Source organism: Amphiprion ocellaris, chromosome 3 (genome assembly GCF_022539595.1).
Source record: "Amphiprion ocellaris isolate individual 3 ecotype Okinawa chromosome 3, ASM2253959v1, whole genome shotgun sequence".
NCBI classification, from domain to species: Eukaryota; Metazoa; Chordata; class Actinopteri; family Pomacentridae; genus Amphiprion; species Amphiprion ocellaris.
Genome location: NC_072768.1, coordinates 33,364,056 through 33,467,992, shown reverse-complemented (window position 1 = coordinate 33,467,992; position 103,937 = coordinate 33,364,056). Strand labels below are relative to the sequence as shown.

Below are 103,937 nucleotides of genomic sequence, written 5' to 3'. Positions count from 1 at the left end.
ATGTTTTTTGAGCAACACACCATACTATGAAGTTTTTACAAAGATGGTTCTACTATGAAACCAGTTTGACATGTTCAGGTGTTCTTTGTGTGAAAACTCAGAGATTTCAGGTATCAGAAGGTGGTTTTCAACTTTCTTTGTTAACTTTCTGCCTCAACTTTAAACTAAATTTCCTTCACTAAGCCAGCCCTCTGGACTTCCAGTAAGCTGTGTTCCTATTGGCTGTCCAGGTGGCTGCTTGGTGTTATCAGGAACACCTGAGCAGCTTGGTGTTATCAGGAACACCTGAGCAGCTCGGTGTCTTCCTGCTTTATTTAGCAGCAGTCAAACATTGCCTCTGCTTCTCTTCATCTCTTCATGAACTGGGTTTGGTTCCATTGCTTTAGTTTGTTCTTTAGGCGTTGGCTTGCAGTTTCCAGCAGTAAAATCGTTTTTAATGTGTTTCTTGGTGTGTTTTAGGGCTTTGCACTGGATAGTTGTCTTGGTAAATGTGGTTCTTTAGCCACAGTTAGCACATGGTGCTAATGGGTGCAGTGATTAGTGGATTTGATGCAGCTGAGTTGTGTCTTTATCTTGGCTGTAGTGAGTCTTTAGAGGTTTTTGGTCAGACACATTTTGTATTCTTGTTTGTGAACCAGCGTTGGTTGTCCAGAAGGTAAGAGTTCCTGTCCTGATTCTCTGTTCTCAGAGGTTCTCTGGTAGGCTGCAGGAGACTTTAGCGTTTGGGTTGTACTAGTTTTTGTATGGTTTCATTTGGACGACTATCTTGAGGCCCCTCCATGTGGTTTAGTGAGGTTTTCTGGAACAGTTCTACAAAGCAACCTGCAGCAGAAGAGACTTTGAGAGTTTTTAGGAAGTTCTGGAGACCAGACTTTAGAGCAGCAGAAACATTTGTCAACAGTTTGAGCAGGAGAGCTTCAGAGTAGAAATGAGACAGAAACCTTCTTGACCCATGTGGTGAGATCCTGTACCAAGAGTTTGAGCAGGTTGTGAAGAGTCTGTAGTTCTTTGGTCTGAAAGCACAAGAAGAGTCGACTCATTAAAGGAGAAAATAGGAGATATTGTTGGTTCTTCTGTTGCTCTGCAGTTTAAAGTTTCCTTAGACTGAATATCAAGTTTCTATTTTAAATGATTTCCCATGTGAGCCCAAGAAGACTTCAATAAACTCCCTCCATCCCCTGGACACAACATATTTTATTACCATGTTAAATTTTTTTTTTTTGTTTAATGTTTTTGAGTTTTAATCATAGTTTTAGCGTATTTTTTTTCTCTTTGCTTGTTTAGACTTCTCATCTGTGTGAAAGGTGCTGAACAAATAAAATTGAATTGATAAACTGAATAATTGACTAACTCATGATTGTGATAACAGAAGTATTTTCATTGCGATTTAAGGGTTTGTTTCTTTTTTTAAGATTGGGGTTTAAATCTTGACAGAAAAAAAAGATTAAAGAAATACCCTACATTTAAAAAAAGCAATTAAATCAAAGAAAACATTTAATGCAATAAAACCTTTAAAAAGAAAATTAAATATTAAATACAATTAAATTATATTAAACACAAAATATTTAATTAGATAATTAAACCGAAGATAGAAAACATGTAATTATGAAATTAAACAAAATTTTTTAAACAATATCAAACTTTAAAGATGAAATATTTCAGATCATTAAACATTTTAAAAAAAACAATTAAACAAGAAGAATATTAAACATTTTAAAAAATACAAAACATTTAATTAGATTATTAAACCTTTAAAAAGACAAAACATCTCATTAAAAAATTTAATGTTTAATTAGAAAATTAAATCTTAAAGACAATAAAACTTTAAATAGGAATTAAACAGAAAATACAATGAAGCATTTAAAAAGAAAATTAAACATTAAAAGGTGGTAAAACATTTAAAAAGAAAAACCTTAAAGATTTAATTGAGAAATTAAACATTGGGAAAGAAAAGGAAATTTTTCAAACAAGCCGACAAACATTAAAAAGACAAAACATTTGGAAATCAAATCAGACATTAGAAAATAATAAACGGTCAGAAAAGAGCAAAAGTAAACATTTAAGAAGAATCAAACTAAAGACAAAACATTTAAAAAGACACCAGTTAAACTTTACAAGATCAAATTAAGCAGAAGAGACAATAAAACAATCAAAAAGAGCAAAAACAGATCAAGGTCTTAAAGCATTTTCTAGTCTGAAATGAAAACATCAAGTTGTTTCTTCAAACATTTCCTCTTTCTATGTTCTTGGTTTGAGTGTGGACAGATTTACTAAGAACTCATTTCAGAAAACTGCTTTCCAGATAAAGTCTACTAGTAGTTGAAGGCATCGATCAAAGTAATGTTACCTTCTGATCTCCACAAACTTTACTGTTCAGTGAAGAGAATCAAAGTTTGTTGAGGATTTCTAAAAAACCCACAGGTGAAGGTCTGAGAAGAACTCAGATGGATGGTCTAAATGTGAAATCAAGACTCATGGTCACAAGTTTTAAGGCTTCTGTTAACCAGAAAGTTCAAACTAACAGAGAAGTACTGAGAAACTTGTAAAACTTCAGTCCTCAGACTGTCTAAAGGTTCAAACTAACAGAGAAGTACTGAGAAACTTTTAAAACTTCAGTCCTCAGACTGTCTCAAAGTTCAAACTAACAGACATCTACACAGGGACTTCTTAAATTTAAGCCCTCGGACTGTCTAAAGGTTCAAACTAACAGAGAACTACTGTGGGACTTGAAAATTTCAGTCCTCAGACTGTCTAAAGGTTCAAACTAACAGAGAACTACTGTGGGACTTAGAAAATTTCAGCCCTCAGACTGTCTGAAAGCTCAGGTCCTGAGGACTCGGGAGGTGTGGAGGCTTTGGAAAGTCTTGGAACTGAGGGTTCAACCCTCCAGCACAAAGGCTGAAGTCCAACCCCCTGAGAAAAACGGTCGAGTCGAGACTCGAGTTAAAAAAAAAAACTCGAAAATGGCAAAAAATAGATGATAAATGTGCAAAAAAAAGAAGAATTAGTATCTGAGCGAGTAGCTCAGGGGGATAAGAAGGTAGACTACCAAGCGGAAGGTCGCAGGTTCAAGACCCACCACTGGCCTTTTTCTTTCTTTGTCTTTGTCAGAATTTTGAGAAAATTTAAGAAGGGTCTGGTCTTGAACCAGCGACCTGCAGCTCCACAGGCAAATCCTTAACTCACTGAGCTACAGATCAGATGAAATGAAGTAATTTCGTCGTCCCTTTGGCATCGTAGTTTCTGAAGTGACCACATGGGTGGAGCCAAGGCGGAGTCTGGGTGGAGTCAGGGCGGAGAGTAGGTGGAGAGGTGGGTGGCGGCCTCCCCCTTCTACTACCCCACCTCCCCCCACCGCCCACCACACCTTCCCCCGCCCGACGAGTTCTTCGAGTCTCCACGAGTTCTTCGAGTTTCCATGGGTTTTCCCGAGTTTCTGGAGTTTCCACCAGGTCGGAGGCAGAACAAGTTGTCATGAAGAGATGTTGAAGTCGGCGAGGATGGAGTGACTTTTTACAGCGACTAGAAGGAAGACCACTGGAAGAGCAGGTCTTTAACCACCATCCATAAAATGTCGCTCCAGAGAAATGAAAGAAGGTCAACTTTTATTAACCTCCATCCAGATATTCAACTTGATATCTTTACTTTGACATTTTTAGCACCACAAACCTTTAGTATCACATTTTATTATCATTTATTAGGACTTTAATGGAATCCACCAGCAGATTTAGTTTTTGTTGACAAACTTTATTCTTGTCGTCGTGGGACTGCAGTATTTAAAACTGTTCCTTCTATTTGACCTCATGTTTATTAGTTTTAGTGGAGAAAGTTATTTTAATTATCGATTAGTCTCTTAAAAACCAAATAATAAATTGGATTAGTCAAGAGGTTTAAATTTCTTACTTTGTCATATTTTAAATATGACAAAAAAAAATAAAAATAAAGCGTCTTGAGACAATTTGACCTGTAATTGGCGTTATATAAATAAAACTGAATTAAAATTGTATGTATCTTGTAGTGTTGGAGTAATTCAGCCATATATGTTAGAAAACACATTTTCTTTGTCCATTAATCTGTTGATTGTTTTCTCCACTAATTCATTTCTTGTTTTGGTTTAGAAAATGTCAAACCCAAATATATATAGTTAACTGTCATAAAAACCAAAAAGATTTACATTCATGATGCAAGAATCAGTTTTTCACTTTTTATGTTAATTTAGTCAGAAAGATAGTTGATAATGTGTGAATTGTTGCAGCTTGTGAGCCATAAAAGGTTTTAATCTTTGGAGCCGAGTGTCAAAAAACATTTAGAAACCAACATCCACGAAACACTCAACAAACATTTGAACATCATTAAAGGGAAATCCAACTTTTGCATGACAATGTCTAATGAAAGGACATTTATTTCCAACGTAAATGTGTGATATTCATCCTCTGGAGCTTTCTCTTCACATCGTCTTCCACCTGGATGGGTTTGGTCGGGACCATGTGCAACAAACATTTGAAAAACTGCACTTTAACATCAATAAATGACACTGAAGTTTAATCTCTACAGAAATGAGACTGAGTCTGGATGTGCTGCTCTGTCATTAACTCCTAAGTTTAGGGAAAGTTCAAACAAAAGAGGACAGTTCAGATAAGACTTGAGAATGAGCTTATTTTGAACAAACATTTCAGACTTTCTGAGCTTCAGCACCTCTAGCAAGATATTTTAACAAGCAACTCAAGAGATCCAGAAGTTGGAGAGAGTTAGCTTTAGCTGAGCCAAAGAACATGTGGGATGCTAACCTAGCAAACATTTCAGACTTTTCTCTGTGAATTCTGAGAAATAATTTACTATTTAATGACAGAGCTACACATCTTAACTCAGTCTCATTAAAACAGACTCTAATTCAGTGTCATCCATCCATATTAAAGTGCAGTTACCCAAAATGTTTGTTGCATGAGCTCCAACAAAACCTGTCCAGGTAGAAGGCCACTTTGACAAACAGGAAGTGGAAGAGTCCAAGCAGATTTATAGAAGGGGGAACCAGACTGTACTAAGTGTGGTCGAGTATAGAGGGGTGTTTTGTGGGTTTTTAAGGCTGATAATGATTATTAGTGAGACATTTGGAGTAGATATTCATTTGCAGTAAATGAAAGTATTTAAAATCTTGGAGTTAAACTTAGAAGAATACAAACTCTAACAGAAAACTTTGTTGATACGTTTTGTTTACAGATGTTAAGTTAAAGAAGTTTTATTCATGACGTATAACCAATCAAATCACTCCAGAAGACAGAGCGACCACAGGTAGATAAAGGTTCAGAGCCAAAGTAGCACCATTTTTAAATGTATTTATTACCATAAATCAGTAAAAAAAAAAAAAAAATACTGATAATCAGTAAATCAGTCAGCCCACAATTACTACAATTCTACAATGTATGTCTCTTTCCTTTGACTTGTTATTTGTACAATATACGATGTATATTATGGTGTTTTTTCATACCAAAGGCTATACTATGATGTTTTCTAAGAGACATACGATGCTACTCTGTTTGTTCTGGCCCTGCACTCCTCCTCTGTTGTTTTCTGGATTGTACTCAGCTGCATGCCTTCGTCCACCCGGCCTCCGTTGACTCGTCCCGCCTGCTGTCTCTGGAGCTGAAGCTGGATTGGAACAGACCAAAGTACAGTCCAATCACGATGCCAGCTGCCTCTCAAAAGGCTCCTTCATCTGGCAGGTAGCGGCACTTCTTCTGAGGGGAAGCTGAGCTGGACCAGCAGAACTTTGGAGATGTGTTCCAGTGGTTGGTGGATGTGTGGGGAGATAGAGAGGGACCTTTGAATTGTTCAGAAAGGAAAACAGGGAACCCATTGGTAGTTTTAGTTTAGGGTGCTACTGCAGTGTGTTTTTGGGTTTTAAGAGGTGAACAGGAAGAGTTTTTTTCTCGTATTGATTATCTTTTACTTTGTTCCTGGTTGGAATTTCCATCAATGTCAAAATGAAGTTCACTTTTAGTTCTGTTTATTTATTTTTATTTTACTAACACCCATTTGCTTTTAACCCCCTCACATGTTGTGTTGTTGTAAACTTCCTCTTTCAAATAAATACTCGTCTAACCCTCTGGAAACGAGCGTTTGGACTGTTTTGGTGTTGGTCCTCACCTACTTCAGACAGCCGGGACATAAAAACCTTTTGTGGACTAAAGGCTATACTATGAAGTTTTTAGAGCGACATACTATACTATGACGTTTTTAGAGCGACATGCTATACTATGACGTTTCTAGAGCGACATGCTATACTATGACGTTTTTAGAGCAACATGCTATACTATGACGTTTTTAGAGCGACATGCTATACTATGAAATTTTTAGAGCGACATGCTAAACTATGACGTTTTTTGGACCAAAGGCTATACTAAGGTGTTTTTAGAGCGACATGCTATACTATGACGTTTTTAGAGTGACATGCTATACTATGACGTTTTTAGAGCGACATGCTATACTATGACGTTTTTAGAGCGACATGCTATACTATGACTTTTTTAGAGCGACATGCCATACTATGACGTTTTTTGGACGACATGCTATACTATATTATAGCATGTCGCTCTAAAAATATCTACATAAGCTATACTATAAGCTTTTTAAATTGACATATTACTATGACTTTTTTTGTGTTAGTTTTTTTTGTTTTTTAGCAACATATTATAAGAATTTGAACCGTTTTAAAAATTACTATACTTTTACTTGTGCAATGAAATACTATTCTATGGCATTTTTTAGATGACATATACTCTGATGTTTTCTTGAAGAACATACTATTTTGACAATATACTGCACTATGACATTTTTTGAACCACATATCATACATGACAATTTTAGGCAACATCCTATCATTTTGTACTTTTTGAACCACATAATAATCAGTTGGTTTTTTTTGTTGACATGCTATACTATGAACTACAGGCCATACTGTTATTCTTGAAAAGTATACTATACTTTGACATTTTCTGAACTACATCCTATACTATGGCGTTATACACAGAGTGCTTTGGTTACATGTTGATTTATAATCTAGATTTTTTTCTGTTTTGTTTTTTGACGGGATTACCACAGACCTGACCGTGAACACCGTTGACACCCACCTGAGGGAGACGCTGCCTAAGATCTCAAGGCTGCTTGGTCGTGGTCTTTCTGGTCCTGCTCCAGAATGCCTTCATCAACTACGTCTTCTTTTGAAGAGGCCCTCAGATGCTGCAATCTCTGACCTTAAGGAGGAACTGCTACTTTCACTTTGTAATGAGACGGCGGTTATTTTAAAGACCCAGCTCCTGGCGGCTTTGAGTGAAAGTTTAACACCCATCAAAACGGAACTACAGACAGTTAAATCTGAGCTGTCGGTCAGTATTTCAAACATCAAGTCCGACCCGGCTGCACTAAAGCATGCTGTGGGTGGAACGGAAACTTCACTCTCCACATCACCAACGACATCGTCACACTCCTAAGCAGAGCACCTGTCTGCTGAACTTTTAAAAGTGGACTATAAATGTGAAGAATGTGAGCAGCAGCAGACTGTGAGCAGCGGAACAGATGTGATCAGAAAGAAGTCATTTTCTTTTTTCTTTTCTTTCTGGTTGACTTGATGCTGTCAGATGCAGATGTTGGAGCTGATTCTGATCTTTCAGGATAAAAAGCTGCTTTTCCTTCACAGACTTTTCAGGAAATTATTCTCTCAGGTTTTCTCTGCTATTTATATTTTTATTATCTGCAATTATTTCATTATTTCTTTATTGCAAAAATAAAGTTTGAGGCATAAAGACTCAGTTATTTTAATCCTGAAATCTTTGATGTAGCAGAACTAAACTTCCATTTTCCTTCTTGTACTTCTGATACTAGAACTAAACGTATCTTCAACATGGATCATCTGTTTTTCATGAATCAGCAGCAACATCACAACAAATGAGACAATTTTCAACAAATTAATGAAACTGATGTCATTTAAAACTATCAGAGTCTGTTTCAGTGTCAAATTAAAGCTAATTACTGACAACTAGAACATTAACATTACTGTTTTAATCACATTTAAGTTTCCTGAACGTTACATTAATGTCAACCAGCCACAGTTTTGTGAACTTAATGAACCACATTACAGGAACACAACACACTTCAGCTGTTTACATGAAGCTCAACACATTAGCTTGATGCTACGTTAGCGTTAATCAGGCTACGACTGAGCAGCTAGCTCGGTTAGCATCGCTAACATTAAAGCTAATATTTACTATGCTAACTTTCTTCTCTGGTCAACACACACTGAAACAAACTCCACCAACATCTGGAGTGCATGGCTCACATTATATCTGACACTAAAGCTGCATATAAAGTGCATTAAAAGCGGCACCGATACGAAAATAAACATTTACTTACCGAACTATCAGTGTCTGCTGGTAGAATCAGCCGAAGGTAGAAAACTGGTTAAAACAAGCCAACGGGAAACAGGAACAGGAAAACTGTCTGTGGAAAATGTTCTGCTGCTGCACCGATAAATAAACCAACAGTTATTATATCAGAATTAATCCAAACGAGGAGAGCAGAGTCTCTGCTGCCTCCTCCATAGGACCTGTCAATCATTCCAGACCGGGCTGTCAATCAAGTAGTCCCGCCCCCTGGCTTCGCAAAAATTTAACGCTCTAGAAAAAAAATCAATATTGATTTATTTTAAGATCGGCCACCTGATCTCTCATTTTGACCATGAAAACTCACGAAAAAAAATGTATGTATCTATCTATCTATGCACCGTAGTCTGTTTGGCTCCACTCTTGCTGATGACCACTTCCGGTCTCAGAAAATGAAAAAACTGACTTTTTTTCGTTTCTGTCTCTTACTGATTTTACTTTCTTCTTGTTCTAAATATAAAACGAAAATCAAAGCATTTAAAAAAAAAAAATTCATATATCTCTTTTTGATCATGAAAAGGAAAAACACCTTGTATTTCAATTTTAATTTTTGTATTTTAAAACGAAAATCAAATAACCACTTGTTTTTTGTTTTTCAATACCCGTTTCAGAACGGAAAATCCAATTACCAGATCCGTGCACGGACCCCCTGAAGAATGAGATTCTTATTTTGCAAGTTCCCTTTACACAACTGAAATAACACTTAAGAAATTTTTTAAAAAATAAAATAAGATTAAAAAATTGCTTTTAAAAAAAATTCTAAAAAAAAAAAAAATAATCATATTTATTTCAATATTTATTTTTTGTAAAATGGCTAAATCAATAGAAAAATTAAAAAATAATTCAGTCAGTGGTGAAAAAAGTCACACAAAATAAATAAATAAATAAATAAAATTTAAAACATTTTTTGATATTTACAAAGGCATATGCCTTTGTAAATATCCACTCTAATTCTCTGCTCATAAACTTTAACACAAGTCTTTCTATTATCAGTAGTGAAATATGTACATTTCTTGTAGACTGAAAGCAAACATTTTAGTAATTCATGAGTTAATATGAAGGCCACACTTTTTAAAATTTATTTTAAACTTATTGGTATTGAAAATTGTATTTGTATAATATTAGGTTTATATATATTGAGTAATTTTTTAAAAAATGCTCATTTATTCACTTTCAGCAAAATTTTTGCTCACATTAAAATTTGAGTCTGTTTGAACAAAACTATCTCAGCAAGTCAAAGATAAAAGCCTGACATTTTCTCTCTGATTTCTCATCATGCCATTGATTTAGGGTAATGTAAGATTGGACAAATAGGTCTGATTTTATATATATATTTAAAAAAAAAGATTTACTTTAATATATGTCATGTCTGCTACAGATACAGTTACATCCTCCCACCAGCAAGGGGCGATAATTACCTCCAGGAGGAAGCAGGTCTGAGGTTCTGCAGGTGGATCTTCTGGTATTTTCTCTGCACATGTAAGTAAATGAAATCCCTAAAAGAACTTGTTTTCATACAGTTGAATTAAGATATTTTTAATGTTTATACAAGATGATCAGGCGACTATGTGATATTTGTTTTGTGTAAAAGTACATAAACATGACTTTGTTACAGTAATGAGAGTAAAACTTCCATCCCGAGTAAATTAATAACTGATTATATTCAGAAACTGTACGTTTCTGGAGTTTCTGATAGGAAATACTTTGACCTACAGCCTTCAGCAAAATACAGTTTTTGTTATTTTTTTATTGTCTTGGGGGGGGGGGGTGTTTGTTTGTTTGCTGTTTTTTTTTTGTTTTTGTTTTTTTACAGATATTCCCTGCATCATTTTTTTCAGTCACCTAAAACTGCATTTATGTGGAAAAAATCCTCATATGCATGGGGGAAAAAAAGCTGATTTAAATCAGTTAAATAATGTAATTTATGGTCAAAAGCCGTAAAAACTAACAAACAAAAAAAAAATAATTATTATTTGTAGAAACTCAGATATTCAAGGGTTTTTTTAAAATCAAGATTTTTTTTTCAGATTTTACTTGATTTCATTAGAAACTTACCAGTTTTCAAACCTTAATATATATTTTTAAATACAGTAAGAATAATGAAATTTTCATGGATTTCTCAGAGCTGATACTGATACAGAAGAAAACCAGTAAATATAATTGGATCTGACATATATTTGTAGTAAAATCAAAAGTCTTTGGTGCCAAAATTTTGAATTATACAAACCACAAACAAAACTTTTTAAAAACTTTCTTCGATTAATTATGTTTTCTATATGTTAGAAATATTTAAAATATAAAGAAAACAATGAAAGTCTGTTTTGAGAAAGAAAAACAAAATTTTTAAAAATGATTTAATATTTTTCAGTCCTTTTGTGTATATAAAAAAATGATTTTTTTCAGATTCAGTAGGCTGTTTCTCAGAATGACTGTGGTCATTTATATATTTATTTTATTATGAATCAAAAATAAAGAAACCAACAGATGATCATCTAAATATTACATCGGATAATCAACAGGCCTGATAATTGGTTGATCTTAATGATAAAATCTCCTCAAAATCCCTGTACAAAGAAAAAAAAAGACAAGTAAACCTTTGACAGACATCCAGCTGGTCGTCTTCCTGCTCACTAGTTTTTTATGTTACCCTGATTTAAAGTTTTATTTTCTAGCAGTTCCTTCTCCTGCAGCTGCTCAGATTTCATGCTTCCTGTCAGATTTACCTTTTCTGACCTCACAGCTGCTCCACATCCAAGATCTACTTACCAGCATAAAGTCAGGACACAGAAACATCGAGGACAAAACACCGGGATGCATTTTACAGCTCAAAACTCCCACAAATTGCTCTCAGTAACTGTCTTGTGATAGTAAAACACTTTTATATAAATGTGGCTGTAAAAGGCCAGTTAGTGCAGCAGAATGAGTCAAGCATCTTTTCAGATGTTATAAGTTCTTGTATTAAGGAGTTTTGGAAGGAAGCTTCTTGACAAATGGTCTGAAAATGTGAATCAGTAGCTTCAACATATTCAGCTGCAGATTTCTCTGAAGCTGTAAGGAAAATGCAGCAGTTCATACCTGCACAGCGACTCGGTGGGAAAGTCACCTGGAATCAAAGCTGCTGGAAGCCTAAAATTTATCTTCTAACACACACTTTCATGTTACTTTAGTACTTTTATTAGTATTTTTATCCAATTACAATGGCTAGCTCAGCATCAGGGCTGCAAAGTTAAATAATCACTAATCCCAATCATGATTTATGCTTCAAACCACTATAGAAAAAGAAAAGACTGGTCTTTACATTTAAAAATGCTCACTGGATTACGTTGGTCCAAAAAACGTCATAGTATAGCCTTTGCTCTAAAAAGTCATAGTATAGCCTTTAGTCTGAAAAACGTCATAATGTAACCTTTGGTCCAAAAAACGTCATAGTATACTATGTCGTCCAAAAAAATCCTAGGAATTTAATGGCAATTTTGTGGGAGTTTTATTAGAATTTTATGTGAATTTCCTGGGAACTTTGTGTGAATTCTCCAGGAATTTTCAGGTCTGACACACAAAAGACACATAAAAGTGTTAAGATGCAGGATGGGAGATCTCAACTGAGTCAGTTAAGAAGAAAAAGTAGCCCCCACATTCAGTCATGATGATTCAAATTTAAACAGTGATCACAGTTTTGACTAAATCAACATGAGCAACTGCGGTGTTGACAGGAAACTCTAATAGAAAACAGCACAGTTGATTTAAAAAAAAAAATATCACTGTTTCACTTTAAAATCCGTGTCGAATGCTCTTTTTTTCCAGTGTGTTCCAACAAATTTCTGGTTGCACAACTCTGAGCTGCTACATTGAAGCCGCCTGGCAGCATCGATGGTAGTCAGCATGTGAGGCATTTAAGGAACATCTGTAAAATGCAGTATTCACCGATGAGATGTTCAGTGTTTAGCCTGTGTCCGGTTTATGACTGACTTCACAGGAGGACTGGTGATGAAATAACTAAATTTTCAGATTAAAACCTTTTACAAATATGAAGTCTTGTATCAGAGAAAGTCAATGCAATGTAACTAGATTATTATGCATGGTGGATTAATAGCTGTGGCAATGGTGAACCTAAATAAGAGGGTAGGAGTGGGGGGACTCCAGTTAGTCTGGAGCCCTGCTGCAATAAAAGAAATAAAGAAAAGAAGGCACCAGGTATGAAAAAGATAGATTTATTTAATGACAAATTAAAACAGAAAATAGTCAAGGACTCAAGGGAGAGCAGCAACATTACTGAGACTCCACATGAAGAGAAAGTGAGAGATGATTGGCTAAACCTCCCTCCTCCTCCTCAGACAAAAAAAAAAAAAATAGGGGGGAAAAAGAAAAGACTTACCACACAAACAAGAGGACAGAGAGACAAATAGATGAAAACAACCCAACTCTGGAGAGAAATAAAAGAACAAACCTTCAGAAGAACGACACAACTTGCTTTTTAACTACAAACACTGAAGTTTAGCCACAAGTTTTACAACTGCCTTTTTAATTTTTGTTTTTAAAATTCAATACAAAAAATGATAATTATGATAATCTCCATTTAATAATAACAATAGCAACATTGTAACGGTACAAACTGTCCCTCATTCCTGGTTGGGTGATCAGTCAATCAGTGGTTGAGGCCGGCAGAAGACAGAGCAGAAACGAAAAGAAGAAGAGGAAAGAGAGAAAACGAGCAGGCTTTTTTTTACGCCAGAATCTTTCTCTCTCTCTCTCTCTCTCACACACACACACACACACACACACACACACACACACACACACACACACACACACAAATATCAGGAGTTCTTCTCTCTTGTCATACAAAAAAAACTAATTAAAAAGAAAAGACAGACATAAGAAATAAACCCCAAAAGAAAAACTGAAATGCAGTGTTTCTTTTTCTTTCCTTGTTCTGAAAAAAACATAAACCTCTGTTCCTCGGTCGATTCATCCACTATTAGACCTGTGATGCAAGGAACAGACGTGTGTTTGTGTGAAAATAATAATAAAAAACAAACTAAGTCCAGGGCTGATGTAGCTGAGGGCCTTCTTCAATCCATACAGTATGACAGCAGAGTCTAATAACTATCAACGACGACAGTCAACTAGTTAAAGATGCACAATCTTTAGCCTCGGGGTGGATCAGAAAGAAACTAAATGAGCTTTTGCCGGTTTGTTTTTCCATCCAGGACACGCATGGATGGTTTGGGGTGCTACAGCCATCCATGTCTACAGATGACTGTTCCAGTCAGCCATCGATAGCCACGTCGCTCACAGGTGAAAGGGTTTTTTTATGGATTCTGGGTTCCAGTCGGTCATTAGCAGCCACAGCTACTGTTGAAGCCCTGCGAGTGGAAACCGTTCAATCCAGGGAGGTAACCGAGGTGGGTGACGAACAGAAAGGGAGAGCTAGATAGCTGGCTAGCTTCCTTGCACTGACCAGGAGTCCGTGGTGAAATAGTAGCTTGTCGGGGGTGAAGCAGCTTCCAGGCTTTAGAGCTGTAGTGTCTGAAATGTCTGACTGAGGCCGAGAGGAAAGAGACACTAAAATGAGACTGATGGGGGCGGGGGATCACTCGAAGACAGACACGTGGCCAGGAGACGAGTTTGACAAGCAAGTTTGAACAACTTCTCAGTTGGTGTTTATGACCAATAGAGGGCGAGACTGCATGTACGTGCACGAGTCTCACATGTGTGTTTAGAAGTCTACAGCCATCACTACACAGTTATGTCCTTGTGTTTATTCATCCATCCATCCACCTCACCACCAAGGGCCTCCACGGCTGCCCGATCAGACAGTCCAGTTCCACATGTCAAGGGGTGAGGCTGAGAAGGGGGGAGGTGCCGTGAGGTCAGAACTGATTTGACCCCTCCTAAAAAAATGCCCCCCGAACAATCTGTAACTTTTTGACCCTCTTCTCTGTAAAGTTCTTAGCACATGGAGATGGTGACGTTGATGCCCAGGTTGCCGTTCTCGGCGAACAGCTGTGCGATGGACGTGTCGAACACCAGGCAGTCGCTGTTCATGATGGCGGTGGCGATGCCCTCGTGGATGGAGCGCGGCGTCGCCTCCCAGGTCAGCCGGCGCCGGTGCCCGTTTAGCTCCAGCCGGTAGGCGAAGTTCTCGGCCTGCTTGCGGGTGCCGATGAGCTGCACGATGGCGAAGAACTGCTGGTGTCCGTCGTACTTCTCCTGCTTCTCCAGCACCAGCATGAAGTGGAAGCCGAAGCAGGACTGCATCATTACCCAGTCGACGGCGCCCGGCAGGTTGATGTCTGTGGCCAGAAACACGATGTCCTCCCCCTGAACACAGAGAAACACAAGTCTACTTAAAAAAAAGGCTGAGTAAAGATATCCCAAAAGTCATAGAATAGATGGAAATAATTCAGAAAACATACATTATGGAATGACTGACTTTTTCTCAACCCAAAAATGTGAAAGGTATTGGGGAAAAATGGAAATCATTTTCGAACTGTATGAGAATGCAAGGCTGTATGTCTTGACGGAGCAGACGTCAAATGAAGTTTAACCCATAAATACACAGAAAACTTGAAAGACCAGGAGGATCAACGTTTTATACTGACAAGCTTGGACACTTAGAACCCTGGCTCTCATTCTATTAGAGTATGAAGGCTATTATTTTGTCTATATGTTGTTCTGTTTGTTTGTTACAGAAAAAAACTGAAGTAAAAAAAAAAAAAACACAAGTTAAACAGGTACAGTCACTTATGGGCATGATGCAGAATTTTCCAAGAAAGGCTTCTTAACCCTTCAAATCCCACGGGAGTGAAGCCGCTCCCATTTTACGAGCGCTTTTTAAATTACCGTAACTCCTCAACCATTTGCGCTAGAGAGAAAATTCAAACAGTTCCTGAAAGAAGAGAAGATGCACTTTACGGGGTAGTACGGTATGTCAAAGGGACCACGTGCAACGACGTCCATCACAAAATCCCACGGGAGCGGCGCCACTCCCATTTTACAAATATAAGATTACATTTTTTGCAAATATTTATTATAGTTCATATTTTACATTTTCGTTGTCTAATAGTTTGTTCATGTTCAACTCCAGTTCCTACTTTAGTAAAATCCTGAAAAATCCAAGTCAGTTTTTTGCTTTTTTTCCCACTGTAAACTACTGTTACATTGTCTAAGCACATAGAGGTTGCTCTCTTCAGGTTGTTCTGAAAAAAAAAAAAGGGTAAAAGCAATCACTGTGATTATGATTTCTGACTCTTTTACAGCCCAAATAAAAAAAATGCAGGTGGCCTGTATGACCCTTGGGTGTTCAAGGGTTAAAGCCATAGTAGGCATCCACTTCAAAAGGAACACTTATTTTCATTAAAAATTCAAAATAAATGCATGTTAGAAATGGATGCTTAATCAAAAGTGATGGAATGAGATCTGAAAACAATTAATATAGTCATCCATGTGTTGTTTTGTTTGCATCCCTCTGCTTCTTTCTCACTGATCAGACTTTTGCTTTCACCTATAATATATTGTTACAGTTATGCTGCAGCCTCTGTATGTCTGTTTTGTTTTTTGCTTGCGTTTCTGAGTGTGTGTTTCTTATCTATTAGCAAGGCTCAAACCATTGAGAAGTGGTGAGAGATGAGCATATCTCTTACACAGAGGGGGAAACATTTGCCTGCTTGAGGAGGCGTTACCTTAAACAAAGCATGGAACTGTCAGAACAATCAGGGTTATTGTTATTAATCACTGACAGCATAGTGATGCCACAAAGCAGGAAAAAAAAAAGCAGCACATGATACCTGCTGGTTGCTCTGCTCTATAGTAACTACATTTATGGCATTCAACAACCAATAATTTTAAACTGTATGTTGCTTGGCATTGAAATTAACCATGTTGCGTTTGTATGCACTTGAATTTATTACAGTGATGGAAAGGTTTTTTTATATGGTGTGCAGACTGTGCCTACTTTGTTTTTCTTTAAGCCAATCACAATCATCCTGAGCAGTGCCAAGTCAAAAATGCAGCAGTGCCTCTACAAAATAGTGTCAGGGGGAACATGTTTTGGTGGAACATTTGCATGCAGGCAAGCAGGGGTATTAAAAAGGATAATTCACAGAAAGAACAGAGCAGGCCTTATTTAGCCACAGCTTGATGAAAACTTATTTGACTGTGTAGGCTGCTAGTTTAAGAGGTTATTTCCTGGAGCAAGCGGGATTTCAACGTGAACATGCAGAAGGCGAGGAAAACGCTGCACGAAATACATGATGGAACTGGCCCCATTTTACCCACAGTCTACATCCTGTGAGTCAGACGAACTCGTATATTTATGATTTGTTTGTAAGAAAACAAAGTTAGAAAATCAGGATTTTAAGGGCTGTTTAACATGTAGTCCTAATGGGTCATGTTTCAGTCACTATTTCATACTCAACACAATACATAAATGAGCGTTACTGGGAATTCAGCTGTATTAAAATGCACTATATGTGAGCAGAGAGAGTAGGAGAGAAACAAACCAATGTAAAGAGCTGACACCTGCAGAACAACTCAAAACATGCTAATGAGGACGCAACGCTGGATAAGACGTGTGTCCAAACTGGTAGGGAGTAAAGCAACACAACCCAAAAGCAAACACTGTGGGCTAAAGTCTGATCAGTAAGAAAGAGGCAACAGGAATATGGGGAAAAGGACATTAACAGTTAACCAAAGGACCAAATAATTTGTATGCAAGTTAAGTGAGCTTTCTTTCTCGTAAAATTCCAGTTTTGTTTGATTATACTGCCATGAATCTAATTTGGTAGTGGGGTTGAACCAGTTTGCTCAGGTCAAAAGACAAGTCTGAAAAATCACTTGTAGGATGCCGTAGGTGCCTCATATAGAACAGCTTATGCAGGAGTCTGACTGTAATTTCAAGATTTACTTGAGTGATTATTAGCAGAGACACAAAAATGGTTAAAATCTAAGCAGCGGAGGATGAGAAACACTGATGTTGAGCCTCTAATGTGGGTTATCCTCCAAAAAATAAACAAAACACACTGCATCCAAATTGAACCTTAACTCGACTAGATCATATCTTTTCTTTGACCTCAAACATCTGCTAAATCCTACATCTTAAACCCTACACACTTGTAATTTGTAGTAATAAATTCAAATTCTCCCTGCCATAGCTGAGATAATCTTCATTATACAAAGCTTCTTCAGACTCTAATAAGAGATTTTACAACTATTTTAACAAGCTAAGTTAGCAACTTAACTGACTGAAAATCGACGGAAAATGAAAATTAAGGAAAGCAAACTATAATGACCTATTTGAACTAAATAAAATAGTACAATCTGAAGCAGTTTGTCTTGAAATCCAGCAGAGGGCGCTCTTTAAATTCACTATCGGCTTGGTGGGGTATATCAATTGCTTTCTAATTGGTCTGGACAAATGACATGCCAACTCAAATTTATTCCAAGTTGTTTTTGTTAAAGCAGCGCCAAACCTGATAGCAACATGCAGTAAATGGAGTTTACAGTTCCTTTTTATAACTACTGACCATATAACTGCATAAAAACAAACACGTGCAGTGTCTTACGAGTCAAATTTCTAAAAATGGCACACATGTGGGTATTAAGACTACTTTGTGAGTGGGTGTCTGACCTGCAGCGTGGTGATGGACTTGTGCTGGTGCATCAGGTGAGGCATGACAGCGTCCAGGGAGCCCTGCCACTTGCAGGAAGCGCCGGGGCAGGGGCAAGAGTACGGCCGAAACTCGCAAAGCTCTTCGTGCTCGGTCTTGTCGGTGTGAGGCAGGGTGACTTCGCAGCCCGACGAGGCGTACTTGCAGGGGAAGAGGACAGAGTTGGCCACCTTCTCCATGGCCAGGTTCCTGATGGAGCCCAGGGGACCTCGGCAGGTGGGGCAACAGGTGAGCTTGGGCCGGCAGTTGGAGCATACCTGGCACGAATAATACAAGTGAGTGTTCATGAACTGAAATATTATCTAAACCCTGAATCTCTTCTTCATTTTCTGTAATCTCATTGGTTAGAATTTGTGGGAGCTGGCAGTGCTCAGTGCAGGAAATACACATTCCTCAGTATAATAAGGAGCACATTTCCAAAGTACAGCTGACAGTTTGGCCTTTACTTTGAACATTTTCCTCTGAGTTACACTCTGGATCAGACATCAGGCCGCTTTCAGACCATTAACTTGGCACCTGTAGTGAGCTGTGTCATAAACACGATTATGCATCTGTAGCACCATTAAGATCTGCAGTTATATGTGAAGACAAGTTCAAACAGTTCATCCTTGGACTAGAGCACAATGCAAACTGCTAATACTGTGTGCTGTTATTTATTATTATCTTTTCTATCATCTATTTTTATCATCCAATAGGTTTTGTAACTTTATTTTATTGGTCATTTTATTCTGTTTTACCCCTTACTTATTTACTATTATTACTGTTACCATTTTTGGCCTTGTGTTTATGGTTTTCCCCTCCATTTTCTTTTATCCCACTTGTTCTCTCCCTTACTTGGATGTGGCATTTTATTATTTTATTTGGTGGTGTTGTACCAATTTATTTTGAAAATCTTCTACCATGTGTGGACTGACTGTCCTTCTGTTGGTCAGTGCTCTTCCTGAATATCCTCCTTTTTTTTTCCTTTTCTGCCCTGACCATAAAGCACTTTGTTAACCCAGTTTTTCAAAAGGTGCTGTATAAATAAAGTTATTATTACTGTTCTACTAAGCAATTAGCTTCAATTTACACCACAAACATCTCTGAAGATACAACTGAGACAATATTGACCATGATTACATTACTAATAATATCTCTGATAAAGTGTTGAATTTTTAGTCTGGACAATAAAATCCTGTGAATTTAGGAGTGTGCTCTAGTCTCCTGTTTGTACTCTGAAAACTTTCTGAGAAGTACTTGTTTCCGCTGCATTTTGCAGATTAATAACATTGCAATTTATAATGAATATCATGTTATTTGCAAACTCCACTAAGAAAACAGTATTCATGCTAAAAGCCAGTGCTAACCACACAGCTACACTGAACATGATGTACGTGGACTGTGGGCTGAGTAGCTGCTACTACGCTTAAACTAAAATTAATGAAACTGGCTACCTGAGGCGTGAGGGTAGCACGTAGGTATGAAAAGACAAGCCTTCTATTTATATTTTTTACGTGATGTGTGCATGGCCCTTTTATACAGAAAACTGGTCGGTATCTTTAAATTTAACTACCACTATTACAGGAAATGACTACCTTGTATCAAACAGGGTTTCTACTCTGAGGTCTTGATCACCCTGTCCACATTTGTTTTGCCAGTTACTTAGTAATTTTGTTCTGTGACTAGTCTGCTGTAGTCTGTAGGTGTTAGCTTACTTAAATTACACAAATTTAGAGAAATACTTGGAAATTTCACAACGTTGTGTCAAGTGCAGGAACTCAAGACACAACAATCCCAAGACGAAAGCTCACCTTGCTTTGCCTGTGACTCATAGCAATACTTAAGCTGCAGATGTAGCCAGTATAGACAAGTCTACATACAATACGTGCTCATTGTAGCCAAAGCAGAAGAGCCATTGTCGTGTTGTTGGATGATTCAAATCCAGATGTGATAACGGGCACGCAGGTTGTTGCTGTTCTTTAACGTAGCCCAATGAAAAATGACTCTGGCTTTCAAAAACAAACTGCCACTGGTTGTTGTATCGCGCACGCACACACACAGACACACACACAGACACACACGCACGCACGCACACACACACACACACACGCGCTTTCATTCCAGGCTGCACAGTACATACCAGGTGTCCGGACTGGCACTGCAGGATGGGGGGCAGGACATAGTCGAAGCAGACAGGACACTCGAACAGGCTGGCCAGGTCACTGTTGGAGGCTGTGGTGCCTGACAGGGTGGGCACGCGCTGAGATGGGGGGCACTTGGAGGTTCCTGTGGGCAGCGCGGTGGCAGTCTGGCGACTCATTTCTGGTAATGAGAGAGAGGAGGACGGTGGTTGTGATAAAATGCTGCAGCAGCATCATATTGTACTGTAACACAATAAAAGGTTTTTAGATCAAAGAGAAGCGTGGCTGGCTGTCTGGACCTCTCTTTATAGCACCTCTTTCTTAGTCACTGCACATCTATGAGTCACTGCGATTCACTAAAAAGAGACTGAAAATGTGGTGAACGCTGCCGAGTGCATCTAGTTAACCTATGCGACATCAAATCTTGTATTTTCCCATCACTGAAGTCGAAAACAATGTTTCTGGTGTCAAATAATACTTAGATCTACTGACCAAAGCAGTTTAAATTCAATGAGACTATCAGGAAAACTAATGAACAAATCCTCTGCTGCAGAAAACTCAGTTTCTCTTCTTCCCATATGTCGGTTGCACTGTTCAGCTTATGTGATATGTGGCTACATGCTGAGCTAATCTACTATCCTGTCTGCAACACTCACTATTGTTTAAAACTTTCACAGCTGTAGAACGTCAAGCAGAGCAACAATCCGCTGTACAGTACACCTGCAATACACTCCATGTTTAATCACCAGCAAATAAACATTTCACAGTCAAATATCCATATACCAAACAGCTTTACTTCTTTAGTGATACACTCACGATGGTTAACCACTTGTATAAATCTCGAGACTCGTCACATCTCCCAATCTGTGAGACTGATAGAGGCTTAGTAATAGCTTCAATTACTATGCATATTTGGATGTACAGACTCATTAAAGGGGAATATGCAATCTTTCAGTCTCTGGTTAGCAATAAGCAAACAGAAAACTTTACAGTACATTTGCTGTTAAAAACGAGGAGTGAGCAGATTACACGTCAGTATTCTCTCCATTACAACCTACTGTGTATTTACTATTGTCTCCGCAACAAGTCAGAGCCACACAGATTTTCTTCATCACATATAAAAAGAACAACCAGACAGTAAAGTGAACTCAGATGTGGTGTGTGGAGCTGCTGCTGTTTCCTATCGTGCTGTGTAGTTGCCTTGGTAACAGGTTTGTGGTTAAGTATGGGATGGCCTGTGGAGCAGAGAAAAGGAGAGGGTGTAGAGAAGAGGCAAGTAAATATGATGTGTAAAAGAATATTTAGTGTTGGGGTGGGCCGGAGGAGAAAAGAGTCATTGGAGATGAAAGGAGAGAAAAAAAGAAAGGTGGAGGAAAGTAGGAATGACGCAGCAAAGTTTGGAATCGAGCAAGACAAGTACATAGTGGTGGTGGTGGACAGAATCTGTGTGACCTAAAAAGCTTTAAATTGAACAGGACAAGGGAAGGAGCAACAAAAATAGATGCAGCAGAGGGGAAATAAAGAAGCAGGGAAGGACAGGAGGAAGAAAGAAAGATGTTTCTTAGGCCTTTTCAGGGCAGCATGGTAGTTTGGGTGGGATGCGTTCCCACCTACTGCGCTACCTGGTTGGCATAGTTCATCCTTTTTATAGCCCTGCCCACAGACAGAGGCAGCACAGGGAGACTCAGAACAGAGAGGAGGAGAGAGGCTAGTTATGTGTGGGAGGTAAAGACAAGAGAAGAGAGTCAGGTGGACAAACAGCACAGCAATATGTAGACAGACAATACAACAGCTGGGAAATTAACACCCACCAGCTGACAAAGCTTTAGTCATGGCTGCTCAATTTGGTTAACCTAGCAGCAAATTGAAATATTTTAAAAGGTGATTCCATCATAAGGGGTCTTCTGAAATCTTCCTCTGCAATTTTCCTTCATTTTTCAAGTGAATTATGTTATTTATTATTAGGCATTGTTTGGATGTTTCTCATGTTTAAACAGGGAAATAGAACTTTTTGATGCTGGTGCAAAGGTAACTAAGAAAAAACTGAATTTTAATTTTAAAAAAACGGTCGTTTTGAACAACGATTAGTACAAAAGGAACTCTTTTGAGCTTTTTCAGATTTGTGATTCCCTGTTGACAGTTCAGACCACTCCCAGATGACTTAGCGCAACTCGATGCCCATGAATACCAAATGTGATGCTTTTATCTACATCATCATTACTTGCGTAAGCATCCCTCTTACTTCTAGCTTAGTAGCTGGCAGCGCTGCCATCAGTCAGGCCTGCTAGGGTAAAGCTTCTCTGCATGCACACATGCACACTGATGCCAACTGCAGAGGTAAAAACTGGATCTAGTCAGAGGCAGTATTAGCTAGCAGTCCCTACGCCTGTCTGCTTGTAAACACATCTGCTCTGATGGAGATACTGCCTTAGCAGCTATTAATAGAACTTCTTAGCTGGCTAGCATGCTAGCCGCAGCGCTAAGAGCAGTGGGACGAAATTAGCTCAGGACATTCAGCTAGGCCAAGGCCAGAGTCACAGTCAGCTAGCATGCAAGACTGAAGTAGTCAGCACAGGGTCGCTTCATAACTTAGCTAATGCAGCCTGAAGACAAAACTATGAACACAATTGGAGAGTGAGTCATCTGCTGGAGACGGGTAGAATGCGACATTAGGGAGCTTGTGTGTTTCTAAATTCACACATAAAATAGATTTAAGTAGATTATCTTTTCAGTGTTGTAGAGATGTCTAGGTTGTAAACTTGCACAGTGCTTTTGATGAGCAAGTTTAATAACTAACTTTTAAAAGGCACAAACAGGTCTCCCTGTATTAACATTGATTAAATATTGTAAATATCTAATGACAAATACAAAATAACTAATAAAAAGTGCAGTGTTTTTAACATTATCTTGTAAGTTTAGCTTCTGTTGAGGTCACACTGACAATAGCAGCACAAATCAAACGAATACCACTGATTTTAAGTGCTTCAGTGAAAGGAAAACATGAGAAAAGAAGTTCAGTTGCCATCTACTGAAGCACTTCGGATTACCATGACCTGGATAACTGGAGAATTTACACAGACATAATACAACTGACCCATAATATGCACTTAAATGTGCCCATGTGCTGTGATGTGTTTAGAGAAAATAGAAAATATAGGCTCATCAACTTCTTATTTTGGAGTAGAGGCCAACTACCAGCTGTGTGTGTCTGTGAGAAGATGTTTGTATACTTTGGGTGTGGCTGATTGGTACCTCTGTCACACACTGTAGAGTATACTGCAGTAACACCTTACTGATGAATACTGCCTGCGTGACTGAATAGGACTAACGTATGGCTAAACATACTTTACTGAAATAGATCGACAGTGGACCTCGGCTGAGAGGCCAGAAAAAGGGGGGCAGGATTCACAGTCTCACAGCTGACAACAGAGTTTTCACTATAAGCACATAAAATGTATTGTTTTAGCTCAACTACGAGGGTTTCACTGATTTAGAGGTAATATTATACAGTCAACTTGGAATTCTGCCAGGGGATCATCAGTCACTGCTGCACAGAAATGTTTAGAAAAGAAAAGCAGCTCAGTTGTGAGTGATGTGATTAACACATTGCTTCTGACTGGCTGAGCCATGTGGGATTTTGGCACAAAAATGCCACCGTAATGGCAGGAAGGCCATGGGAGAATGGCTATAAGCACACAGAAAGTAAAGTTTATGCACTTCAAGAAATGCGTGTTAAATCATTTTCTTTGGCAGCTCAGAGTCTTGTGATTCTCCTGATAAAAATCGGATCTTGCCTCACGAACTGCTACAAAAAGCTAGTTGGCAGCACGTAAGGCTGTAACAAGCTGCAACATGCCCAGCTAAAAGAGTCTGTGAGGGGGGATAAACATAGCATCACTTGTTCAGTTGGCACATGGGAGGCCAAGAAGGTGACACTGCCAAGATAAAGGCAAAATATAGACGAGCAGGGCCCAGAAGCCTTTTGTTGTTAGCAGGTGGCTTAGAAATGGCTTTTACAGTCTGAATTTACAGTTTACAAAGCTTTCGGGCTTTACTTTTTACAATGTGGATACTTACAGAGTGCTAGCAGCTTATTAGGGATGATTTATCCCAGAAAGGCTTTAGAACAAAATTATACCTTAGACAAAATAGGTACACTTAAGGTGTGAGAAAGAAAACATGGGCACAGAGGGGCTGAGGTAACACAGAGTGAGTCAGCTAACCAGATTGAGGGCAATGAGCACATACTGCTCCATGTCAAGGGGGGTGGAGGGAAGGATGACAAAGGGAGGCGTAGACAGAAAATAATAACTGAGCACACCGTCCTTGGTGTTAAAGAGGAGCAGCGTAAGGGGAAAGAATACTGACTTTCTGTTTAGAAAACCACTTATCACACAGCACTGAATGCATGTTTTAACAAAAGACAAAATGAAAGGGTTTCACCAGACAGAGGCATCATCTTGCACAAGATAAAATTGTGTTAGGAGCTGTCTAAGTGAAGCAAATTAAGAGCTGCGAATTTTCAAACAGGAAACAACTCATCCTACAGCTCAGAGGACAAAAAGGAGATAAAGAGAGACATGGTGGAATAGCCTGCAGATAACACTGCTATAAATGAATTGGGAGACAAACGAAGAGGGCAGAGAAGGACACTAACAGAAACAAATACCCACCTTCGTCCATAAGATTTCCAAATAAGGCTGTCGTCTTCTCTTGAAATGTGGGGACCTCTGAAAATAGAAAAAAATAGGGAGGTAAATAAACAAGACTATGTGGTGCACATACATCTTCCTTCAGTGAATAAAATACAGCCCGTCTCTTTCATTTCTGACAGCGTTTATTCACACAGCTCAATTAGGCCTGCATATAAATTTGATCTGATTTTCATGAATGCCGTCTAGGTTTTAAGGCTCCATCTGCATTGTGCCAGCAGACAATATGAGATCAGGAAAGGCACTGCCCATCTTGTGCACTTCCACAAACCTAGCAATGCTCATTCAAGGCATTTAAGCCACTTACTGTACCACTAATGCAACGTACATTAGCATGAAACTTGCACACTCATTGATTCATACTGTACTGTGTGTTGGCACCACACTGTTTTTCCCAGCACTGGTAATTCATATTTAATAAACGCAAAAGAGCGAGTCCCCTAAGGATAAGACTCAGCAGTCTACCCGCATCTCGAAAATAAGAGGCACCTCTATGAGGACGGTAAGTTCACAGTCTAAACAGAGAGGGACAGATGGTAGATGAGAGGAATGAAGGACGCCATCTAAGCTAAACTGGAACTACTACTTTTTCCTTTTTTGTTATTCATTGAAAATTATTCTCAATTTTGCCTATTGACCCATATAATTTGTTATTCTTTGGGTTTACTTTTCTATTCTGCTGATGTAACACAAGCATTTTTCAATTTGGGATCAGTTTCTAAATGGGGGAGGTAGCCTTCGGCATTAAGTATCGGCCACAAACGATGCCGTCCTGACATCTCTCCCCAGGCCACCATTCACACCTCAATTCATGAGTCCGCAGGTCATCAATTAGCCTTGGTGACAAAAGTTTCAGGTGAGTAACAACCTACACATGGCCTCAAATACCTGAAACCACCCAGCAGTCAGTTAAAACTGAGAGAGCCCCTTGGTTAAGAGATGAAACATCTTCAAAAACCAAAAAGAAGTCCAGATACCATCAACTTAAGCTGCATGCTCATGTCTATGATATTCAATTGTACTACTGTGGATTACAGTTTTACAAAATGATACAAAACCTGTGCCTCATTGGAGATGCCTGCAAGTCTGATAAACTGGACAGGAATTCTTATATGTGCACATATATATATTTTCGCACACAGCTACCACTATCCCAAGAAAATTTCTGTCTGTTCTTAAGACACAATTCTCACTTACGATACAACTTCAAATAGCAGTGTTAATTTGCTGTATTTCAGCACACTTTCAAGTTGCCAGAAATCCCTCCTTTAGCTACTGCATTCTGTACCTGTATCAGAGAAGCTGTTAAATGATCCCTATTGAAACAAACATAAACAGAAGCACTGAAAACCACAACAAACACCCCTGCTTCAACACCTGCAGCGCAAACTTGGAATATCACTACAGATCACTGCTGAAGTAAGAAAGACCCTAAACAACCGTCGGTCTGCAGTGCAATGCAATGCAATGTTACAAGTTTTGGACATGAGTAGTAATTAACCAAATAGAGAATGTCCATATATGTGAACTATCAACAGAATAAGACCACTAGTTTGCTGTCTCCAGTTGCAAAACACAACACAGAAACCAAATCTAGTGGGATAAAGTATATTTTCTAAACAGTGCGTACCTGTATGAGTGGGAAGTCTGTTTATGAAGCACTACAACTTTCCATCAGTTGTAAAGATTCAAGTATGAGATAAACAGCTGCAAAGCACAGAAACAGGGTATTTACATGACTGAAATGTAGCTTTCACTTTTCTAATGTGTCTGTTATCAAAGTTTGCATACTGTATGTTTTTTACATATGTATCAGACATTAGCATTTTGAGTTTTCCTCACTGGCCATAACTGAAAATATGAGGCTGTGACTGTAAACCAAACTGCCAGGTTATTAAAACTTTATGTCATTGTCTAGAGCTGGTGTTTGTCTTGCCTTGACAAACATCAATATCGAAACTGGAGAACTACCTTGCTCTGATTGTTGTCCCCGATTACTGAGAGCAAATAAATGCAGCCACTGTTGGGCTAATGGTATAGCACACATTAAAGCGTGCAGGGAAAGTGAGATCGATTTTGATGCACCTACATTTCTGCTTATTGAACACTAACAGGGATCCCATTTTCATCAAATTTAAAACATTTCAAAATAAGGATTCTGATTCTTTTCCCTGTGCAAAGTAGTTTTTTGTCTTTTGCAGCAGAGAGTGGTCTCCAGTGAGCAAAGTTTATGACATATCTGACTTCTGTGTTTTGGGCAAAAGTTACGGAGGCATTTTATCATGAAAGACAGCATTTACTGCAAGTCACCAAAGTCAGCCTGCAGCGTGTGCCAACTTGCCTTAGACAAAACATAAACACATGCATTCACACGCTACAAAAGCACTGCACATACATGACTTCAGCTGGACAAATAGGGGGAAAACAAGTACCATGAAAGCAAATAGTAAGAGATGCAGAAAGATGGCTAACTGTACACTAAATACAGGAAAAGCTAAGCATCCAAAAAGGGAAAGAAATAAGTCTGGAGGCAAACAGCTGGGGGGGAAAGATAAAGACACAGAGAAGAGGATATGGAAGAAGGCACGAGACAGACAGGCGATAGATGACAAGAGCACGAGTAGAGGGGGAGGCAGAAAACAAGCCGGGCTTCAACACAAATGTGCCATTCTCTGTTCTCAACTCAGAGCCCACTCTTTTTTTCTGTCACACACATTGCACAGTTTTCATACACACCATACAGTGTAATTCACAATGCACGCAAGGCAACACATGCTCAAAGCGTCTTCTGTACTCACCCACACACAAGCTATTGAACACATATTCTGTCACAACATACAGAACGCTCACTTTCTGCAAGCCAAACTCTGTACACACAAACTATTAATTTATCAAGCTGACACAAACAAAGCTGCAGTTGGACTGAGTGCACAAATTAATATTTTACAACACCTTGGCTGCAGCTACAAGGACAGTAGCAGAAAACACACTGACATGATGAGCTTGGTGAGCAAATGTTTCCAGAAATCAGGGTGCGTTCATGTGTATTACCAGTTTAAAGCTCATTCACCTTTAGTCTTGTGCACGTTCCTTGTGGCTACACATGAGAAGAGTCTGAACAAGGAGTTCCAGGGTGGAGCTTGCAGTGCTACGCTAGCCGGCTTCGATTTCACTTGGACCACAGACATAGAGGTTGAGCATTTATGCAGCCCCTCTGTGCCATATTTCTCTAGCCTTTTCCATGGAAACCACACACGGTTGCTGCTGCCCTAAACACACCACAAAACAGAGGATCATATTTCTTCCTCCTGCTCCCCCATTTAGGAAGCATAAGCTCATGAGGGTCCAGGGCGAGCTGTAATGAAAGAATAAGGACTGTGTCCAGGCAAGGGCAAACAAATCCTTAATAGCTGGAAAAATAACTGCCCACAAGGGAATGGGACAGGAGGAGAGTGCTCACGTCTGGAATCCAAAAAAAACCCCTACAAAATCTCACATGAGAAAAATTTCAAAGTCCCTCAATCGCTGGAAACGACAGGCAAAAACAGTCGCTGACGTCCTTTAAGTTTAGCCAGTATCCATCAAACCTGCCAAACTCAATCCAAACTAAAAAAGGAACACCGACCTGGTGACTGGACAATTATGCTCCATCACAAAGAAACAGAAACGCTCACAGATTTGTTTTCTGTTGTGCTCACAGCTTTGAAAATTTCGTCGGTCTGTAAGCAGTCTGTCGGTGTGTGGTCAGCCTGCCACTCCCTCGATTTGCCTAATCAGCCACTAGCAACAGAAGGCAACTCGAGGCAGTTTAGCCAACTCACTGTAGATTCAGTCCAACCCTGCGTAATTATCCTGTTGCAAGTTCCACCTCTGTTTCTCCTGGTGCCAGATTTTCAGGAACTGTTCGGCACTGCACCATTGCAGCTTTTAACAGGTATACACTCTTTGAAAACCATTCACCAAAATTGCAGGCTTGAAGTTAAAAAACAATTTCTACATCAAGAAAAAAGGCTGGTTTAAATCAAAATACAAATCCTGTATGGTGTACAGCAGTTCCTAGAAGAATAATCCTTTGCTGATTGGAAAACAAAGCCCCGCTCTCTGGATTTCCTGAGAGGAGAAGGCTCGTGAGAGAAGGAAAGTCCCAGATAAAGTTTTCCTTTTCTGTGCTTTTATTCCGGCGATGTTCTCTCTGTCCCCTGGAGTGTGGTAGGTGTCACTACTGCTGGGTGTGTTTGTGCAAAACACAGAGGGCTAAGCTAAGCCGGCATCCAATGTCAGCCCAAACAGAGCATGCTCACGCACACCCTTCCCTATTCTCTCTTGACGTCTCCCTACCCAAACACATAACCCTTTCTCCTCTGCTGCACAGATATTTTCTCTCCCTCAAAGGGATTTCAACTTGATTCTTAGAAATTTTATTTACCCTCCTACACTTTTTGTTTCATGTCTCCATTTTCCTCTCTGCGCCTGTACACTTTCCTGCATGGTTTCTCTGCCTCAAGCCTGCATATTTTGCCCTTTTTTTCTCCTAGATGGACATTCTCTCTCTCCCTCTTTTTCACTCTCTTTCTCCCGCTGGTGTCTCTCTCTCTCTCTCTGCCCCCTCCCTCTGCTGGGCTCTGTGGTTGTGCAAGTCTCAGATTTCAGCCTTGTCTGGCTGCAGGCTGTACCACCAGCTGCCCTCATTGACACCATACCTCACTTTCCCACTGCCTTTTCTTTTCATTCTGTCCTCCTATTGACTTCCCCTTGCATAGTTTGCCACAGAGTAATAAGCCCTATGTGCAAAATTCAATAGCTTTGCATCAAACAATAAGAAAAAAACTGTTAAAAACTTGAAGAGCTCGGTGTGTGGTCTGTGTTTTTTCCAAGTCTTGCTCTTCAGATTCGCCAGAATCAAAACGATGTTATGCAATTCTTAGATCAATGATTCAAATGTTAGCTTTTTACTGTCTAGAACCATTCCCTTTTACACAAACTCATTCTGCTGCACAAATACAGAAACTCTGGTAGACTATCTCTGTCTAACACACACACAAAACACACACACACAAGACTGAGGCAAGCAGGAAAAAGAGACCAAGTAAAAAACCAAAATATCACTGTGAGCCAGGATCTGTCTGTCAGCAATGGAGAAAGTGATAGCTAGATTAGTGCACAAAGAAAGGGAGACGCTGGCTCTGTTCACATGAGGCACTGAAAGGCATCTTGGGTGATTCAATCCCATAAGGACAGGCCTAAACACAGATGCAGCTGCTATACATGTGTATAAAGTATGTGCGGTGACTAAAAGCACTGCTTCTGATGTATGTCTAATAGAGCCCAACAGATACATCAGCTGACCGATATTGGTCTTTAACAGATAAATCTCTACCAACATTTCTGTTGTTTGATGTGCCAATTTGAAAACTTTCTTGTACAGAACATATCGCAGAAAAACATGCTTCAGAAAATGTGCCATTGCTTCCAATAGTCTCAGGTCTGTCTGCAGCACATGTAGCAGAGTACACATCACAGCCGAGCAAAATGGTGGTGCAGTCGAGTGGTGTCTTCACTAGCTGCTGGATAGATAACTGGAAATTTAATAAACAAAGACTACATCATTTTACCTTTTCAACATAGCTTTGACATAGATATATAAAGAGCACCAGCCTATATATCTATATCAGAATTTTTAACCCTCTAAAACCAGTATTGGTCCCAGAAAGTCAGTATCAGTCAGGCTCTAAAGTCTAGCTTGGAGTATAACATGACAAACTTCTCTAACACAAAGTAATAACAGCAAATAAAATTAGATTTACTTGGAGATCACTGGGGCTGAATTCTTATTTTTCTTACTATGAATTGTGTAGTTTCTAAAATGTCAAACAATGGTTAAAAATGTGTATTTGAGCTTCTCAGACTTTCACTTTTTCTAGTCCTTGATTTACAATTATATAATAAAAACAGGGAAAAGCAGCACATCCTCATACTGAAGAAACTGAAACCTGTAGTATTGCTTGACAAATGATAATTACCACGACAGAAATCTATTTTCTGTTTGTTTATCAACTGATTAACTGCCTAATTACTTTCTCACCCAGTATTTTTTAATACCACTGAAAATATAGCTCATTCGAAACAGGCAATTAAAATACAATTTCTTGGTAAATAAACTGCTCCTTGGATTCTAGCTTGACCGTGATTAAGACAGACACACTGCTGTACTCCCTCTGCTGTATTCTTTTCACAGTGGTTACACCGCATCTGCTCACATTATCACCAGACAATATAAATATAAAGCAGTCAGAAACTCAGGAGCAGAAAAAAATATGGGCACAAAGAGAGCCCGCTGGGACACACATGCACCCTGCAAGCTATAAAACAACGCTGGTGACACTCGCCAATGCCCACTGTGTTATTAAAGGGGCAGGGCAGCAGATACAACAATGAGCCATCTGGAATAGGCAGCAGTTCATCACCAGCGACCCAAACACTTCATCACCTAGAGCCAGGGGTTTCTACAAAGGAGAAGATGGAAAGAGGGAGGGAGGGAGAAGGACTATTTAAATCGTAAACATGCTTAGCAATGCAGATGCCTGGATTTTGTCATGCCAATAAAGCACCACTGAAGTGAAATTAAGTCAGAGAAACAACAAGACCAGTGAGCTGGAGATGTAAAAAGGCGAGGAGGTTGTAAGACAAGGTTGGGTAGAGTGAAACACAAGCTTGCATTTCCATATGAAATGCTGCTGTCCTGCTGTCTTCTCCTTTGAAAGTGTGACCTGTTGTACTACCATGGAAGCAGCTGAAACAAGGCTGAGAGAGAAATGCTTTGATTGCTTCATTTGAAATAAAAAAAAAACATATATCACATGACCTGTCAACTACGTGACATTTATCAGTGCTTTGATAGATCTAATTATCACATTACATGAGGTTTCTCTGGTCTCAGCTGGCTTACTATGGCCGAGTACACACTGAAGTTAATTGTGAGGTAAAATTAACAATAAATTAGTTTGCAGTTTCAAGCCTCCTTGCCCATTGTTGATAAAGAATTAACTCATCATTCTAAGAGATGGGTGTTAAGTCCATTTAAAGTCAGTAACTTGCAGATTACTGTCCTGACAAACTGCTGTGTAAACTGTGTCTACAGGATAAAGCACGAAGAACACAAGAGCAACACAGCAGGGTGAAATGCATCATTCTGTGTTTTTTGGCAAATTTAGACAATCATAAGCAGACCGAGACAGCACAAAACCAGAGGCTACGGCCCGATTCTGTGATCTAGGTGCCATGTTGGCTCTTTTTGTTAGCCAGCCCAGTCTTTATTTAGTTCAGGTTCATCTGCAAGCTCCTCATGAACATCTCTGTCCCAAGAGTAAGTAAAACAATGTTCAAAAAGAGAAACATCAGACTGCTGTGTAGCGTCATGCCTGAGTGAATGATCCAGTGGACGTTTTGAATGCACAATTCAGGAGCCAATTCAATTTTAATGAGAGGTTCTCCCATCTGGCTCGGAGCTAGGTAAGGTAACAGGGGAAACCACTCTAAAAACTTTAGCATAACGGACATTTCCCGAATTTAGGAGTGTTTTGGTCCATTTAAGCTCAAGTGCAGGTGCCATGTAGTCCATTTTGCTTCAAGAGAGATAAGAAAATCAGGTCGTGTAAGCCTGGCATTAAATTTAAGGGTCAGTAAGAGCTCGGGTCAGAGAGAAAGATAAACTATAGAATTGTCCTCGACTCTTGATAGATATCTTTAGCAGAATAGCCTCATTTACTGACATAGGGAAACATGGATAAATTAAATGAAGAAAACTGACCTTCTAACCCATACTAAAAACTCATTGAACTGCACAGCTACATTTTTAGGATGAAGTAGAATGAATTTGATCACTACAGAGACATTGTGTTAGCCATGAGTGTTAATGTCAATGGAAGTTTGTCTGTCAGTCAGCACAAGCCCCAAACTAAATCCCTGAATGAAACAAAGCCAACAACACAAGAACATTGCATTTAGAAGCTAATGTCATTTCTTTTACTCTTGCAGTAACCTCTTTTCCACAGCAGGAAAAACAACTGGAGGAACAATGCAGCTTAGCAGCTTGTTACCATGGAGAAGCCACACAGAACAGGGATATCAGGGCAGAGGCAAAACCAACTCCGATCATACACACACAAAGCTGCACACCTTGTCTATTTAACACAGAGGAACAGACACGCATCATGCATACACATCCACACTTGCAGACGCGCACACACACACACACACACACACAAAGGGAGTGATAAAGCAAGCAGGGACTCCCTCTGGCATTAGTAACAGATCTAGAATTACCTCACTGTTAAAGAGCCAATGAGTCACTTCTGTCTCTCGGTTTCTATCGCACACATGCGCACAGAGATGCTAATTCACACACATACCTCATGCATCAAGCTGGACGGGAACAGCTGTCATTCTTGTGAGGACGAGCTGTGCTCTGTTCACTGGACATGTGCTGCTGATGTTGTGGCAAGACAGTAAAAAATGCACGAGGTGACAAGCCAAGTCACAGATGTAGGTATACAGAGGCATGCAAAGCACCTCATCCACCTCTTGATGCAAGAAATATCGTAAACAGTCACACACAAATCACAAAAATCATCATCTATTGAGGTATTAGGTCAAATACTTTGATATTTGCCTTTACCACCATTGGTTTAGTCAACATACATTGTCGACTCAACAAGCCAGGGTTATATCTCAAGATAACCCATCCTATAAATGGTCTTAAATTTAAATGTCACTTAAATATGTCCAGTGAAGACAATGTCCTGTCTTGTGCCATGTGACACCATGCATGCGCAAGCACTCGGGTGGTCAGGTGACAGCAGTACCATAAGTAGAGAAACAGGCTCAGGTGAACCACGTGAAATTCAAATACAAGAGTCAAGGTTTTTGGACACTATGGAGAATGTGATGAAGCAAATTTGGAAAAAGGTCCAGCAGTTTTAAAAAAAAAAAAAAAAAAAAAAAAAAAGGGCATTATCAATCATGTACCGCCTTACAGGCTTCATAATGCATCTTTTAAAAAACGGGTTAAGTGCATACATTTTCAATTTCTGTGTGTACAATTTAAAATTACACAAAAACAGGGCTGCCATAACTGTACATTTGTGCTAAAGGCTGGCAACTTCTAGCAAGAATGCTGCTTTGAAAAAGAAAGTCTGTGCATTTCTAAATAATATTTAAACAGAAACATGAGCACATAGTATGAAGCAATTTACCTTCAGGGTTCAGAATGCCCTACACCAGGTTAACCAGCCTCATTTTCTTCTGTATGATAGAGAGATAACAGGGCCACAAAGGTGAAAATTCTCAGGGGTCATGCGGCAGATGTCTTAAACAATCAGTACAAGCACGAGCCACTACAATCTTTACTGTCAGCGCGCATATGTGGTTACATCATCCTCACTGCAGACCTGCACAGTATAAATAAATCAGCCATTAAACACTGTACCTACAGACAGCTGGTAGAAATAACCACTGAGGAGAAAATGAAAACACAGAGTGGACGGTAGGTTCTAACCTTTAGCAGTTCACAGAAAGGCCGCATACCAACAAAAAGCAGCTGGAGCAGCAATTTACTTCTCTTGTGCAAGAGAAATTCAAATCACTGAGGAATGTGAGAATGGCTCTAAATACAGCACGCTGTTAATGCATGTATAAATACTATGCTACTGGGACCAAATACTGTATTAGACATGATAAAAACTACATTGAAAGGGCAAAGGTAATATCAAACCTCACTGACTGAAAATAAAACACAAGCATAACAGGTGTAATAAACACGTGTTTTGACATGTATTGTTGCATGTGCAGTCATGTAGTTCAACAGACAGACGTCTATATTATTTGTTTTGTTATGTAATTTCTACTATTTGCAAATTTACATATCGTCTACAAAATGCTATATTTGTTGTCCCTGCTACTGCAAATGCTTACTGGTGTATGTGGTAAACTATAGTAGACACAAACAGCTGCAACCCTTCTGCATACAGCTACTGAGTTTGTGAAACTACAAAAAGCTTAATGTCTTTTCTCCCCAACTAAACAAAACAGAGCAGTAATTATCAGTCAATGTACAAATAATTAATAAGAAACTGTTTGGGCATGATTTGGTGTTGGTCTGACACAAAAAAACAACCAAAGATGTCAGTCTGGTCTGTCGGGATTAATTCCCACTGGCCATAAAGCAACAATCTGTTGGGAATGAATGGGATATTGCAGGCAAAAAAAAAAAAAAAACTAAATAAAAAATCAACTGAAAATGAAAATAATTGTCAGTTGCAGCTGAAAAACCCAAAGCTTAATTTTCTTGCATTTTAACGTGGATTTCAAGAGGATGAGTCTTTCCTATCAATGACATAAATCCCTGTCATCTTGGCATCTGTCAACATCCATCCACATATGAAAACCACCCCGGTGGCTACATTACTAAGCGACTAAGCCTCTCTAAAAGCTACAGAAAGCCCTCAGGTCAAAGCAAGTTCATCTCTGCTGCTGCATTACAGACATCTAACACTGTACTGAGCATAGTCAGCAAACAAAAAGATGCCAATTTCTTTTGCTTGTTTTTGCTCACATGACTGTAATGTTGAGTGTAGACCAATTGATTAGCATGTCCATAACTTGCTTGTTTGTTTTCTTTCACCTTTCAGGGCTGGACAACATTTGTCAGGCAGATTCTACCAGTTAGAAGAACTGGCATACATACTTACATATGGATGTGTAGGGTCTTGGGGGGGAAAGAGTTCCTCTCGGATTTTGTACTCAAGTTTGAGACAGAATTCCATTTGCACCTGGCAACCAGGCCTTAGCCTGGATTTATTCCCACTCGCACATCTTGTACTTGGTTGTAAATGTGTGATGTCTAGATCCTGACAGCTCTTTAGTGCAGCCTCACTGCTGCAAAATACACAAAATTAGTGTGTGTGTAAACAAGATCCTTAAGGTACAATACAGAACTTAGGGCCCGTGTTTTTAAGTGCATTCCTCTGGACCCCAAATGTCACCGGTTTATATTTTATTCAACTAATAAGGGCTTGATTTACACCCAAGCTCAAAGCAATGACCTGAAATAAACCACCTGCCAGCACCAGATCAGCTGAAATAGACATTACAGTTCTTATACACTGTGTTGCATTTCAAATCTCTATTAACAACAAATGGGATCACCCGTCATCGATCACCCACTCTCATGCTCTCCCTGTGCTTAAATGCATGAAAAGTAAAGAGACCCTTCTGCTGAGCTGACTGATATCTGCCACGTAATCTCACTGTAGACAGTCAAACAGTCAGCTTTAGGCATTGTTACTCAAGAATTAGACCATCACGTCATAGGCTGGTGGTCAGAATGTTCTTTGTTCCAATTCCCCTTAGTAGTACTGCAAAACAAATAGAAATATATATGCGAACAGACAGGAGTTTGAAATTAACTTCAGGATTAGGAGTCAAGATGAAAAAACTGCTTGCAATATTAAATTGTATTATTTTTGCAGATTTTAACTTGTATGTAAGTTACAGAGTGTATTTTGTTTTGATTGACAAGAATATTTGTCTTCAAGATTGGCTGTGAACAAGGAGAGACTTTGATGAATGTTGTTTTAGTAATGAGACAGTAACATCATGTACAAAACAATTACTTGTGCGCTCAGTAAAGGACTTGAAAGGTAGAATGTAGGGCCACTAGTAGCTGTACTAGCATCATAGAGATAAAAGCAAGATTCTTCAGCTACAGTTTGACAATGCAGTCAGTTTCTGAATGAATACTGAACAAGTCACATTAACACTGGAACTACTCTAGAAAACTGACAAGCAGAGCCAACAACCTCTATTATAATACACAGTGGGACACACTTGGCATCTCCTGATAAATCGTTTTTTACTAGCATGTGTAATTCGCTGTAAGCTAGGTTTACCTATATTCGCGTATTTTCCATTGATGAAATGCAGTCACGGCGGAAATCCCATTGAAATGCCTGTCACACATTATCTACATACTACTGCTACAAACATGATGTCGGGCTCTACACTAGCTGTGCTTGCCAAGTGCTTCAGCATAAATCATCTCGCATGTGTTGCTCTGCAAACATTAGCATTATTCTACATGTACAATCAGCTCTGGTAATTTAAAACATTCACACATTAAGAATTTACAGTAGCATGTGAGCATCGTTCGGCCAGATTATGTGTAACTAATCTATGTTTCCCCTTTGCACAAAGACGAAAACAACCTTTGGCCAAGGGACAAAAAATGAATTCATTCAATTCAAGACTGTGAATAAATCATCTTCCATCAATGGTTGTGCAGATCAAAGGTGAGAGCTTTCAAACTCTTACACCCGTTGTGTACTATGCACATACTAGGGCAGTACACTATATAATTACTGCATCGACATTTTGATGTATGCATGCGCAATTTTAAGTATGGTATATCAACTCAAACACATACTACAACTGTTTTGCTGCTTGATGCAAAAACTAAACTCTCATGGTTCTCATTTTCGATGACTAAACTACAGAAGAAGTCTGTCTGATGGAACAGCAGTTACTTTAACGTAAAGAGTCTTTGAATACAGTTTTTTCTAACTTCATATGAAAGAGAATTTGCTGACATTCAGGCTCCACATGTGCACAGCAAAATAATGCAGGAGCAGGAGAGAAAGTAGAAGATGTGGTTGCAGAAAGAAATTCAACATCAACTATTTGCCCATTTGAATCAGGACTACATAGCTCCGCACGAGGAGCGCAAAACCATGCAAGACAAAAAACTGCTATGAATGTCTTTGTCAGTGTTAGACCATATAAAAAAGGTTACGAACAGCTTTCTTCAGCTTTTTAAAAGAACTTTTTGGAGAATATCACAGGAACTGCTGCCTTTGGAAAAGAAATAAAGCTTTGCAATACCCTTGTTGGATCAGAAACTGTAAAAAAAAAAAAAAATCACCATAACAATGAAACAAAATCTGGAAGCATGTAAGTGATCACTGTACAGAGAAAGACTTAATGTTTGAGGAGACAATATCTGGAGTTGCTCCCCCTTAAAAAAATAAAAATCACACCAATCACTCCCGAATGATTAATTCTTTCCAAATACAGTCATTTACGTCACTTGGTGAACACTCCTGTATTTTTTCCCCAACACAGTATCGCAGAAAACTAAATGTGTCAATATCTGCAGCCCCAGTATATACCTAGTGTCTCTCTTTTGTGTTACAGCATCGCACTTGTGTTGATACTAGCATTACTTTCACGTATCTGAAAGTTACTTAACTGCTGTTGCACCTTTTAGCTCCAAGCAACTTACTGCTCACCTTTGCAAAGGTACGACTTCAATACTTCGGTGAAGTCTCCTAATTCCCAGCTTAGATGCTTCCAACCTCAACTCGATCAGGCCTTGTAAGCTAGAATAAGAGCAAATGTGATCTTCAATCAGCGTCCATCACCTGCCTAAAGTAACTTTATCAAAAGGGTGATGTCATTTATATAGTTTTGTTAACAGCCGGGCTCATAACTCATCTACAGGTGTCCATAGTAACCATTATGTTCAGCTGCTGCATCCAGAACATATACTGGAGTGCAATAAGGAGATCAGAGTCCTCTAATAAACAATAACTAACGAGAGCTGACATTCACTCGTTCCATTTCGGACAGGTCACACAGTCACAGTCACGGTGGATCCGTTACTCCGCGTAAACATTAGTCATCACTTCCTCCACAGCCGCCACAAAACCGGGTTATCCCGGTAACGCTGCTACACAAAACAATGCCACGACGGGTATCTGTTGACCTGAACTAACCCACTTTGAAAGCAAAATGGCCTTGTCTGGCAACGCAGACTACGGCGTATCCTAGCAAGCAGTCACCGTTACAGACATACGAGGCCTTGTCTTGCCGTAAAGCAGTCTCCCATAGCGGACTAGCTAGCCGCATCGGTGACTTGTTAGCTTAGCAAGTGTGAACAAGCCAAGAAACCGATACTCTACTGTTTTCCGTGCACCGTTGAGTCAACGCTAACGACAATATCTGCTCTCAATGCACGCCAATCGATCTGCACACCCCAGATAAGAGGCGTTTTAAAACGACAAACGGGCTGGAGACACGGCTGCTTAGCCTCTCGCTAGCTAGCAGGCAGCATTAGCACAGCGCTAATGAAGGAAGCTAACGTCTGCTGTTGTTTTCGCCAACACAGACCACACTCGAAAATCTGATGTTTCACTCGCCACGGCACACCCGCTTACCTCGGGAGAAATATCCTGCGGCTCACGACGGATAGATGGGCGAAGGTACGGCGCGGCGATACACACAGGACCCGTCTTTACCGTGTTTCATTCGGTTGCTCAGTGTACACATTGGCACTGCTCCTGGAACAGAGACGAGACGCCAGGCGTTAAGTACCAGCCGCTCCGGAGCGCGCACAGTTGTTGAAGTTTGTCGCGGGGGCGCGCTCTGCACGAATCGCAGTAGTACAAACTGGTCCAAAAGGCAAAATAGAAATTTACTGAAAAAATAAACGCATGCACGAACCCCTGCTTTACAGAGTATTATTTAAATGATTTCCCACCTGATTTTAGCAGGTCAAACAGTCAGTAGTCAAAATTTACAATATCACCAATTTTGCAAATTTTTTCTAAATAACTTGAACATAACACGTGTCAAGAAAGAGCATAAAATGTAAAAATGTTCATTGCTCTAGGAAATAAAAATATAAGTATACAGTGTAATGAACAATAATAGAGTTGTAATTATGTTATTGCACAGAGAAGTCGAAATGACGGACATATATTAGAGATATCACTAAAAATTACAAATTTTTAGAAATTTTATACACATGGCACACAGCACATATTTACAGTTTCTCCTCTTTTGTCATTCTTTGTTATTTCCCATTTCATTCATTTTCTTTATTCCATTTATCATATTGTATTTATTTCTTTTTACACGAACTGAGGAACACATAATAGAACATCACTAAAAATTGCTTATTTTTTGACATTTTTTTTACATATGGCACACATATGCAACACATATTTACTTTTTTGTCTTTTTTTGTTATTTTACAATATTACTGATTTTTTAAAATTCTTTAATACTTTCTGTTTCTTTATTTTTACACAAACTGAGGGGCACATCACTAAAAAATGTATTTTTTTTGACGTTTTATACATATGTTACACACATGCAGCACATATTTACAGTTTTCGCTTCTTTTTTGTATTTTTGTCATTTTATTATCATTAATTTCTTTTATTCCATTTAATACACTGTATTTTTTCATTTTCACACAAACTAAGATGCACTTAGTAGAAACATCACTAAAACACATTTAAATTTTTTTTTCTTTTTTAACATTTTATACATATGGTACACAAACACACAGGACACAAGTTTTTTCTTATTTTTTGTCATTCTTTATTATTTCACGATCTTATTAATTTCTTTATTCCATTTATTACATTGTATTTTTAAAATTTTATTTCTTTCACCTGTTGTTTGTTTTTTAAATTACACCACCCTAGGTGCTTTGGCAGTATTGTAACCTTGACATTCGTACCAATAAATCACACTGAATTGAATTAGGGCAGCGAGTAACAGAGAGGAGAACGAGGCCGAGTCTTGATGCGGCACATGAAACTGGCTGGGATTAAGATTAAGAGGTCATGTTGCTTCTTCCATAGCAATCTGGACATAAGGGGGCCCCCACCGCCAGGGAGGAGTGGGAGGCGGGTGAGGCTGGGATTACAGAGGAGGATTGGTTATGTAAGTGCATTGTCCCAGGGGGATATCTGAGTGCACGAGAGGCTGAGAGTCGCTCAGACAGCAAGAAAAGTGAGAGAAAGAACAGACTTGTGTGAATATAATCCTATTGTCCTGAGCAGCGGCTGTAAGGTGCTTTACTGTAATCAGACAGCATGTAACAGCTTTTCTCTCTAAACGCAGGAGGCCAACACTTCTTTGGCTCAACACACTGGGCGCACTAGACCAAATTTATCACGTTGTGAATTCTTTTTATGGGTGTGAATGCCGTATTATTTAATTACAGGTCTCGTTATGCTGCCTCACACATGAAGATACAATATCATCTCTAAAAACAAAACAGTATGTCGATTTTTTTGTGTCAGTCCACCACCAAAAAATAAAAAAAAAGTGTATTAGTAAGTAATCAATAACATCTTCTGGAACTGACAAAGCAATGCAAAGATTACACTGTAAAATACTGCAGTATTTTAATGTATTTCCTTTACAGTGTCACAGTTGTAATTTACTTAAATAGTTGCTAACTATGTAATTTATTACCATATTCTACAGTAAAATATGAGGTTTCCTGTAATATACTGTATTTTATTTTTTCCTTTTTCTGTTGCATCTCGATTGGGTCATTTTGTAAAATTTCTTGTTGTTTTGTGTTGCCTTTGTCATTTTATGTCTCATTTTTTATGCATCTTATCTGTGATGTTTTGTTTGTGTCTCTTTGTAATAGATTTGTCTTTCATTTGTGTTATTTTATCTCATTTTTGTCACGTTCTCTCTTGCTTGGGTTGTTTTATGTCTAATTTTTTATTGGATCTTGGTGTCTCATTTGTGTCATTTTGTGTTGTTTTTTGCTGTTTTAAGTCTCCTTTGCATCATTTATTATTCATTTTCCGTTGTGTCTTTTTGTAACTCACTAGTGTATTTTGTCTCTTTTCTTGTTTTGTGTCTTGTTTTTGTCACTTTGTCTAATTTTTTATGTGTCTTACCTGTGATGTTTTATTTGTCTTTCATTTTTATCTTTTTGTCAAATTTTTTGTCACGTCATCTCTTGTGTCATTCTGTGTCCCTTATTTTTGTGTCTTGCTTGGGTTGTTTTGTGTCTCATTTTTTATTGTATTTTGGTGTCTCGTTTGTGTCGTTTTGTCTCATTTCTTATTGTCTAGTATCTTGTTTTTGTCATTTTATGTCTAATTTTTTATTTGTATAACCTGTGATGTTTTGTGTATCTTTGCGAAAGATTTGTTTCTCATTTGTGTCATTTCATGTCTCTTTTTTATCTTTTTGTCTCATTTTTGTCATGTCATCTCTTGTTTGCATCATTTTGTGTCTTGTTTATGTCGTTTTGTGTCCATTATTTTTGTATCTTGCTTGGATTGTTTTGTGTTTCATTATCTTGGTGTCTCATTAGTGTCGTTTTTTTGTTGTGTTTTTATTGTTTTATGTCTCTTTTGTGTCATTGTATGTCTCACTTTCCTGTTGTGTCTTTTGCTAACTCCTTTGTGTCATTTTGTGTCTTGTTTTTGCCACTTTGTTTCATTTTTGCGTATTATCTGTGATGTTTTGTTTGTCTCTCGTTTGTGCCATTTCATGTCTCATTTTTATGTTTTTTGTCATGTCATCTCTTGTTTGCATCATTTTGTGTCTTGTGTCGTTTTGTGTCCCTTTTTTGTGTGCTTTTTGATGTTTTGTTTCCTGTTTGCATAAAATTTTTTGTTAATTTCATATTGTCAGTTTTTACAATAGACTGCTGTTTTTTTCATAGTTTCTGGCTCCACAAAGGGACCAGAGTTTATATTTTTAAATGTAGTTTGATGAAACACTACTGCTAGAATTTGCCTGTATTTTACAGTAATTATTACAGCATAGTGTGATAACTTTATATATTCTATTTTTTCTTAGCTAGAAGCTGCACTTTGCACATGTTGAAGGCAAGAAAAACATATGGAGAATTGCTGCAGAAATACAGTGAGGGTGTATCTTGTTTTTTTTTACCGCAGAAATCTTTTTGACAATTTAAAAGCTAAAAAAAACTTGAAGTTTCTGCAGAGATGACGACTTGACAACAATTTCTAAGTCTAATATTATCAGTGGAGATGGAGGTGAGTGTCTGGATTCTGGCAATATGGACCAATTATAAGGATGCAAGTCTATTATCATTCAGCAAAGAAAACTTTCTGACTCTCCAGTCGTGGATGTGCAGGAGACAGATACTCTAAGCCTCACCTCTTCTTATTATGATGGGAAGAAAAGGACAGGCAAAGAAGGACTGAAACTACAGAGAGCAGCAGGGAGAATGTGGGAGAGGGGTTGGGGGAGGAAGGGAGAGGAAGTAGGGAGATCCAGACCCAAGAGAATGTTAAGCTGCGCTGGTATGCTGGAGGAAGGTTGGACATAACAGCATTACAGCGTTTTGTTTTTTTTTCTCAACAAAGTGAAAAGAAAAAATAGAAGGAAGAGGCCAGGATGGATGGTTTGAAGAAGAGAAACAAAAAAGAGAGTTTGAGAGAAAGGGAGGAAGGAAGTGAGGAGACAGGAGTAATGGATGTAATTAAAGAAGAGTAGAGTCGGAGGGTGGAGGGGAAAGGAAAAGAGGAAGTAGGTGAGTGAGAGGCAGCAGAACCATCAGCAGATTCCAGGCTGTTTGGCAGCAGATTATTATCCTGAAATCACAGCGAGTTCTGAGCTCACTCAGGACATGTTTGCTGCTGAGATTCTTGTGGAGAACCAGACTGGTTTAAAGCATAAGCTCCAGCTCGTGTTGACTGCAATGAGCAGCCACTGGATGGGGAATATGCCTGGTATTTAAAGCACGGCCTCTTTCATGCTGCTGCTGCTGCTGCACTCACACCAAGAGTTATTTTCTCATGAAACGTTTGTTCAAGAATTAAATAACTGAGTACGATTAAATTTCAGAATCAGTTTTATTGCCAAATAGGTTTGTACAAAAAATGGACTTGGTGCTTGCAAGTAGAGCATTTTGAAAGACGGATAAAAACATTTAAAAAGAAAGCAATTGCTGCAAATCGATAAATCAATAGACGGTTCCAGTGCTACAAGTCAAATAAAGCAAATCAAATTCATCAAATTGGGAGTGGAAAAAAAGGATTATTTTTTTATCATGTGAAGGAAATGTGAGAATTATTTGCCCGAGAATTTGTACATTTACATAGAATTTGTTTTAAACTACTTGAAATGTGCATAAAGCTGTGTGTTAATATTTCTTTGTCACTGCATTATACCCGCTGTGGCTGCTTGTTACGCTGCTTATTTGCAGGTTTCATGTGACTCAGATGGTTAAACCGATACCGCTCCTATGTCTGAATGGTAAATGCAAAGCTGTTGCTGACATCTGATTAGCTTAGCTTAGCACAAAGGCTGCTAAAGTTTGACTGGTTTAGTAAAAAGGTAAGAAAATATGCTTGCAATCATGTTTCTGCAGAGATGCACATAAACCTATCTGTTAACTTGGTTAATACAAGGAAGTTTCTTCTATTTTCAAAAGTACGGCCTCCTTCATGCTGCTGCGGCTACACTCACACTTTAAGAGTTACTTCCTCATGAAATGTTTATCCAAAAATTAAATAATTTAGTACTATTAAATTTCTGAATTTCAAAATTTATTGCTGTGTAGGTTTGTGCAAAAATTGAACTTGGTGATTACAAGTAGAGCATTTTTAAAGAAGGATAAAAAGATTTGAAAAGAAAGCAAATCAATAGGCAGTTCTAAGACAAATAAGGGGCTACAAGTCAAATAAAGCAAAGCAAACTCATCGAATTGGGAGTGGAACAAAATCATTTTTTTATCATGTGAAAGAAATGTGAGAATTATTCGCCCGAGAATTTGTACATTTACATTGAATTTGGTTTAAACAACTTGAAATGTGCAAAAAGTTATGTGTTAATAGTTTGCTGTCACTGCAATATACCAGCTGTGGCTGCTTGTGCAGTTAAACTGTTCTTATACTACTTATTTGCAGGTTTTATGTGACTGAAATGATAACACTGATACCACTAGCATATCTATATGGTAAATACAAACCTACTGCTAGCATCTGGTTAGCTTAGCTTAGCACAAAGGCTGCAAAAGTTGGACAGTTTTTAGTAAAAAGGTAACAAAATGTGCCTGCAATCCTGCTTCTGCAAAGATGCACATGAACCTATTTGCAAAGTTGATTAATACAAGGAAGTTTTCTCTATTTTTTAAGCATCTTACTAGTAATGTTATAGTAGAGTGCAGAAAAATGCATTTTTTCTACACAGCTTTTAAGATTGTTGACCAACTTGTCCTTGTTCCATCCTTTTGTATTGATAACGTAAATCCAGTTTCATGGTTCTATGCATTAGCTATAGCAGTGTTTTCCTGTTTGGAGCATATCCCAGCTCACATTTAAACAAGTTGCAAGAAACACTAGAAAAGTTGCCAGTCAGACAACTATGCTTGCTCCCACCTACACGTACAAACAATTTAGTCGCCAATTAACCCACCATGCATGTGTTTAGACTGTGGGAGGAAGCTGCAGAAACTGAGGGAACGCAAGCTCCACACAGAAAACCCCGTCCGACCTGCACAACTTTCATGCTGTGAGGTAACAGTGTTAATCACCGCTAAATGTGACAATCTTTTCAAGAGAAAACACAAGTTCGACACCCAATCTGTGCAAGTATAAAAGAAACACATACACAAAGGTCTCAGAATGCACCAACATACAGCCACTCATGTGCAGCCCAGAATTTAACCTTAAGGTTCACAAGATAACATGTTAGATCTCATCTGACTTCATCTCATTCAAAATAATAAAATCCACAAGAAAAACTATTGTGGTTTTACACGAGGTGGTTGCTTGGTAACCTCACGATGACAACAAGACTCCAGGAAGTCTCTCCACAAAACATTCAGGGCAAATAAACCCAGAAAACCACAACTTGCTGTTTTTGCACTTTGGCTTATCTGTGAATCAAACAAATAAGATGCTACGTGTTGATAGGTGAGTTTCAAATTTATTCAAAGACAGATTTTGTTACCTTTGGAACGAGACAATGTTGGTGTTTTATATTTCACGTCCAGGCACAAAAATCTGCTCTTGTAGGAAGGAAATCATTAAAATTACAGAATATGCCAAAGTCCAAGATTCCTGTGTGGTGACAAGAGAATTATGACACTGGAGAAGAGTAGATTTACACTACCAGTGAAAAACTTGGACACACCTTCTTCGACACAGACACACTTTTCTTGGCCCAAACAAATCTCTTCTGTTTGTTGCTTTTCCTTAGTAGTGGTTTCTTAGCAGCTGTTTGACCATAAAGGCCTGATTGGTCAGTCTCCTCTGAACAGCTGATGTAGAGATGTGTCTGCTACTAGAACTCTGTGTGGCATTTATCTGATTTATCTGGGCTCTAATCTGAGTTGCTGTTAACTTGCAATTTCTGAGGCTGGTGACTTGGATGAACTTATCCTCAGCAGCAGAGGAGACTCTTGGTCTTTCTTTCCTGCGGTCCTCATGTGAGGGAGTTTCGTCACAGTGCTTGGTTTTTGCAACTGCATTTGGGGATACATTCAAAATTTTTTGCAACTTTCCAGACTGACTGACCTTCAGTTCTTAAAGTAATGATGGACTGTTGTTTCTCTTTACTTAGCTGATTGGTTCTTGCCATAACATGGATTCTAACAGTTGTTAAATAGGCTTCTACACAACACAAATGATGGTCCCAACCCCATTAAGAAGGCAAGAAATTCAACAAATTAACCTTGATAAGGCACACCTGTTAGGTGAAAACCATTTCAGGTTCTACCTCATGAAGCTCATCCAGAGAATGCCAAGAGTGTGCAAAGCTGTGATCAAAGCAAATGGTGGCTATTTTGAGGAATCTAAAATATAAAACATGCTTTGACTTATTTCACACTTTTTTGTTTACTACATAATTCCATATGTGTTCATTCATAGTTCTGATGCCTTCACTGAGAATTTACAATGTAAATAGTCATGAAACCATTAAATGAGAAGGTGTGTCCAAATTTTTGACTGGTAGTGTATGTCTTTAGCTTCAGAAACATTACATAACATCATGTATTTACTCACCTGCCCTGTGGCAACCAAATAAATTGGTTATAGTCAAACCAAGCTCAACACTGGGCAGCAGCACAATCTGTATTGTCTGTCTTTTTAGAACCGTAACTACAGGCCTGAGCATGACACACACAGGAGCTACAAGAAAAGCAATTAAGGACGGAGCCTGACTCAGAAAGAAACAGCGGCACAGACAGGATTTTGTGCTTGAGTCGCCTCATTAAGATTGGAAAAACCACAAGTCTATAATGGGAACCAGGATTTCCCCGTTTTTTTCTGTTCTAGAGTGACAGCAGAAGGTTCAATCACGTCCTGTTTGCCCAAAAGCCTGAAAAAGATGGTTAGTTTGGAAAGAACAATCCCAGGAGACAGTAGAAATCACAAATGCTAAACATCTAAGAATCTGCCAAGTCGGCAGACTAAATTCACCAAAACCCTAAATGTTCTCAGAGTGTTTTTATTGTGACTGACTCTTAAAAGTAATTTAAGGATCTGTTCCCACCACTTAATTAAATGCATGGTTGCAAGATTTTAAAATAAGTCTCAGTAACTGATTTAGAAAAGCCTTTTTAAGTTGCGAACATTACTTTTTAATGGGTTGTGTTGACATAATAATGTTGGTAATGTCATCAACTTAATATTATGTGTAATTTAAATTTAAATTTCTGTTTGTGGATTTGAAATTAAAATCAGGTTGACATAACTTAATGAAATTGGCTTGACAACTTAATTTTTCTTCACCTTGACTTCAGGATTTCAGGTAAACTCCTTGATCTTAACATGCCTGGACAAGTAAAACTGGTAATTAAAGACATGTTTGATTGTAGAGGAAAAGTGAATTCATCTTGTAGAAAAAGCAAAAGGTTTTTTTCAGGAAAAGAGGACTGGCTAAAACTAATGTTCTTTAAATCACATTTCAAAATTGGATGCTGTGTTGGAAATCTCTGATTTTACAAACACGACATGAGTATTATGACTCAAAATGGTTAAAATGGCAGGTAGTTGGCCACATAAAAACACACAACTTTCAATTATTATGGAAAAGTTAATTCTCCTAGCTCAATGTTTGTTGGTTGAACATAACTTCAATAGAAGTTGTCACAGCTCAAAGAAGTAATGATAGCTTTTGAGGTCATTTTTATTTGTTGACCCCAAAGCACATTTTTTTAGAGTGTATAACAAAGAAGTTTAGAAAAACTAGACGTATCCTGTGAAATCTAAAATGATTTTTGAGTTGTAAAAAAAGAATTTACCATAGAATATGAGGGTTTTATCCACCAATTTAAAGAATTTTAGCCACAAAAGGGCTCAATAATAGATTTCTGCTAAAAATCGTATCATTTTAACTTGTTCTTTGACTTATGAGTGACTGTATGGGGGGGTTAACACTACAACAGTTGGGTTTTAGCCAGTTTTGTCCAACCCAGGATGGTAGAACTTCTTTGTAGTCCACCAAGGCAGCGAAGCCTTGGCGGAGTTACGAGATGATCAGTGTTGGTTTGTCTGTCTGTCTGTTAGCAACATTACTCAAAAACGGACCAAAGGATTCGGATGAAATTTACAGGGAAGGTCAGAAATGACACAAGGACCAAGTGATTAGATTTTGCCAGTGATGCAGCTTATAGTCTGGATCCACAGATTTGTTAAAGATTTCTGTGCCATTGTGAGATAGTGGCACGTCGTCACTGTAACTATGACAACAAATGAACACTACGTCAGCTGCCTGCTGACGATCACATGATCCTACTACAAAACGACTGTTGAGGACTTATCAGGACTTATCTGTCGGAAATGATACAAGGAACAATTGATTAAATTGTGGGGGCGTTTCCGAGTCCCAACAATTCCCGTCGCCTGCTACATATTTAGGTCACATGATTTGGTATCCGTACATAACGTGAATAACACATGCCTGTGCTCAGCGCAAGGTCAATTTGTTTGTGGGTACGTCTATATTAAATGGCGACATTCTATAGTGCCGTGATTTCTGCCACGACTTTTTTCAAGATTTCAGTCATCAGAAATGATACAACTGAGCAGCCTTGGCAGAGTTCTGCACTCTGAGTGCTTTTCTTGTTACTTATAATAATTGTCTTGTTCATGAATAGTCCACGTTTCTTCAATACGGATGTTTCAACATAAGGCAAGTACAAGAATCAAACTGTGCTGGAATGTGTCGGACGTCAGTTAATGCTAAATTGCATGTGGCAAACACTTAAAACAATTCATGATACAACAGATTCATTATTATGGCTTTTAAATGTTGTGTAAACAAAGAACAGTAACTTTTCAGAGGTGCATTTTTACACAGTTATGGCTGTAGGTGTCTCAGCATCTCCGTGTTTCTGTACTAAATCCAGGTGACACCTAATGCCGTTTTCTCAGAGGTTTCACAGTAAAAAAAAACTAAGAAAACAGACAAAAACATCTCTATTACTGCTACCAGTGACCTCCCCTTCCTCCTGCCATAAACCCACCACCTGTTTTCAGAGTGTCTGTAGTGTTTCCAATCCTAAAATTTGACCGGGGTTCAAAAACATTTTGTTCTTTTCCTGTAATCCGGAGTTTCTCAACTTGTCTGCCAGACTGGCTGTGCAGCATTTGTATGTTCTGCATGCAGAGACTTCCAACTGCAACAAGAGTCGCCCCTGTCTGTCCTGAATTAGACCAGCCGGCCTGCGGGGAATTTCTCCTCCTTTCAGGCTGAAGCAGAGCTGCATAACTTCAGCGCTGCAGTCGAGGAATAATCTCACACACGGCGTCGGTGTTGGCGAGTCACCTGAAACACAAACCACATGCATTTGCATAATGACAGCCAGGCTACGAGAAATACGCAGTTTATGTAAGGCAGCATCTGACATGTGTCCCTCGAGAGTCTCTGAGCCAGAAAAATGAATAAACACATTAAAGAAAGGATCATGTGAAGCGGTGCTGAGTTTCAGTCAGCTTCCATCTTTATCCCACCACTTTGTAACTTTAACATCTGGAGCTAAAGTTAACTAAATGTATGAGTTACAGAAGGTGTGTGCTAATAAAAACAGGGATTATTATGGATAAAAAATGACTGTAAATGTCAAAGAATGTCACTTATTTCCTCGTGATCATTATGAAAGAAACTGACACCAAACACAAAAATTAAACAAACGTTTTTTTTTTTAAATAAAAATAGAGATTTTTGAAATTATGTAAAACTTTGGCCTGTTTTTTTCTTAGATTCAACATTTAAAATAGTACTTTTTTTTCTGTAATTTTACTAGTTATGAGCTGTAACTTAAAACAGGAAAAATCTGTAAATTAACAGTATAGAAATCTACTATTTTTTAACTGTTAATATAGATGTACTTTTTAAAATAATGACAAATATCTGTAAAATAATGTTTTTATTGCTTTTAATACAGTAAATTCAAGACAAAAGGAAAATAATATTTTCATGGGAAAATGTTATAAAACCACAAATTATCACTTTTAAAATGACATATTTTTGATGTGGATATTTTTTACAGTTTTAAATTTTAATGAATATTTTTTTCTGTGATTTTCTAGATAATATCTGCAATCGAACAAAACAGGAGAATTCTGTAAAATATCTCACATTTAACTAACTTGACATGTTTGAATTGTTAATATATATATTTTTGTCTTGACAATAACAGCAAATGTTTATATGTGTTATTGAACGTGTGTGCATAAAAACAGAGATTATTGTGGGTAAAAAAAATTACTTTTAATGGCAGAGAATGTCACTTATTTTGTCATGTGATCATTCTGAATGAAAATGACATCAAACACAAAAGAAATTAAAAAAAAAAAAAACAGACATTTTTGATGTAGAAATTATGTACAGTTTTGGTCTCTTTTTTCTTCTTAGATTCAACATTTAAATTAGCTTTTTTTCTGTGATTTTACTAGATATTACCTGTAATTTAACAAAACAGAAAAAATCTATATAACAGTATTGAAATTTTTTTAAAAATTCAATTATCAATATAAATATATTTTCAAATAATGACAAATAACTGTAAAATTAAAGCTGCAAGTAGCGTTGGACGGGTCCTCGCATCTGTGCGGCCCGGCTGTTCCACACATATCCACCAGGTGGCGCTGCAACTGAGAGAGTAAAGTTTCAGACAGATTGGACCATGTACAGGCTACTTACACAGCACATCCTGTTTCATGGCAAGAAATTAATAAATATAACATAATAAATAATTAAAATGATTTGCTCTCAATATGGTGAAAGCTTTTCCAGCTCCTAAAGGAAGCTGTTTGTACTCCATGCTTGATCGTGCTTAATTTAGTTATTCACCTTCTCTCATTACTTGTCTTTATTGTCAGCCCAGCTGTAGGGAAGCCAAACTGTTCATCTCTTTGAAATAAACATTTAAATGCAAAGAGATGAAATTACTTCATGCGCATAAGTTAAATAACTTAGCAAATGAAGCACTTAAACGGGAACATATTTGCTTAAGTCACAAATATTCCCGTTTGACATTTTCCACAGAAAACTCACTAGATGAGCCAAAAATGCTCTAACATCTCAGCTCCAACATTATGACATCATGTTTAGAGAAAACTAAGGGGGACTGTACTTTTAAAAGTTGCCAACATATATGAAGTGCAGAAAACTAAAAACTGAACCCTTCTTATTGTGTTGATGCAGACACACGTCATTTTTTCCTTCTCACCAATCATCATTAAACCACTCAATCACTCAATTAAGTTGTGGAAAATGTAACATCTGTACATGATATGAGGAGGAAGTAGTTTAAAGCCTGAGTCATGTGGTCTCACATGCAGCCTGTCATAATGTGGTGAGAAATGCTTGGTAATAATAATAATAATAATAATAATAATAATAATAATAATAATAATAATAATAATAATAATAATAATAATAATAATAATAATAATAATAATAATAATGATAATAATGATAATAATAATAATAATGCCTTTAATTTATAATGTGCTTTACATACAGAATCTCAACGTGCTACAATGGAGAAAGTACAAAAATACATTTACAAAACATTTCAAAAACAATAACAACAGCAACATGTTGTTGGTGTTGTTAGCTAAGGCAGCTAAGTGTTACATTGACCCCAGTCAGTCCCAGAAAGGTACTTAAGTATTTCAAAGGCTTTATGACAGGGTTTACTAGGGCCATTGTTTGGCCAATCAGAAGAAGGGGTAGGTTTTTGTTTGAGACAGATGACAGCATCTATCTGTCACCAATGATACAAGTGTCTGTCATTTTACTTTTGCAATAAATGTGCTGGAGCACAGAGGCTAAAGAACACTACATGAGTAACTATTAATTTAGTTAATTGTATGTTCATGTATCCATTGATGAAATGCAATCAATTCAGTTACATTTTTTTAAACATTTTATTTTGTTTGCTATAAAGTTTCTTTCTATAAAGTCAATCACTTTTATGTTTTGAATATTCTGAATGAGTATCACTTCCAGAAATGACTGAGTGGCAAACAACTTTATTTTTTTAAGTTCTTTTCTTTTGCTAGTCAAACACAGTAGTGACTGAAATATATACAACAGTGCCACCACAACTGCGGTGTTGACACTAAAACAGTTCAAAGAAATTAAAGAGTGATGTTGGACATTGCCAACATCAGTGCGCTCATCGCATCAGGGAGCTTAGGACTTGATTGCTGGACATTTGTCGTCAGCTGGTGGCCAGTCTGGGGGCCACTACTGATTCTGGCTCTGTTGTCTCTTTGCTGGGGCAAATTTCCACTGGAACTTAGATTGTTCGGTGACCGTCTCCGGTGTTCATTGTTGAACTTGCCCCTGTGGTTCCGCCGTGGTGTGAACCTTTGCTGGTAGTTGTAATAGTTGGCCCTTTTTACTTGGTCTTTGCAGTGACAGCAGAAGTTGCCAGTGTGCTGTCTCTGTGTAAAGCCTGCACAAGAAGGCTTTCTGTAAAAGGTTGCATCCAAGGGTCTGCCATGATAATAATCAGCTTGGTACGCTGGTCTGTTGTACCAAGTGGGCCTTGGATTGGTGAACCTTTGGTATCTTGGATACCTCTGCCAAGCCCGTGCACGGAAGAAATTGTTGTCTTGTGTAGGACCCTGGTTTCTTTGACGACCAGCAATCCATTGCCTGCGTGCGACTTGTTTAGCAGCGTTGCGGCTGGTGTGGGGTTCTTGTCTTGTAGTTCTCCCACGTTGTTGCAGAGCAGCAGAAAGTTGCTGCATATTGTCTCGTTGAATTTCAGGTGAATCCAGCGTTCTTCGATACTGGGCACGCTGTTCATGTCTGCGATTTGCCCACATATCAGAGGAATTTCTTTTGGGCGCTGAGTCAGAGTTTGTACGACGGCTGAGATGTGACAGTTCGTCAGTCGTTCTTCTCTTAAACAGAACGATGCGGTTCTGTTCCTTATTTTCAGTTGCGCCATTGTCTTTTTTTGGCTTGGATCCATCCTCTTTTTCTTCATTTGTCATTTCAGTGTCTTCCACTGAATCAGAGATTCTGCGGTAGCGGGCAAGTAGTTCAGACCTGCGATATTTACGCAGTGCCTTCAAATCCATGGAGGTAATAGCTCTCCTGTGTGAGCCATTTGTCTCAGCAGCTTCAGAGGTGCAGCTGCCTGGGTTGCTGCTCTGAGTTGTTCCAATGGTAGGTTTTGCCTTGGAAACATCGTCTTCCTCATCCAGTGAATCAGGGATTTTTCGGAAGTTGGCTAGCAGTTCATCTCTGCAATATTTACGTAGTGCCCATAAATCCATGGAGGTAATAGCTCTCCTGTGTGAGCCATTTGTCTCAGCAGCTTCAGAGGTGCAGCTGTTTGAGTCTCTGGTCTGAGCTGCTTCAGAGTCGCTTTGTGCCGCAGGTTTAACTTCTTCATCATCTTCCACTGACTCTGAGATTCTGCGGTAGCAGGCCAACAGCTGGTATCTCTGTTGTTTGCGCAGGATCCACAAATCAGAGGAATTCCTCTTTCGTATGGAAACTTGGCTACTGCAACGGTGGGCAGTGATGGTGGTACTGCCTGTCACATTTTTGGCTGGTGCCTCAGTTGTGGTGGCATCTCCTAGTGCCTTGGAGATCTTTCTATATTTTTCCAGCATCTTGTAGCGATGCAGTTTGCGTAGTGCACACAAACTGGACGTATCTTTCCGTGAGCTCATTCTGTTGCGTTGTGCGTAGACAGGCTGGTTGTCTGTGTCTTTCGAACTGACTTTGCTCATGTGAGACCTGTGAAGATGTTCTGCTTTTTATAACTCTGTCATCATTGTGATGTCATATGGTATTGGATGACACCATTATGATGTCACCAACAGATTCTGAACATTCTACTGATAGAATGCTACAGATTCAGCACTGTAGAACTGCAGGATTTATTTATTTATTTAACAATATTTGAACAACAACACTACGGAGATTTGAATTTGACCTTTTTACAAACCCATTTGCAATTAATGTGGACAGTGCTGCACTAACAGAACTGAAAGAATTAGAGTGCTATGGTGCACTGAAGGCCAAGTTTGACTCTTTTGGGCCAGGCAAGTTTGCACCATTTATCTCAAGCACAACGCTAAAGCTCCAATTTCAGGCTTCCATGTCCTGAACATGAACCCCCATTACCCCTGTGAGCAAATGTTCTCTGAGATGAAGATCAACAAATCCTCTCACATCTCTCTATTTATGTATGTCATTCCTTAGATGTTTGCACTATCTTTGCTGCTTTAACACTAAATTTCCCCACTGTGTGATTAATAAAGGCCTATCTGATCTGATCTGATGTGATCTTATGACGTGGTCTGTTCACAAGGGTGGGGCCTTGTTTGTCAGAGGGGCGGAGTCTGTTGTCAGGAAATACCCTCATTGTCCTTTAAATGCCAGATAATTTCACTTATTTCCTCTTGTGATCAGGCTGAATATAATGTGAACCAAACACAAATTTCTATGAAACCAATGTGACAGAAAAAAGTTGCTCTGACTGAATTTTCCTCAAACATGACTGTGCTCTTCTACATCTACAGGCCCTTATTCTGAAAATCCCTATTTAATTTTGGACACAACCTTTAATTTTCAAATTTTTGACAATCCCCATTCTGATTTTGCATCATTGTAAACTACTTTTTTCCAGTCAATAGTGAAGTTTACGAATGCAGATGTCTTAAAAAGAGCACATACAATAAATTAATGTGTGTTTTTAACGTGGTGCAATGAGGAGGAATGTCAGACCATCCAGATGTTTTCAGTTATTCTGCTGAGGTGGAACTTTTGTGGAAATGGGAGTTACCAAACCCATTCCATGTAAATTAAAAAAAAAGAGGTTATTCCTGCCTAAACAGGTGGAAACAAACCCAACAAGAGAGTCAAGGATCGTTTTGGCTTTAAAGCATTTTCAAAAGGGACACTCCTGTCTTTTAGATACAGAAAGGAAAACAATGAAAATGATGAATAGAAGTCGCAGCTTTGTCAGCCTCCTCCCTTCCTTCTTGTGATGCAAATTAAAGACAGAATCTATGAGTATCATAGACACTGTGATGCTTTTAGGATACACTTAAAAGCAAATACGCTTTTGGGTTTTGTTGCTATGTAAACTGAACACGTTGGAAGCTTATTACTGGCACACTAGAAAAAGAGAAATGAATTAGTCCAACATCATAACATGTTTTACTGCTACAATAAGATGTTTTTTAAAAAAATTTATTTCTACATAAAAACTATTACATAGTAACACAAAACTATTCATGTTATAACATGATACTATTTATTATGTTATCATATGAAATGTTTCAGGTTACAATGTGATAGATTTGATTGTAATGATGCAGAAAAAAAATTGATAAATTGAGGAAAATTTGGTGAAGCTTTACTTCTTTTTGTGAGAAACAATAAGAAAAAAAGACTAAAATGTAGCAACAAACGGGCAAGAAAAACATTTAATGCAAAATAAGTAAATAATTTAATTATTTGGATTTATTTACCTTATTATTCACATTTATTTAATGTATCTAACCCTAAACCTAACCCATTAGAACGTGTTTTACTGTCATAAGATTTTTATTTTATTTCCACATACAAGCTATTGCATAAAAACACGAAACTATTCATGCTATAACATGATACTATTTATTATGATATAATGTGAAATGTTTCAGGCTACAGTGTAATACATTTGACTGTAATAATGCCAAAAAAACCCTGACAAATTGACAAAAATTAGGTGAAGCTTTACTTCTTTGTTGTTAAAACAATAAGAAAAAAAGGACAAAAATGTAGCAACAAAGGGGAAAGAAACATGTTCAATTTAAAATAAATAAATAATTTAATTAATCAATTTTATTATTTAAATTTATTAAATTTATCTAACCCTAACCCATTATAACATGTTTTACTGTTAAAATAAGATATTTTTCATGTTGTAACAAGATTTTCTCATTGTTTCTACATAGAAACTTGTGACACGATAACAACAAACTATTCTTCTTACAATACTCTGTATATTATGTTCTATTGTGCAACTTTTCAGGTTATATTGTGATAAATTTGATTGTAATAGTGTAATTTTTAAATTTTGTGATCATGATTTAAAATGTTGTTTTTAAAAATTGATTATTGTCTTTTTTCATCTAATTTTCTGTCATTTTTTATTGGCTGTATTACTACATTTGCCTCATTTTTATTTCTTGAGTGCATCAAACTGAAACTGTTTACATTAATTCTGTCTAATTAGCAGCACTGGAGCTGCACTAACCTGGATAAAAGGTGCTGTATTGTTCAAATACAGTTTGAAAATGATTAATTCGGATTATCATTATTAATAAAAGTTCCATTAAGTGATTTACTGAGGGTGATAAAGCATATTTTTAAGAGCTGACATGGTTTTAAAGCCGTCAAACAGAACATTTCTACCATACAGGGTGTCCGTAAAGTCTGGACACATAGGAAGTCTTATAAACTGTCATTTTTCGGCCTCCACAGATTAAATATGGCTTTGTCAGAAGAAGAAAGAGTTGAACTTGTACTTCCCTGTGGATGTGAAGGATGGACATATTGAAAGATAGCAGACGAATTTCATTTCATTTCTTTCCAGCATGTATTTTTCCTTGTATGTCCAGATTATAGGGACACCCTGTATTATCTTCCAACCAATGTGACAGACTGATCAAGACACTCAATAAAAACCAGAAATATAAATTCTAACATCATATACTGTATATTATTATGTAGCCTGGGCTTCGGGGCAAATATTAAATGACAGAAATCATTCATAAGGACACATTTAAAACAGTGTAAACCACAGTTTCAGACTAAACTGCTCGTTGCCAGACTAAAAGGATTACGTCTCTTCCCAGCATAATTACAGCTCTGCTGGCCACAGAGCAGAACACCGAAGTTTAAAAAGCCCACAGTCACTTATTCATCGGGCTCTGGGTTTGTACAGAAACACCAAACTCTATTCTTATCTCACTGCAACTGCAACAAATCAGCAGCAGTTTGCTTAGACAGACCGAGACTCTGAGCCCGGCACACAAAGACGTATCGGTGTAAGAAATGGAATTAAAAACATGAAGCCTAGAGGAGCTGTGGCCTGCAAATGTGGAGATAAAATGGGAAAAAAAAAATCACAGTGAACTTACTTTCTAATGTTAAATTTTATTACAGTGAATCAGATTATAGGTTTGAATTCACAGCTTTAAAGTTATAGAATTCAGATTGAGTGTTCAAAGCAATGTAATGGTTTATTCTTTTATTTCCTAATCTTCTTTTATTAGTTGTTTAAGAAAAAAAAAATCGAATTACAAGTCTACGGACACCACGACCTATGTTCTTTACTTTAATATCTATACGTCTTCAACAAAAGCAAAAGGAGATGTTCAGTGAGTTTCTTTCAACACTTCATTCTAATAATTTAAATGAAGATTTTTTTAAATGTTATATTAAATTACATTCAATTAGTTCATTTATTTGTAAAAAATCATTTAATTTAAATGTACATTTTTTGGTCAGTTTCAGGATTCAGTATCTAATGACATTTACTGTTTTGATATCTTGAGTTTAAAAAAAATCCCTCTGTTGATTTTTCTTTTTTTAATTTAGAGAATCTAGCAGCAAACGTGCCATAAAGTTGTTAAGTTCAAGAACTGTGAAAAGAAATGTGACAAAAATTATGGCAAATACTAGAAAATAATGATTTTTCACAGACTTAAATTTAGTAAAATTTTATGGTCACACATTGTTAAAGAAGTGATTTATAAAAACACTCATTTATGATGTGGACATTATGTACAGTTTTTATTTTACAGTCAATATGTAAGTTAACATGTTTTTATTATTTATTATTGCTGAATTTAAGACAGTAAAAAAAAGAAAAATAATATTTTTGTAGGCAGATGTAGTCAAAGAACAAATTAACATTTTGAAAATTATAGATTTCTGATGTAGATATTATTTATGTGTTTCTTTAGCCGCAAATACATGTAAAATAAAGATAGTTTTGGCTAAATTAAATATGATTTTTTTTTTTTACATTAACCATTTAAATTGGTACCTGTAACTTAACGGAACAGGAAAAAAAAATCTGTAAAATAACAGCTTAGAAATTAATTTAATTAATTTATATATCTTTTTGAATAATGGTAGATATCTGTAAAATAATTATATTTTTGCTAATTTTAATACAGTAACAAAAAAAATTTCATGATAAAATGTAAAACAACAAATTACCATTTCTGAAATTACAGATTTTTGATGTGGATATTTCTTACAGTTTTGGCCTGTTTTTTTTTTTTTGTTTGTTTTTTTTTGTTTTTGTTGAGGAATTAACATTTTTTAACCCTTAATATACATTTTTGTTCTTTCAAACAACAGCAAATATATGTAAAATAGTAGTTTTAGCTGAATTAAATATAATGTCATTTAATAATCTGACACTGTAAAAAAATGTATTATTCATAAAAGCACAAATTTTTGATGCCGACATTATGTACAGTTGTTGGCTGTTTTGTTGTTATTTTTTTCCCCAGTCCATATTTAAATTATTTTTTCTGTGATTTTACTAAATATTATCTGCAATTTAACAAAACATTTGTTTTTAAAATGATATACTATTTTTGTTTTACTTTGATACACTTTCCTTCCTCAAATAATGTCAAATACTTGAACAAATAATAAAACTTGGTCTTATTATTCTTTAAAACCCAGCTGAGGAGAGGAAACAGTCCTACAGTGGCTGAAGCTTAATGCACACTGACCTCTAGTGAAGAACCTGCAGAAGTAAAGATTCAACAGAAATACAGTCAGAGGGTGGAGATGATGTTAAACTGCCAACAGGCTTGTTGTTCCACACAGTAGAGCTTCATGTTTTAACAGCTGGGTTTGTGCACCGTGATAGAGATGTAGTTTAGTGTTTAGTGTGGCAGATGTCTGGATTTTTGCATGATAGGGGCTCAATGGAAGAATGGATTTGAATAAGAATTAGAATTTGTGAACAGTCTCCAAAAATATCCCTTAAAATAAAGTGAAAATCTGTGGAAAAAATGCATTAAAAAAGGTTTTCAATGCTGTAAAGTTTAATTTAAAAAAAAAAGTTCAATAATGGTAAAAAAAAAAAGGCAAAAATCTGTAAAATAATGATTTTTAATAGATTTACATACAGTAAACAGTGTAATTTTATAGTCAGATATTGTGGAAGAACTAATTACTAATTTTAAAAATAATAATTTTGGTATATGTACAGTTTTGCCAGGATTTTGCATTACATTCAACATGTAAAATTAATACTTTTTTTCTGTGATTTCAAGTTATTTTACAGAATTTTCCTTTTAAATGCTTATTATACTAATTTATTCTTTTCAATAAGAGCAAATATCTATAAAATAAAGCTTTTTTTTGCTGATTTACATAAAGTAAAACTTTATTGTAGAATGGATTACTAATTATAAAAACACACATTTTGTACACAGTCAAAAATAATCTGTAAAAAACGATAATGTTCAAAAATAGGGAAACTGAAAGCAAGCATCTGTAAAATAAAGATGATATTGTAATATAAATATAATAATTAAATACACTAAACCTGTGTTCTTTAACTGTCACATACTATGAAAGAATTATTTGTAAAAATACAGATTGCTGATGTGGACATTATGGGCAGCTTTTTTCTATATATTGTCTGCAATTTATCAAAATAAACATGGAAAAATCTCTAAAATTACAGTTTTTAAATGGTTTTGCCATTTTTTAAAATCATTATTACATTTTAAAAAATCTAATATTTACAAATATCTGTAAATTAATAATAACTTAATTGAAAAAAAAATAATTTTACTAAAAAAACAAACTACCATTTGTAAAAACACTAATGTTCAGTGTGGACATTGTTTTCACTTTTACCATGAATGTGAATATGTATACTTTTTCTGTTTTTTTACTACTCATTATCGATAAGTGTATCAAACAGAAAGTTAAAAAGTAAAAAAAAAGCTGTTGAAAAGCCTTTTAAAAATACACCTGTATTACTTTCTACTGAACAAACGTTTCAGTAAACTGCTGATTTTGTAGCATTAGATGCCTGTGTTTTCAGTATCATTTTATGAGATATCATCTGTAATTTACTAGAAAAGACATCATGTGTAAGAAAAACTATGAATTATTCAGAAAAATTACAGTAAGAAAAGATTCAGTTCTACAGTGTAAGATATTTTTGGATGTATTAAATCATCTACAGTATTACAGTTTCATATACACTACCATTCAAAAGTTTGGGGTCACTTAGAAATCTCCTTATTTTCAAAGAAAATAATCATTTTTTCCAATGAAAATAACATTAAACGAATCAGAAATACAGTCTAGTTAATTTTCATACGGGGCCACATGAGAAACTCTGACGGTTGTTAAGGGCCGGACCAGTACACTTAAAAGCTCTGCTCAATATATATCTGAACAAAAACAGTAAATGAAACAATACAATGATATAATGAAAATGTGGAACACAGAAAACTATTTAATGAAAGATTTTTTTTTCATTCAAACTATGATTGCTGCCTATTGAGTTGCAGATATTTACTATCATAAAGACATACTTAAAACGTGAAACTGATTTTCCAAGTGCTTTAATTACTTTTCAATAGTCACTGTTTTTACAAACGAAGTAAGTAAGCCATCACTCAGAATTTATTCTAAAACAATATGACCATCAGCTGGCAGTAGGGCTGGGCGATAAATCGATTTTATCGATTAATTCGAGTTTGTACTTAATGTCGATTTGTTTTAATGAAAATCGATTTTCACATCAACATCCGCCACCAACGCCTGCCTGCTGGGCTCCCTTAGTTCAGAGTGCGCCCCCCCCTGCAGAGATTATGTAGGGGGTAAAAAAAAAATCGGATAAATCGTGAATCGGGATTTTTTGTGAAAAAAATCGGAGATTTTTTTTAGGCCATATCGCCCAGCCCTAGCTGGCAGAGATTTGAAATTTGCCTTATCATGTCAGTTTTTGTTCATCATGAACGCTATGAGGTGTTGTCAGTTTTTCTAAATCTACATTAAGATGACTGTGAAGCATAAAGAAAGACAACAGCTCCCCACTACACTTAGAGCAATGTTCAATATATCTCAATAAAAACAGTAAATTACACAATACAATGACGTACAATGCCCAACTCTTGAAACTCTGCTCTCAGATCCCAAACTCGTTTAAGCACCTTGCCCAGGCTGATCCATCTGACAGCTGTCTGGTAACCAAGGTTACCATGTTCACTATCATCTCCTCCAAAAAGACAACAAACTGTCTGTAATTCAATGCTCTTGCCCTGATGAAGTTAACTACTTTAGCTACAACATCAGTCACGTGGTTGATTTTTAGCACTGACTTACACAGAACTTCCTGATGTATAATACAATGCAAAAATATCAGTTTCTGTTCTGGGTTTATTTCAGTCACTTTGTCTTGCATCCGTTTCAAAAGTCCAACATTTTTCCCTGTCAAATTTGGACAGCAATCAGTTGTAACACCAACCAAATTCTCCCATTTTAGTCCCAGCTAGTTCATGCGTGTATTTACCTCAGTGAACAAATTACTCACCGTCGTGGTTCCTTCATTGGCTGCACAGCTGCCAGCTCCTCCGTCATCTCAAAAGTTTTTGTTAGTCCACGTACAAAGATGAGTAACTGGGCTGTGTCACGGACATCACAGCTCTCGTCCAGAGCCAAGGAGAAAACGTCAAAATCGTCCACTTTGTTGTGCAGCTGAAGCTCCAGATTTTCGGCGATGCTCTCCGCCCGCCTCGTTACGGTTCGCCTCCAAAGGGCCACATTAACGAACGCTCCTTTCTTCTCCGGGCATATAAACGCTGCAGAGTCCACCAGACATTCTTTTATAAATTCTCCATCAGAGAATGGCTTACTGTTTTTGGCAACTTTGTAGGATATTAGAAAACTCGTCTTGACTGCTGCATCCCTTGATGTGAGCTTTGGTAAAACAAAGTTATTGCTGCTTTAGCAGTTTAGCTAGCAAACCTTCAGATAGCCTCCCCGCTCTGCATCAGTCAAATGTTTGTACTTCTCCGCCATGTTTAGTCTCGTAATGTTGATTCAGATTATAATCCTTGAGCACCGCGATCTGTTCGCCACAAACTAGGCCACAGGTTTACCTCTGACTTCAGTGAAGAAATACTTGGAAGTCCGTGCTTTGTTAAAAACTCTGCATTCGGAATCAATCTTTCTTTTTTGTTGTTAGCTGACATCTTCCCGGGCTGAAGCTAACAAACCAATCACCGCATAAACCTTATGCTAAGTACGGAAAGCACGCGCGAAAAAACGTTAACTTAGCAGACCTTTCAAAATAAAAGCAGTGCAGGCGTATTGCTTGCATGTATTGTGATGATATATATTTGCATTGACTTTTAATATTTTCCAATGACCTCATAAGGGCCAGTCAGGGTCGTCCGGCGGGCCGGATGTGGCCCGCGGGCCGTAGGATGCCCAGGTCTGGTCTAGACCACTGGTTCCCAATCTGGGGTCCGCGCCCCTCCAGGGGGGGCGCCAGAGATCTGACGGGGGGCGTGAAGCTTTGTCTGCTCTGATGCTGTGATGTTATAAAAAATAGATTTTTACATTCTGGATAAAATCAGAGTAACAGACTCACTGTGTCATCACAAGTCTACCTATAAAACATTTTAAAAACACATTTATTTGGTCTTTCTTCAGGTTGGCTCCTAGTTCATCCCGATTCATTAGTTTGTGTTACAGTTAGAAAATTACTGACGGAATTGGTGTCTGAAAAACGCAAAACGGGGGAAGATTCATCAGTACCTAAAAACTCCGGCTATACCTCGAGAGTTACCTTAAATTTGGTTTTATTAAAGGACAAGACAGAATTATGTTATTTGTGGTGAAATGCTGGCAAATGACAGCATGAAGCCAGCAAATTACGGCGACGTCAGGAAGTAAAACACAGTTTGGTAAAGTCGGAAAGATACTCACAAATTCGGACTTCCGGCATCAATAACTCATTAAATATACGTTGTCTAAACATAAACGATGCCTCTTTTCCATCGTTGTAAGGTAGACAATATGCTACAAGCCCAGTTTTATCAAAAGTAGCTGTCTTTCAAGCTGCAAGAATAACATTGGTGTCTATGAGCAGCAGGCTGTGTGACGAGTGAACAGAGACCGTCTGCAAAATGTAAAACCACTGCAAACAGCGAAGAGACACAAATATTCAACAAATTTACTGCTCCTGCTGGTCATTCTACAACTCTTGGTTTGATATTAAATATTTTTTTCAGAATTTTAAGGATTTTTTCGTTAAAAAAAAAATAAAAAAATCAATAACTTAACTCTTATGCACTGTAGTACCACCAAATTTACTGCAGCCATAAACTCTCTCCTCCTCGTCATAATACAACTCTTGGTTTGATACAAAATATTTTTTAAAATAATTTTAGGGAATTTTCTATTAGTAATACAATTAAATAACTTCCCTCTTATGTTTTGTAGTGTACTTATGGGGTGGTTTGGGGGGCGGGGGGCGGGGGGGGGGGGGTGCAGCTTATTGGGGGGGCTCCAAGCCAAACAGGTTGGGAACAACTGGATTAGAAAACCCTTGTGCAGTTATGTTAGCACATGAATAATGAGTTTTCATGAAAAACATGAAATTGCCTGGGTGACCCTAAACTTTTGAAGGGTTGCGTAGAACCTGAGAGATTTTTGCGTCATTTCCACTTTATAAAGTCTAGAAAAAACTGTTGTAGAGCAGCGTGTAGAACCAAAAAGTTGGTTTACCATCTTTTTCTGACTCTTTGAACACTAATGGGAGGTAATGAAAGAAAGCTAAAGCTGATGAATTTAACCTGTAACACATTCATGCGGTCCATCTAAACTAAAGCACATCATATTCTACCAGGTGTCCTTAAAGTCTGGACACACAGGAAATCTCATTAACTGTAATTGTTTTGCCTCTACAGATTAAATATGGCTTTATCAAAAGACGAAAGAGTTGAACTGGTACTTCTCAGTGAACTTGAAGGATGAACAAAGACAGGCTTAGGGTTAAGGAAGTGATTTTTTGGGGCTAGCATGAATTTTAGCCATGACCCTTGGTTTTCGGCTGATACATTTGGTCATCCAGAATGTGGTTTGTCCATGATACTGCCCGTTTCTACAAACCTTTTAACCACCTTCTCCACCGTGGAAAAACCAAGTGGATGACGTGCATTAAATTAATCTGCTATCTTTCGCTATGTCCATCCTTTACGTCCACTGAGAAGCACCAGTTCAACTCTTTCTTCTTTCGACAAAGCTATATTTAATCTGTGGAGGCAAAAAGAAATGATAGTTAATAAGATGTCCTGTGTGTCCAGACATCTACTGAAGGATGTACACCTTTGAACAGCTCAGTGGGGAGTCGCTGTTTATCATTTATGTCTTTTTTTCTTGTACTTCGGCTGCACTTATGAGCATCACACAACTGAAACAATTCAGTCGCACATTTCTCACAGCTGTGCTGAAGCAGCATCTCACTAAAAATAGACACTTCTGGATAAACGACAGCGCAGGAACCAATCAGTGCTAATGCTAATTGCCAGTATTTCGTCTTGTTGGAGATACAGCCTGATATCTTAATGGCTTTTGGATGCTTCATTTAACACACGGCAACAAGTACGGCCTCCTTTAGCAAAACTGAGCAAAGGAAATTGAGGAATTGAGAGGAAATTATCCTTTAAACAATACATATGTGGTGTGCGTGACAACGATGCAAACATTGTATTTTTTGCAAGCATGAGGCATGTCACAGAACCAGATCAAACCGCCAAAAATCCGCCATCACTTGAACAGCTACGGCGCTATTAGCAGAACACGGCAGCTACTAAGACGTATATGCAATGTAGTTCATGCGTTCATGTGTGCAGATCTACATGTAGAAGCTGCTAGTGAGGATCCAGAATCTCAAAAACACATTAGAAAATCTGGCAGCTGCACTTTGACTTTTTTAGCTATGTGGCTTCAGGGGTGGAAATGTCACTCGATCGACCCCGTCAGAATAAAACATCTTGACAACTACTGGATGGATTACTGTGAAAAAATTGCACAGACGTTTAATTGCAGCTGTGGAATAAATAACATGAAGACTTTTCAATGTAGAGCAACAATTGTGTGTTCTAGTCCAACGGTTAATGACCGAACGCCAGCAAAACTGACAACATGCTTTGTGCTTATTAGCAAAAGTTCTGTAGTAGAAAGTAGAAATACAGTGTCTCTTTATTCATGACAAAGTAAAAACTGCCAATAAATGTCCAGCAACTGACATATTTTTAGGGAAAAGAACCAATAAAATCATCAATACATGAAAAATAAAACTATGAAAGCTGTTTTTTTTGGTGTTACTTTACAGATTTTCCCTGTTTTGTTAAATTACAGATAATATCTAGTAAAATCAAATAAAAAGGTGTTCATTAAAATGGTAATCCTAAAAAAACTTCTCGAAGTTTTCAAAACGATCTGTATGTTTTTTACAAATACTAATTTGTTGTTTTGCATTTACCCATATTAACCCTATTTTTATTGTATCAAAAACAGCACAAATATTATTTTACAGGTATCAGTTTCTTGCCGATTTGTTGTCGTTTGAAAAGAAACATATATTCTGGATTGAAAAATGGTAAATAATGTTTTAAAATGTAATGTTTTTTCCAAATTTTTGCTGTTTTGTTAAATTACAGATCATAACTAGTAAACTCACTAAAAAAAAATCTGCAAGTTCTGAACACAGAACTATAATCACAATAAGAGTCATAGGTTTAAAGATTTTATATTGATTTAAGGATTTTTTACTCTTTTCTACAAAATTTAGTAACACATATGGGTCTTTCCATTTCAAATCATCACATTTTAGACATTTTTACTTGAAATTTTTTTGTGTAAAATGTTTATAAATTTTTGCTTGATAGATCAAATACTTTGCAAGATAACATTCTTTTAAAATTTTCCTGTTCACCCTCTTTCAGTGCATTTTGTTTTCGCACATTGAAACTTGAGTCTATGTTTGAACAACATCTCAGGAACTATTACTGTAGGAGCTTCAGTAAAAATCAACCAGACATCTCTTGTAGGTTCTTGAAAATGCTTCATCTCTCATCCAGGAGGCTTCTTCAGTTCAAAACTGACTGATAGGGAGTTATAGAATTTTTTTAGTCACTCCAAGTCACACGACTAATGGCCTATTAACGATCCAGGGCTCACCTGCCTCCAGGTGTGAACTGTTGTGAAACCAAATGGTTCAACAGCATCAACAGCAACCATGGGTGGTGGAGCTGCCAGTTTACACAACAAAGGATGTGAATCCGCCATGTCAGAGTGGCTCAAGATGTTAACGATGGTGAAGCTTTCTGGGGAGAGACCTAATCACTGCCTGATAGGTGTTTGCTAAGTGGAGTCGCAAACCCCCTCCTCTGTTTAGAGATGGCTGTTCCAGTTTGATTTAGATGGATGGTTTCCTTCACTCCTCTCTCAAACCAACTGTCCTGATCTAGAACCTACAAGAGACGTCCAGTAGATTTTGACTGAAGCTCCTACGATTACCATGACCTGGATGACCTAGAATCTACACAGTATAAAAATGTGTAAAATAATCAAATAAAAAACGCCGAATGAGAAGGTGTGTCCAAACTTTTGACTGGTAGTGTGTGTTGGAACCAGTTCTAAAAAAGAATACTGATACAGAAAGCTTCATCCTGCAAGCTAGTGGAATTGGTTTCTTAGTTTATTACGTATGAAATTGCGGAAGTCTGAAACCATGTTTTTGACACCATCATCTGTTTTAAGGTGAAAAGCTTCCAGCATACATATAAAAAACACTACATGGACATGTTATGAAGATTAAAAAGCAGCATTTTTACCAGAATGGGGCTTTAACGTTTGGTGAAAAACATTAAAGTTTTTCTTAACTGCTCATTTTTATGCCTGATTGAAAAGTTTTAAACATAACAATAATGCTTCCCTGAAAAAATGAAGAAGAAAAGAGCACTGTACAAAGCAATGCAAAAATAATAACACAAACAATAATAATAATAAAAAATATGGGGAATGCTGCATTTATTGTTCTTTCACATACATAAAACCATATGTGCACTGTAGCCCAAAAATGCATATATTTACAAAAAAGAAATCAATATACACAAAAGAATTATAATACAAGGAAAGAGGGGGAAAAAATCCTTCAGTAATCCTCACAACGACAACATAGCAAGTACGAGTATTTTTTGACACCTTGTAAAGTTTTTGTGCAGAGGTTCTTTTCTTACAAGGAAATGAAGTGTGATTGTATTTTACAAAAACTCCGATGCACAGTAAATATGCAAGCTGAAGCCCACGTTCTCCGGGTGTGTGAGTTAAAAAAACAAAAACAAACAAAAAACACTACAGGTATTCGAAGGTTCATCAGATCAGTCAATCGTTGTTTCCCTCACTACACCGTCTCTTATGTCCAGTGCATTAAATTGAGCTATCAAACATTAATTACAAATGGAACACATTTTTTTCTTCAGGTGAGCAAACTTCTGGTGTTAATCTACGATGGATAAATCCAAACTCTTGTAGTGTTTGCTTCCATCTCGGACCAGATGGACTGACAAAACTCACATCCCAGAACAAAAATGTAGAACTAGTGACTGAATCTTCCTGGAACAAATCATTCTGGGGTCAAACGTAACCGAATATCAAATCCCTGTCGATGTGATGTTCACTTTGAGATGATCAGAGCAGCAAATTCAGGCTTTTCCGCAGCTGTTTTTTTTTTTTTCCCCAAAAATTGTGTATAAAAAGCAGGTTTGAGCAGCAAAACAGACCTAAAAGAGAACATCAGCAATAAAACACAATGGGGTTTAGTGGTTTGTTGTTATGCTCAAATTCACTAGAATTTCCTCTGTTAAGACAGTTTCTGAAAATACACATTTCTTGCAGAGGAAAATACATTCTTAAGCACAGAACCAATTTCTATCATGTGCTACCTTAGTAGGGCAAATTCGCCGCATATTAAAGCATCATGTGAACCAACAGGAAATAGAGGTGGCATTTTTGAGGGGATAGAGATGAACAGTGTTGCTTTAATAAGGAAAATTAATTTATAAATGATATCAATTCAGCCTGGATATATACACACACGAAGCTGAATCTTAAATAATATTAACAAATAACATATAGGTTGAAATTACTGCCCATTTATACAGCCTCAAATGTGCTTCAAATGTGTTTCTGTGGCAAAAATTAAAACTTCTATGTAATTTTTCTTTTAAAAAGAAAGTTTCTTTCTTTTTTAGGGATTTATGTTCAATGACAGCTAAAGATCTCATCCTGCTTCCTGAAATGCTCTTCAAAAAAAAAAGACACTGCTGTGATCTTGATTAAAACTGATCTCCAACAAGTACACTGTAATGAAATGAAGTTTAAATATCGTATGTTTCAACTCAGCTTTCCCCCTGTGAAAGTTGAATGACTGCAAACTGCTCAAAACTCCTGATTTGAGTTCAGAAACCTCCCTGACGCAGACTTCATCCTGTTCCAGAACATAACAAGTGTGTAAGTAGTATGTTGAAAATTGAAAAAACATGCAAAACCTGCCAGTGTCGGTAACCTATCAACAAAAAAGCTCAAATTTTATTGAGAGAAAAGCTCAGAGTCTGTGAGAGGTGTTGAAAAGTCTGACGGTGAACAAAGTTTAGGAGAAGAAACCCATCGTGTGCTAAAGATGGAGCCGCTGTCCCATAAAATCAGCTTACTGTTCTTGGTCCGAAACTTTTTTCATCCCAGCGCTGGTCCCACATTCATGGAAACTCTGGACTCTTGTCAAGGAACTGTAATGATTTATTACCATGTGAACAATACAGACTTTGCTGCTGGACAAATATGGCAATTTGCTAACACACTGGCTCTGTGGACACCAGTGTTGTTCATTTTTAAAGCAAACCAAGAGGGAAAAACTTAAACATCCCAAAAAATACTTCTTGCCAATAGCAGCTAGTTTGACGATTAGTCTTTATGGAAAACAATAACAATGAAAAAAAATAACATCCACGTCCTCCGAGTTGGAAAAGAGGGCAAAATAACTTACCTATATGCAGACACACATATGTATATTCTTGCGTGTGTGATTCTCATAACTGAGCCAGTTTTTCATTTATCCCAGCAGCAGCCCAGACAAGGCGTTCAAGTCTCTCATATATGGGTTGTCGCTGAGGATGCGGTCGATCCGCTGCTTCTGGTCGGGGAAGATGTCGTACAGCTTCCTCTTCAGCTCCGACGTCTCCCCCGGCGACCGCTGGGGCGGTGGCGAGGGCGACGGCGAGGGGGAGCGGCGAGGCGGGTGCCACTCGGGGGGACCGGAGTGGGGCCAGTGGGTGGTGGGGTGGGGCATCAGGGACGTGGGGGTCCGAGGAGCCGACTGAAGGGCCTGGACGTAAACCGGGTTCTGCTGCTGGGAGGACGGCCGGAAGTCTGGAGGTCTCAGAGGGGGAGGAGTGGCTGGAGCCCTCCTGGTGGGAGGCAAAACAGAAGGAGAAGGTGAAAAGATGGAATAAAGCAACAAGCTGCTGCGTCACTGCAACAAAAGTCTTAACGACAGCGATCGACAACTTATCAGGGCTGATATTCTGCATTTGACAATTCCACAAATTAATTTAGCAGAAGGCTTTTATCCAAAAAGATGTACATCTGAGAGTAGATACAACACAAGCAAGGATCTAGTCAGGAGAAAATAACCTGGATAAGAGCCATAACACAAGTTCAGGTGTGATAATAGGACCGTGGTGCCTACAGGCAGCGCAGACATTATAGGATGATTTTATGGAGTCTGTCACGTGTAAAGGTGTTCAGTGAAGAGCTGAGTTTTTAGTCTTTTCTTAAAGCTTGAGGGAGACACTGCAGCGTTTGGTAACTCATTCCACCACTGGAGAACCACAGAGGAGAAGAGTCTAGCTATGGGCCGGCCCTGTTGTGGTGGTTGGATCATTTATTGGTTGAGTGTAGTGAGCGGGAGGGAGTGTAGACCTGAATGAGAGAGTTCAGGTAGGAGTTAGGTAGTTTTGAATGCAGGTGTCAGAGTTTTGAATTTTATGCAGGCAGCAACTGGAAGCCAGTGAAGTGATCTGAGCAGTGGGTTGACGTGCTGTTCTTGGACGGTTGAAAACCAGATGTGCTGCTGCATCCTGGATCATTTGTAGAGGTTTGACCATGACCATGTGGCGAGGCTTGCCAGTAAAGAGTTGCAACAGTCGATGATTTTTACAATTATCACTATTGATACTTTCATTAAGTGATTACCGATTAAAGAACTTAAATGCACTACTATGGCTCTGACACTGCCACCTCTCTCTGTGGTCTCAAGCAATGTCCTGCCCACAGCTCTATCCGATTGACTGCATGTCACAAGTAACAGCAAAACGACGCTGAAAGTCCTTTAACATCATTTGTGTGCGACACAAACACAACAATGGAGGACATCTAGGTGACGGTATACCTGCTGCTCGATCTATGGCTTTGTGTCAGATTCAAAATAAAAGAAGAGCAATGCCTACTGCCGCTGTTGCCAGTTTTTATTTTTTTTTAAAAAAATGGTGGGTTGTTTTCGTGAAGGAGTCGCTCTCGTATGTTGTCAGTTCCTGTCCAATCAGTGGCCCACTCTGTAGACATCATATTATTGGCTCAACTCAGCTTGCTTGGAACCCCGGTCGAGTAGGTACTAAAATAGTACCTGGTACCAGGTACTACATCCTAATGGAAAACCTCATAAACCGAGTAGACTCGAGCTGAGTCGAGCCGAGTAGGTGCTAGTGGAAAAGCGCCATACGGTTGTGCCTGGAATCATCCACTCACTCCCTATCTGTAGACCACTATGTAGTGAACTACGTAGGGAGCATCTCAGCAAAGTCACATTTCGGACACCACTCGAGCTACTAATTGCATCATTCGCTAATCGTGATTTGTGCTGTAGCAGCGAAGTGTAAACACATCAAATTCACAGTTTATTACGTGGCTAAGAAACATGCAAAATCAAATTCAACAATACAACCTAAAAGAGAAATTACTTACATTTGTATTACAGGTTTTCATGCTCACGTCTGTCTCATTTGTATTCTCTAATGCATGGTGGTACATATTGCTTGGTTAGTGACTACCGGCTTTTCTCTCTCTCTTTTTTTGATTCACTTTAGCAATCTGTTCCAACTGACATGTCTTTCTCGCAGAGACACAACCTTAGAAAACTAACAAGAAACACAGCCAAATCAGGACATTAGCTGCTTTCACAGTGACTAAGGCCATGCTAACGGCTAGCATCTAAGTTAGGAGTCAGTCACAGATTAAATTGAAACAATGTCTGGAAAACAATAACTAAGAATGTTTTAAGATCTGGGCCTAAGTGGGCAATTAAAGTGATAAAACAGCGAAAGATTAACAAACAGTATAACAGCAGACGGAATTGCAGGAGACAGATATTGATCTGACAGTAAACAGAAGAGAGCGTCTTAGCGTCACATGATGCTCAGATGTCTTTACTCATAGTTCTAATTTACATATCCAGGTGTAGTATTCATTATTAAATAAGTATCCTAGTGATGAATCACATGCCATCACATGCTCTTATTATATAACATTTAATGTATATTAGCTCCACTTATTTACCCTGGGGAAAAAACACATTGATTAATTCCTACTCAACAACGCTTCAACATTCATTGGCATCGTAGGTTTAGAAATAAGCGTTGTCATGTCAGTCATAATAAGGATAAGAGATCATGAGTTTCCAACAAACTCTAAGTTCATATACACACCTGTTGTCTTTTCGCAGGAAGATGTCAAGGTGAGGTCCAGCTTTCCCCAGAGGGTCATCGGGGATCATGAAGTGGTCCTCCACAAAAGTAAACTGAAGCAATCTGCCAGTCACAAGCAAAGGAATGCGACAAATTCACAAACTGGAGGTAGCTTTGAAAAACATTACAACTAATTCTAATTCTTCAACTCCACTCTATGAACGGGTTAGCACAAACTTCCCACAGCACCGTTGAAGAATTAACACAAATTTGACCAACTTCTTCAGTATTTCTTGCAAGCTTTCTGCTTCCCACAATACTTAGACATAAACTTATCTAATAATAGAAAAGATTGCAAATTTCAGTGCTTAAAAGAACATTTGTTAGGAGCTGGTAGCATGCTAACAGCAACAATATTTATTTTACCAGAAAATGAGAGTTTACTCGTACTCTGCATATATTACAAAATAAACCCCATTAATTTCATCCATCCATTATCTATACACCGCTTAATCCTCACTAGGGTCGTGGGGGTGCTGGAGCCTATCCCAGCTGACTCGGGTGAAGGCAGGGGACACCCTAGACAGGTCACCAGTCTGTCGCAGGGCTACATACAAAGACAAACAATCACTCTCACATTCACACCTACGGGCAATTTAGAATAATCAATTAACCTCAGCATATTTTTGGACTGTGGGAGGAAGCCGGAGTACCCGGAGAAAACCCACGCATGCACAGGGAGAACATGCAAACTCCATGCAGAAAGATCCCGGGAAAGCCGGGACGCGAACCAGGGACCTTCTTGCTGCAAGGCGAAAGTGCTAACCACTACGCCACTGTGCAGCCCCCATTAATTTCAGTCTCAGAAAACCATTTCTCAGTTTATTATCTTTAACATCAATAATATGAATGCCAAAGTTGAGAGAATTCTCTTCAGACATTTAAGAGAACAGACTCATGGAGGGACAACCCAGAAACATAAAACTGGCACAGAGGCAAAATAAAAAACCAGGAGGTCCAAGTGGACAGAACTATCAGTTCATAGGAAATTTCTGGTAATGGTTTATTTTACAAGCTCTATATTTTCCAGTTAATTTCCTGGGTAATTTCCTCTTAATTTCCTGAAACTTAGCGGGTATTTTGCGGTATATTACAAGCATTTTCCAAGAAAGGCCTTCTCTATCTGGCATTAATTATAAGGCAAACAAAGTGTTAGCTGATAGAGTAATTTAGTAACAGTGTCATATACTACAGTTATTAAAATATTCAATATTAAATTGGCAGCAATATCCATGGCAGTTTCCTTGAAAGCCGAACAAAAATTCTTAATTCCTGATGAGAAAATGTGCTGTAAGTCATTTTATTTTACAGGTCTGGTCTGAGGAAATTGGGTTGAAATATGCTTTTTAAGTAATTGTACAACCAGTAACATTTTCTGTGCGCCTCTCTGGAAGAGAAGCACAACAAACATTGGCTTTTATATATCTTTAAGGCCCTCGTTGGGAAATTATCACCTTACATCTCAACCTTGTTAGAGTGGAATGCTGGTAGCTATACAACTCGCTCTACTGATCTGTTACTTCTTAAAGTTCCTTGAGCACGTACTGAACTTAGTAAAACAGCTTTTCCTTTTGATGCTCCAAGCTCATGGAACATCCTCCAACACTCTCTAAAAATTCATGTTCTTCCTTCTCTTTCAGAGTTCAGAACTTTATCTACCTTATCATTGATGAAATTATTGTTCACAGTGATTATTCTGTATTTGTTTTATTGTGCTGTGGTTTTAATGTGTCTGTAATCTCGACGGCATTGGAAATGAGGGAAACCTCAATGTCCTTTCGAGAATAAAGGTTTGAAATGAAATGAAAGTTTTATAGCTTGAGGTATGTTTCATTTGTTGATCATATCATTTGAAATACAAAACTGATGACTTGTCAGTGCAGCTGAAAGCTAAAGAATAAAATTTAACAAATAAGAAGCCTAGAAATAAATTAAATGACTATTTTCCAACAACTAAAAAGTTCCATATTAAACAGAGTGTTAGATCAACATCATGAAAAATCTAAAATGAGAATTTTTGTTCCTTCTGGAGAGCCAAACTAGTCAGGTGTGATGGAACTGTGAGATAAAGAAACTTGAACTTGAGTACAGCTGCAGTAAATCAGTCACAACCAGGAATTAACCCGTAACAGCAGCAGTGTGTGGCGTCAAACCAGTCACACATAGAGAGGAAACCAGTAGAGCGTAGCATTGGTTTCCTGTGTAAATGGGGTTTACGGGTCTTGATGAGATGTTTGAGACACACAGCAACCAACAGAGGGCGACAAAATCTCACAAATAACTACCCAAAGACTCCCTTTAGTCCGTATTTATACTGACTCTACTGATGCAGGATATAGTTGTGTACAGTAACACTGCATTCCAGTGTTTACTAGACAGTTTAAGCATTTTTTCTAGAACATTAATGAACATAAAACTGATAGTGCCATTTATCTAAATATTTTGGATTATTTTAAAAATGTGAATTTATTTTCATATTTTTTTTGTCATTAGTTTTACTGTAAACCAAATAATTGTAAAGTCAGGCTGAGTGAGCAGCATGGTGATATAGTAATTAAACCTTTACATTATATTTATTAGCATAAATAAAAGCTTTTTTTTTTAGTCAAATCAAGTAATGATGAGTTGCCGTAACTGTCTCAGCAATATTACATTACATAAAGCATTAAAAGTTTGTAAATTAAATACTTAAAAAAGTGAAATTAACATGCATTTTATTTGCTTATGGGCTTAAAAATATCGGGCATTTAGTTTATCAGTTTTATATAGATCAAACAAATATGTATTACTATTGTGTAAACATGTTTGTCAGCTGTAACTGTTTCTTCCTCTTCAGTTTCTTCTTCCCTTTAAGTAACTTGAGCTGGCTGGTAAATGTAAATAAACTGGCTGTAAATAGACGGTAAATCTTTAGCATTTGTCATCGAGCTTGTCAGCTGCTTCGGTGGACTTTCCAGAGTCATGCTGGGTAACGGAACGTATATACCCAATCGACTAACTCTGTAGCTGTAGAACACAAAACACACAGTCACCTCTCGAGAATGATCTTGCGCCAGGTGTTCGAGGTGTTGACAAAGTCCCTCAGGTTGTCGTTGGTGACGATGATCCCGTCTGTTTTTTCGGCGAGGTGGAGCAGGAACCTGGCAGAGACAAAGGCAGAAGCCGGGTGTGGATTATGACACTCAGGATTTTCCCGGCATTCAAAGGTCAAGAGCTTGTTCCCAGTGCGTCCGCTGGAGCCCGCAGTGGGGAATCCGTCAGCAGGGAAACACCTTAAGTGCTGAGTCAGCGTGAGTTTTACAGTGAGGCCTGATATCCTGTAGATGCTTAGAGATCTGGGCTCCAAAAGTCATCCACATTTTCCCAAAAATCACAACACAGCATTTAAAGTTAACATATCGCCTATTTTACTGGCATCTGCTGGACATGTCACCTAATCAGTCAGTTTTGATGATAAAAATACATTACATTAGGAGTTGGGGCCACAATTTTAGATGTTTGTGTAGAAGATGAGCTCATAATAGAAACAAAATGTTCCAGAACAACTGAGCAGTTCAGTCCTCAGCTCTGCTTCCATCTGCTGGTGTCGTGCCAAAAACTGATTCTCGTCTAGTTTCTACACGTCTGTGATCAAACAGTCTTAACATGCAAATACACAGAACTTTATGACTGTGGTGAGAGCAAGCATTTGTCAATGTGAAATTTTTCTTGCAATTGAATGATTGCGACCAAAGAAATGTTTGCAGTTTAAAGAAGTAACTATACCTGACCTGCAACGATTAAATTATCAGCTGTCAGCTATTAATGAATTGACATCTGTTCTGATAATCTATTAATTGGTTTGAGTAATTTTTAGAGGGAAAAAGGTCTCAATTTTCTGACTCAGTATATTTAATGTGAACATTTTCTGGGTTCTTTACTCTTGTAACAGAATATCTTTGGGGCAGTGGACTAAAGAAGAAATTTGAGGATGTTAATCTGAGTTTTAATTGGCATTTTTCACCATTTTTGACATTTTATAACCCAACAAAATAAATTATTAATCAACAGATTAATCAGTAATGAAAAAAACAGATAAGTAATTAATTAATCAAATAATTATTTTCAGCCCTAGATTATAGGCCATATTACTGTATTGTTTCTGATGTTATAGCTGTATGTGTTTGGTATGATTAATATCCTTGCTAAGACTGTAATTAACAATGATTAATGGATGGGTTTTACATACAAAATAAAGACACAATTTTCTTTTGCAATTATGCTGAGATTAAATCTTAAAAACATGACCTTCCTGGATGAAATCAAGTCATTTTGATGCATTAATACCATTTCAGTTACAATGTAGGAACGGATAGATGCAATTTGAGCTGGGAAAAGAGACTGGATTGGTTAATGTAGAACACAGAACAGGTAAAATTATGAAGTCTGCAGACTCCAATCAGTTTCTGGCACAACACCTGTCCTCAACTGAATCTTAAAAAGTATTCAAAATAGTGAAATATGTGAGTGTTTTTTGTACCTATCATCATGTGAGGATATCCTCTGGCCACAAACTTCTCTGGAGGGAGTGAAGGACAGCAGCCTCAGGTCTTCTAGCTGGTTTAGAAAATGTTGTTCTGTAACCAAATAACAACGGTCACGTCAGTGTTACATGATAATACCGTGGAAAAGGAAGAGAAAACACGTGGAGACAAAACAGGTTTGTTGTAAATCTCTCAAGGGAACGCTGCAACCTGGAAGACGAGAAAGAAGTAGATGACGTAATAATACTCTGAGTGACCAAATCCTCTGGCTTTGTGATCTGTTATAACAATGTTATCTTATATACACAACTTTTTAAGTGTTTTTTGGGTTACAACAATTCCAACAAGAATTATTATTTAAAATAAAGTGATTTTTGGTCTTGATAGTAAAATACCAAAATGATCAAATATAGCTGTGATAATAGTAAAACCAAAGGGTTTCAACATGTTAATAAATTTAAGAGATTTCATGATGTTTTTCTACACTAAACCATTTCCTCCACACTGATTTCATTGATATCACAATGTTTTATCAAAACTAAAAAAAAAACAAATACAAAATCTCCCACTGTGACCAACACTCTTGAACGTAATTGTGGTTCTTCAAGAGTCTCCCTGCTCACACATTCATTATATAAATTTGTTCAAAAGTTGTCTCAATGGCTCAAATTGATCTCATTTTCAGTTGTCAATGCAATTTAAATCTCGAATCTCAAATTTCTGTGTAAGCACTGCCTGTAGTTCAGCCGAAAAGTTCCTCAGTTTTTGTCATATGACTGTTTGTCACAGCTGAGTCCCTAATAGTTTCTCAGTTGGGCGGAGGAGCACAGAATTTTTAGTTTCTACAGAATTTGGTTATAGCAAAAAGTTTCTTTTTGGCAAGTTTTTAAATGATTAAATATCACGATTTAAATCTTAGATTTGGTCAAGTTTTTCCATCGTAGTAATAATGTCATTAAGTTAGAAATCTGACTATTCTTTCTGTTTTTACTGTTGCTGACACATGCTGTAATTCTGGCATTTATTGAAATGTAACATGCCTTTCAAGGTAGGATCAGAGGGTTAAATATAATATTTTCAATTAACATCCGACAGACTAACGTGTTAAAGAATGGTCGGCTGAACAACAGCCTGATGATGTTTTTTATTTTTACATTAGTCACCACAGGGTGCATGCAATGTTACTGTAAGTGTTGACTCCAGTTTTTGATTTAACACCATGAGCAAAAACCTCTACACCTTTTTCATACACACTCACACTGTCTTCATGCCAAAAGTCCGCCTTGTAACCACATGTTTTTTCACTTATATGTGTATATGTATATATTTGTAGCACCTGTTGTGAGTCGGTCTCTCTTCTGACGCCACTGAGGGACGAACACTGTGATTTCTCTGTGGCCTCTTCTCCAAAACGTCTCCACTGCCAGCGCTATACCACGACAGGAGAAGAACCGATGAAGGCCGTGACTGGAGAGGAAAAGAAAAAGAAGGACACAGTGAGATGGAAGAACATGCAGACTGCAAACCATGAAAGTATAAAAATGGATGTAGTAAGCAATAATGAATTAAAGTGAGACGTAACTGCACACTGGATTTCTAGTGCTCAAGAAAAGTTCCTTTCTAGGGCATGGTTGCATATTAAAACTGCAATTTCCACAAGCAGTCACACACTGTATACAAAGAAACTACTGGCATTCATGTAGGCATAAAGGTGTGACTAAAAACCAACAATTCAGCACCAAAATAACATGATAATTTGTGTCTAAAAAACACAACACATTGCAATAATAACTCATTGTGTAAAATATGTTGTATACATGTGACAGAAACACTTTTTTATTACACTTGGGAATTTTTTTAGGGTATTTTATAGAGCATAAATTGCACAATTTAAAAAGGCTGAAGGTAAAAACATGTTTCAACAGCAAGAAGAAAAGAATTTTTTTTTTACATTGGTCATCACTTTTTACAGACACACAGTCTGGTTTAAGTGATGACTTCTGTTTTTCATTTGACACCATGAACCAAAAACGACACCTTTTTCATACTCACTTCTTCAAGCCAAAAGTCAGTCCTTAAATCTAATTTTTTTTCATTGAAGATACAACGTAGAGTGTAGTGTACATGCCACAGACACTACTTTTTCATTACACTGTCAAGTTTTTATGGTGCACTGTTTAAGAAGGCTCAAGTTTAAACATATACACATCAACAACACTCAGGGCATTAATCACAAATCAATCACAAAAAGATTTAGGGAAAAGAAAGTAGTCGATTCCTCCCTGCACACAAAACTAATCAAGTTAAAATGATGAGAGCAGCTGACACAAGACAACAATATTTCAAATATTAGCACTAAAACTGAAATTCAAAGTGGCTTTTTAATGGTTGCACTGGCAACTGAATTAATTAAAAACCTGTCAATTGGTTTAGAAGCTCCCAACACAAAACATCTTCCACACACACAAGGCAGCATCAGCTGACCCAGATTGTTGGCGGTGACGTGCACGATCTGCACGCGCACGTCAGACAGCTGTAATATAACAAATGGGTAGCTAGGGCAAAAAAACCGCAGAACAACACAAACAACAAGCAGCAGCAGAGATGAGAAACTCCCCGCGAGCAGCCAGCATCACCGAGCAGGAAGCTGGCTGCCGCTGCTACAATCCACAACATCCTAAACGCCATCTGATCTACTTTTAAATATCTGGGTGGGGTAATATTTTTGTGGTTTGGTACTTTTATTTGATGATCTAATGTGTAATAGTGAACTCCACCCCTTTGGCAAGCAGCAAAAACCTGCTATTAATCATCACTTCAGGAAAAATACAACAGACACAAGCTGTTCCAATAGTGGGAATCATTCAGCTTATTTCTATTTTGGTGAAATATTCTTGTGAGCATGATCATTTTTAGGGGAAATTCTTGACTCCAAGTGTTAAATCTGAAACTATAGCTGCGGTACATGAGGTTTCTGTAATCGCTATGTCCCAATACCCCTTTTTATATTTTCATTTTGAACTTTCTGATGCACTAAAATGCCTGTTAGCACACACAGAAAAAGAAAACTTAGACTAGAGATAGAAAACTTTTTGAAAACTAGAGTTCTTCAAGAAATAATTAAATGTTGCCTTATGAATGCAGCTTCTGTTCACTCTTTCTCTTTCCTTATCATGTGAACATCAGTAATAGTTACTTCCCTGTGCACTAGGTTATTATCTTATTCACAAATCTGGCCTCACATGAGCTGTGGCAAAGCAGAGACGCAAAGCAAACATCCTGGCTGGTTGCTTGATAGTCTACACTGTGGTGGGACAAAAAATATTCTGCAGCTCTTGGGTAAAGTGACGTAGGTTTGACCAAAACAAACAAACAAAAACAAAAAAGGTTGAATGGAACCTCTGGCATAAAAAATGACACAATGAGCTAAAGTTAGCCTATTTAGGTGCAGCTGAATGTGGACAATGGGGTACTTAAAGCAACAAAAAGGAGCAGTATCGGGCTCAGCATTAACCCAATCCATGTTTGAGTCTTTCATAGTCATGACCTCAACACACAGAGAGTTTTTATTCCTCAGAACAAGAAGAGAATTGTGAAAGCAGACTGAAATTTTCCATTAGGAAGTTGGACGAGACTCGAGTGTCTGAATTAATCTTTAGATGGTGACAACACCGCACTGTTGAAAAGTACAGATCCGTCCCTGAACGTAACTAAACACAAACTTTTCGGTGACACGGTATGGCATACGTAGACACACAAACAGAAGCCAGAGACACACATGCGCACGCACACACACACGCACACACACACACACACACACAAGATAACACTCGGCTTGCGGTCAGAGCTGCAATGCAAATTCAAGGGAAGTTCCACCAACTGCTGAAAGAGAAAGTGATGAATGACACCGCAAGCAGGAAGAGATTATGCAAGTGGTAGAAATCACCGTGGAAACGTAACCTGATGAGGGAAAACATCTCCAAGCTCGCTAGAATAACTTTATACAACCCAACAATCTCCTTCAGGATCAGGATGAGAATTTTACAATTTATCCAAGGAAGCAGTGACAATTTTTAAAAAATAAATAAACAACAAACAGATCAATAAAACTTATTTATTTGGATTTATAGGCTTTTCTTACACTGTAGAGGAAAGTGGGTCATTTTCTATTTTTATTTTCTATTTTTAATTTTTATTATAATTTTGTATCATCTATTTTTATAATAATTTTTAAAAAACTGTATTTATTTATTATTGATTCTATATTTATTTTTACTTATTAACTACAACTATTATTATTAATGCTGTTTTTAGCTTTGCGTTTATAATTTTACCCTCCATTTTCTCTTATTCCACTTGCTCTTTCCCTCACTTGGAGGTGGGATTTATTATTATATCTGACATTTTGTTTAACTAACTCATTTTGAGAATCTTTCACCTTGTTTGCCCTGCCTGTAAAGCACTTTGTAAACTCTGTTTTTAAAAGTCGCTATATAAATAAATAATAATAATGTTAAACTTTAAACTCATTCAAGTACATATGTGAACTTTTGACACCATACTCTGCACCTTAACCTCTGAAATCTGAAAACCAGCTACTGTTAAAAATTCCACAGCCCAGGATGAAAACTAAGTGAAGCAACAGTTTTTGTCACTGTTCTAGCACCGACTCGATGGAACACGCTCAACAAGATGTTTTTAAAAACTCACCTGTACTGACAAGCATTTGTATACCATTTAATTCTTTATCTGATGCTCTGGTATTGCTCTTTTGAAGGTTGCACTGTTTAATCTAATGGTTTGTGTATTTTAATGTTTTGCAAAAGATTTCTCTGAAAGGTGCTCTTATTATTATTATTTAAGAAGTGAATTTGCATCCAACATTGTCCCATAATAGTTTTTGGACAAATCAAAGTGAAATAATCCTAATGACTGAATATTCTCTGTGATAAACACCAATAGACTAATCAACTAGCTGAAGCAACATCAGTTTAAAATGAACTTGGTCGCTAATCAGGACCAAATATAAAAAACATTCTTCTGCATTTCCTGTATCATCATCTGTATATATGAAGGTTCTTGTGGTAATGTGATGCATACAGTTTGTGCTACTGTAACTTTGTGGCTGTGTTCAGTTGGATTACTGATGTACAGCTCAACAGGTTTACAGATATAATGTGTTCCCTCATCTGAGACGCTGAATCACTCAGAGATAACCATCAGGAAACACACAGGTTAGCTGTGCAGCATGAGTTAAAGTGATGATCTAGTAAAGTTCAAAGAAAGCCACCTTCCTCATATTGAAAATTGTGGCTTGAAGCTCAACAATAACCCACGAATCTGGCTTTTTCTTCTGAGGCAAACTTCTGGTAAGGAGGGAGGAAGGGAGGATGAAATGAGAACGTGAAAGGAAGTGGTTGCAAAAGTGAGAAGTCAGAACAAGGTCATCTGGGATAAAGATTGTGACGACAGCAGACCAGCAGAGAGTGTTGGAGGAATTAAAGACAATAGACTGGACTCCTTCCTTCCTTGTGTGACACAAATGGATAATTCTTGAGCAATTTCTAGAAAAATCAGAAACTACAAGTAAAGATTTTTAAGAAAAGCCTTTTATTCTCGGAAACACCTCCATAGTGAGTGCACCCCCCACGCATCGATATCGTGTCGTTACAACTACTTTCGCTCTGCCAGGCACACGCAGTCATACACAAAGGTGATGAGTAACAACAATATGTGAATGCGTGGGCAAAGTTTTGGTGCTCCTACACAATAAGGGTTGTAGCTGTGGCCTACGCACTGTAACAGATGTATGGTTTGTGAGTGAGTGTGAGTGTGTGACCTTATAACTGATAAAGGCACTGCTGATGGGAAGGGTGATGGTTTCATGTACAAAAAGAAAAAAAACGTGGTGAGTGTATTACAGGTGTGGGAAGTTACACGATTCAAAAACGCGAATTGTGTTTGTCATCAAATGAGTTACAACCTCCGAAAGTCGGAAGAAATAGTAATGTGCTGCATTTATGACCGACATTCTCCAATCACACACGCTAACCTTTTAGCTGTTGTTTTGTTTTCATAACGCACAGAGGAGCTGATGGTGATTCACACAAGCATCTCTTGAAAACTATAACTATTCCAGTTATTATGAATCCACCGGTAATACCTACGCCTTCTTAAAAAGTGCCGGTAAACCACTCTGCACATTTATTGTACCCTCCTCTTGTTGCTTCACACTACACAACTGTGCCAATAACGAAGAACCCTAAAAGGACCAGAAGCCACAACGAGATTCCCTAAGCTGAGCTAATATGTGCAACGGAGAAAGTAAGCCCCTCGTGAAAGCCGCAGTTCTGTCACAGCATGAAATATACTGACGACAAAAGCTTCGAGAGAGCGCAAAACACATTTGAGAGCTGCTCAAGTCTGCAAGTCAACCTCTGAGAGCGCGAATTAGATTTGCAAGTGAGGAAGAAGAAGCCAGAATTGCAAGTGAAACAGATGATTCAAGCATTCAGGGAATTGTGCGACTGCGTTCGGATGAGCAACAAGGATTCTCATGACCGTAACGATCAAAGCTGCTCACTTTTAGCAGACAGCAAGTCCAAACTCAAAACGAAAACAGACCGTCAGCTTTTCAGTCTGCCCTTTGAGCGAAGGGTGAACCTGTTTGACCTTCTATTTGGAAAATGAAACCAGACGGGGCAGTTTCTTTAAATATCCAAAGAAGAAAAAGGGCAGCATTTGATATTAATACTACTAACACTAAATGACTAATATCAGATTCAATATGTCGATTACTTCTGAGGGTAAAACTAATTTTTGAAGAAGTATCCTCTACTATCTTTTCTTTTTAAACAAATGAAATGGCGAGTGATGACAAAGCTCTCAAATAACAGTCATAATTTACATGTTTGCTCACATGTACATGAACTCTTTGTTAGATTCCTTGTTACTGAACCTGTACAGGTCATAGACATTATTATATTATGAATTATGTATTATTGTATTTTGTTCTACTCTGCATTATGTGTCTTAGGGTTGTTTTTATTGCATTGTATTGTTTTCAATCATTTGTTATGGTATATATCGTGATGGTGCAGCTGCACATCATTGCCTCAGACACATTTTTCTTTGGGGCAGGAGAGTATATCTCATATTATCTTACCGAATCTAATGTGTATCTGAAGGCTTGTTCCCATTAAACCCATATCTATTATTGATTTCTGCACATAGAAACCTTCAACAAAGATGATTATTCATCTGCCACAGTAAAGTTTTCTACTGATGAGCAACTTTCACAACGTTAATGACACTTTTTCATATGATTCCTTTATATTTCCAAAGAATAACATATGCACATTCCACATTTTTCTAATGAAACATCTTTATTTTACTTGCTTTGTGCTTTAGTTTGATTCTGGGCAAAGACCACCACGCCAGTGTATATTTGTTCATCTGTGTGTTTTCAGACTCACGCCATCGCCACGTTGCTGCCGTCTATGATGATGTGTCTCAGCTCTGGACGTCCCGGCTCATTGGGCAGATTCAGGGTGAAGGGAGTCCTCAGCGACTGGTGGAAACGAGCCAAACCAGTCACCGGAGGGGCAGGTGGGTCGTTGGCAGGGGGCGTCCGGGCCAAACCCCCGTGAAAACCCATGTGTCCGATGGTCTGGTAGGGAGAGGCCGAGGGTCGGGGGATAGGCTGAGCTGACTAAGGAGGAAAATAAATAGAAAGACAATGAAGTGTTTGATGTTGTGAATCAGAACGAAACCCGTCCAAGCTATCACTGTGTGTTTAAGTTAACGGCTCATTCCCAGCTCTGTAGAGGATGGAAAATGTGACACTATATCTAAAAACATCTCCATATCTTGAACAAATTGTGGCTTTAAAAGGAGATTTTTCAGTACCCTACATGTGTAAGAATAGTACATGTATCAAGTCTTTGTCAACCAAACTAAAACCCTAGATAAATTTTTTAAACAGTCAAGTCCTGCTCAAAGATTATTCTACTTATATGCTGTCCAGTAGCTTGTAATAAACATAATCTTATACCAACATTATCTCATTGTGTTTCATTACTACTCACTTTCATCCAGAAGTAAAACTGATATTTCTAAACCATCTAGTCGACAAGCAGAAATGATTCATCAGTAGGAGTCACAGGTTAAAACTGACTGTTGCTTGATTTTCTGATCAAAGTCCACAACTTTCCCAGATACCTAAAAAATGTCCCAATCCAGCACGAGCCTTGGGAAACTAACCTTTTCAATATTGCATCAATACAAAAAGAAAACCAGCTCAGTAAAGATCCTCTATCTTTTAAAAAATCTAACATTTACTCCTTTTTCTCACTGAAAGACAAGGATCTATGAATACAGAAATACCGTACATCTACAAAGTTTAACCACTTGACACAAGAGTTTTTTTATTTTAGTGCTTGTGCAGTGGAAGTTTTCAGGTTTGCACTAGGGTATCAGTATTTTTATTGATTGATTACTGATAAGTTAAATGTGCGACTTCAGGTCTGATGCAGCCTCCTCTCTGTCTGTCATCACTCTGTAGTCTCAGAAATGTCCCTCAAGCAGCAAAACCTGAATAAGAAACACAAACCAGGAAATTTGCTTCTCACAAATTGGCTAAAGCTATGCTAACGGCTAGTGGCTCAGTTAGAAGGCAGCCACAGGTTAACCTGAAACAGAGTCTGGAAAACAATAATTAATAATGCTTTAAGATATGAAATGTAGTGGGCAATAAAACAGAACAAAGAAATATTAAGAAAGTAGAAAAGAACAGCAGATTCAACTGCAGGAAACAAACTGATCAATCTCAATGGATCCCAAATAAACAACAGAGAGAGTCCCAATTTAATCACTCCTACTTCTATTTTTCATATTCAGTTATGGTCACCCTTTATGAATGAAGAAGCCTAGTTATGGGTGGCGAGTTCTCTGCTGTCACATGAGTTAAAACATTACATTTAATGTATATCAATTCCAAATATCGGCCATTCTTGAGCACCAATAATCGCCATCGGCCCCGGAAAACCCATATCGTCTGATCCCTAATAAGCATAGATAAACTTCGCCACCTAAGAAGTTCTGCACATAGAGCACTCTTCCATCCAAGTTAACAATAAGCAAAACAGATTGCTGAGCGCAGCTGGTTCTTGAAGGTAATACCTACACTGGGGGTCGAAGCCAAGGAGGTCGTGGTGGCGGTGAGCCATTGAGGCGTACTGCGAAGCGCCGTCACGTTCTCAACTTTCACTGACCCTCCTAAAGTCTGAGTCCCGCCTCGAGACAGGTAATCCCTCTGCGAGACTCCGCCCCCTCCCCTGGCCAGGTAGTCAGTTCTGGATCCTGACTGTGTGTCGAGGTGTGCGACCGTCATCACCCGAGACGTTCTGCTATCTGCTGTTTTGGTGTCCGTGGGGATGACATCATCATCATCATCAATAGTTATAACCTCATAGTTTCCTGCTCCTCCTTGAGCACTAGAACTCCTCTTGATAGTGATGGCCTGAAATGAGATTTGATATTTTTCTTACAAAAAAATACAAATATGCTAATAATTTAAGGTAAATAAACCACATGATTTTAAAATAAAGATTACTGCCAAGTCATGTTCTGAACCTGAACTGATCCAGTAAGATGAGTCATAGGATGAGCTACTTATTGGAAATGATCTGATGTGAAGAGATCAGAGTATGAGATAGAAGACAAAATCAGGAGAACAAATGTGTCACGGTAGATAAGATGTCAAAGATATAAATGTGACATGAGGTCACGGTGATGTGAGAAATGATAAATAAATAGTTTGGTGTTATCAAAAAATGTATCATACAAAGGCAGGTGACACATTACATCTACACCGCTTGGCTCTAAGATTGTCTAGAAATACTGTTAAAAGTTTTAGAATACCTGCTGAGTGCTCGTCTCGCTACCGCTGCACTGCCTCCGGTGGCCCAACCCGTTGCTACTGCTCCCATGCTGGTTGGGTTTAATGTTCTCTTTGGACCTGCCGGGATCCACTAACGTCCTGCTCAGCTCCTTCTCTCTGAAGCGAGAGACTGTCGAGGAGGATGATGACGAGGAGGGAGCGTCTGAATTACGCACAGAGTTCAATCGTCTCTCTTTCTCCCCTCCTTTTGACCCCTCTTCACAACGTTTGGTTTCCTCCACAATTTTTTCCAGGACGAGGAAGGTGTCTTCCGTCTGTCCCGTTGCCTTGACGACGCGCTCCACCACTTCTTGCTGGTAGCCCATGGTTCTGGAGAAAATGTGCGTTGACAGTGTTTCAGTCTTAAGCAAGAGAAGTGTTAACCTTCGAAGCCCTCAAAATCCGAAAGGTATTCTATCATAACTAAATAACCAAATGAATATATAAATAATTAAATAACAAAAAAGCAAGAAAACAGCTTAGTCCTCAGGCTAATAAACTATAAAAACAGAAAGAACTGTTGGATTATCAACCTTCAAATGGCCCTTGAACTTGGAAAAATTAACCAAATGTAAACTTAAATTCACAATATTTTATGGAAATCCCAGTTTCCTAACTGTCTTACTTAAAATTGGCTTAAAATAAAGATTAAGCCTCAGCATGAACTACACTGTCAGAAACAAAAAATTCTCCTCAGTGCAACTGCTGCACTGCAATTAGTGACTCAGCTGTGACCAACAGTCATGTGACAGAAACTCAGGGACTTTTTGTCTGAACTACAGTCTGTGTTTACACAGAGCAAATTGGAAATTATTAGATGACTGTGTAAACAAATTAAAAATCTTAACTAGTAAATTAATTACAGTATATAGAGCCAATATTTTTCCCATATTGGTAATGTCTGTGGACACTTGGAAAAATGTTCTACATATTGATTCATGTTTTTTTCTCGTAATTTTACATAATAAATAAATAAAAGAATAATAATAATCAAAGAAATTCATATCTATTTAGTTTTATTTATGGCATTATAACTTGGTTGTACTAAAAATAAACATTTCTAAGTTCTCTCTACTTCTAGTAACAGTTGTGCAGTATTCATAGAGGTGCAGAGCTCCATGCTGCAATGAAAATGAGCCTACAGTGAGTAAAAATGTGACATGAACAAAGAAAAAAACACCCACAAACTGTTTGTGGTTCAGAGGGTTAATGGATGAGTTCACATTTTTGACTTCAAGCTACACTCACATGCCCATATGTACATTAAAAGAGTTAAACATGGCTGTCTATACTGGCTATGAAGTCAGTTTTCCTAAAGCAATTTCAGAGATGCAGGACAAAATCCATGGTCCTTGTTTTGTGAAAAAGTTTCATCTAAAGCTCCATGAGGATAAGTTAGACAAGTGTAGTGACTCCATTCTGAGATAGAAACAATAAAGATTTGTTCTTTTTGTTAATATTTCACAATAGCCACTCGGCAAGGAAACTTCACACACAGAAAATTTTACACTACATAAATCTTTAAATATGAAGACATACTTGATTTAACTAACTAAAACTGGCATTTGTAACACGTAAACATTTTTATGCTTTTTTGGTACAGAATGTCTTCCTTCTTTATGGCCAATATGGACATGACGAAAATCACAACAATTTCTGTTTTCTACGGACATGTGAGCATTGTTTTAAAACAGAACAAAATTAGACTTAAATAGACCACATTAGGGGTACATCCAGTGATTCTTTCCCCTGTTACTGACAACAGTAAAACATGCTCATCACAAAACTTTCTTACACTACAATTCCTCCGTTTCACTCTCCCTCCAGGTTAAGAGTCTGAGTGTCAACCTCGACAGTACTCTATCTTTTCAATCTCACATCAGTAACATCACCTTGTCGGTCTACTTCCACCTACGAAACATCAATCATCTCCACCCCTGCCTCACCCCCCACACTGCCGCCATCCTTGTCCACAGCCTCCTCACTTCTCCTCTGGATTATTGTAACTCACTCCTCTTCGGCCTCCCTCACAAATCCCTCCATAAACTTCAACTGGTCCAGAATTCAGCTGCCCGTATCATTACTCGGACTCCCTCCATCCACCACATCACTCCTGTCCTTCAACAGCTCCACTGGCTCCTGGTTCAGGTCCGCATCCAACACAAAATCCTCCTGTTAACATTCAAGACCATTCATAACCTCGCCCCCTCATATCTGTCCGACCTCCTCCATGTTCCCACTCCCTCCGATCCTCTTCATCTATACACCTGTCTGTCCCCTCTGCCCGTCTCACCACCATGGGGAGCAGAGCATTCAGCCGCTCTGCTCCCCGTCTCTGGAATTCATTGCCACCCCAACTAAGAAACATGGACTCATTCCTCCATTTCAAACCACAACTCAAATCACATCTGTTCAAAGCTGCATATTCCATCTGATGCCAATTGCCCTGTCTCTATTGTTTTTAATGTTTATAAATTTGTAATGTGCACATATGGATATGAGAAAGAAAGGCGCCTTCAAATAAAATGTCTTATTATTATTACTGTTATTATTATTGTTATTATTAACATCGAGTCAAAGGTGACTCCATCAGATGTTTTATTTTGTCCTACTAATGGCCTAAAACCATATAATCAGATAAGACCAAGGAAAACAGCCAAGTCTCACATTTCAGGACCTTGAATTGTCACATTTTGAAATTTTATGTGTGAAAATCCTTAATTAAGTTGTTGTTTATCAGTGGAGTTGTTGATCACTCAGGATCACATGTTGTAGCTAATTCCTGACAGCTCTAATATAATAATGACAGATTCTTTTGCAAACATTTCTAACTGTTATGATCTTTACCTGAAAAAATTGACCAGACAGCGGAGGTTGGTTTCTGGGCTGACTGCCTCTCCGTCGTCTGAGACGCCCTCACTGGAGTCCAGGATGATCTGACCGACCACTGTGTTCGCTTTAGCCGAGGAGGAGGAGGAGGAGGAGGAGGAGAGGGACGATGAAGCTGATGGGGTTTTGGATCTACAGCTGTTGCTGCCTCCTCGACCCTCTCTGTCCCGCTGTCGTTCCCTCTCCCTTGCTCTCTCCGGTGACTCCTCCCTTCGTTCCAGGGAATATTGTCTCTTTGTATCCCGAGTCTCGCTCTCGGATGAGCGCCGCTTGTGTGAAGGCCGGGTGCCATTAAGCAGGACGGCCTCGGGGCCTAAACCGATCCCACCTCCTGCTTTCCCGGTGACAGATGATGCCGCCGCCGTCCCTCTTTCCTCGAAGCTGGTGTCCAGGATGCGGTTGGAAAGCTCCGTCACAGGGGTGCTACTCTGCGATCGGTCCTGGTCGACCTCTGTCACGCTAGGATGTAGCGCCTGGCTGAGCAGAGCCTGGGAAAGGAAACACACCGGCATCAATCTCGGTTAGGAAAGTACTGTAAAAGTTCCCTTCAAACATGAATGCGCCATTGCTCATACTGTACTTCCCTGTGTGTCCTACGTGGTTCTTCTTACCAAAACCAGAGATTGTTTTGGTAAGAAGAACCAAATCAGGACACCTGGGAAAACTGCGTCACTTGTTTGCTAAAATTCTGCTTCTAAATACCTACAGAAACCTTTCAAAGCAAGATTTACTACACCTTTTTACAAACAGATCTTGAAAATAAAAAGCAGGAAGTAAATTCACTGCAATAATGTTGGGCAATTTCACGCCTTAGCAGCAACTTACACCAACTTATTCAATCCCAGAATGTGCAGTTTTACAGCTGAGCTGTGGAAGGAAACATATACAGCCGAGTTTGCCACATTTTTAAGTGTAGCGATGGTCCACGAAGCATCGGGACAACCATTTAAAATCTCACACAGGCCGCTTACAGCTCATAAAGCAGTATGGTTACAATCCCACAGGAGAGACAGTTTACTTTTTTCTAAATTTGCTACCATTATCCAAAGGCCCCCGGGGCGATTCGAGTTTCTGCTGGACGCTGTGGTTATGTTTAACTGCTATAAATCAGGTTAAAAAAGGTGCACACTAACCAGAGAAGATGTGTTAGTGCTTGTGGGGCTGTGAACCAGCCCCAGTAGCTCCTCCTTCAGGGCGCTGGGCAGCAGCAGAAGCTCCATAGTGTACTTATCATCCCTTTCCTCCACAAAGGACTTGAACGTTCGTTTCACCATCGGTTCTCTGTCACTTGGCAGACTTTGCTTCTCCTGGACAGAAAACAAAAGCATAGATTTGAGGATTTCGTACCATATACTGTCACTTAGAGAATATTTCTCTCTTTTCTATTTAATAGGACTTCAAATAACAATTTCCATTATCAGTTCTCAACTTCCTGATTTGATTTCTTACTTGATGGTTTAGAAAATGCCATAAAAACTCCTAATGACTATTTCCCAGAACCCATGATGATGACTTCAAAAGTTTCATTTTATCGGAACAACTGACCGAAACCGAAAGATGTTCTATTTACTGTCATGTATTGTTAATAAAAGCATAAAATCTCCACATTTAAGGAGCTTAAATCAGGGCATTTGAAAATATATGCATGAAAAATCACTTGGATGAGGTCATCAAATTTTCCCTATCGCTATATTTTAGTAAAATATCACAAAATCCTTGAGTCCAATGTGTCTCCATCAAATGTCTTATTTTTTTCTGACTAACAGTTCAAAACCAGATAATATTTAACACAAGCAACAAATTTTCACATTTCAGATCAAGGAGTTATCACAATTTTGACATCTTCTGTCTAAAAAAAATGACTTAATAATATGTTGTTTTTCAATAGAGTTGTGCTAATATTGAAATGTATTTATTGTGAGATCAAGAAAAGCAGCAAATTCTCACATTTTAATACAGGAGTTATAACATTTTTGCCATTTTATTGGTGAAAATGAATCAGTGAATTTCTTGTTCATTAAATGAGTTCATGATATCTGTCTGATGATATATTTAGGACCCTAAAAATCCTATTACATCTGCACTGCCTGTAGACACCATGGTCCTATTATCGCACTTGAACTTGTTTTATGGCACTTCTCCAGGTTGTTTTCTCCTGACTACATCCTTGCTTACGTCGCTTTGGATAAAAGCGTCTGCTAAATGAAAATGTAGGAGTGTAGAGAATTGTAGACCCGTACTTGGAATAGTGCTACAAACTGCTGAACTCTGCTCTGGGCCATCACGACCGGTTCAGCCCGACCCAAGAGCCGCAGACGGCCCGGTTCAGGTACCAGAACTTCAGCGCTCGTGTCCCGGATGAGTCTGTCCAAAAAGAGCCCCCGGGCGCCGGCGAAGATACAGTGCATGTCCACCGGGTAACGCTCTTCTTTCTGCAGTTCTGGGTCACACAGTCCTCGAACATATTCCTGCACGATGAGGAAGAAATACAACTGTCACTGCATTTCAGGGAACAACAGCATCAATAATTAAACACCTGTAATTACCATATATGAGGGGAGTATTTTTTTGTAGCTTGACAAACTCTACAAAGTTTGAACAATGTGAGTAAGTACTAAAAAAAGATAAAAACTATCAACTATCTGAGTTACTACAGAAGTCAAACAGACTCCATGGCAATCTTGTTACCAAATGCTGCTAAAAATGCATCTGTGATTTCTGTAAAATTCTGAATAAATGACATTAAGCAATAAAAATGTATATACCCATTTCATAATTCAGAAGCACACACACATTACAGTCTCACAACTCATTTTAGAGCAGTAAAAGCTGACACATGCTGAAACTAAACGCTTGTCATTAATTCAGGGAATCTCCTGGCTGTGGCAAATATTTGGATGAATCAGCTGCAGGTGGGCGCGGTAACTTCCTTACAGATACTATGTCACATTTCAATAGCATTACTGTGCCGTGAAAACAAAAATCCAAGCACACAATGTAAAATGACTCAACAATGACAAGGTGGGAGAAAAATGGAGGACATCAGACTTGAAAGACAACCTGATCGTGAATATTTGGGCTACTAAAATGAATCTACCGCTAAAACGAGTTTCCTGTAGCGCTGGTTCTCAGTAATAACCACTAGGGATGAGGTAACCTTGCGAGACCCCTACTAGAAAGACAATGGAAGACATCTGGTTTCTAGCTTAGTTTAAAAATTTGGATGCAAATTCTACTTAAGTTGCAGTAGATTTACTTAGTTTTTGTTGATTTTAAAGTAAAAAGTTATAGTTCCTGAGATTAAGGTATTATTAGTAAGTATTTATGTGTTTTTTTTTTTTTAACTAAATACTACACATTCTTGAGTACTATCACCAACAAAAAGCAGACAGTCCCACACCCCTCGAAAGCAATACTTACAGTACACCTAAAAGCTCAACCTGTGCCAACATAATCAAATGTAGAAATTCCTCATTTGCCACCACATTAGGCAGGTCCCGGAAGATACAAACTAAATATATTGAAATTACAGTCCTAATGTTATCTATGGACAAGAAAATGAAACAACCACTAATATGACTTCTGGATAAAACCTATGACAGAGAAGTCTGAGGATTACCAGAGTATGCAGTGACACATTTTCTGGTTTTTACTCACACTGTAAGTACCAGATATCAAATTCCCAAACCGTGCACATGTTGTTTTGTGTTATTAATTTCAGAAAAATCACCTTGAAATAATTAAAACAGCTTTACTCAATCCACTTTTGTCTTACAAAATTTAAAAGATACTTGGTCTTTATTTTAATATTTTATTTCAGTTCATCTACATGTTTTTTTAATCTAGAGAAAACCAACCCTATAATAATTAATCATTACAGCTTTTCTTGATACACTTCTGTCTGATAAAATTTAAAAGTTGCTCAGTCTTTGATTTAATATTTTATTTCACTTCATCCACAGTTTTTTTTTCTTATCTAAAAAAACAGCCCTATAATAATTAATTATTACACTTATAATTGATCCATTTCTATTTGATGAAATTCAAAATTTGCTCAGTTTATAATGTAATATCACATTTGATTTCATCCAAGATATCAGAACTTTCACTATTGAGTACTGATTATACTAAACAGCAGCGCATACAAACAAACAGCCCCATTTGCTCATCACAAAGATCTGCATTCAGGGGTCAAATTTAGACATTGTACAAATAAAATACATAAATCATCTATCAATTTGGATGTGAGAAGCTCTTGCAAATAAATTCTGGTCAGAATCACATGTTTCGATTATAAAAGGATGACAAGAGAAGTTGTCATAGGAATAATGGCAGTGGTTTCCCAAACTAGAGGAAATGCCAACATCACTTGGTGTGGTTATGCAGGAAGTCAGCGCTGACTCCTTGGTAATCCTTATCACGAGAAGAACAGACCAACGGTGAAATTACCATTTCCACATCACGTTATCGGTTGACTGGCAGAGCTTGGAACAGCTGGTTACGGTATGAATAACAGAGAGACTCATGACACGAGATGCAGAAGTGTGAACGATGATGTTGAGTGGGAAATCACACAGAAAAAAATAAATCTGACTGAGATTGCGAGTCAGATGTCGATGGCTGTTTTGCATGAGTAAGCATGATATATTATCTCTAAATGTATATCGGATTCATGTGACTTTTAAATTGACGGCTGTGTTTCGAGTTGAATTCTGTGTCTGATAATATTATTCGCAAGTTTAGAGGAGTACGGACATCTGTAGCTGATAGTTTTTAGGAGTAGACCTGGGACTCCATTGGAATCTTAGAGGTGTTTAAAGACAAAAAATGTAATTATCTTAGTATCCTGATTTCTTTAAATCAAGTGCCTGTCACAAATATACAAGAATAAACATATTGCACCATATCATTATAATTTGAACAAGCCAAACACATTCAAACAATAAAAATGTAACACCATAAGTTCCTACATGGAGATCCCCTGGTCCAAAAGTCCCATAAAATTACAGGTTCTAGGGAAAAATGTCTGACACAAACACACAACAATGTCAGTAAATTATACGATAATTCAAAAAGAAAAAGAATAAAATGTGATGAATTTTAAAATATTTTTTAGTTGTTTTTATAACATTTTTGGATACTTTCACACAAAGTCTATGTTTAAATGCTGCAATTAGTCCTAGAAATAACAGAGAATCAAACATAAAGTAGTAATAGTAAGTAATAGTAAAGTGTATTACGATCTATCGATACACAGACCCACTTTAGTTTTTGCTCGTCATACTGCAGACAATACATTTTTGCTTTCTATAACAACTTTTACCCGTTTATGGGTTCATGAAGTTTAAATGACATCGCACAACTATACTAACTCTATTAACATATTAAGTATTATATCAACTTCAACATACATTTTCTATATTTTAATGTCGACTTTAGTGTATTTTAGCCTCCCACAAACTTGCCAGTGCACCGATATTATTGTGATTATACCATATTCTGATTTAGCTTCGGGTTTCCTCCCTTAAACTCACATTATTTTACTGTATATTTAACCGTGAAGTCATAATTAAGTATGTTTAACCTAAACGAATGTACGGACATAAAACAGAGGGTGTCAGAAACTAAAATGAGTCACAATGCTTTAAAAAAAAAAAACTAACAATACAAGCATAAAGTTCACACTAGCATTTAAAACGGACAACACCCACTGTATCTAACTAGAATTTATTTTTAAACTGAAATGACTTATTTGAGGTGCATCTCAAACAGCGGTGACTTCTTTGATAAATTTGTTGTACTGAGAACTCTCAGGCCAGCTACAAACCACGTAAATCAAATGTCATGACATTTATGACAAGATACCACAATATAAATACTGTGGTAATATTTTGAGAACGTTATGACTACTGTGACTTTCACAAAATATGCCTGTCCAGCACTAGACGTGGGTGATATTATGTCTGAAGAAGGGCTGTTACTGTTGCTGATGTGGTGCCACAGTGTCTCCTACTACAACAAGTTCATATAAGTTCGCACACCAGGAAAGCACAAACATAACAGGAATATTTCTGATTTTATCTAAGGCTAGTGCCGTTTTATTTTCTAGCTTTAAGAAGTCAGATGTGTTGTGATGGAGCAGCAAGAACTGGTGCTAATCACAGGACTCTGGTGCACCTGTTCAACAAGCTCAACAGTCACAGTTGAGACGTTATTTGGGCGTAAATTGGCTAAAATCAAGTCCAGTGAGAGGAAGCGTTTAGTTTATCACCAGAAATGCAAGTGAAACTGCAATAAAGAAGCTCACCTTTGCCTTCGACACGTCGTCTCTGTTGCCTCTGAGCTGCAGCCATATCTGCCGTAATGTTTTGCTGCCGTGCTGCTGTCCTGTGTGGTCCAACAGACCGATAATGGTGAACGTCACTTTAAAAACCTGCTCAACTCGAGGCTTGGCACATTTCAGCTCCTCTTCTTTATCCTCCAGAACCGTGAACTCGTCCACGGTGGCGGCCTCTTGCTGCTGCCTGCCGGCTGACGCAGGGAGCCTGCTAGTCGGCTGCTCCGGGCACGTTAGCTCGGTGACTCGTCTCATTCCGAGGAGGGGCCGCGTTGTTGACATTCCGCCTCTCGGTCCGACCGTCGCTCCTGACGACGACGTCTTAATTTCCAACAGTTTCTGTGCCGCTGGGAGCTTTTGGGGTTTTCATGGTGTCCTTTGTTTCGTATTCCGGAGCGACGCGGCAACGTTTACGGCGTCTAACGACATGAACACAGCAGCGGAGCTAGCTTAATAACTCGGAAGCCCCGAGTGACGTATCCGGAAAGTCCCAGTGATGGCGTCATCAAAACACGACAGTGAAGTGTGCTCCTCACGGCGAGTCCACAGATGATTATCTATGAAAACAAGCGCTGAAAACAAGACGCAGGATGACCTACATCCTTACGACGTAAATGCAGATGGTGTGAGATGAGGCCGCCTTTTCTGAAGTTTCACTAACTCGTGTTTACGTGCTGTTTGTGTACGGAGCGACTGATGTGTGTTTGGTTAAATATTATGAGGGAGTGTGCAGATGTGCAGGCCCGGACAGGCACAGCGATCCAGAAGCATTACAGCAGCAGTGATGTGCATTTTTTGAGCAGCTTTGCCCTCTTGTGGTTGTCAGAGGTCGTTGCTGGCTGCCGATCGGTGAAGCAGAAGGAGGCAGTCAACTCAGCCTAGGATCAACTCTCCAATTATATTTCTGCAACTACTGCAACAACCTTCTGCAAAATAACACTAGTTTTAGTTGAAGAACTACATTTCCAGGATACTAATTTTGCACCACCTGCCGAATCGGACAATCAATAAAATGTGCAACTTATGGTTTTAAATGTGTATTTCACCCAAAATAATATTTTTTGTACAATAATTTATAGTTTTAGATGTTTATTCACCCTATATGATACTCTTCTTTTAAAATCTCAACACTTAACATAGTAAGGCGAAGATCTTACAAACTTTGAACAGAAAACCCAGCAATCCAAAATTTTAAAGGTTATTCCACCAAAGTAGTACTTTCTAATGAACAAACTATGGGTTTAAAGGTTTATTCAAAACAAAATGCTACTTTATTTATTTATTTTACAAGTACTTATATATATGAATATGTTTTAATGGTTTACTCCCACCAAAATACTACTTTCTTTGCAAGTATACGTTAAAGGTTTATCGCCCCTAAATCTCACTTTCTAATGGACAAGTTATGGTTTTTAAAGTTTATTCCACCCAAAAGTACTAGTTTTTGTGTAAGTTTTTATAGTTTTGAAGGTTTGTTCCAACCAAAATATTACTTTCTGTGGAAGCATTTGTAGTTTTAAAGATGTATTACCCCCAAATTGTACTCTCCAACAGACAGGTTATGATTTTAAAAGTTTATTCCACCCAAAATAGTAATTTTTGTACAATAATTTATAGTTTTAAGTGTTTATTCCCCCATATAATACTCTTTTTTGCAAATATTCTTAGTTTTAATTCAATTTTATTTATGTAGCACTAGTACACAGCATGTTATCTCATAACATTTAACATAGTAAGGCGAAGGCCTTACAGACTTTAAACAGAGAAAGCAGCAAGCCAAAGCACTTACACAAAAACACATGCATTTAAACAAGGGCAACAGGTTAAAGAAAAGAAAATGTTTAAACGCTATGTACAGCTATAGCAGATATGTGCATACTTAAAGTGGACCAGTGTTTAGTGCACACTGTGCTTATTCTGCTCACGGAAATAACGTTCTGCCTAGTTCTGGTCCATATCTACTTCTGGCACACACAACATGGATTACTGGCCAATGGTCAGTCCACTGCTGGCAGTACAAGGTCAGCCACATGCAGACCACAGTTTAGCAGCAGCTTAACTAAATAATCTGTTTATTCTGGTCAATATTCTGATGCAGAAATGGCCTGATAATGTGCACCCCTTTCTCTTTGTGGAGCAGTCGACTGTAAAATGGCTAAACGAGCTGAAAATTCGTGTTTCAGTGGTTACGTAATTTGAATGCATACAAGTGAGCTGTGTGAAGATGTACAAGGACATACTGTACAACCAAAGGAACACTGTCTTTATTAAAGTTTAGCAGACTTTACTATTTAAGGTGAGGTGAATTTTATCTGAAGAGTTCTTTTAGAGAGTCACTCTTCTACCCAACTGGCCTTAACAAGCTTTTGGTAACAAATGTTCCCCCTTTATCCTCAGATGTGGCCTCAATGTACAACTACTCTGGAGTAATGAAGATAAAAACAGATCTCTTTTAGTAGATATAGTGTAACAGAGGCACAAAAGTCCAATAAGGAAGACAAATAATACAGTGTAGAAGCTACATACTGGTCATAAGAATGACATAGAACGAAGAGGACTAACAGAAGAAGTAGAAAAAGAAAGCACAAAGAAGCAGCTGTTATTACCCAGCTATGCACAGCCTTGAGATGGATAAAAGCACAAACCGGATAAACCATACACAAACCTCAAGGGCACCAATGTCATCTACAAGGCTGCAGCGAAGGAACATTTACTTAGCACAGTTATACCTTGGATAATACACGGATGTGCTTTAGTGTGTTAGAGTGGGGAAAATGAGAAAGGAATGCTTTTACTTCTAGTACTGTTCATAAGTACAGTGTCTATAAAAGTATTCAGCCCCCTTTAATGTTTTCCCCTTTTCCTGCTTTTCAACACTAAATCATGGCCAGTGTAATTAGAACTGTTGTTTGGACACAAATTTACAAAAAAGAGGCTTTCATACCAATGTGAAAAGAGACTTTTAGATAATAATGTCAATTAATCAAAAATCTACAATGTAAAATAAATGACTGCATAAATGTTCACTCTCTCTCTTTAAAGTGACCCACCTCATTCAACACAAGATGATGTGACCAAATTAGGCTTCTTGGTCACTTCATGACCTCATTGTGGTGGCAGCATCATTATGTGAGGCATGGTGGTGGCGGTATCATGATGTGAAGCATGGCAGTGGTGGTATCATGATGTGAAGCATGGTGGTGGCATCATCATGTTGTGAAGCATGGCAGTGGCAGCATCATGATGTGAAGAATGGTGGTGGCAGCATCATGATGTAAAACATGGTGGTAGCAGCATCATGATGTGAAGCATGGTGGTGGCAGCATCATGATGTAAAACATGGTGGTAGCAGCATCATGATGTGAAGCATGGTGGTGGCAGCATCATGATGTAAAACATGGTGGTAGCAGCATCATGATGTGAAGCATGGTGGTGGCAGCATCATGATGTGAAGCATGGTGGTAGCAGCATCATGATGTGAAGCATGGTGGTAGCAGCATCATGATGTGAAGCATGGTGGTGGCAGCATCATGATGTAAAACATGGTGGTAGCAGCATCATGATGTGAAGCATGGTGGTGGCAGCATCATGATGTGAAGCATGGTGGTAGCAGCATCATGATGTGAAGCATGGCGGTGGCAGCATCATGATGTGAAGAATGGTGGTGGCAGCATCATGATGTAAAGCATGGTGGTGGCAGCATCATGATGTGAAGCATGGCGTTGGCAGCATCATGATGTGAAGAATGGTGGTAGCAGCATCATGATGTGAAGCATGGTGGTAGCAACATCATGATGTGAAGCATGGTGGTAGCAGCATCATGATGTGAAGCATGGTGGTGGCAGCATCATGATGTAAAGCATGGTGGTAGCAGCATCATGATGTGAAGAATGGTGGTAGCAGCATCATGATGTGAAGCATGGTGGTAGCAGCATCATGATGTAAAGCATGGTGGTAGCAGCATCATGATGTGAAGCATGGTGGTGGCAGCATCATGATGTGGGGATGCAGGCAGCAGGCTCTGGAATGCTTGTAAAGGCAGAGGGTAAAAGGAATGTAGCGAGAGAACTGTAATTTAAGAGAAAAATAGTTTTTTTCAACACCTTTCAATAGCGCCTCGTATCATCACCAGTTGTAATTCTGCAAACATGGCAAAGCAGTCAAGCTGGAAAACTGCCTAACGGTTGCTTTTATTATACAAAAACTCATTAATATGATTTAAGATCATTTTCAGGCACTGAGAGGTTTAAATAAAACCTGGGCCACAACCACAGTGCATGCACTCAATCTAGTGAGCCACTAGGGTGCACAGCGATATATTCATTTACAAAAAAACACATCAAGCTACATTTGCACAGAAAAGAGTATAACTTTTAATCAAATACAAATCTCTGTGACAGTAGGTGGGACAATAGTCAGTGTTCATGGTAGAGAAGATGAAGAAGGCCACAAAGTCAAGACTCACTAGTTCCAGTTACACAGTAATATTTAGTTAGCATTGGCTAACATTAGCCACCGTAAACTTCTGGTCATACTAGATCAAGCAAGGTTTTACCATCAAATCCGCCAAATGTACAGAACTAAGGGAGTATGTGTCAGTGCTTATGAATTAAACTTCTCATTTGTGAGAGGAAACTTGTTTCATTTCTTCTTTCAAAAGTTAGACTCACTTGAAAGGAAGACGTAGGAGGGAGAGTGAAACTATGCAGTTGCCAGGTTGGTGTGTGACATCCCACATGGTTTATTCAATCAGGTGCATAATCTCACAAAAAATCTGGTTCAGTTAAAAAAAAAAAAAATAAAAAATCAAAGTTTCTGGTCAAAATCGTACCTACTGACTGTCACAGCGCCCACACTCAGGAAAAAAAGTGCCCCTCACCTTTTTCCATCCTCCAATTTTGGCCGGCGAAAAGCGATAACAGTTCTAAGTGATAACTGTATCACTTATGGCTTTCTGAGAAGATCACAACACCCACGCAACAACTCTAAAGTACAAGAGGGACGAACATATTGCACTTACAAAGACAAGCTTTATCAGGTTGAATGTCCAAAAATACAGTTTGTAAAAACACTGCTGAGCTGTGATCCACCAGTTCTGAAACTACTGTACTATTAACTGCTGCCACAAGTCTTTAACATTATGTCAGTAAATGCCTCTAAAAGACTCTATAAAAGGTATTAGAGTTGGGCTGGGGTCAGAGCAATTTAGTTATTTCTTTTTCTTTTAAGTTTTTGACGTTTGCCTGTACAGCACTTTGAATAACCTCCATGTTTAAAAAAAGCTTGCTTAGTTTTCTAAAATGATCGTAGTCGATACTTAAGTTCATCATTTCCATCCATTCTTTATTTATAGTGAAAAAAACAGTACTCTGAGAGATAGTAACCTAATTACAGGGGAATGTTGCCACACCAGAAAAAGAAAAAAATACTACTATTAATTAACACAACATGAAAAGATCTTTTCTTTTAATAACAAGATATATTACTGTTGGAACGAGATATTTTCACATCATTATGGCATACAAATGTATTATTTAACATATACGTAAATAATACATTTATTATGTATTTTGACAATAAATAAATAAATAAATAAAATAAATAAATTTCTCTTGCTATAACAATATATTATTTATCTTCCTATAACAAGAAAACTTTTCATATTGTATCAGCTATTGCTATAAAATGATGGATAGATGTGTGACTTATTACATTATCAGTGATTCTATGAATGTATGAAATAATGACCTAAAAGCAGAATATTGCCCTTGAAGCATTAAGTAGAACTTTAAGTAGAACATCCAGTTACATCAATGATCAATCTTCCTCAATTTATCTGCTTTCTATGGGCAGATGATGAATTTCATTAATTTATATCTGATTTTATATGGATAAACTTGAATATTTGAAATAAAAATATGAATTTGAATCTCATGATTTGAAGCTCAATTAAAAAATTGTACAAAAAAAATCACAAAATTTGAAGCTGGAGTTTAATAAAATTTTAATTAAAATAAAGGTTTTGAAATAGAATTTCATTGCTGTGAACATGTATTTAATCCTTAGTGAAAATTCGACTCTTTACATTCAGTTTTCATATTGAGCTCTAAAATGTATTGTGTTATAATGTGAAATGTCTGATTTTATAGATATAAGTTAACGTGTTTTAGGCTTCTTGTTATAATGTGATTAATTTGCAAGTCATAACTAAAAAATATTATGACATGGATATATCGTGTTATAGCAATAAACCTTTGACGTTATAAAATGAAACCTATCTGTTTAGATTTTTCTGGTGTGGCAGTGATATATATTTCTGTATATAATAATTAACCCCTTAACACTTGAATTTATTTGTAATTAAATAAAAAAGATTTTTTTGTGTGTGTTTTTGCTTTCCAGCTGATGCTAAAATAAGTGGAGATTGTTAATTTGTCTATTACTCATAGAACAGATATATAATAACAACAGATATACGTATAATAATTAGGTCCCACTCAGACCGGTCCTTCGAGAAACCAGTGCTTGCAAAAGGTTCCGTTTTGAATATGCACAAATTGGCATTGGGGGAATGGGTATGCTATCTTGACTGCAGTCTGAATGAAGGTGGTATGTTGCGAATTTGCGACAGTATGCGTCAAGGGGTTAATTACACTCATTAATTCAGTCGTTGTTTTAAAACAAATAGGAGGCACTACAGAGATAGATTTGTCTAAAACTGATGCACGTAACTTGCTATTAAATTTACTCCCCCATTTAGCCAGTTATGTATATTTTGGGGCAATTGCAAACATTGCTTACAATTTGCCTCTTTTTGTTAATGAAACAATCATATACTGCTGCTGTTCTATACACTACTGTTCAAAAGTTTGGGGTCACTTAGAAGTGTCCTTATTTTTGAAAGAGAACCATTTAAAAAAATTGAAGATAACATTAAATGAATCATAAATCCAGTCTAGACATTGTTAACATGGTAAATGACTATTCTAGCTAGAAACGAATGGAAACAGCTGATTTTTAATGGAATATCTCCATAGGGGTACAGAGGAACATTTCCAGCAACCATCACTCCTGTGTTCTAATGCTACATTGTGTTAGCTAATGGTGTTGAAAGGCTCATTGATGATTAGAAAACCCTTGTGCAGTGATGTTAGCACATGAATAAAAGTGTGAGTTTTCATGGAAAACATCAAATTGCCTGGGTGACCCTAAACTTTTGAATGGTAGTGTACATTGGGAAGTTTGAGGGACTTTTGAGGGAGAGTCCAAAAGAAAATATTGAGAAGAAATGGGAGTGAATTTTCCTACAATCCCTAAACATTAGTTCCTTCAAACTTGTGAATAATATATTGAATTTAAATGCATAAAATCTATTTTGAATTCTTCTTTTTAACATTCTGCTAGTGCTTCATGTGATCTGATGATGGTATAAAGAATAAAATGATTGTCACAAAGATATTTATTGCTAGTGTACTGCAGAATAATACTGCACTGATAGAGTTGTTTGTGTTTTTTGGCACTATACACTCAACAAGAATCTATCATCTGCATAACTCTAATAATGTAATAATACTGACTAATAACAATTATAACAATAATAAGCAAAATTAGTAGGTAAAGCTTGTGATCTGGTTCGTCTTCTAACCGGATAATAAACCAAAAAGGTTTGTCAGCACGTGATTGAGTTGATTAAGTCGCTTCCCTAGAAATATCTCTGCTAATACAGAACTAATGCAGCACTTAAGCCCTAAAGGATCATTGCTTGATGGGAAATGAAGGTTTAAGACGTTTTCAGCTCATTACCTAAATTACTTTTTAGTCCTTCTCCTTGGGAACCGGGATAATAAATAATACATTTCCTTTCAATAAATAAAAGATGGATATGAGGTATGCTTTTAGATCTCAGCATCTCAGGATTGCCAGAGCGACTGTGTGGACATTTATAGTGGAGAATACTTGATTTTTATTTCAGCTGATACACAACACACTCACACAAATGAAAATAAATGGTGATTAATGCTCAAATACATCCAAAAATGTAAACATAGCTAAAAATAAAGTCTGTTTTATCAGTCTGCAGAGCTAGTCAGTTGCCTTTTTTCCATCGGCATCCACTAGATGGTG

The 103,937-nt window shown here is 37.9% G+C and overlaps 2 protein-coding genes and 1 long non-coding RNA gene across 6 annotated transcripts; 1 reads left to right on the top strand and 2 right to left on the bottom strand.

The window, feature by feature from the left end:
* Positions 1-12,627: 12,627 nt before the first annotated feature.
* On the bottom strand, positions 12,628-39,364 carry siah1 (siah E3 ubiquitin protein ligase 1). Of its 3 annotated transcripts, XM_035948324.2 has the most exons (6): positions 39,203-39,357; positions 38,276-38,365; positions 24,897-24,953; positions 20,223-20,404; positions 18,064-18,360; positions 12,628-14,756 (listed from the first exon to the last, which is right to left on the bottom strand). In XM_035948324.2, the coding sequence occupies exons 3-6, from the start codon at positions 24,904-24,906 to the stop codon at positions 14,385-14,387; spliced, it is 861 nt and encodes a 286-aa protein (XP_035804217.1). In that variant the 5' UTR covers positions 24,907-24,953; positions 38,276-38,365; positions 39,203-39,357; the 3' UTR covers positions 12,628-14,384. The 3 variants fall into 3 exon arrangements, with proteins under 3 accessions (XP_035804217.1, XP_023126322.1, XP_023126321.2); XM_023270554.3 differs by lacking the exon at positions 38,276-38,365 and having other exon boundaries at positions 39,203-39,364; XM_023270553.3 differs by lacking the exons at positions 38,276-38,365; positions 39,203-39,357 and adding an exon at positions 28,006-29,352.
* A 27,974-nt stretch (positions 39,365-67,338) lies between these two features.
* n4bp1 (nedd4 binding protein 1) lies at positions 67,339-96,354 on the bottom strand. Of its 2 annotated transcripts, XR_004847351.2 has the most exons (13): positions 95,784-96,354; positions 91,717-91,944; positions 90,610-90,783; positions 89,435-89,964; positions 86,569-86,917; positions 85,832-86,167; positions 84,123-84,358; positions 77,984-78,114; positions 76,644-76,740; positions 75,157-75,264; positions 72,086-72,187; positions 69,370-69,790; positions 67,339-69,112 (listed from the first exon to the last, which is right to left on the bottom strand). XR_004847351.2 is itself a non-coding variant. In XM_023270560.3 (12 exons), the coding sequence occupies exons 1-12, from the start codon at positions 96,093-96,095 to the stop codon at positions 69,436-69,438; spliced, it is 2,958 nt and encodes a 985-aa protein (XP_023126328.2). In that variant the 5' UTR covers positions 96,096-96,353; the 3' UTR covers positions 67,339-69,435. The 2 variants fall into 2 exon arrangements, 1 of the variants encoding a protein (XP_023126328.2); XM_023270560.3 differs by having other exon boundaries at positions 67,339-69,790; positions 95,784-96,353.
* On the top strand, positions 75,083-78,240 carry LOC118470313 (uncharacterized). The gene is made up of 2 exons (XR_004847352.2): positions 75,083-75,414; positions 77,981-78,240. It is a non-coding gene; the product is annotated as an uncharacterized LOC118470313 (long non-coding RNA).
* Positions 96,355-103,937: the final 7,583 nt, after the last annotated feature.

Bases quoted from the DNA above. Each gene is read 5' to 3' on its own strand.
- n4bp1 (XM_023270560.3), bottom strand. From the start codon at position 96,095: ATGTCAACAACGCGGCCCCTCCTCGGAATGAGACGAGTCACCGAGCTA. The intron at 76,741-77,983 runs GTGCTACAAATA...ATTTGGTTACAG, and splicing joins GAGAGACCGACTCACAACAG to AACAACATTTTCTAAACCAG. The intron at 69,791-72,085 runs GTGTGTATATGA...GCCTCCCACCAG, and splicing joins TTCCTGCGAAAAGACAACAG to GAGGGCTCCAGCCACTCCTC.
- siah1 (XM_023270553.3), bottom strand. From the start codon at position 28,123: ATGTCTGTGGTCCAAGTGAAATCGAAGCCGGCTAGCGTAGCACTGCAA. The intron at 24,954-28,005 runs GTGAATGAGCTT...TTCTATTTTCAG, and splicing joins GAACGTGCACAAGACTAAAG to AGGTCCCCACATTTCAAGAG. The intron at 18,361-20,222 runs GTATGTACTGTG...TATTCGTGCCAG, and splicing joins AGTGCCAGTCCGGACACCTG to GTATGCTCCAACTGCCGGCC.